This window comes from Ambystoma mexicanum, chromosome 5p (genome assembly GCF_040938575.1).
Source record: "Ambystoma mexicanum isolate Mex_15411 chromosome 5p, UKY_AmexF1_1, whole genome shotgun sequence".
Taxonomy (NCBI): Eukaryota; Metazoa; Chordata; class Amphibia; order Caudata; family Ambystomatidae; genus Ambystoma; species Ambystoma mexicanum.
Genome location: NC_090930.1, coordinates 319024891 through 319169069, shown reverse-complemented (window position 1 = coordinate 319169069; position 144179 = coordinate 319024891). Strand labels below are relative to the sequence as shown.

Below are 144179 nucleotides of genomic sequence, written 5' to 3'. Positions count from 1 at the left end.
GGCCTAAAAGCTCTTGTTGTGTGGGACTCCCAGGTATACCAGAGTGATGCAGGGGTCTGCGCACTTCGAGGGCCCAACACCCTCCCAGAACAAACAGAGGCCTCAGTCAACAGCAAGTACAAACTGCGGTTTACTGCAAATAAAACCAACAGGGATCAATACAAGACCACATGAGGATTCTGGTACATATCAGTGTTCCACAGTGCGCTGGACGGTTTTGTACAACTCTGGCGTCATCACTTGAGTCCTTCTCCAAAAGACCCATCAGCCTGAGAGATTGGGTATTGAAACTTCTATAACCTATACGGCCTCCTATAGAAGTTATTCTACTGGTCCTTGCATGTCAGGTGGCCATGTCAGGTGGCTGGCCTGGTTGCAGAGTAGTGGGCTTACCATTGTTTCTTGCCCCTTGCCATCCACGCCTGGGTTTCTTGACTGTGATTGGTTAGAGCTGATGCCCCCAGGCCTAGCACTCAACCGCTTCAAGGTGATGTGAAAGATTATGTGTCTGTATTGTAACTTGTGTGTACCACTTTGCCTACGAGCATATTCTCCTTAAGTTGCAACATTTGTTGCAGTTTGAGTCTGGCATGCTGGGATCAGCTCCTCTTTCCCACCATGGAAGACTGTCCAATATCTCATTCGGCTATACCACGTGTTTAGAGACCACAAATTTGAGCTCTGCAGCTCCCATTTATGAGGATTTATTCTGTTTCTCAGCAGCTGGTTCCTTTGTCGTTTGGGGATTGGAATGTGTCTTTGTATCTCTGACCTTGGTTATGTGCCTGTCTCACACGTCTTGCTCTCTGTGCAGCCTGAGTCAGCTCAGCTCGTCTCATGTTCAGTGGCTTGAGGCCTGCTGTAATTTTCCTAAACCTTATAATGCAATTTCTACATTGTCCACGTTATGCTACGTTCTCTTGGGTTAGTTCCACATATGCTCCTGCGCCCACGTGTCTATTGTATAGCAGCATCAGCAAGCTTGCTCAGGATCTAGGATCTCTTGTGCTTTGTGGTTCTGCATTACTGCATTTGGCTAGTGCAAAAATAATAAAAGCAATGACAGTATGCATATGTATCTGTCCTCTAGCTAGAGAACTGTGCACTCATGTTCTTCATTTATATGGGTGTGTGTTTGGGTGATGCATTGCAGGACTGCGAAGTGCTCCATGTCTAACGCTGCTACGTCGCGGTGTCACTAATGATGTCAACATCATGGCTTATTGGTGCTTAGCCGAGGCTGTCCATATAGGTGTCTCTGTCCACGATCACAGGCTCTTCGCCCACACATGGAAAGATTTGCATTGTATTCGGTCTGTTTGGCTGTCTGAGAGGATACCTTTCAGTGTACTTGTCAATCATTCGTGCACTTGGGATTCGTCCAAAATAAGATGGGTGGCTGCAAGTATTTCTGGCCTTTCATCTCGTCATGAATTTCGGAGGGCGCAGGGGCATTCTCGGGACTCCTGGGACCCCCTCTTCAGATATATGAAAATCCTTTACCTCTTGGTTGCCATATTTTCGTAATCCCTCCCAAGTTTCCATAATAATTCACATGATCGTCAAAAGTCCATTCCATATAACTGCACACTCCTTTCGGGTTGCACCACACCCACTTTCCTTTGTAGTACTTTGTATCAAATGGGTTGTCCAATTTCATCGCTTCAGGTAGAAACATTTCACTATTTGCGAATCTCTCTCTCATCTTATCTCTTACCTCCATTATTTTGTCCTTTGCACCGCCTATACTCATATCAATCAGGAGCTTCATTCCTCTGCTGTCTTTTTCGGCACTGGGTGATGCAAATCTTCACCACGCATAGTGTCACTCCTACCAATACTAGTGCTCCCAATATAACCTTCAGCCCATCTGATAGCCATGATGGTATCCATGAACATATGTATGCTATCTAGCTCTGGTCCTTTCCAGTCCCCTTGGCTTCTTCTTCCATCTTGGCATGCATCTGAGATAGCTGGGTTACTGCCTCTGTCAGTGTGCCGTTATCTTCGTCATTGGCAGGCTGACTGTGCAATAGGAACTCCAAAATTTTGCGCAAACACCTCCTTTCATTGCTGTGAGTAGATCCAGAACATATCTATTCTAGAGCGCCACCAACCTTACTGCTCGCAGCTCTTCTTTTATTGCATTGAACCCATTCACCGTAGAGTTTGTTACCATCTCCTCCCCGGGTGATCTGCAGCCACTACGCATTTGTATACGCCTGCACAGATGGAATAAATGATTCAAAGAATATTTGCGTTCTGCTTAACCATCCGTGTTCTGCTGGTACTTCACCCAAAGCTGCTTCTGATTGCAGTGAGAAATAGTAGCTTCTTTTTACTCTATTTTCCCCTGCTTTTCCCCTTTGTTTGTTGTTCTTCCACAGACCTCTTCTTCCTCTTGTTAGTGTCCATCTTTGGAAAGTCATCAAGCTTTACATCCTTTTGTGGCACTACCAAGGACGGCATAGTGATGTGTACCATTGAGTTGGGTGGCAGCTTCTCGTACGCCTTTGTTGCGCATGACCAGTAGTGATCCATCAGTACTGCTGTGCCCATCTTCATTGCTGCATGCTTTTCTATGCTTCGACATGCTGTATTCTCCCCAAAACCCACCTCACCATCATTTTGGTAACAGAGTGCTGGCGTCTTCAGGGTATTATAGGCATTGGTCCGGCTTCATTTTCTACCCAGGTGATCAACTTTGCGCTCACATTCCCACTCCTTCAGGCATTTGTAATTTCTGTCTTGCACCTTATTCACTGGAGATTGCGCTAGAGTCAGTGCCTTACTCACCACCATTCCATCCTTCCATACATCCGCTGTGGTGTAAACATTACCATACATGAGCATCTGTGGTCTTTCTTAAAACCCAGGTTCTCCTCCTATCTCTTTCACCCTTGTCCATGGGCACAGCAATTCCTTAAACGTTATATTCTGTGTCTCTCCTTTCTCAGGCCCATCAATTATATACTGTATTGCTTCGTCTAACTGCCAATAATTGTTCATCATGCCTAATGTCTTTATGTAACTGTCTTTGTACTAGAACTTTGCTCGAGGCATCCATCTCAATGTTGCCGTCTTCCCTTGGAATCTCTCTCTAGTTGTACTGGAACAGCTCCTTGTCCAATGGCACCCCCCTCTGAACCTTCAGTCCGCAATATGCTTGAATGATCTCTCTTACACTGAGCATGTGTATTCCTGGTGTGGAGCACACTATCCCCTTGTCTCTGAATGAAATCTTCATGTTCAGTCTGCTCATAATGTCTCGTCCTAGTATATTTACAGGTGTCTGTCAAGAGTAAAGTAATGGCAGAGATGAGTCATGTTCCCCTATTGAAAGAGAAATATTGTCTGTGAAAGGAAGCACTTCCCGAGCCCCAGAGAATCCTTGAGTATTCATGGTATCGCCTGACAATCTAAATGCTCCTTCTTGAATGCAGGACCTAGTCGCCCCTGTGTCTACAAGAAAGGAAAAAGTGTTGTCGCCTATCGCCACCCCTATGCGAGTTTCCTCCGCAGAGTTGGGTGTGATCGACAGGATGGAACACATCAAGTCCATCTGTGGGCTGTTCTATCGAGGGTATATGGACATCCCATTACCTGTAAGGGCTTGAACCCTCCCAGTTTCCTAATGGGGACCATTGCCATGGAATCCATGTGTGATACAGTGCTGCTGTTTTGCTGCGTGCTGTCCTTTATCTGGGGTAACTGCTGTGTGTTTCCTCAAATCTGTGGTGCTTGCACTACTGCAGTATGGGTGCTTGCATCTGTGGTATGGGTGCTTGCATCTGTGGTACCTGCTGGTGTGTGCTCTGTATCTGTACTTGTTGCTGGGGTTGGTCTGGTGTGTAATAGTCATCCTGGCACCCCCGATATGCCTGCTGATACTGTGCTCCCCAATTCTGCTGCATCCCCTAGCTTCTACAAGGTCTGGAAATGTGTCCTATCTGCCCACATGTCCAACACTGTGGTGGCTCTCTCGCTTGCTCTTGGAAACCCCCGTGTAATCCCCTGGGTGCTGCTGCACCTGCTGTCCATATTCCCGAAACCCCCATGGTTATGATGCATCTGTGGCCCAAACCCACATCCTCTAGATGGCCTCCTCTCCCTTGAAATCCTTGGTGCACGCTCCCCCACCCCATGAATCCCCCCCCCCCTGGGAAGCAGTGTGTACTGCTGCTGCTGTGTCCCCTGTGGGCTTGTGCAGGTTCGTACTGCCCCTTCCATTTTTCTGCACTAGCTTTGCTTCCTCTTACTTCCTCTCGTGTGCGTTGTTCATTAACTTTTCTTGCAATAGCCTACAATGGTGAACGATCGTAAGCTGTATTTCTGGCCAAGATTTTGCTTCAATGCCTACCAACTTCCTTAACTGTTTCTGAACGGGTTCTGGTAATCCTTGGCATAATATGTGGTAAAATACTGCTACTGTTTTGTCTCACGGTTCTCGAGTTTGAAGCCACCAAAGCTCTTTGATTGCCTGAATGTAGTGTAAGGGGTCTTCGTCTTTCTCCATTTTGCGAGACATAATTGCGCCGATGTCCGACGTGTCTGGGTATTGTGTCCTATACGGCAGCTCTGCAATTCGCAAATAGCGAACCATCTTGCGCAGTGTTCTGTGTTGTCACTCCGGGGAACCCCACCCTTTTACATACGCTACTAAGTCTTTCACGTGCCCCACTGTTAGCCTCTAGCTCACCGTCATCCTTTCAATCTCACATATCCACTTCCCAGCCCCCGCCGATAACAGTAACCTACACCTCACGTTTTCCTTGTCAATGTTTCCATGGTATATACCAAGGTCGCCACCCCTACCTTTTCCAGTAGCAGCATCTGAGTGAATCCTACCTCCCCATTCGCACTTCTACTCTGACCTGTCTGTCCGCGTCGCTAATGTCGGTGTATTCCTCTATTGGGTCAGTTATAAGTATTCTGACACTATAATCATGTTCCCCCCGTTAACCTTTCTCTTTAGCATACTTTAGCTGTTTCCCCTTTCTGTTGTCCTGGGAGGTCTCTAAGCCTCTCTACATATGGTGCTACGTCATTGATGTTACATGAGTCGGCCATTGACTCTGGTGTCCACTCATCCGTGCTGCCTCGTGTCCCCCCCTATACCGGTTCTTCTCTCCCATGTCACCTGCTTGTCTGCACCCGTCCCCGTGTATTGGGGCCTACGTAGCTCCCTCCTCTCTTCCCTACTGTTCCGCCCCTCGTGGTCGGATCCCGAGCCCATGTTACGGCAAAAGTGCTCTACAAAGCTCAGCCTTCTAGTTGTCGTGTCCGTGTGAGTTTCAAGTTAATGTTGATATCCAGCAAGAAATGTTCCCTCTCACTCAGAGTGGAACCGTCCTTCTTGGCCTTCAAGAGCAAAGCCAAAGCTTGGCTGTCAGCCCAAGATCAGCCTCGACTCTTAGCGCCCACTGTCACCCAGACTACACCAGCGCCAAACTGTTAGATGCTTCTCCTGATTGTTAATATGTATAGAATTTGTATATTATCCCAAATTATCCTTTTTATTGCACTGCTTGTTTTTCTTCCCCTATGTATTCTGTTGTATGTATTCTGTATTATGCTTGTAACCTAAGTGATGTGCCCGGATGCCCCTGGGCCTTGTGCGCTTTACAAAGAAAATAAATACTAAATACTAATTATTTTTCGCTATGTGCGGAACCGGTAGGCTGTTGTGCGCACATTATTTTCCATGTGCGCCACGTACTAATGAGATAAGCCACTTTGTGAGCTAACGTTCGTGTCGCAGAAGGAAGTTTGGAAAGGAATTTCCTCTTCCCAGCCACTGCAATTCTTTAAAAATCTTACAACACTTTTTCCAAACACATAGGCTAAAATAAAATATATCATATGTGATTATACAGAAAACTCATCAACCAGTCCAAGACTACAATTTCTGCCACAGCACCTTGCAAATGTATTTTTGCGCAGAGAAAAATGTCGGCCTCATTAGGAGTTTGGCGGTAAGTGGTAAATTTGCAATGGAGTTACTGCCAACTTTAACACTACGCCAAATTACAATTGTCTGAATTTCTGCTGCAGTAATTCCGCCACAAAAGCCACATTGAGTCCAATGGACTCAATATGGACGCAATATGAATGGGCAATTACACCGCCACCACCAGTTGTAATCCGGCGGAAATTCCTCCAGACCAAGTGGTGGTAACAGTAAATCATTTGGGCGGTATTCTGTTGGATTTACGCCGGGATGCCGTCCCAAGTCGTAATGAGGCCCTGTATGTTTTATGCCACTGGAAAATAACTCATTTGTATTACAAAACACAAATATCTCTTATTTGTGTTCCCAGATATCTTGTGCAAACAGTATTTATTCTAAAAGACATTTTTCTTTGTATTCTGATTTTTTTTAAAAAGGGAATTTTATTCTTGATGCAATAATCTCGTGGTTAGCTGACATGTTTCGACCCAAGGGGTCTTTATCAAATCTGGTATGACATTGTTCATTGACCGTTAGGTAGGCTTTCTCTTGGTGGTGGGATGGGGTAGGTGGGTTGCACTCCTTGAATAGGCTGGCTTGTCAACCTGTTACTGCTGCAAACAACGTCCCTGGCATTTGTGGCCCTCAAATATCTCTTGTCATAACTGATGTGGCTGTCAGGAAACTCAGACAGAATACAGTTGCTGATGGATTAATGGCAATTAAAAGCAATGTGTCAAAAACATGCTGAAAGGAGTTCAAGTGCCACTTTAATGAAGTAATTCAAGGGCCAGGAGAACATGTTTCTAATAATGTGCGTAAGAATGATAATTGTATCATAATAACTGCACCTTAGAATAAGATGATCCAAAATTCCTGTGCCTCTGCTTAGTATCCACATTACGTTCTCCTGTGTGTAGTAATAACACCAGCCTTAGAGCTAAGAGACATATGCACCATGCATGTTTACTCTCTAGAAAAAGGAAAATGTGAAAATAAAAAACGAGAAACAATGAACATATCATTGCTTCAACCCACAAAGCTCCACCGATATCTTTTCGAATTAGTGACCATTAGAGCAGCGGCATAGGAAGGAAGGAACTCTAATAATATTAATGTCCGATCTCAAAAGGTATTTTCTGTGGAAAGAACATCTTTTAATAAGCAGAAAGTATCACTATTTGCAAATCTAATTACTTTTTAGTCCCTGAAAAATCATTTGATTTCAAGTAGGGAGCAAAATCTGATTAGAGCCCTGCTTGTATCCCTGACATAGGAAGCAAAACAACGGGCACATAATGCAGTGTATAGTTTTGCCCACCCTTCCACACCACAACCTAGATAAAATTAAACAAGAGCCTTACTGAGGTTTATTATGGAGCCCTGTTGAAGAAAATCACACATACATGCCTTTTAAGTTAATAGCATCAATTCATCCGAGATACAACTGATTGAGTGCCTTCTTCTTTAACTATGGATCCCTCTTCTGTAATTCTTTGTTATCAATTAAATAAGATGCAGGGGGAGGCTAGAGACGATACACACAGAACACATAGTTATACTGAAAAGGCCTCAGCGGCTGACCATAGAAAGAAAATGAAGCTGCTGTTGTCTAGATAGGATAGCATTTCCTATCCTTTAGCAAACAGGCAACACATTTCCTTCAGTGAACTGCCGAAATGTCTACCTGGGTTTTTTAAATGTGCTGCTTTGTTTATCACCCGCAAGGAGTGATGCTTCCACCCATACCCTTCCCCAGACCCTGTGCTTGCCTCCAATATTAGTTGATAGAGTACTGTAAAAAGTGAGGGAGTGTAGCAGTAAACACTCACTGGGATATTTGCAGACCCACAATACTTTGCAAGCAAGGCATATTTAAATGCCTCAACATATGATGTGCATTTTGCAGTGCATACAAGGTTTTTTGCTACATACCCCATTCTTATATCATTGTGTAGAATTACACAAGTGCTCAGTGAAACTGTTTTTGTATAGAAGCGAGTTCCCATATAACGTGTGAAGGTCGATGCCCAAAGGAACTCTGAACACTTGGAAATGATGCAAATTGTGTGAAAAGCATTCTCCTGTCTAGATATCCGGTGCCCCGATACTGCAGACCAGTAATCCCAGGCATAGTCCATACCCATTATCCCTTGTAGGCTAAGTAAATGATATTGCAATGTTGCTCTCTACTTATAGGTTAATGTTAGTAATGGTAAAGTAGGAGATGTTGAGCATCACATTTGTCTTTTCATAATCTTGAGAGGGCAAATTAATATTTGAGTTTTATAATGCATTAACTTACCAGGTGGCCGCTTCAAAGCACTTGCGTGACATATCTACAAAGAAGAGGAACTCAAGGATTTGGTTACACATCCAAGTAGCCTGCTTACTTAAAGTCAGTATCCGATATTTGAGCTGGTAGTTCGATTATATAGTGTGGGTGACGTTTTTGGTAAGGCACAATTAGTATCAGAAATTCTGGTGCGTGAACGTTATTCATGTTACAACAAACATAAAACAAGTGGATGTAGACACACGTCTGCTAACGCAGAGCCAAGAGAGGAAGAGTCAAAGTTGTCCGGTAGTAACTTAATGTACTCTTTGGTTGAAGTTAAAGTCATAAGGTAAAAGTGTGGTAGAGTCTGGGAAAATATTTTGTTAATGTGTGCAGGCATATCTTGGTTAGATTCCTCTCTTCGTGGTGCCAGTTTTTCATATTAGTTTTTAACCTCCTGTGCTACATTTTGCTGTTAGTGAGTGTAAGTGCATGGGAGTTTAAGTGCATAGCAGTGTAAGTGCATAGCAGTGTAATGCAAATTAGCAGAGTATCAAGACTAGATGCTTATTTTAAGAGAAAGAACATTTCAGGTAATTGCTGTGGCTTGTGCCTTATTAAATCTTTTTTAATAGGTGATAATTGTCTGTGTGCGCTGCTAAAAGTCTTCTAAGTGGCACCCAGAAGGAATCTCGGTAAGCGCACATGCGCACAGCTTAGAGGCAACATTGCCCGCAAGCTGTATCTGCTCCCCTTGCAACTCAGGTTCCTAGGCCTGCTCCGCCTGACACCGGGGCAGTCCTACTCTGCGTGATTATGCTGTCTGGTTCTGCTCATCCACCCCCTCCAGCTCTGTCATTTCCATGATCCACTGTCCATTGGGTCTTTACAGCCCTTATTGCTTGCTCGTCCTCCTGCTTGCGCACGTGTTCCCTTGCCAATCTGTCCACCTGCCACTTTCTTTGTTCCCTCTCAATCAACTTTTATTTTTCCTGCTCCACTACCTCCCTTCGTCTCTCGATCTCTTCTACTTCTCTTATCCTCCTGTCCCACTGTTCCCACTCCTCTCGATTTTCTCTCTCTACGATCCCTTTCTATTCTTTCTTCCCTTTCTCTCTGTGCATGTTCCTACTCTTCCTTTCTTCTCCGCTCCCTGTCCTCTATTTTAACCTCTCCTCTTTCCTTTTCCTTTCTGTCCTTTTCCTCCATTATCTCAATCCTTAGCCTCGCTGCTCCCCCTCAAGTCTTCCATTGCCTCAGTCGTCCCCTCTGTCTCTCCATCGGTCTTCCCTTCCAATTTCAGGAGGATCTGTCCCCCTATCCACTTGTACGTGGCTATGCTCCCGGTATCAGGTAACATTATCCCCATATATATGGTCGCCGTACATAATATCGCCGGGAAAAGGTTGTGGCGATATTATATGGGTGACCATATATATGGGGATTGGGGCAGCCAAAAAAAGAAGGGTTTGGGAGTTGCGGTGGTGTCCCCCGCATGTTCCATGCAATAATGTCTCCACAAAAATGGCAATTTTTCGGCAATATTTTTGCATGGCGATTTCTTTGTGGGGACATTATTACATGGAACCCTAGCCCCTTCGCGCCCTTCTGTGCCTTGCCACTCGCTCCTCTCTCAGTGGTCGGCTGCCTTGTGCCTTTCTGTCCCTTTTCCTTAGTATATGGTGGTGGTTTATATGTCGGATTTGAATACCCCTCTGCTGCTCTTAATTCTCATAATGGGTACATCCCCGGTTCATTGTGTCATCGGAGACCACACTCGGAGGGATGTGTGGGGGAGTGGATTGCAGACCCCTGCACCTTCTGCTGGCTCAGCATCCACCGACACCTCACTGTGTCCCCATCGCCCTCTTGAAACATCCTCCACAATTCTAATATCGCCATGCCGCTTGCTAACTTCTTCCCCTTATATGTACCCTATATGTGTGTCAGTAGTGACTGCTGCACATCTTTGGAGAAACGTAAGCAAGGTGGCCATGGTTTAGCTAACTTCTGCTCTGTGCTTTTAGACCATTCAATGCTATACTTGCAAGTTTTATCCTTGTAGGGTGGGAGTGTCTTACACAGGTGCTGTAGTGGAGTGTCATCCCCGCACTTACCTTGATACATTGCTCTTGCGCTTACCTGACCTCGAATTGAGTCTTTCGATAGAAGAGTAGACGGCTTTGCTCCGGGCTGGCACAGTCAACCATCAGTTCTGCTTCCAACTTGTTGGGTGGGACTCCCAGGTATGCCAGAGCGATGCTGGAGTCTGTGGACTTTGAGGGCCCAACACCCTCCCAGAACAAACAAAGGACTCTGTCAACGGCAAGAACAAAACTGCGGTTTATTGCAAATAAAACCAACAGGGATCAATACAAGAACACAGGAAGATTCTGGTACATCGCGATGTTCCACAGCGCGCAAGTCAGTTTTGTCAACGGAGGAACACAATATAGTCACAATGTTATTAATTTACTCTCAGCCTCTCTGGCTCCACAACCTGTCAGGCGTGCTACGCGCGCCGGCCCATTTACAAACTTACTGCCTTCTCAGGCACACCCAGAATCTTGTGCATGCGCCTTCCGTGGACCATCACTTGTTCACCTCATCTGCCAATCTCAATTTATCCAACGCTAGCTCCTCATCTCTTCATGCTCTCTGTGCACTATGCACAAACCTACGTGTGACGTCACCAATTCACTAGCCATATAGCGTAGAAAAGTCAAATACATGCCGCACAACCTTACAGCCCATTACTATCAAAATACAGAAAACCCCAACACCACACCCCAGAGCTGTTTTCCTGCCTCCGGGCAGAGTATACCACCATTCTCTTGTGTTCGATCTGTACCCGCTGCAACGCTTAGCAAATAATATGCCTCCTCTCTAGACCTAATCAGTCGAATCACCTTCTGCAATCTCGGTCAGCTCCCTTCCTAAACCTCACGTCGATACCATCATCTATGACACAAGCTAAAATGCCCAACCCACAAGAAACCACTATTTACATACTGTCATCCGTGCTTTCGAGTCAATAGTCTAGGATGTTCACCAGAACCACTTACTTATATACTTGAACGTGCCCCAACTACAAATAATGACCTCTACCTCTGCTCCTATCCCTACTAAGTTTGACAATGCTACACAATACCTTGAGGATACTCAACAGTGCTAGGCAGTACTAAACAACACTCCACAATACCCAATACCCTCCCTCACATCCACAGTTGCCGTGTGACTGGGTCAATACTTACACTTTGTGGCCTGCTGGTGCTGCTCGGCTCCTGCTTCTGCCAAAGCTGCCACTTCCCCCTCCTTTTTTGCCTGGACGGCTCGCTGACTTCGGGCAGGATCTTGTCCAAGCTGGCTCCTGACGGCATTTCCCCGGATACGCATTCCCAGTCTTTCTCGAAATATGCAAGGGTCCTGCAGCCTTTCAGGTTCTGCAGCGGAGTAGACGGCTTTGCTCTGGGCTGGCACAGTCAACCATCAGTTCTGCTTCCAACTTGTTGGGTGGGACTCCCAGATATGCCAGAGCGATGCTGGAGTCTGTGGACTTTGAGGGCCCAACACCCTCCCAGAACAAACGAAGGACTCCGTCAACGGCAAGTACAAACTGCGGTTTATTGCAAATAAAACCAACAGGGATCAATACAAGAACACAGGAAGATTCTGGTGCATCGCGATGTTCCACAGCGCGCAAGTCAGTTTTGTATGACTCTGGCATCATCACCTGGGCCCTTCTCCAAAAAACCTATCAGCCCGAGGGATTGGGTATTGAGAGTTCTATATCCTATACGGTCTCCTATAAAAGTTATTCTACTGGTCCTTGCATGTCAGGTGGCTGGCCTGTCCCATCCCTAAGAAACTATCTTACATTGTTGCAGAATAGTGGGTTTACCATTGGTTCTTTCTCCTTACCATCCACCCTTGGGTTCCTAGACTGATTGGTTAGAGCTGATCCCCACTCAGGCCTGGGACTCGATCGAGGTCTCAGCTCGCTGTGCACCTCTACAAGGTGATGTGAACGATTATGTGTCGGTATTGTAACTTGTGTGTACAACCTTTGCCTATGAGAATATGCTCCTATCGTTGGAACACTTGTTGCAGTCTGTGTCTTGCTTGCTGGGATCGGCTCCTATGTCCCACCATGGTAGACTGTCCATTGTCTCATTCGGCTGTACCACGTGATTAGAGACCACAAATTTGAGCTCTGCAGCTCTCATTTATGAGGATGTATTCAGTTTCTCTGCAGCTGGTCCCTTTGTCATTTGGGGATTGGAATGTGTCGTCATCTCTCTGACCTTGGCTATGACCCCGTCTCACAAGTCTTGCTCTTTGTGCAGCCTGAGTCAGCTCGGCTCATCTCATGTTCAGTGGCTTGAGGCCTTCTGTAATTTTCCTAAACCTTATAATGCAGTTTCTACATTGTCCACGTTATGCTACGTTCTCTTGGGTTAGTTATACGTGGTTCGATCAGGTTCCATATATACTCCTGTGTCCACGTGACTATTGGCTATAAGCATCAGCAAACTTGCTCAGGATCTCTTGTGATTTGCGGTTCTGCGCTACTGCATTTGGGTAGTGTAAAAATAATAAAAGCAATGAGAGTATGCATATGTATCTTTCCTCTAGCTATAGAACTGTGAACTCATGTTCTTCATGTATACGGGTGTGTGTTTGTGTGATGCATTGCAGGACTGCGAATGTGCTTCATGTCTAACACTGGTGTCACCAATGACGTCAACATCATGGCTACTTCGTGCTTAGTTGATGGTGTCCTTATAGGCGCATCTGTCCACGATCACAGGTTCTTCTCCCACACATGGAAAGATTTGCATTGTATTTGGTCTGTATGGCTGGACGAGAGAGGATACCTTTCAGTGTACTTGTCAATCATTTTTTTTATTTTTTTTTATTTAAAATAATTTTTTATATATAGTTTTACAAAAGAAAACTTTTATAAACAATTATTGTGTAAATTTGAAAAAGAAAACATTTACAAGCCAAAAAAATATATAGGTTTACAAAAGAAAACCGCTACAAACAGAAATGATGTAATACATGAACCTTGTGAATTGTAAACATGATGATTAAAATTTCAGTCGACGAGAGTTAAAAAATATTGGGTTCCTTAACCTTTTCTTTAAACAAACTTTGCTACATTACAATCAACAAAACATAGATTATAGATTGAATTCATCACCCATTTCTTTGCTCAATCTTTTCGTTTACCAGCATCATAATTTAAACTACCAAAAAATCGTACCTGAAAGATTGTTTATACGTCATTTTAGGAGAAAGATGTTCAGCTAGAGTTGTTTAGATTGTCATTTATGCTTCCCAATTCAGTTCCGATTTTACTCAGCAAACGCACTAATGAAATAATAAGTGCCATACTCCCACCATACATACAGCTATCCCAAAAGGAAGATTTCGAAATATCTGTATCCTTTGGGGCAAATATCCCCAGATAGTTTTTTCTATCGTGTTCAAAGAAGGTGCAGTCAACTACTAGATGTTTTAAGGTTTCAATAAACCCACTATCGCAAAGGCGACAAAGCTGATTAGTGGATACACCTGTACATTTACACCAATGATGAATTCTCTCAAGTGTGTGATATTGATTCAATTTGAACCTTAGATAGGCTCGACGAGTCTTACTTGATGGGCATAACTCCAGATAAGGAGATCTCAACACTCTTTTACGTGGCCATCTAGCATATTCCAAATACAATCTGTATGAATTATTACAATCCAAGGTTGCTGACCAGTCACGATCGTAGAGATTCCTTTTGACTTTAGGAAGCTGCATAACTAGATCTTGAATCGTGCAGTCGCAATCGTCTAAGATGAGATTCATTTCATTAGCAAATATGCTGATAGATTTTATTTTTGTCAAAGCAAATAGACCATTTAGATCCACATATAGGGAGTTATTATGAGGCGCCATAATATCTGCATATCGTGATAGTTTTCTCCAAGACCATCTGGCAGCTAGAGAGGATAAACCAAGTTCATGTCTGATAATAGAGTTAGGGATTGATTTAGATAACCCCAACACACTTTTCCATACATTTCCCTGTATTTGATTTAGTATGCCGCCCACATCAAGAAGACACATATCCAAACCATATAGAAGGATTGGTTCAACTTTCAACATATAGAAATTAATCAACGGTAACAGCGAAAACTCACAGATAGTTCTTAACAAAACCTTCATCATAGATATTAACGGACGTACCTTCGTCTTTAGGTATGATTGCCAAAATTTAAGAGAATACTGAACATTTAAGGGATACCCAAGATAGCGAATTGAGTTTTCACATACAATGATGTTACCATTTAGTTGCCAGTTATATGATTTGATTTTTCTAAAATTGCGAAAAACGACAATTTGTGATTTCAGACAGTTTGGTGTTAGGTTATGAGATGCAGCATAATTAGAGAATCTATCCAATTTTTGTTGTAATCCACTTGGAGTTCGGTCGAACAATAAAATATCGTCTGCAAAACATAACCATGATATTTTCAAATCCCCTAGTTTCACGGGATACATGCCACTTCCATTCCAAATCATATCCATATCACAGATGTATAAGTTAAATAATGTAGCGGCCATGTTACATCCTTGTTTAACTCCTGTCTTGGTCATAATAGGTACTGTAAGGACACCGTCTCTATTTATTCTTATTCGATACGTTGTGTGATTATGCAACATTGCAATTAATTGGACCATTCTTTTTGGGAAACCAAGTTGTATGAGTTTAGTCCATAATATTTCTCTTATTACTGAGTCGAAAGCACTACTCATGTCCAAGGCTGCCATATAGACAGCCCCGTAATCTGGAATTTTGGTTTGTGCATAAATGTGTGATATAATGAGAGCATTTAACGAGGTCCCCATATACTTTCGAAACCCCGTTTGGAACTTTGAGAATATACTCTTTGTTTCTATGAAATTTTGTAAACGCTGTAGTAAAAGTATGGAAAAAACCTTTTCTGATGCATCCATCAGTGCAATTGGCCTGAAGTTCTCAGGCAATTTGGGATTCCCCTTTTTGTACAAGGGAATAATTATGGCATTAAGCCATGATTTAGGGATAGAATTAGTCGAAAGAATATAAGCAAACTTTGTATAAAGAATGGCGCCCCAAAAATATGGATCGTCTTTTAAAATACAGGCAGGCAAACCATCCGGCCCAGCCGCCTTGGAATAGTTAAGATGATTAATTGCATCAACAATTTCATTCAGGGAAAAAAATAAATGTTCTTTACAATCGAAATCAAGAATTCCTGAATTATATGTTGAGAATTTCAATGGCAGACTATATTTACATTCAAAGTATTCAATCCAAGTGGACGAGGCAATTGGTGAGGCCATATCATGCAGCGCCACCCCCTTTTTATTATTTAATACTGCCCAGATGTCCCTGGTGTCATGTGTAATGAGATATTTCATCATTTGTTGATTCGCGACAAGCTTCATTTGGAATTTTATGGATTTTAGTTTGTGCCTGTAGTGGTTCCTAATCTTGTTTTTGGCAACATAATAGTCTATGTGTTTTTCGTGATTCTTCTTCAAGGCACGCAGACAGCAATTTTTTTCCCTCTTAGCCATTGCTATTCCAGAATTGTAACCACTTTCAACGGATAAGTTTAGGGCTGTCGCTTTTTGGGCAAGATGTTCAATATGATCTTTGATTATAATCGAATTCCATTCTTCTCTTCTGCGTGCATTAATGAATAGATCTGCGGTACTAGACACACGAATTACATCTCTCTGGACCAGAAACGATAGCTCTCTGCACATTTTCGGATGCCATCCTACAGAGGTCTGTGCTCTTTCAGGGGTCACCAATCCCAGAGCAACATCTTTATTCAAGGATGCCAAATCGCATTTTACACTTGTACTTATCGGGTAGTGATCGCTCTGGGTCTGTGTGTGGATTGAGACATTGATTACCAAGGGCATACAATTGGAGGAGACGAAGAAATAGTCAATATAGGAGGATTGAGACCCCCTCTTCCAAGTCCCCTTATGATCACCGCTCTCATATTCCAACAATTGAATGTTCCATTGTTTGAAATAGGAGACCCAACCCTTTCCCAGAGTCACTGAGGTATTTGAAAAGGACTTACACCTATCAACTGGCTTAGAAATTGGGGGTACACAAACCGCATTAAAATCGCCCCCAATAACAATCATGTAATTCGAGTTTCTGATCGTTGCCTCCTCAAGTAGTTCATCCATATTATCGAATGCGGCCTCAATCGGGACATTTGTCGGATTGTAGTACAGGCATACAATTAAAAATGCACAGGTCGATACACTAATGAGGATGCACTCAATTGCCAACATTCCATGTTTAGCAAAAATAACCTTCGACATGTGGTTTATGGCATTATTTATAAGTATAGCAATACCCCCATACGGCCGACCTGTTGCACCTCTTATAGCCGGTAAGCAGTAATTGGAAAATCCCTCCATATTCAATTCATTAACACACATAGTTTCCTGTAAAAGTGTTATCGTGGGAGATCCCATAATTACAAAATTGGAGGCCCAATTTTCTAAATTCCTTTTCCCGCAACAATTCCAAGACAATATTTTGAGACACTGAGCATTTAATGCTGAAGTGTTTTTTGCCTATGGTTTGCTTTGCTTATTAGAGAATTCAAGAATAGATGTCATCAGAGGAGCAAGCCAAGGAATGTTAGAAGTGGCACCCACCAGTTCTGATATTTTAGAAATTAATTCAACAGTTTGTGCAGAACCGGCTGATAAGGTGGCGTGAGTGGCCCCCATTTCTGCCTCCGGTTTTAAGACCTCGTTTAGGAATTCCTCAGCCTCTTCAATAGTCCTAAACAGGTGTAGCGTCAACCCACGGGCGTTAAAGTCATCTCTATGATCCCACAATAGCCTGAGTATCATTGGTGAGTGTGGTGCACAGATCATTCTCAGATTATTATGGTTTGCCAGTCTCAGCCACTCAATGTCATCCATGTGGAGAGTTCTCAATTGAGGACTATCCTTAAATATGTTAAACAAAAAAGATCTGTTTATCCTTTGTTTGCCATTGATTGCCTGATCACTGGACCATCCCAGATAATACCTTGTATCTCTATTGAAGACGTATTTAGTTTCCTCTTTTTCATCACTACCTCGGGAAGGAGATTAGCTCTCAACAGATACTCTGACTTCTGTAGCTTCCCTTACCTCAGTAATGGAATCCCCCTCACAATCAATTGAAGCCACCAGATTTTCTAGAGGTGGAGTGTGACTTTCAAAGTCCTCAGAGGATTGAATGTTATCCATATTCCTAGAGGAGTTGGTTTTTATCTTTGCGTCACATGCCTTTTTTTGTTTAAGAACTGCGTCTGGGTTAATATCAGGATTTAGATCCTTTATCTGTCCTAACACCGTGGTTTTTTTTTCAATAAGTGGATAAAATGTCGATAGGCGTCCTTGAGACAGCTGTCCAGAGTCACCCTTCTCCATATTATCCGTCGGTTTCCTCATGAGGGCTCCCTTTTTTTTTGTTTGTGGGGGGGAGCCAACTGATGGAACCACACTTAAGACCACCTTTGATTCTGCATTCAGTTGTGTTAGGTCAATTTTTGATTCATTTGCAGATCCTGAAAGAGAGTTGGATGGTTGCGTCTCAACCTCATCATCAGCAATTTTCATTCTTTTCTTATTTTTATTTGAGTTTTTACTGTTATCCTGTTTCATTTTTTTTGTGACCACAGATATTTGATCATTAGTTAACTTTTTTTTCTGTTTATTTTCTCTTTTTATTGCCCTAACGTGAGCACGCTTCATTTTACGTGACATAAAGATCTGGTTCGTTGTCTTCACGATCACTGCTTGCAGCACCTCCTTCTTCTCTTAATTTATCCAGATTCACAGCGATAATAAAGTCGCTTCTAATTTGTTCTGCTTCAGCTTCGTTAATTACATTCACTAAAGGTGACGGGCTATTGAGTGCAATCTCTTGTGGCAGAGGCATTGAGCTAGTTACATCAACGAACTCCTCAGGTCTCCCCCCCCAAACTTTAAATCCAGGTGCTGTCTTGTTAGTAGACGAGATAACTCTTCCAATTTACATGAGTTTTGCTTAACTTCGTCTAGTATAATAGATGACACAGGGCGTTCCATAGGAGAGTTTTCCTCCTTGGGGCCATCCACGACAGCTCTCGCATTGGTACGATGCTCTGATATCACAATGTGGGTAGATGCAGTAGTTTGGGTAGATTGATTTGTACACGTCTGAACATTAGCTGACAGAGCTTTCAATAAGCATGCGTCAACAAGTGCTTGTTTCTCTGAATGAGCAACAGATTGGGAAAGCAACATACCCTCAATTTTGGATACTTTGTTGGTTAAGTCCAACACCACTTCTTTTAGTGAATTAATATGCATGTGCGTTAGATCATGGCCTTTATCTAATAAATTTAAAAGGGAAGAGATCACAGGAAAATTGCTTAGATCATCTTCATTGTTCGGGCCTTGAGATTTGGATTGAGTGTTTTTATCTGGAGTGGGACACGCCCCTACCTCGTAACACATTTCTTCATCAAATGTTTCGTTCACCATTTGTGACGGTGCTGGGAGAGACCCTTGGCCATTAGATATTTTGCAGAGTATAGGAGAACTACAAGAAGGTCTCTGCTTTCGTTCATGATGGTAGGGTTCAGTACTAGCACAGGAGTGCATAGAGTGGCCCTCCTGAATATTATGCAAGCAAATCCGTTCAACTTCCGATGGTAAGAATACTACCGGAGAATTCGGAGTGAATGAAATTCTGCATCGTTTCTCCCATTCACCAGTCAGTGCAGGAGCCAGGAAGGAGACATCAGAAATGATTTTCGGTGCCACACAGGTTTTATCATCTTGATTTGCAAATGCCGCATTCCCAAGTGACTCTATTTCTTTGTTTTTTTGAATTACTACAGCCGAAGCTTTTGCCTTTGTGGAAGTTTTAATAGAATCTTCATCGGCAGTTATTATATTAGGTGTGCAAAGAGGAAGATGTTTGTTTGTGTCATCATTAGGTTCTATTGCCATTGATTGCAAGCTATATGGAATGTTGTTATTGTCATTTAAACCAGCATCTGATGGCGGTAAGTGAGGAGCAATTATATTGGATTCTAGGTCAGAGTCATGTAATAATACCGGATTTGTGGCATTCATCCCTATATGAGAATTCCCTTCAGCTAGGCTCTTGCTGCTACGTAGACTGACAATCATTTTGCTATTTAATGCCTGGCAGATGCCTGCAGTGGTATTTATTTAATTAACCACCTCTAGTTAGCTACTGTGAGCTTATGAGTAGTAGACTTGAAAAAATAATATGGTAATATAAATGTAATAGTATCAGGTTGAAATACAAGCACAAGGTTAGTTTTACAACAGAACGTACCGTAAATTCAAACGAGAGCAGAAGGTACAATCTGTAATAAAAGGTTCACTGAGTTTAGTACTCAAGAGAACCTCAAATCCAATTCGAAGGTATTTCCTTCAAGAGTTTATTCCCTTCCAGGCTTTTTCCTGACGCCCTGCCGACCCGCCGAACAGCCAAACAGCCCAGCACACTTAGACACACTTCGGTGCGCGCGCGGTGCGCGTGCCAGTGTGTTTTGAAGCAGGTGTGCTCCAATCGTACGGGGCGTGGGCGGGGCCTTCGGCGGGATCAGACAGAGGCTATAACAAAAAGAAGGGGAGGTCAGAAGCAGAAAGTCAATGCGGAGACAGTCACTGTTGTGCACAAGGTGCACACCACAGTATCCTCTTTCAGCAGTAAGTTCGCTGTTGGCAACGAGTACCTGAAGTCAAGTCCGGTTCGCAAATGAAAGTAATTCCTTGAGCGTGGTGCGACGAAATGCAATCTTCTCCTTGCCGACTACTTGTCGGAGAGCAGCGAGTACAGCCAAACAGCCCAGCACACTTAGACACACTTCGGTGCGCGCGCGGTGCGCGTGCCAGTGTGTTTTGAAGCAGGTGGGCTCCAATCGTACGGGGCGTGGGCGGGGCCTTCGGCGGGATCAGACAGAGGCTGAAGTCAAGTCCGGTTCGCAAATGAAAGTAATTCCTTGAGCGTGGTGCGACGAAATGCAATCTTCTCCTTGCCGACTACTTGTCGGAGAGCTTGTCAATCATTGGAGTACTTGGGATTCGTCTGAAATAAGATGGGTGGCTGCAAGCATTTCTGGCCTTTCGGCTCATCATGAATTTCAGGGGGCACAGGGGCGTTCTCTGGACTTCTGGGACCCCCTCTTCACTCTTCCACTGGTAACATATTCATGTGCATCGCTTCTTGTATTCCAGGACATTTGGTAGGTCCAGTGTGGTTCTTGCTGCTACACTCTGAAGATATTCGTGGGACTAACAACCTTCTCCTGCTTTGTAAAAATTTTAAAAAACGGATCGGTTTTCATTTTTTTTGCACCACTGACAAATTTATGAGATGGGTCAAGGACTTGGGAAACCATTGGATAGTAGTGCCTTTCCTCATTCAAATAGAAATGGAATAGTACATGTGGAGATTTTGAATGCCAGAAAATGCAACCGGCAGGTCTCAGTGGGACTATGGAAATCTGTAGATTAGTTGTCACCAATACAACAGATAGTCTCAAAAGAAAAAGTATGGATCCCTAAAAATAAACAATCTATATAAAGGTGTTTGACAGTTGTGGGCTACAGAAAATCATTTCCACTTAAATATGTAACAGGTGGAAGTAGAGAGAGTGGCCAGTCTTCTGATAAATTCAATTCGTTTATACAGAATTGTCACTCATGCACTCTATTTCAAAGATATTGCTATGGTATCTGTGAACCGATGTTACATACTGAAATGAAAACCGCATAAGCCATGGATGCAGGCTTCACATGACTCATACGCAAATCAGACAAGTACAGTTATGCTTAGACCAGCTGCAGCGATAAAAGCACCAAAAGAGATGCAAAAGCTGCAGTAAACTACTGCCAACATAAACGCCTGGAAAAAACAATAAGGGGAGTGCTAAACAAGTGGACCTGGGCACACTTCTAGTCTATGCTAATTAGCAGAAGAATTAGAGACTGGAGCTTAAGGCTACGTGCATATTTCATCATCTTTGCCTCTGCAGCTCATGAGTGTTTGGTACAGGGTTTCTGGTAAAATGCTCAAAAAGACCCTTCCATTATTTGAGAATGAAGGGAGCTGGACATAGAAAAAATGTCTTTCTATGAAAGCCCAGTAGTGAGGACTGTTTCATTGCAGCCTATCCTCAATCCTTTAGGGTCACCAACTCATCATCTCTCTGTCCCACCATCTCTGATGATGGCCACCATTGCATCCTGGGGCTACTTGACCTCCCAGCAGCATTCGACACAGTAGACCACCAAACACTCAATTGCTATCTACATCACTGCATGTGGATCAGCTGGTTCAAATCATTGCTAATTGCCACCAGTTTGTGCAAATGGATTCATCCAGATCACCAACAAAGCCCATCAGCTGTGGAGTCCCACAAGAATCCATCATCTTCATTGTGTTCTTCAATCTTGATATGATAATTATATGATATGATATGATATGATATGGCATTTATAACGCGCCTATGCACAAGTGTTTCAAGATGCGAGCATGGAACCCCTGGTAACTCTCCTTTCTAAAACATTCACATCCACCAATATGCAGATGACATGTAGCTCAACCTCACAATAGCCTCCACTGAAGACATCCACATGCTTAAGCCCATTCTCCTGTCATGGATGTCCCGCGATTAGTTCATGCTCAATCCTTTCAAGGCGGAATTCCTACTGCTAACCAACAACACCGAACAACCGGACAGCTACACCTGGCTCTCTACTATGAACTGATTGCCTGCGCCAAGTCCCTTGGGTTCGAAATCGACAGACACCTCTCCTTCAAACAGCACATAGCAAGAAAAACACAAACGGCTTGGTAGCAACTTTCTCTCCTGCTGAAAATCAAGCCTTTCATCCAAGAAAACAACTTTAGATCTGCTGGCCTTGGTCCTCTCCCACCTGGATGGTGGCAATCCTTTTGGAGGGCCCCTCACAAACTACCTGGGCAACCCTAAAATGTGTCCTGCCTGCTGCAGCATGAATCAAAGGAGTCTGAAAATTGACCACAAATTCTCCCCCCGCCCCCCACTCCCGAGCCTAATCGAACTGTACTGACTCCCACTGCAAGCAAGTAACATCTTTAAATTGTGCTTGATCATTTACAAGACTGTCACCCTGAGGTCCCCGAGCTAACTCACTGAGAAACTCTGCATTTCCAGGGGCCTGCTATTCACCAGAAGGACATGTGCAGACTTTAACTTTGTTGGTGCAGGAAGGAAATCACCAGAAGACAGGTCTGCTTTGTCTAAGCCCCAAGACTCTTGAACCTCCTCCCAATCAATATCAGACTCACCCTGTCACTTCTGAAGTTCCGAAAGGAGCACAAGACCCTCATCTTCAAGTAATGGCTCTTCCCTAACACCTAGGTCCACACACCGGCCACTCCCCACCCTACCTGACTCTGGATGATCTACTCCCCACTGTTCCCTCACCGGTTGCTTGTACATCCCTGGCCGCTAAACTGCCTGCCCTCCTCGTCCTCCCCTGTTCTTTGCTCTCTGCTCCATTCTTTCTCGGCTTCCCTCACCAGGTCCGCCTCACCCCCCATAATTGTGAAGCTTCTCGAAGGTGGGTCTGCGCTCAATAAAAACCTTAATTAATCTCTCAACTTTTCTCCTCCTCACTTATCCATAAAAGCAGATGGGCATTTCAAATAGGTGGGATTTAAGAGAATAACCAGTCTACTAATTTTGGCCTTACCTTGACCTACTCAAATCACATGCCCAATTAGGTTTTAGAGTTTATCTTTCCGATGGTCTCATAGGAGTTCTGCAGCTACCACAGACATTTTTCTAAAGGGTACACTAGGTTTGGAATACAACAGAGCTTTAAACACATTGGCAATACGAAGCAAGCAATAGGACTAAATAAGTTACATATTTGGACCATGACGCAGAACACATGTTCTAGCTCAAACTAGGCTCTGGTGGTAAATTGTGTTCATTGTTTGGAATCAAAGTTCAATTAATCAAAATTTAGTGACTGAGCAAAGAGATGATCCTGATCATAGAGTGTACAATAAATATAGTGAATGTAAGAGAATATTCATAGTTTATACCCCTTTTCAAAAGTCAAAATATTAACTAAGCACACTTTACAATGTACATTTTCCTAAAATACATGATACATGTGATTTAGGGGCTGATTCATGGAATTTGTGCGAAAAAGAGGGATTTGTGCGCCATTATGCCCGCAAATCCCTGTTTAACAAATGGGGATTTGCGGGCAAAATGGCGCACAAATCCCCGTTTTTCAGCGCACAAATTCATTGAATAAGATAGCTAATGTAGAAAATCCTAGCTCCAGAATATACATTTGTTAAATCTTAAATGTATTAGTTTACCACTTAAACATCAAGGTGCAAATACATTTTGCTGCTTGTCTTATGTAACTTTAAATCAACACCAGTAACACCACTAATAATCTGATGGTATAAATTCATCAGGAATGTCCATTTGCCAGATATTCTTCGCCCCCCTGGCAGGAACTGGTTCCAGCAGCCATCTTGGATTTGAAACCTCTGTAAGATACTTTTGCTCCAGGCCAGTCAGCAGAGCTTTACACTCAAGTTCTGAAGTCTCTGCTGGAGTTAGCATTTCAGGGCACTGCCATGTATTCCCTACATCAATCAGCCCTGTTAAGAAACCATGCAAACGAAAAACAATTTTCAGTAGGCATAATGTTTCAACTTATGACAAGGAAAATGTATTTCTTACAAATTATCAGGTTTAATTTTTGCATTGCTTTTCCATAGAAATCAGAACATGCAATCTCCATGAAACCAACTGAAGTGCCATTAGAACCACAGAAACATGTCATCTTTCGATAATTTAGTAGTCTTAAGTGAGCATACTTATTTTCATTAAAACTGCATAAAGAACACTGCACCATAGAAATCAATATGGTAAAATAAGTTTCCCACAAGGAGGTGGAGGTAGTGTTTATAGAGAAGTCAAATCGCGTAAATAAAATACAAAAAGGATTTAAATATTTGCAGTTTTAAAGGATTTTGCTAAAATAGTGTCTCTAACAAACCTCATTCATAGTGTCCTTCGACATATCATTTTACATTGCAATTCTCCTCTGCCTCCTCAACCTAGCACAGATCGAATCACATGTTCCAGCTCGTTAGTGTCAGCAGTGGACCATATACTATCTAAACAGAGATGGGCAGGGTTTTCAAATGCTATGCTATTATATTTTTACTGTAAAGCAACAGTAATTCCTACAGTACCGGTTACCACTGTAGTGATCTCCAACCGCAGAGACTTGCCTGAATGGATATTGCCTATTATGCCCATGCCTGCCTTTCGCCACCTTGAGTTGTGATGGGAAGATGAGCAGGGACGTCATTTCACCAAAATGCCTGGGGTAGCGGTAGTGACATCACACGGCCCTTGACCTCCAATGACACCACAGGAAGTGATGCCATTTGACCCACCCCCAAGTGACATCACAGGAAGTGATGGCACACGACATTCAGATGTGTCTAACACCTGTATTTTCAGGCACTTTAATTTCAGCAAGATATATGAACCGAGGCACATTTGGGGAATGTCAATTTCCAGATTCGACATGGAGCCTACATGTAAAACATACAGAATGCAGCACTTTTAACAGGGTCACTGAATTAACGGAGGCTACAGCTAGTGTATGAAACATCTATAAATCAATGGACACAGAAGTACTTGTTATCTGTGGCATTGATGTGTTAAAGCCAAAAAAAAGCACTCAACTGGGAGGTTTGCGCTGTCCGTTTACCCAGGAGCAAAATGCTGCATGTGCAGGGCCTGAAAATTAAAGGATTTTGTATCAACAAAATTGCCTGGTTATGAATGTATCTATGAGTTAGCTACCACTACGATAGTAAAAAATAATATTGTGCGAGTGTAAGCTGAGACCATCTGTCTCCGTGTGCATTTATCTTTAAGTTATGTGACAAGCAACCACATGTTGTCCCCCATAACCTAGAGTCAAACATAACACCTTAATGTCCTAGGCTTTGATACATGACTCTTCTTGAATCTTCTTTAACGGGGTGAGGTGTGGAGATGGGGGGCTGCACTTCCCTCAAGAGTGGGGCTCAATGCATATCCGATTTTCAGAGCTCTATGTGCGAGGTGCATTATTCAATGACTCCCCCTCCGCCAAGGAACGGCCCGTGAATGAAGCTTCCACAAAGGCCTTTCCAAGAAAGAGTTTGAGTGGGGAGGGGTGGGTCACTCCATGGCCCACTCACTTCTGAGACTGTGGGTCCAACGCTTATTTTCTTAAACAGTGTTGTACCAGAGCAGGGTCCTGGTCGAGTTTCAGGCCGCTCTCAACCATTCACATCACACTTGAATGCATTCAAAAGGTGAGCAGAGCCCAATCTGTGGCATAGCACAAAGTTTGGGGGACGCCCTGCGAGCCATGGGGAGGCCCCACCCCACCTCCAAGCTCCTTAACAAAGCACAGGGGTTGGCCAAGACCACCACGTGTGCACAATGTCCATGATGAAAGAAGTAAATGTTTTTTAATCAAAGCTTAAATGTTTCACCTGGTGTCTCTGGTCCTAAACTATACCAGCCACCACTGGTGCCTAGTGAGTTTTTCTATTGGAGTGTTTAAATATATAGCACAAATATGCGACTGTGACAGAGCATAGCGAGGGGGCCTGGACTAACGAAAACAGGTTTGCAGAGGCAACCTCTCCTTCACAATCCAGGGGGATTCTTCCTCCCTCCCATGAGAAAATATTTTGAATAATGGGTTAAAAAAATGGTACATTACACAGCACACTTTCTGTGAAAATGTGGTGTAGACAGTTTGCAATCGGTTTTGTAGGGTGTAGAGTAACTCATGGAAAAAAAAGTACAACAGATGCAAGTCACCAAAAGTACACAAGCGCATTTCCCAATGCATTGTCATGCCGGTCCCGGTATATGTATTTATTTATATGCCAGTATAACAAACATTTTCATCCTGGCTGTGCCCATACATTTCCAATACTCATGTTCACTTTGAAAAGTTTTTTATGGTATCATTACTGCCACTAGGCACAAAGCTGGCTCTGCCAATATATGCCAGTACTCCTATGTAAGAAAATACTCCTGCTGGTTTGGCCATTAAAAGTGACATGTCATAATAAGAAAACATGCCCAAACTGGTTCCAATGTAAGCCAGTCAAGGCCCATAAGAACACTTATCATCCTTGCTCCATCATAGATTCTCAGTTAATAAAAAGCCATGTCACAGTAAGAAATATACAGGCCGCTACATCAGTCTGGCGCGGTAATACTACTTATCATGCTTGCTTTTCAAAGATGCTGAGTAATAAATGTCATGCCACAGTAAGCAATGGATAGACTGGCAGTACCAAAATGCCTAGTCTATCCAGGCAATGTCACATATGAACTTGGCTTTGCCTGAAAATATCAGTAAAACATGCAAAGTCAATAAAGGATATGTCAAAAATGCTCTAGTAATCATAGCCTCCCAGGGCGAGACAGACAGACAGACAGACAGAAACACACACCCCCCCAACCCCACCACCCCCTCTCACGTCTACTTGCATTGCATTCTCCACAAAGGAACACACCCATCCACCTAGAACATTCAAACACACACCATCACATTCCTACTCATTCACCCATCACTCACTGACCCAAGCACATACATGCATCTGACACTTCACACATGCAAAATACACATCACATTTAAAAGAAAACCCTTGCCTGTTTTTTCCAGCTCCGGTCCATCACTCCAGGCCACCCTCGACGCCTCTGTGCTGCTCACAAACAGGAACCAGCAAGCTGGGAGAGCTTCCTGGTTCCTGTATATGAGCCGCAAGGAAGACGGAGAAGGCATTGGAGCCGAACGTGGCACATGTGCCACATGTCACGGTCGGCTCCAACCCCTACTGAGCACTTCCTTCTCGTGCAGCAAGGCCCCGCACAGCCTTCACTGGGTGAAGACTGCGCCAGGGCACACCTAAACCTGGTATGGCGGGGTCCCCGCTACTCTAGGAGTTTAGGTTTAAAAACAAACTTTTTTTTTTTTTACAGGGGAAGCAAAGGAGAACACGACCTGAATATGATGGTGTGCGTTTACAGGGAGTTGAGCAACGTCGAAGTAGGAAGAAGGCAGTAGGTGATAACTAAGGAAAAGGTGGTGGAATGGAGGTGCATTTAAGTTTGGGTACGTGCAGATTTGAACTCTCGAGTGAGAGGAGCAGCATATTAGCGGTATAGGGTAGGGATTGTTGATACCTTTTGTTTTACCACCTGGCAGATACAGCAAGTTATATTCGGAAGTGGTGCAATAGGTTGTTTGATGAGCTCAAGTGTGCTCAGGCAGTTCAGCATAGTTTGGAGCCTTGTTGGAAGGGTATCGGGTAATATCCCTATAAATAATGTCGCCATACATATAGTCGACTGCATAGGCAACATTATTTATGGGAACATAAATGGGGTAAATGGGAACAGCGGTGTCCCCCGATCCCTTTAAAAAAATATGGGGGGTTGCAGGGGTGTCCCCCATAGGTTCCATATGGTAATATCGCCGCAAAAAAGGCACCATTATTGTATGGCAACATTTTTGCAGGGATATTATCACATGGAACCTTTGGAAGAAGATGTCTAAAATTCCCCAATATGCCCACCAGAGATTGAGTCTGGGATTGCCAAAGCAAATGCAGCCTATTCACCAGAGTCCAAAGAGACTGTGCAAGAAAGACAAATGTAGGGGAGTTAGGTGGAGTGGGAGGGGTAAAGGGACTGGTCTAACCAAAGTGCCACCCGTGCTTGGCAACAGTCCCTGTTAGTTGCACCTTTTTACATTTGTGAGCCTAAAATGAGAGTAGAATTCGATGTGTAAGTTCTCAGGTATACAGGTTCCTACTTTAGTCTGTTGTGCTGTGGCTCTCTTCCTGTACTGAAGTATCTCCTTGTGTTAAAGGTGGCATGGTGAACCCTGAAGTTGCCTGCAAGGGACAAACTGCCTCATTACTAGTTTGGTGGTATGTCGGCAGTAATACCACCGAGATAGCACCAAACGGTATTAACGTTACCACGACTTAGTGGCAGTATTACCCCCGGATTACAAGTGGTGTAGGCTGTGTTAGTCCCCATTAATTGGAGTGCATAGGGCTCCACAGGGATTTCGAGACTACAACTGGTGGTAATATCGCCAATTTGGACAGTTTTAGGTGGTAAAGCAAAGGAATTACAGTGCTTCCCCGACCTTACCTTCAAACCTGTAGTTCGGCAGTATGGTAATGCGGCGGTAATGGAGTGATAACTCCTTCACTACTGTATTAGCACACCGCCAAACTCGCAATGAGGCCCAAAGAGTTGTTTGGTTCCCTGCTATTTACAAGAGAAGTTATACTTGCAAGTGTCACAGGATTTGGAACTTCACAGTTCTTTTCAGTCACAGGGATATTTATTCACAGTTTATGTGTCTGTGTGTTTGGTTGTTAATGCAATATAAAAATCATAAAGCAAAGGGAAGTGTAAATTGTATGTAAGGTGTTTCGCCTTTAACTCCTCATGAAGGAGTTCACAGCAACCGGTAGGGAACCTGATTCGGGTACTTAGACCTTACTGCACACATGTGCAAATGAAACCCAGGGGGATAATCTGTGAACCAACTCGTACAGGCCTCTAGTATTGACTGGGTACTCTGCGTGGGATTTGGTCCCGTCCTATGGTCGGTCAGCCCTGATGACTGCCCGTTGCATCTAAGAACCTGGATAAATAAACAAAGATAGGGCCTCATTACAAGTGTGCCGGTAGTTGTTACTGGACCAGCACACTACTAGTCTGCGGGCGGTTGCCGTCCTACATGCAAGTATCAGACTTAGCGGGCGGAACGGCACCCACCCGCAGGCTTTCACAGAAGCACTGGCACTGCTCTTAATGGTGCCAGTGCTTCCGTCATCCCTATTCCCATTGAGTCCTATGGGACTCAATAGGAATGGGGATTAACAATTTACTGGCGCCTGACTTCCCAGATCGCCGGCGTCATAATCCCCTGGTGATTCCGGCAAGCCAGGCGCCGGTAAATAGTGCAAGTCCGGGGGCAACCCGCCGGCAGGTTTACCGCCGGACTTGTAAAGAGGCCTATAGCCTTATTTATTTGGCAATGCTTGAACAGCCTTTTTATATGAATGAATGTGTATAATGGACCCTCTTTAGCACATGAGTAACTTGCAACACCTCCATGCCCCCGAGGGTTGAGCGGTTGAATTTTATACGTGGAATAAATAATTAAATGGCATCAATTCATTAACATTGGATGGGGGTGGTTGGGTGCTTGAAGTTCATACATAAAATAAATACTCAAATAGCATCAATTCAGTAACATTTGATTAGGGGTGGTTGGGTGCTTGAAGTTCAGACATAGAATAAATAAGTAATTAAGTAGCATCAATTCATTAACATCTGATAATAAATAATTAAATAGCATCAATTCAGTAGCATTTGAGGAGGGATGGTTCGGTGTGTATATCTCAGACATAGAATAAACAAATAATTAGTGCTTTGCATACATTAGATTGATGACTGGCCTTAATGGCTTCATCGGTAACATTTGGTGACAAAAAATAATGCATAACATCAACTTTGCAGCTTTAATAGTACTGCCCTCCCTTCAAATTGGAATAGACAGAGTCAGCACCAGAACACCTAAACTAATGTTAGCTGCAGACTACCACAGAGACAACAACACAGACAGAGACCAACCAAGCACGATCAGAGAAAACAGTTGAATTAGCCGCCAAATACTCCTAGACCTGAGGGATCATAATATAACCTAAAGGGAACATCCAATGCCCCAACAGGACCCCCTATTTCCTTGAGCCAGAAAACTGGTAGAATAAGGAAACCATGCCTGTACGGTAGCCTTCCTTTCTATTATTATTTTATTGTTATTTATACCAGAAGCAAAAATTATTATTTATTGTATCCGAGGGAACAAGTCCGTTATGGCCAAGTACAGGTCTCAGTGTTCATTGTAGTCCACCTATTCTTCAGGTGGGCAATGCCAAAGTTCAACTGTCTCCAGAGATGGAGAAAGTGAAAAAGAAAACTCTTTGAAAGCAGCAGGGCAATGATTTTCCTATGTTGCGTGACCCCAGAAATCCCTTTTTTGTTGTTGTTGAAAGAAAAGAACTGTCTCCAGGGTCCTCCTTAGTTCACCTTCCAGACGCCCCTAAAAACACTTGCCACAGGCTGTTGTCCCCCCCCCCACAGTCATGCACTGGCTACCCACAAACAGGAGCATTTAACATTTGGTCATGGGTTGGACGTTCAAAAGTATAATCCGTAATTCCTACAAATACCATAGAAATCAATCCATAATAATTCTCAGCGTAGTGTGGGAATAGTCTACAAGTTTTTACATTAGCTCAAAAACAGTGGTACATTACTTTTTTTTTTTTTTTTTTTTTTTTATTTTGTTGGTTTTTAGGTCAAACCTTTAAAATATTACAAACAAACACATAAGGCAAACATTTAACACAACAATTTAAACGAAATCATGATTCCAACATTATCCTAATTCCTTCCTGTGATCTCTTATGCCAGCCTACTCAGATAACACCTAAGATCACTGAGTCGAGCATGGCTTTACTCAACCTCTTTCGCTCACAGCCTATCAAGCGCATTTAGTCTCTCTTCAATTACAGCCAAGAAGGAAGTCAGGGGCAATATTAATTTCATATCCAGACCATTACACATCATCTGCCATGATTCCTCCGCACATATGGACTGATGGACGTTGTACCACCGGCTCATGTGAATTGATCTTATGTCTTTTAGTGCTGGACAGAAAAGCACAAGATGCTTAAGTGACTCCACATCTTTTTCGCAAAGGCGACAGGTGGAATTAGCACCAACATTACATGGCCAATGACTGGTCCTCTCCTTTGTTTTGAAGGCATTTAACCGGAATAACATATACAGTCTTCTTGCTTTCGAATTTGGAAAGCAATTCAAGTACTTTTGAGGGACATTGAAGGCTCTTGCTTCGACCGGAGAGTCTTTCATGGCGCTAGCATTCTTTCGCTCACTACATGTGGCAATCCAGTCGGCACGCCAGAGCTTCTCCTTTGCTGCGGTTGGATTTGCTAGAAGCATTTCAATGCTGATGTTGTATAGTGCCAACAGATCTTCGCAACGTTTCACCCACTGAGATTGAATGTCGCACCCTTTTGCTGAAGCCTGATGTAATATCTTGAATTGCAAGATTCCTTCCTCTATTCTGGATTTCCGAAATAAGGTTAGCTGATTCCAGCTGACTCGAGCATGCAGTGATATTAACGCAAGTTCGTATCTCATACAAGCAGTCGATATCCCAATCGGTAAACTTAACGCTTTCATCCAGAACATGTGCTCCAAGGATGCCCAATGCTTTGACGAACATCCAAACGCATTTTCCGCACTGTAAATCAGAATAGGTACCGCTTTCTGTTCATAAAAGTTACGCAGGGGGTGCAACGAAAAACGTCCAAATTTTCTGTGTATCACAATACCCTGACAAGCTAGCTGTCCACATTTCCTCTTGGATTCTACTACCCAGGACTCATCACAGATACTAGAATTCAGTATCATACCTAGATACTTCACACTTTTTGAAACCTTTAGCGGTACTTGATCTAGTTTCCACACATACTTTTTCGCATTTGCAGGTTGAGTCGTTCTTAAGTTCCCAAACACCAGTATTTCCATCTTTGCTGCGTTGATCTTGAGGTTGTTCGAGCTTACATAACTTTGTACTGCGTCCAGTTTCCGTTGAAGGCCAATCGGGGTTAAGTCTAAAATTACTAAATCGTCGGCATACAGCAGCCAACTTATCCGTGAAGCATTGAGCTTAGGTGGAAACGCTCTCACGGAATGGATAGCCTCACCGATATCAGAGATGAAGAGACTAAAAAGTGCTGCTGCCAACGGACATCCCTGTTTTACACCCCTATGAGTCTTGATTAGTGCCGACAAGGAGCCTGATTGATCTAGGCGAATTGTAATGGAGGTACCTGTGTGAAGCTCTTTAATCGCCGCTAAGAGACCCACTGGACAACCCCACACCTCCAGTTTCTGCCAAAGCTTCTCGCGATCAATCATGTCGAAAGCGCTAGAGAAATCGACAAAAGCCAGGTACACCTTCGTGTTTAGTCGGAGGGCTTCCATCTTCAGTAGGTTTAGGACCAGCAGGTTCAATGAGCATCCGACCAGTTTTACGAATCCCGCTTGTCTTTCGTCAACTCTCTTTACTGTTGTAGCCCATTTGAGCAATTTGGTTTTCAGCAACGATGCATAAATCTTGCCCAGGACATCCAGCAGCGCCACAGGTCGGTAGTTTTTTGGTGATAATCTGTCTCCTTTTTTGAATATGGGGACTATAATCCCAATTTTCCATGAATTTGGTACTTGTTTTTGTGTATTAATTCTTCCAAAAAGGTCGAAACAAAAATCAGTCCAGAGATCAGGGCACTGTTTAATCATGAAATTCGACAGGCCATCAGGGCCTGGTGCTCTGGAATTTTTAGCTCTCATGATAACCTCTCGGATCTCATCCTTCGCAAAGTATAGATCCCATGGTACTGAATTATGGCTTGAAATAGTAGGAACTAAATGTTTGTGGTATAAAGCAGAAAAATACTGCACCCACTCAGATTCAGATATCAGGCATGATTGCAAAGCTTCTTGCGGTGCTTCCATTTGATTAATAGATCGCCAGAACTCTCTACTGTTCTTAGTAATTAGGATCTTCAACATTGCCTCCGCGTCTTGCTGAAGTAATATACATTTGTGACTTTTTATCCAGTTTTTATAGGATTGTTTAGTTATCTGATTTTTTGCTGTTATATCGTGTACTGACCCTTGCTTGTTTTTCCGTATTTCAGCCCTTATCAGTCTTTTGCGCTGCATCACCAACAAGTCGAAGCGATGTTTCTTCTGGAAAGAGCAGTTTTTCATCCCGATGTATTTAGCTTTGAATTGGGACAGAATGGACACGTATTCAATCTCTTCAGAAGTTGATCTAAATTGGGCGCATATGTTGGCCACGTCACTTTCATCCAATCTCACCCGGAGACGATTTGATTCCACCAGAACTTTTGATCTCCATTTTTGATTTTGTTCCTCTTTTGAGTCTTGGAATGTTAATTCCAACAAATCATGGTCACTGTTGCTCATGGTACGGATTTTCAAGGATTTTGCCCGCGCCTGCATGATATCTGAAGCGAAAATATAGTCAATGGTCGAAAATTGACATTCACGCCGCCACGTAGGCTGAGCTGGTATGTCACCTTGTGTACATCCGTTTAGCATTGATAGACCTCTTACATTGAGTTCTTCTAACCAGGTATCCACGAGTTGTCTCTTAGTTGCATTCTGTGGCTTGCAGATATCAACATTTAAGTCGCCACAAACTAACAAGCAGCCCCCTTTGTTTGACTCCAATAAATTGTCGATTATTGATGTCACCTGGTCGATGAACGAGTGTGTTCCAGTTCGGTAATGGTTCCAGTATAGATTAATTATATGGATCGCCTCCCCCACTTGTCGTATTGCGTTGCTTTTGCCAATCTCACATACTTGAATGTAAGGCGTGACATTAGATGAATTTAATAACTGGTAGCCTGATGATCGTTTGATCATCGTTAAGAGACCAGACATGGGTCGTCCCTTTTCTTCCTTGATAGCGGGGTTCAGAGCACACTCAAAATCAGAAGACACCGGCATTTCACTCAACCACGTTTCTTGCAGGCAAATCAATTGTAAATCATGCATCCAGTCATTTTTTAGCAGATGTGAGAACCCTCGCGTGTTCCATGAGGCAAAAGAACATAGGTGCACCGCGCTGTCCTTTAGGCATTAGCTGCGAGTATTAACATTCAACGCCGAGGCCAACCACTTCCAGTCCTGCGTCGTATCTCTGTTCGCAGGGCTATTTATCATTATCGGAGTAGTCATATCTGCACAGCCACCGTTGTTTATGGTGATTTTAATTTTCGCCATTGGACTTGTTCTCGCAGTAGCTTCTTTTTTGCCAGTGCTTACACTTCTTCGCGCCGAAACTGATGACCCCTCTTTGGGCGCCAGCTCATTCTCGACCAGTTGCTCTTGCATGATTTGTTCTCTGGATTCAGCTCTAATTAAACTTTCTTTGTCTCTTGAGTTACCTTTTTGTGTTAACTGATCTTGGGCGATTCTGTCTTTCATCACTACTGCTTTGCACCTTACAGGATCTGTTAATTTATACGTGTCGAAACCTAGAGACAGTAGTTCCTCATCTGACTCCAAAATTACATTTGCGATTATATTGGAATTTATATGAAGGATCACCTTATCCGTGCGTAGCTCCTCCGGAAATTCAATAATACGCAGATCTTTAGAACACAAGGATCGTAGCCTAGGCACATGATGAAGCAGCCTTAGCACATTTGTTCGATTCAAAATTAATTTTTCACCACATTCCAACCTCTCCAACATCAATTTGATTGCAGGGCTTAGCTTTACCGGTTGGGCTGATTCATGTCCGTTCCTGTCTTTCAGTTTGATCTCCTTCACCTCAGGCTGCTGTTTCTCGGTTTTCCGTGATCTAGGTAAATCATCAACCACCACTGCCTCGGCCATCTCACTTTTTCCTTTTACGGCATTTATTCTTATCAGCGGAGGCACACCTGTGCCACCAACGTTTTGACTCTTTGCCGCCGCGCTTCTCGCCAGCCGCTCTCGTTTTTCTTGTAAGGTGACAAACTCCGGGCTCTTAGGCCCTTGCTCCCCCTCAACAGCCTCACCTACGGGTAAAACTATCACACATACCCTGTCACGGGACTCCGAAGATATGATTTTAGGTGGCGCTTGTTGATTTCCCGGCAGCAGGTCGTGAGAATTAGCAGTGCCTACCACTGGCATCCTGAGCTCACTATTCCTTCCTGAGTTTGAAGGCGAAGTAACTGCTTTGTGATCACACGGCACACCAGGAGGTATTAGCTCAGGGACTTCTTGAATCGGGTCCTCGTAAACTGATAATTCCAGTAACTCCTGATCGTCCAGCTCGGATTCATCTTGTGCAGCCTCGGAAAGTGGCGTAATAATTCCTGTCAAATCTCCCTCAACTTGTTTATTCGCCTTGATTGTGTCTGCTAATTTTAGACTGGATGTGATCGCTTTACCTACCAGTTGGAACATGTTGATGTTGCGAAGAAATTTTCTGGCTCCCTTTTGTTTCGACTTCTTACGAGCAGGCATGTTCTTTTCCTTTTTCGCTTGTGATGGATTTTTTTTTCTTACTTCCCCATTGAATTTGTTTTGGGCTTCGACCAATTTACCTCCAAAAATGGGGAATAGGCCTGCAGGCTTTGTCATGTCCACAGCCGCTTCATTCAGACCTGAATCGTCAGCCACCGCCTGCTGTGTAAGCAGCGAGCCAGATGCTTGTTGACAGTCATGCAAGGCGGGGTTTGATACATTTTTAGTTTGCATAAACGCTGAATGGAACGAGCATTCCAGTGAGCACAGCTGGTCTTCACCTTTTTCAGATTCTTCACTGAAGTTCCTCGAATTTTCTTCACCCGTTGCCTCATGAAAAGCGGCATCGATAGTTGAACCTTTTGTCAAGTCAATTGATTCCATTTGCCGGCTTGTCGGGTTCAAGTAGGTTTGAGGGGACTGATCTTTCATATGGAGTGATGGCGTTTGCTGACCGATATGCTCTGTGGACGTTGCTATAGTGAATGGAAGTGTGAGAAGAGTAGACTGCTCATTCATGTCCACGTGAGCCATGTTACTTGCTCTGCCCATCTCCTCTCCTTTTAGGTGTGTGTTTGGTTTGTGGAATAGCGCCAACGCTTCTTTTGCAACCTCCGCAAACAGTTTTTTATCAATCATGTCGTTCAGTTTGGCTTCATTAGCAGCTTTCATACCTGCCAGTAGATTTTGGTTTATCTCCTCTTGTTTTGACTCCTGGCCTCTGTGCATTAACTCTAAATGAACGAGTTTTGAATTCACGAGCGCCAGCAGTGTTGTAACATCCTTCACATTTTCGTTTAATGATTCATACAATTTAGTAAAAGGTGTCAGGGAGATTGCCATCGCTGATGTCAGGGCCATTAGTAGGTCGTTCGATGGTACATGTACACACGGAGCTACCGATCCTCCACCAGAAATGTGCTGCGCATCGCATGCAGATCGTGAGAGCCGAACGCGTTCTCTTATTTTTGGGAATGGACCCGTCACAGACGATGAATCTCTTGACCTAGGCTCGTCTAGCTTGTCGCTATTTAAGTCTTGACTTAGCTGTGGTTGATATGATTGCTGTTGTCTCTCAAACTCATGATCTTTAGTAGATTGACAGGGCAATCTTTTCTGGGAGTGTACCACCTTTTCCTCTGATGATAGTGCTGACTCCTCAGAGGATCCAATTCTTAATTTTTTATAATTACCAGGTCCCCATATATCTCTGTTAACATTCGTCATGGCTCTACAATGACTACTCTGGGAAACATTTTGCGACACATTTGGATCTGGGGTAGCCATGGCCGTCAGTTTGCATGAACGTGATTTATTTACATCGATCAAATTTTGCAAGACCGCAGAAACCACCTCCAACGAGTTTCTTCTATCGGTACATTTTGCATTATCACTTGCCGCATCTAGGTTACATTCACTTTGTGGAAGTATGTTTGGTGCAAGTAAAGGCAAATAGGGATCCATTGGATCTAAGGGGATAGCAGGAACTGTTTGTGATGTTGATGGAGCATTCATGACCACGCCTTGCCCAGCTTGTGGCGTACCATGCGAGTGCAAGTGCGTGGATGCATCATTCTGTCTCCCAGACTTCATACATGCTTTGGTTACTTTTATCCCTTTCGTCATGCCAACTTTCTGTATGTCAGGAAAGACCGCGGATGGAGGATCAACCGTGTCAGCAAGGACGGTCAGTCTGCTATCCAGCCATGCCTCTTCCAAGTCCAGCTGACGTTGCCGAGCCTCCGCGTCTGTGCCGTCATCACTCGCGGCCGCATCCGTCACAATGCAGCCACGCCCACCTGCGTCGTCGCTCGAGGCCGGAGTCGGCGCTACCGTAGGAGATGCCCTGTCCACCACGGCACCCTCACGTGGCGACTCCGCGAAGCCCGTGCACCCCTCACCGTCTCCATGCTGCGCCTGCGGGGCTGCCACGGAGGGCGAAGGAGCAAGCGCATCGCCCAGAATGTTATCCATCAACTCATTACCCGTCGTGTAATCAACGATGCTCGTCCGAGACATCATCTCAGCGGGTTTGGTAAACTCAGGAGGCGGGGGCGGAGGTAAAGAAGCGGAGATAGTAGATGAGTGTAGGCACTCATTGGCTATTAATGTCATGCCCGGGGAGTCTTCAAAAACCTCTTCTACGAGCCCAGCTGTCATATCCTCACAGGTTTCTAATATTGAGCCACATGAATAGTATTGGCTCACCTGTTGTTGTCGGGCCCGCTTGACAGGGTGGTCCTCATATGTTGCCAAGCGTTTGACTTGGGCTCTTGTCCTCGAGGCTGGTGTAACTGGATCCATCGAGCCGATTCACAGTGACACGGCGCCCTGCGCCACTCGCCAAACAGCAAACAGTGAAGTCCACAGCCCTTTGGTCCTCAGGGCTTAGCGCCGCAAGGGCACTGGAGGCGGCCTTATGTACCAGGTGACCTAGGTCAGGTGACCTGACTCCTGGGTCAGTTGTTAAAGGTACAGGCACACGCACCTCTGTACTCAGAACACCTCTTCAATTCTCTCTTCCTCCTGGATAGAGGCACTCGCCACAGCAAACAGTGAAGTCCACAGCCCTTTGGTCCTCAGGGCTTAGCATTACTTTGACCGCATCCTAGAAAGATGCAGTCTGTGTTGTCCGTAGAACACCAATTATTAACATGCGCCCTACGAAGGACTCTCAGGTCCTGAATTCTAATGAAACGTTGGCCCTCTCTTCGATGTAATCAGCCCAAAACATTATTTTTGAGTGATTCTCTCGATTCTGGTTCCTAAGCTTCTCAACATTGGTGAGTATAATATTCTAAGTGTTCATAATAAACCCTCTTAGGGCCAGATCAGAAATCTTTGGCATGTGGCATTTTTTTAGATGAATATCCTTTAAAGATAACGAGTCTGATGTACTGTTAGTCCTAGTCACAGATCCAACATTCCTTCTAGGTCATGAAGGCACAACACGGCAGGGTTCTGCCAATATTCTAAGGACAGGCTTGGCTTGTTCTGCCTGCTGTATCCCAATATCCACAATTTCCCTACAATGCATTTCAGTACCAGCGGTTTCCTCTGAATTAGTTTGCCAATGCTTGTTGGCCTGGTCATGGATCTGATCCGTTTGCTAGGACTTATCCATGCACAGAGCGTGTACCAGGGGACTCAACCCAGGAACCAAATTCCACCACATTCCACCTGCATTAAGTGGTTCATCGTCCATCCCCTTCTTGCCCAATAACGACTGCCCACAAGACTTCAGACATAACATTCTCCATCCTTTTAGTGGGAGACTGCATTGCCAGAACCAAGGCAGTACCCACGTATTGTGCGCATGTATGTTTCTAGGTCATCCATGTCAATGACAGAAGCATTGGTGTCCAGATGGAGGCCTTGTGTGCCCATGGCACTAGGGTGGAACGGCCAGGGCAGTTAATTGCAGCAGTGTAGAACTCTGTGCTTTGTAACAAGGGATTTTAAATTACTATGTTAGAATGAAATGGCAGAGTTAATATGTTGTTTCCATTTTATTTATACTTTTTTGTGTTCCTTTCATTGTGTGTGCAGACAAACGAATAACCTTGTTCACGGCTATAACGGTGTACTGCAGACTGATATTTACGTATATTGTCCTGAAGAAGCACTACAGTGCGAAACACATGTTGCCATATTTGTTGTTGTATATGTTCAAGATGGGAGATCCACAAATGTTTAAGGTCCCGTCCCTGCTTTAAACAAATGCACAAACAAGTTTCAATGGGAATTAACTTATAAACAAAAAACTAGAACACATTATTCCAAGGGCAGTGGTTTAAAGCTAGTGGAAAGGACAATATATTTTGACTACTTTTGTCATTTTTTGGTGAGTTTTACGAGGCAACCCCCGACACAGGATGGTCATGTTTATCTTTCCAGCTTGCCTTACTATGCATTGCGATCTGAATAAAATGTGTCTCAGTATCTGTAATCAGTTTACTTGGTAACTTTCGGAAAGCAGTATAGAGTTTTTTTTCTATGAAACGATTGAACATTCCAGAGAAAAGGTACACTTTTGAAAATAAATATGCAAAGAGAAAACAATTTCACTTGGGTAGTCGTGGGGGTTGACACATTTAGCTCCCATGTCCTTTCTCATGTCTCACTGCAGAGATAAAACGAGGCGAGTATTTCCACTGCAAAGTTGTTTGAAAAAGATTGAGTTTTTCCTTAGCATTTTGCAGTTCTGGCTACCATACGCATGACTTCTGCGCCCCCTGTGATGATTCCAAGAGGCTAGCACCTGGGACGTGCTGTCCTCCTGCATATGCAGCAATTACTTTAAGTCCTATATTCGCAGATGTCGGAGGAGATTCCAGATACATCCCAGTCCCTGGCAAGACTTTCCCTTGCAAACACATCAATTAGGTTTCAGCGTCTCTGAGAACCAATCCCTCACATTTCATCGGCCATCAGGGAAGCCTTAGTCAGTGCACAAATTAACACCAATCAGATCAATAGTCTGACTATGTATGCCTCTTCCCCACCAATAGATCAATTCCAAATGATTCCAAATAGATTAGATATTGCACCCCATCAAATCTAAACTTTCTACCACCTTTCAAATAAATATTATGTGGAAATAGATACACATTAAGTAGACCCAACCATTTCACAAAACCCAAAATGTGAAGCAGAGTGGAAACTAAGATCGTTCACAAATAAGGGAGACAGGTGCAGCCCAAAATATCTGCCCTTCCACACTGAAAGTTTGGAGTCTAATCACCAACATCCTAACCAGTGTCCAATTAATTTCTGATGGCTTTGAGACCGACCCGCCCAGATTTCTTCAAGCAGGGACGCAAAGCTAAGCTTATGGCAATCGAATGGCTTTAGGACTGAAAGGTGTACTTTCCAAAAGAAATTTTGAAGAAACACAAATTAATGGTTTCATTACATGAAACCAAACTGACTGTCACTAATTGAACATTTAATATCATAAACTCCCACAATATTTGCTGTGCACTCAGACATTACATGTGCTACTTCAAAGTCAGTAGATGTGCTATATAGTCCATAACATTATCTACCATCCAAAGCCCCGATGCCCTTCTGGCTTGGTATTCCCGTTGTTATTTGTTCACTTCCTTCCTGCGAAAGACAACAATGAATGTACAGTGTCACGGAAAATGGTCCCATGAAAGATAATGAGAATATGCAAGGTAATATTACATGGCAGCCTGCAATACCGTATAATTGCTTGTAAGTCATATTCTTATTAAAGGCTAGTTGTGATACACTACTGACCTACACTAAGAAAATGAAATCACTAGTGCCTTGTAATTTGTTATTACGCTTAAGTTGTGACCTCACAATGCCTGCTGCTTGAACTAGCACACAGCAGAATACCAGCTGTACTGCAGCATTTCATTAAAGCCATGACAATATTTTCACATTCATTTGTTGTAAAATAGCTTTCTGCGACTTGCCATAACCGGTAAGGAACTGTTTATGTAGTATTGTATTTTGTGCACTCTAGGAGTTTGACACACGAGATAGCAATAGTCTGCATGGTATTGCTTCTTTTGGTGCAAAAAACGAAAACCTCTTTAGGCGCATTTAATAGAAAATGGCATATATAATTTTTCTTCAACACATTAGAAGCTGTATATTAGTTGTTTTTCTTTAACCAAAACAGATTCTACATTGATCAGATGAATCAGTGAGTGGAAGATCTCTTGCATTACGTTAAGCAAGAGGCCAGATATTAAAAGGTGCAGACAGAGTATGGCCATTTATCATAGGGAATAAAATGCCCCCTTGCATACATAAAAAGGATATTGCAAGTCACTTTTGAGTACCCTGACCTTATGGAACTCAGCCTTCAGTTTCATTGCTCCATTTGGTCACAGAACTCCTCGCAGACTTGCACTGTCCTTATAACATACAGTAGGGGATACTTTATCCCATATGTGAGATGTCAAACTATGCAGAGCGAGTGAAAGGACCAGTGTTGGATGGGTGCATTTATGATTGAGAGAGTAAGAGGGTGATGGATTCACTGTGAGAAGGTGAAGGTGGATTGATGGATACATGGATTGGCGAGGGGTGAGGGTTGGATGAATACATGGATGGTTCAGTGAGTAAGGAATACGTTTCTTACCTGCAACTCCAGTTTTCCAGCATTTGTATCTTTCAAAGATTCACATGTTGTTAGCATATTCCCCATCGTCAGGCTGGGAATCTTCAGCAACATTAAGCAGTTTCATAGAAAACAGAAACTGCATTCACTTTAGTATTCTTTCAGAGCGGTTTTGGGCCATCAATCCTGTTGCCAAAAGGCACAGTCTCCCTTAGCTCCACCCGTAGGGATCCTCAGATTCATTTAACACACGTAAAAGTGTGTAGTGGGGGTGGGGGGGTGGACGTGGATAAATAAATGGGGCAAGTATATGAAATTATACTTATATATTTATTGTAATTACAAGTAACATGAGAACAGGAGGGAGTCAGTGTCAACTCAGAGTCGGCTCCAGTATCTGTTATCTTTCAACTCGCATTCTGACTTCCAGCAATGATGTAGTAGAATGCCGTAGGCTCGCTCTCACCAGTGACGCCTCCGTCAGCTGTGCCTGACTCGCGATGAGAACGAGCATGCTACACATCTCCCCTCCTTTATAATGTCACATACAAAAGTCACAACTGCAAAACTAATTGTAGAATTAGAAATGAGTTCACACAAAGTCATCCATATGTCATGGTTTGCGGTAAACTCTTCCCCATCTGGACTTGGAGGAAGAATCTCTGACAAATACTGGCAAGGAAATACCTTTAGTTTTATCTGAACATTCTCTTTGCACATTCCTTACACCTGATACTTTTCTAACATGACATGCTCTCACATTAGCATCGCTCAAATGTCTATTTACACTCTCACCACCCCTGACATCTGAAAAACTACTATCACTCTTGGTAATGCTGTCCTGTGATACTATAACCCACACTCTCAGCATTCCATATCCTTCCATCCTCTGTTCTGACAGCATGTTTAAATGCTTCTATAACTCTGACAGGCTTGGACCATTTGCATGGACCTTTCCTTAGGGCAGGAGGAGTTTTTGATTCTTACCATGTTACCTACTGCAATGTCTCTGTTATACTTATTCACATGTCATCTTTTTTCATAAGCAACTTTGTTTTTCAATTGAACACTTCTGATCTTACTACATACAGACACTAGATCCTTCTCCACCTCAATACCCTTATCCAACCACGAAGGTACCAATTTCGTGCTTGCTTTCCTTCCTCTGCTAAATTCGAACGGAGATAGCCCAGTGGTGGAGTGTGGAGTAAAACGGTGTGCAACAATTTTTAACTCAACTGCTTCTTCCCAGTTTAACCCATTAGACCATGCCCACTTAATGGTCTCCTTCAGTACTTTGTTAAATCTTTCCACTGTCACATTCGTTTGTGGGTGATAGATTGCACTCTTTTTGTGAACTATGGAATACTTACTACAGAAATCCAACATCTCTTTGGATCTGAATTGTGTGCCATTGTGAGTCATGATGTTCCTAGGAAAACCCTCTCTAGCACAGATTTCTGACAGAAAATCAGTGACTGTTCTTCCTGCGATACACAGTGCAATTAATACCTCCACCCACCTAGTCAGTAGATCAATAACAACCAAACAAAAATGTTTGCATTCCGTTACTGTTGACAGGGCCTAACACATCCATACCCAAATCTTCCCACACCTTTTCTGGAATTTCCGTAACCACCATGGGCTGTTTCACACCCACACAACTTTTTTCACTATTATTGCATAAGATACACTCTCGGATGAAACGCTCTATTTGAAGATCACATCCAGGCCACCAAAAGTCATTCCGTATCCTCGGTTTAGTTTTTACTATTCCCTGGTGATCTTCATTACCCAGCTCGATCACTCTTCGGCGTATTCCTGAAGGCGGAATCATTTTATCACCTCTCATGATGATGTTGTTATGCATGTGTAATTCATCTGCAATGGACCAATAGTCCTTGAGATCTGATTCTTCAAATCTAGTTTTTGTCCATGGATTTTGACCAATGACCAGTTCTTTCAACTGTTTCATTATCTTATCCTCTTTCAGCATCATCCCATTCTTTTCGCGAAATGGACATTGCCTCTGTGTTCATAACAACTTCCACATCATCGTCTTCATCTACCACTTCAGATATATTAGTTAAACGAGAAAGACAGTCAGCAGTGACGTTTTTAATTCCTGGCACATAACATACTCTACAATTAAATTCTTGTAGAAGCATCACCCACCTCCTGATGCGATTAGACACTTTGTCTAAACCTTTAGACATGATGACATGAACCAGTGGTTTATGATCTGTACGGAACTCAACTTCAACACCCCAGATGAAACTCCTACATTTTTCTCCTGCCCACTTAATGGCTAATGCCTCCTTCTCAACGGCAGCATATGATTTTTCAGCCCCCTAGAGTAACCTTGAGGCAAAAGCAATTATTACTTCCTTGTTTTCAGTTTCTTGCGTAACAACAGCTCCTAAGCCTATGTTACTCACATCTGTAGTAATGATGGTTTTCCTGTCGCTTCTGAAATTTTTCATCGCAGGAGCCTTGTCTAATGCAGATTTTATGAACTCAAATTCCTCTTCACATTCATCATTCCATTCAAATAATTTTCTTTGAGTAATTCTCGCATAGGAACAGTGTGTATTGCAAAATCTCGAACAAATTTAGAGTAGTACTCTGCCTTTCCGATGAATGTGCGTACCTCTTCTTTATTACATGGTCTAGGCATACTCTTTATGGTGTTAATTAACTGCGTCTTTGGCGATATACCATCTGCAGAAATTTTGTGCCCTAAATATTCGATTTCTGAACAATTTATTTTGCATTTGTCCTTGCTTAAAGTCATTCCTGCCTCTTGTAATTTCTTACAAACATATTTCAATCTTTCACCGTGGATCTTTTGATTATTGGCATATATCAAGATAGCATCTTGAAAACATATTACACCTCGTACTCTCTCAAAAAGTTTATGCATTTTTTTTGGAACACAGATGCGGCGGACACAAGTCCGAAAGGAATCCCCTTATACCGATATAGGCCATGCGGCGTAATAAAAGCTGTAAGATGTTTAGAGTTCCTATGTAGCTTTACTTGGTGATATGCTGATGTTAAATCCAGTGTTGAAAAAAAATTTGATGGCCCAATTGTGGAAATCAACTCTTGAATGTTGGGAAGAGGATGTCTATCTGGGACAATAGACTTGTTCAATTCACGCATATCTACACATATTCAGAGTTTGCCTGTCTTCTTCCTAAGTACTACTAACGGCAAAACCCACTCGCTGGCATCAATGCTTTCAATGATTCCCTGATCTTCCAGTATTTTGATTTCCTTCCTCACTTCGTCTCACATGGATATGGGTACATTCCTCAACTTTTGAACTACTGGAATATGATCAGGTTTTAATTTGATTTCGTGAACATAACCACGGAGACATCCAATACCTTCACGGAATACTGTCCTCATGACATCACTTGTCTTGTCTTTCGATGCATCATTAGTTTTGTCAGACTTGTTTATACCACTGTTAATTGCGAAAACAGATTCTCTGCAGTGGAATCCAATTTCACTTGTAGTTTAGTTTGATGAGTCCAACTCAACAGTGGCGTTTTTCCCACGCTGGTTATGTATATTTTCCCATTGGCTTTCCTATTCTTGAATTTTAGGGTGCCCAAAAACCATCCAATTGTGTCAATTTTTACACCACCATACACCCTGGGGTTAATATCTGTTTCATGTAGGTATTCATGCTTCTTCTTATCCCATAAATGTTGTGGTACTAATGTGTACTTAGCGCCAGAGTCCATCATCATATTCATCTCTATGTCATCAACGCAAACTGTGGCTTTTGGGCTTTCCATGACCTCTTCATCCTCATCATCTATTATAACAAAAACACTTTCTTCTTCTTCATCACTGTGACCACTGTCGGTGTTGCCCCCTATCCAATTAGTGGATGTATTGCGAAATCTGCAACATCTGGAGTAGTGACCTTTTCCTTTGCATTTGCTGCATATAATTTTCAACGCTGGAAATTCTGGATCATCGGCCCAATGGTTACTGCTGTCACATCTATAGCATTTTCCTTGACGCCTCTTCCTTGAGTTTACTCTTGGCCTATCCGGACTGCCTCTCCTTAAATGGCTACTGAAATTCCCTTTCTGAACTGTCTTGTTCTTCCCTTCAACTTGTGATGACTTGTATGATTTATTAAATGGTTTACGTTTGACAGAAGCATTGTTAATCATAGATATTGATTCATTATCATCAGTGACATTACATGGAATCTTTGTGGATCTCATTATATTAGGTTCAACTTGAATTGACTTCGCTTTGTTTTCTAGCTCTTTCACACACTCTTCAGTATGTTCAACTTCCTTCGTTACTCGCAGCACAGTATCTAAAAAGGCGGATCATTTTCTGACCATTTTTCCCTTACTTTAGCACTTCTGCACTCCAACATAAATTGATCCCTCAATCTTTCATCCAATTGTTTATTAAAATTGCATGTCTTGGCAAGTTTTCTTAGGGCAGTGATAAACTTTTCAACACTTTCTCCCTCCTTTGTGTTCTCTTCCCAAACTTATATCTTTCCAATATAATGCTTAACTTTTTTTCGTAATGTCGGTAGGAGCAACCACAGTGAAAGCGGCCAACGCTCTGGCTATAGTAGCCAGATACGACAGAAGAACATCGTAAGGCGGCAATGTTGCTGGTCAGGGAAGGTGAAGAGGCCTCCAATCATGCCATAATATAATGCTTAACTTTTTTTCGTAATGTTTATCCATTTTCTTGACTGTACGTTCATACTCGTTAACGTAATTGCAAGACATAGACATAGGCTATGGCGTCCTGCATTCCTCGGGTGGGCAACTGCCGCCTGTTCATGAGGCCGGTTCAAGAGTTTCTGGCGGACCGGTGGACGCAGGCCCAAGGACTCTGGTTGGACAAACTGACCGTCGACGACGACAAGCTCTTACTAGCTCTTCAGTGGTGGCAGAGCTTTCAGAATCTATCCAGACAGGCTGGGGTGCACACATGGGCACCCTACAAACGCAAGGTCGTTGGTCTCGAAGGGAGTCACTCCTGCACATCAATGTTCTGGAACTGAGAGCAGTGCGCTGGGCCTTGAAGTCTTTCCTGCCGCACATCAGAGGGTCCATAGTGAGAATATTGACAGACAACACGACAGCAATGTTTTACTTAAGGAAGCAAGGAGGCACGCGGTCCATAACCCTGTCCACCGAGGCTCAGAAGGTGTGGCATTGGGCTCTGAAACACAATATATCCAGCGTAGCTCATCATCTCCCGGGAGTAAGGAACAAGCAAGCAGACTCACTCAGCAGTAAAATGGACCAAATACACGAACGGGAGATAGACAGAGTTCAGTTGTTAAAGGTCTTCGAGAAATGGGGACGGCCTCCGCTGGATCTCTTCGCAACGAAGAGGAACAAGAAGTGCGAGATGTATGCCAGCAGATGGCCACAGGAAGGTTCTCTAGGGGAAGCGTTCTCCTTCCCGTGGACGGACAAGTTCCTCTACGCCTTCCCTCCGTTCCCTCTTATAAGGAGAACTCCGCAGTGGATTCCCAGGTACAGGTGCCGGGTCATCCTAGTGGCACCGTGTTGGCCGAGGCAGCTGTGGTTTTCCGACCTGCTTCACCGGTCAGTAGATCAACCGATATTGTTCCCGAAGGTTCCCAATCTCCTGTCCCGGGACGAAGGAACAGTGTGGCATGACAATCCAGACAGTCTCAACCTCACAGCTTGGCTCCTGACTTTTCGGAATTTGGTGCCTTGAGCATTTCGTCGGATTGTCGGAGAATCCTGCAAGCAGCACGGGCCCCTTCCACCAACAAGTCGTACCCGTGTAAGTGGAGAAGATTCTGTACGTGGTGTCAAGGACAGCCGGGAGTGCAACCTCTAAGGGTAACTCCGGAGCAACTTGTACCATATCTGCTACACCTGGCGAAGAGCGGATTATCCTTTTCATCAATAAAGGTACACCTGGCGGCCATCTCTAGGTTCACGAGGAGGAGGCAGTCGTCTCCCTTGTTTAGTGACAGGCTGGTGAAACACTTCATGAGGGGTCTGTTCCGAAAATTCCCGCCGGTTAAACGGTTTCCACTAACGTGGAGTCTGAATGTGGTGCTAGCAGGGTTAATGAAAGCACCCTGTGAACCAATGGCCACATCGTCGATGAAGTTCTTGTCATGGAAATTGTCCTTTCTTATAGCTATAACATCAGCTAGGCGGCTATCAGAATTGCAAGCGTTGGTCGTGGACCCGCCGTACCTAAGGTTCTTTAAGGACAAAGTTGTTCTGTCAACTAATACTCGTTCTCATTCCAAAAGTTCCTACAGCTTATCATAAACACTCATCCATTGTCCTGCCTACCTTTTTCGTGACCCCTCGTCGGCTGCCGAAAAAGTCCTCCATACCTTGGACGTGAAGAGAGCTCTAAATTTTTACCTTCATCGGACTCAGCAACTTAGATCTACGCAGCAACTCTTCATTGCATATGGTCCGTCGACGAGAGGAAAAGCAATTTCAAAGCAGGGACTTTCATGGATTCACATGCGCCCGCCGGCCTCCCGGAATGCAATCTACTTGTATAACTAGGTTTCACCCCATTCGGCTTTGGAGGGGTCGAAATCTGAAGGGAGCCGCAGGGGCGGGGCATTTACACCGCTACATTTTAGTGGGGCGTGCGTGGGTGCCCCAAAACGACTTAGATAGGACACAAAAGTGTCTGAAGTTTTCCTATGGGAAACGGCTTTATAAGTGTACCGAGGGTTCCCAGTCTGTCGACGGGGAATATTCTAAGCATGTGAATCCATGAAAGATACCAATGCTGGAGAAATGGAGTTACAGGTAAGAAACTATTCCCTTATGCTCTCCTTGCTCCTGCCTTAACCTTTTCAGCAAGGGCAAGATTCTCCTCCAAACCAATCCCTCATTCTTACCCAAGGTACTATCATCTTTCCATCTCAACAAGCCCCTGGTCCTGATGGCTTTCTTCAGCTCTCCTGCTTCTCCTGCTGAATGTTCTCTTCACTCCCTTGATGTTATGAGGGCCTTGAAGTACTATATTGAGCGACCCAAGCCTTTTCAACAGTCCTCACAGCTGTTTGTTGCATTTGGGCCTGCAGCCACTCAGAATGCCCTCTGTAAGGCTTTGTTTCCAGATGGCTTTCGGCTTGCATTTCGTTCTACCACCAACCTACTAACTGACTGCTTTCTGGTCAGCCCCAAGCACGCTCTATGACTGTCCCATCCACCACAGATCTTCTGGTAGGGGTGCGGCTGGCGGACATCTACAAAGCAGCCACGTGGAGGTCTATACACTTCTTCACCAAATTTTACTGCATTGAAAGAAATTCTGTATAAGAATTCAGGGTTGGACAAGCGGTTCATCCCTGTTCACCAAAGGTGAGCCATATTCCTCCTCCCAGTTCTGGAACGGCAGTTCCAAGCATAATCATGCTTTGAACTGCCTTGTAATCTATTCTAACAGCATCTGAATCTATGAAAGATCCAATGCTGGAGGAGAAATAAGTTACCTGTAACTACAGTTCTCCAGCATAGACTTGCATGCGATCATATACCCTGCCCTAATTATGGCTCATCTTTGCACTTTGTAGCATGCTCGTTCTCATCGCGAGTCAGGCACAGCTGACGGAGGCGTCACTGGTGAGAGCGAGCCTACGGCATTCTACTACATCATTGCTGGAAGTCAGAGCGCGAGTTGAAAGAAAACGGATACTGGAGCCGACTCTACGAGTTGACACCGACTCCCTCCTGTTCTCATGTTACTTGTAATTACAATAAATATATATAAGTATAATTTCATATACTTGCCCCATTTTTTATCCACGTCCACCCCCACACTACAAATTGGCAACAAGGACGTTTCTCTCAACTCATCCGTGCCGGTTGCTGAGTGCTGTTGATGTTTTACTATTGAGGCCGCTCCGCTCATGCCCGAGTGTGGTAGCGGCTCCTGTTATCTGCATATCTGAGTGAGTTAACCTTTGTTTTACACATTTCCGTCTGCGCACCATCCTTTTACGCCAGCGACCGCAACACTATTGATTTCCTTTTCCTGGATTACTAATGCGCGCATGCGCGTCAAATGATCTATGTCTTGCAATTACGTTAACGAGTATGAACGTACAGTCAAGAAAATGGATAAACATTACGAAAAAAAGTTAAGCATTATATTATGGCATGATTGGAGGCCTCTTCACCTTCCCTGACCAGCAACATTGCCGCCTTACGATGTTCTTCCGGCAGATGCTCCAGCATAGGTGTCAGTCGGTGCCACATCTCTCTGTCGTATCTGGCTACTATAGCCAGAGCGTTGGCCGCTTTCACTGTGGTTGCTCCTACCGACAGTACTTTTTTGCCAAAGGCATCCTGTCTTCTGGCCTCATTTTCTGGGGGGGGTCGTGCACTTGTGCTGGGCCCTTGCCTTTCTCGCCGCAGACACCACCGAGTCAGGGGTTGGTTGGGAGGACAGACACTTAGGGGTAGCTTCTGGGGCCTTAGATTTTTTCTCCAGGTGACCTTTTATTGCCGGTTCCGAGAAAGGGTGACGCATGGTCTGTAACCCCTCCTGCCACACATGATCCAGGATGGGTACCGAAAACACCAACCTTCTTCTCTTTCCCATGTGGTCGAAAAGAAAGCAGTCCTTTTTCTCCTCTTCCTGGGCCAACCCGAATTCTGTACACGCTTTGGCCATCATGGCGTGAAATGACCCAATGTCGTCCGGGGGAGACGGCTGAGCCAGGCTTCTCAGGGTTTCTAATTCCACCTTGGACTCCCAGGTTGGATCCCTGGAGGGGGAAAGTGAGACATCCGATAAGGTTCTCCTGTCCGAGTCCGAATCTATCAGTTCTCCTTCCTCATGGCGTGGAGCTGAGAGGTCTCCACCCGCTAGCACTGCCGTGGGGGTTGACGGAGGTGGCCGACGAGACGGGCCCGGTTCGTCGATGGCCGACCTGGCTGGAGTTGCTTGAGGTAGCCTCTCGTCCAGTGTCTTCAGCAACGTTTGTAACGTGGATAAAACCTCCAGCGACAAGAGTGACTGCGGATTGAGAAGAGGGGTAGACCCCGGAATGCTCCCGGAGAGAGGCTGGTAATCCCTCGTAACCCGAGGTCTGCAGGGCCAGCTACTCTCACATCCTCATCTCCCGAGGACACCAACAAGGCCTCTTGCTGCAGTAGGGTCTCCGGCAAAACCGGGTCGAACACTTCTGGTCGCCAGGCCTCTTGCGGGATCTCCGTCGACGTAGTCGTCACCGTCTGCGGCCCAAGAACAGTTGAGACCAATTGTGTCAGTGGCAGAGAAGTGGTCGACGACTGCCCTGCCGTCGACGACGGTGGTGGTCGTGAAGGTCCCTGAGGCGTTCCCGCATTTTCTGAACTTGACCTACGCTTCTTCGCTTCTCGACTCGAGGTCGATCTGTGATGATCGCCCGAGGAGGATTTCGACTTTTCTGTCTTTCTCCGTCGAAGATGAGGATGACGAGGCTTTCTTCGACGAAGACTCCTTAGAATGGCTTCTCGATGATTCTTTCTCCGCCGGTCGTGATTTCTTCACCGGGGTTTCCGACGATGTCGAGCGGCGCGGGGCCCCTAAAATTTTTGACGCTGAGGCCACGCTGCGTGTGAAGCCTACCTCCGAAGGCGGGTATGCCCCCGCTCCATCGTTTAACCATGCCACAAGTCGTCGACTACGATCTTTAAGAGTCTTCTGGGAGAAGCCCTTACATATGTCGCACTTGTCTGCCGATTGATGAGGGTGTAGACAATATATGCAATCCATATGTCCGTCCCCCTCATACACCTTCTTCAACCCGCACGGGAGGAACATCGCTTTTCCTGACATCAGGACAAAACTCCAACAGCACAACCTAGACAAAATAGTAGACTACACAAGATGCTCCCACTACTTTGGAGATGGTTGAAATCTGAAGGGAGCCGCGGGGGCGGGGCCTTTATACCACTACGTCCTAGTGGGGCGTGCGTGGGCGGCCCCAAAACGACGTAGATAGGACACAAAAGTGTCAGAAGTTTTCCTATGGGAAACGGCTTTATAAGTGTACCGACGGTTCCCAGTCTGTCGACGGGGAATATTCTAAGCATGTGAATCCATGAAAGATCCAATGCTGGAGAACATTGATTATTCTAGCTGCGGTGACTGCAACCAGGAATGTTGTCTTCCAAGAGACAAACTTCAGATCAGCCTTATGCATGGGCTCAAAGGGTGGGGCATTAATACAAAGCTGAGCCCCCATCAAGGTGCTTGTCTGTACACTTGGGAGCAGGGTGGGGTGGTGACTTACGAAAGAGCCCATTCATAAATTCCTTCACTAGTTTATGTGACCAACATGAAGGTGACATTAGGGTGCGCGTGAAGCGTGAAATGGCCAAAAGATTAACCTTGATGGAAAAGTGGTAAGGGCAATGGTAGCTAGGGAGATAAAAGTAAGCGTGGATCTGTTGTGGCCGGAATTGAAAGGGGGTGCAGTGGGTCTAGCCTGTGACTGGATCACCAGATAGTGAAATCCTTACAGTTTTTTGGGGTGTAGCAGGAGATGGAAGATGGGGCCCGTGCCTTGGAAAAAACATCCCTGCAGTCCTGTGGAATAATTATGTCGCCAAATTCTAAGGATGCAGTAGCCAAGCCGTGCTCCTGGATAGCAGTTTTTGTATTAGCAGAAGCCTGATGGGGGGCCAATGACAGAGCAAGAAGCTCCAAGAAACAGAACTGCCCCAGCCAAGCCAAGCCACAAGGATCAGTCTGCTAGGCTGCACTTTTGAAGTGTGAAGGATACGTGGTATGAGTAGAAATACTGTAAAAGCATACACAAAGTTTCCGTTCCACGGAAATGTAGCCAGGGGTCTACTAATTAGAGCATAATAAAAAAGCCACATACAAAAAAAATGGGAGCCGGGCAAGAAGCAATGAACAGTAGTTTTATACCAAGAACTACAATAGTCGGAAGTCCATCAAAACACTTTCAAGTTGGAGAATTCACTTTTTCTATGTTTCCCCGGGATTTCATTGGTTTGTAGGCATCACCTCCTCAAAGTTTTACATTGATTAGTGAAACGTAATTGAGCAGTTTCCTACAATGCCTCCCCATGTGGCACCACATTTATTATTCCCGCCCCAGAACAACTTGTTATTACTGAAGTAATGTTTGTGCTGACCGCCGGAACTTTAATACACTGTCATTGGTCAGCACCATTGAGAACAGAAAACGAGACACCCTGCAGCTGGTGCGAAAGGGGACATTCACATGATACCTGTTGGATAATGACCTTTGCGCACTCTGTAGTAGATACTTTGGAGGCTGGCCCCCTCCCCAGAGCTCAGGAACTTACCACCTGATTGGTTCTCCCAGGAACGCCACTCCGTCCAGTGTTCCTCTCCCACAGCTACCTACTGATGGGCATCAGTAGTCATGTGACCAGCACACTGGTAGAGATCCCCCCTACCCGTTGCCATGCAGGGCGGCTAGTTTAGCTGACTGCCCTGTAATTACATCACCCAGTTCTAGTGATGTTGGCTTTGTAATTACATCATTCAGTTCTAGATGCTATGTTGTCTTTCTCGTGATGAGCAGCTTGAGTCCCACCCCCCTTTGCACATTCCTGTCATATTGGTCACATGTTTCAGATCGAGGTTTCCCCAAGTCCAGCCCGCCCAATGGGATTTCCCACTACATGGGTTTGTGATGGTGCTATTTTTACCCTTCCCCCTCTTCAGCTAATCATAGGGCAGTGTCTTTGTCTTGTGTGTACACCCAATGCATCATTACCCCCTACCGTTCCTGGTGAAGCCCTTTGTATAGGGCTTCTGTGGCTTAGAATATCTGGGTCATTTCCCATGGAGCAGGCCCCACCATCCCCCTTCTTTACTCCTGAAGTTGGTAGGTGCACCCCCCCTGTCTGGTGCTGAATTAGCACCTTTAATACATTCCCCCTCCCATCAATCTTTCGATTTACATTTCTGTCCCTCTCATCCCCTTTTCCTTGTCCTTGCGCACCCACCCTTGTCACCCTGGCCATGTACCCTTTCTCCTCGTATCCATCCAAATCGACCCAAAAATCAGTATTTTTGTTCCATCAAGTGAACACTCTCCCCATAATGCTTTGTAATTTCCCCAAGTCTGGTGGGGGTGCTGTAAAGATTATTTCTACTTCATTCTCTAACATATTCATACTAGGGTGTTCCTCATCTAATGCCTCCTCGATATTAATTTTTGTAATGCCATTATCCAATCCTTCTTGTGCTGGTGGCATCTACACCATTGGATGATCAGACGACCGATGCAGGGACAGTTATCTTAAATGCTGCTACAAGCCAGTTGGATGCTCAGGTGAATAATGAATACAGCTAGGTTGCTGATGAAATGTCTCGCATTTATTTTGCCATTCTGTAGTGTATTGTTCTTATTTCCTCTACTGTGCCTGTTATTGTTCCATTTGCAGCATCATTAGCGGGAATTGCGGTACAGCACAGGCTCCCTATCTTATGCCACACCCCTGCCGCCAGTGCTGTCATAAGAAACGATTTTGGAGGGTCATCAAACATAGGGCCCGTAGCTCTTCACACAAAGCGTCGAGTCCCTTTTCAGTTGCATTTGCCAGTTGGAGTAGTTTGTAGTACGTGATCTGCAACCATTTCGCATTGGCTGCATCGTATACCCCAGGAAGCAGGAGAGAAGCAAAGACAGATGTTGAGCTGAACAATTTCAAATGGGGTGCAATGTTCCACCGAGATGTAGTTGCTGCTGGACCTTTTCATCCTTGTTACTTTGTGTTTGCTTGTTGGTATTTCTGCTGGCGCTTTCTCTTTATACACTAACAACTAATTGAGTGGTATCAAGTCTTCGCTGGGCACAACTAAGGTAGGATTATGGAGTGTTACCAGTGTGCACACCCCCTTCCAGTCTGGTGGTAGCTGGGCGTATGCTCTCGTTCCACAACCCCACCAGGTGCCCAACACCTGCAGTCCCTTTTGCAATGCTGCGATGTCGGAACAGTCACTACAGTTTTCCTGGACTTCTCCCTCCGCTGGTAAAGGAACCCTTCCTTTTCTTGTTCAGTGGGGAGGTGATCAATAATTTTGGTAGCTTTGGTAAGGGTGGAGTGAAAAGCGACAATTTGATCCGGAGGGGAGTCACTTGGTGGGAGCTCTTCTGGTTCATCATCAGCCGGCACAAGATCATCAAAATCCCTGGTACTTAAGGAGTAAGTACAGGCAGTATTTGGGTTTATAACCTCATGTGAATTAGTATTCAAGGAAACATGAAGACATGCTTGTTCCCCCGGGGAGGCAGACACCAATGGTGGTGTGGGGACCAAGGCCTGAATGACAGAATAGGCATGGGTCCGGAGGTGGAGGAATGACATGGATCCTTGTCTGCAATTCTGCCACAAGAGTTTTAAGGGTGGGCAAAATGTCTATGGCAATGTAGTGTGTCTGAGGTTGTGGCTGCGAAGGGCCTGGCATGTCTGTCAGAGGCAGTGCTGGTGTAGGAAGCACTGGTTGAGGCAGGGGCTGAACTGGAGGCAGGCTAGGAAACGCCTCATATTTCTCCGAAAATACACCCTTGTTGTCCTCAAAGTCACTGTTAATAGGGTGCTCCAAAATGTCCTCAAGGAGAATGTTAAAATGCAGGGACAAGCTGGGTGGAGCATAGGGCTGCAGCGTAAATAGGGTTTTTAGGCCTTGCGTGTGATTCAGCTGAGTAGGAGCTGGAAGCGCTGATGCAGAGCGTAAGGATGAGGTTGCAGCAAAGTGACCAGTCGTCAAGGTCATCAATGGGATGTGCGACAGAATGGAAGGCAAAAGCTTAGATGTGATCGTTGACGAAGTCGTGGAAAAAAGTCGTTGACGAAGGCTTAGGAGTGTGCTAGCGCGAGGACGTGCTTGCCGTCGAAGGAGTCACAGATGGTAGCATAGCCAACGACCTTGTTGTTGAGGTGGATGGTTTGTGTGACTATCAAGGTTTCTTAGGCAAAGCAGTTTTATATCAAAGCCTAATAAAACACAGGTGGAATCCCCTTTCTTCATCCTTTTCGAACAGGGACTTTTTATATGGGTTTTCAACCTCTTCCAAGAAGCAGCACAGTCTGTGTTTCTGCCATGGCACAGAGAGGCACAGCACCTTACAGAATCAGAGGCCACAGTACCATCTTCTAACCAAGTCACAGGTCTCCTGTGTCTGTACACGAGAGTCTTATTCGAGAAAGACTGGCATATAGAGCGCAGGAATCCAGATTATAGTCTGGGTAAAAACAATAAAGGCCCTCCACAGAGATGTTTTTTAATTTGCAGGTGGAATAGGTCTTGAAAAGGCTCTTCTTGGATTTCAAATCAGTCAAGGTCGAAGGTACTCTACACTGGGTTCAACCCTAGAGGAACAGCAGCAGGAAAGCACCAAGGGGATGCACGAACATCTAAACCTCAGAATTCTATTGTACATATGTCAAGCTTTCAAATGATGGTAAAAGTAATGAGTGATGAAAATGTGTGGTAAAAAAGAATCTGAGGATGGACTCCAAGGGTGCAGCTAAGGGAGGCAGTGCCTATTGGTTACAGGGTAGTGGCCTAAAACAACTCCAAGAACACTAAACTGAATACAGTTTATACTTTCTATGAAACTAGAATGTTACCGAGGATTCCCTGCCTCACAACAGGGAATATTCTAACAGCATGTGGATCTATGAAAGACTGAATGCTGGAGAAGAGGGTGCTAGATGGACAGATGGATTGGCGAGTGAAAGAGATGGATTGGTAAATGAGAAAATGAGTGAACGGGTGAGAGATTGATGAATGGATTGGTGAGTGAAGAATCATGTGGATGAGAGTTGGATAGATGGTTCTGAGTGAAAGTGTTGGATGGATGTAACGAGGCATTATTGAGAGATTTAATAGGATGGATGGATTTGTGAGTGTTGATGGGTGCTTTGTAAAAGAGAGCGAGCAGTGTGTGTTGGATGGACAGATGTATATATGACTAAGTGGATGGATTAGGGAGTAAGAAGTTATGCAGGTTGTACATTCAAGTGGAACCTACTAGTGGAAGCTACTAGTCACAAATAAGAGTTACTCAGTGTTGTGTTTGAGCAAAAGGAAGGTTACAGCACAGGTCTCTGCATGCATATGCATACTTAAATACCCAGGTGAATACCCAGGTGAAATTTCTACTCGCTGAATTGATGAATGGATTGGTGAGAGGGTGAGTGATGGATGGATAGATGTATGGATGGATGGATGGGTTAGTGGGTGAGAGGAAGCATGTTGGATGGTTTTGTGAGTATTTGGGTAACAGTGAATGTACTGGCGAAGGTTAGGTTGGGGTTCAACTTGATACAGCTCCATATCTTTTTCACATCGATTTCTGGCTCACCAAAGGCAGCACCTTCCATCTTGGCCATCACCCATCAGGGGCTGGTCAGATGCCCAAAATTGATCACACTGGTTTTCTCACAACAACTTCAGTCTAGTGTGGGTATAAGGGAAATAACGCAGAGGGAGACACAAACAAGATGCCCCTTTTGAATAGTCTTTTGGTTTAAGCACACACTGGGTTAAAGTAGTTTAAGGGCTAATCACAATATGCCATGAAGGCAATGAAGGCTGGCAATTTGTAATTTGCATTGTAATGAGAATTGCATTGTAATGCACACTTGTTTGTAATGCTGCCACTGCGCTGGCAATGTTCACTGAATCCCTAAGATGTGTGCAGGTATCTGAGCGTTGAATTACTGCTCTCGAGAACTGAAGGTTACCTAAGCAATGTACAGACTCTACTAGCTGTATATCAATGCAATGGTGAAGTCATCCTGGCCCTAAAACAAGCCGTTTTACAACTGAAACATATTTAGAAGGCGGACTCATGTAATGAGACAATTTCTCTCTTTCCTCACATGGTCAGAGTCAGGTCACAAGTAGAACAAGGTGATGACCCGATGAGGCAAGAATGTGCCACGTAATAGTAATCCTAGTGCGACCTGCCCCGGGGCACCGTAATCACTGCATTCTCTTTTAGTACTGCCCCACTCTGAGGTCATTTTACACACTGTCCAGTGCCCTCCATACAGGGTTCTATCAAGTCATAAAGATCCAAACAGTGACTCAATTTGAAATGAAGGATGTGGTCTCCAACTGAAACAGGAGGATAGTCAGCTGTCTCTGCATAAATATGTATATCACAGTGAGAGAGTAAAGGACTTGGGATCCATGATCCTCTGAGCATGGGTCTCGATCATGTTCCCCTGGCAGGTCAAATTATTCCTCTGAAGATATAGCTTTGCCCTTGCCCAAAAGGTCCAATTCTTCCATTAAAATGCATTAAAGCACAAGCAGCAATCAGTATCGTCAGTCATACAAAGCTTTGCAGTCAGGCGAGATAAAATGCATTGCTCACTAAGGATATAAATTTAGTATGCCAGTAGATGAAAGCAATCTCATCAGAAGGGTGTGCATTGAGCTACATTTCAAATAGCGCAATAGCGCATTGGGGAAATTATGCCTCAAGACCTCTTCCCGAGTTTAAGGAAACAAAGCAGAAAGTGGCCATTCAGCCAAAGATTCCAGAGTCTATCAAGTCTAGAGCACAGATTCCAAACTTAGTTATTTAAAAATGAAATGGGGTGGTCTTGGAAGCCATTATCCTGAAATCATATGTGACACCATGGAAATGTTCAGAGTACCTCTCCAGAAAGCTCATGGTCAGGTCTGCATTGAGCCTATAGCATTATTTTCTCTGCAATTATCAGATTCATGTGTATTTGTTTTATAACTGAGCAATAATCCAGAGTATACAATCAATTGGGTAAAACAACACTGCAAAATGTAATGATAGTTGAATCCAGTGCTCCAGACAAGATTTTGAGTTGGGAGTATTTTACTCCCCATTTTTAAACTTTGAGAGTAAATGTGATTTTAAGAGAGTAAAAATGACTTTTCTCCTTTGCAAAAGAGTAAAATGTATGCGACATCCAGCCGACGTGTGCAAAAACTGTATGGAAATCATTACTATGCAGCAGCTTTCTGGATTGTGACAGAATACAACTTTTATTATTTCTCTCCAAGGTCTGGCCATTCCATCTCTACACTATATATTTAAATGTTGAAAATACAAAAACCTAGCCAATTACATAGCAAAGCAAGCATGATTTGCATTGTGTGTTTTGAGGTTCGATAGCAGAATTGTCTTTTGATGTTTAATAAAAGTCCTCATTCCTGGAGCTTTTACTACCTAATCGTATGCCAATGTTATGATACAACAGTGCAGAGAGTTAAGGGCACCAGGCAAAATTCTATATCTAATCTCAAGGTCAAATGGTTCTTTATATACCGCTTTTGGCAGAGCACTGTACATATTATTTATCACAATTATCACCAAACCAAAGTCGGTACCCCTTTATCGACCTTGAAAATATGAAAGGCTGAGTTGGCCTTGCCGGGATTCGAACCTGCAACTGAAACACCTGTGTATAGGCGCGTTATAAATACCATATCATATCATATCATATCAGATCAGATCACAAACAGATCGCAGAAACGAGGGCTCAACCGGCTGAGCTATCTTATTGGCTAACATCCTTCAGAGGTCGGTTAACCAAGTATCGACTGAGGTATAATAATCAAAGTGCCTAGATGTTGGACAAACCATGTATGAAGCGCTACACAAAGTTAAATACCTATCTGGATTATCACAGGGACAGGTTTTGCTGAGTTTTTATTACAATTACAAATGTAACTTTCATTTGTTTGTTTTTGAACAGTGCTTGCACTTCCTGGAGAGTCAGGTTTTGGACGTTTTAATTGAAGATTTGAGGGGCTAGAACACCTGTGATTGGTATAATGACAATCATTCACCCTTGAACAAAGACTCTGCTGCCACTGACCATTTATAGTAATGTACCCCATTGACTGCAAGGTTGAATGTATGTAAACTAGACTGTGCATAGCTATCATTTTACTGTTTTCATAATTAGAGTGTAAATTAAATTATAGGTGTACAAATGATCTGCCTCCGCATGATAATATAATACAGCTGTCGTTTTTACAAGATTTTCATGCGTAAAAATGCCTAGTAAGCACCTTATCTGTAGGCCTGGTTAAATCCCACATCAGACTAAATCTTCCATTGAAAAGCTGCTGAATTCGATTGTTTCAATTGCTTGAAAAAAGAGGTATATGTACATTGCACACCAGAATACAAATGTTGCATGAAGAACAGAATTCCAAAAAAGACAGCCCGAATAATTATATTAAGGACACACTCAAAAAAGGAAGAATATACAGCTGGGGACACATTCTACTATAAAAGTTCATTATTTGACAATCTAACATAATTAGATCCCATTCTTATAGAAATGAATGCCCAGTTCATAAGTACCGACACAGTCTTTATAATTAACAATGCATTTAAACTAATTTCTGTTTAAGCTATTTACTACCCCTAACTTTCCATATAATCTATAACGCGCACACCTACAACGTATTAATCCAAAACAATAGAATTCACACGAACAATTAAAATTCATCCATACAAAATTCATCCTTTCAGAAATACATCATTTTAACAAAATGAAAAAAGAAACCTTTCATATATTCTAAAGAAAAATCCATTCAGTTCATAAACAATAATAATTCACCTGAATCATGAATTTGTGGTCTGAGGAAGTCATATCGCTTCCGTCCTGATAAACTTTGGAACTCTGAATCTGTTTGCTTACCTATCAAGAAACACTGCAAGCGAGCGCGGTCCTCATTCAGGAGCTTGTGTTCCTTTAAGGAGGCTCGGCTCCCCTGTGTTACGTGTGCCTGGATGGAGAGAAAAGACACGTACTGCCACCCTTGCGGCGTTAAGCCCAGGAGTGTAAAGGGCTGGTACCGCTGTTTGGCTGGAGGCGGCCTGTATCTGTAACGGACACTAGTGTGAACAATCTACAGTAACAGCCAGTAAGTAACCTGTTCGCATTACCTCCCTAGCTATCTGGAGCTCTCTAAAAGGGCTAGCCTCTGTATTTAAGTCTGCAACGTACTTGGAAGATTTGCTGTGGACCGTGCTGTCTGTTGATCTAGTGGTGCCTGATTGATTTGAAGATTTGAAAATCAATTCTCCTGCTGCTATTCGGAATCTACAAACTGTAGTCTTTTATAAACTGGAATTTTAAGCCCAAAGGAGCTCAAATCTTCATTCCTCCTAATTTTCTTTGGAACCTGGGTTACAGGGTGAGGGGGGAGAGTCGGACTCTGGAAGCTCCCTAAGCTGTCGGGCGTTCCTCGCCCTCTTCCCTTTGAATGTGATCTTAGGAAGCGGACACTCTTAATCCTGGAAAGTGGGGCTGGATTTTGATTCTTCCTCCTAGGATTCCTTGCCTTATTATCTACATTTTTTGTATGGACTTTGGGGGCTGCAAATTTATTCTCCCCCTTTTATGATTATAAATTATCTAACACTGCTATCCAGGATTATATGAACTCTGGTTAGTATGTAAAGTATTGATTCAGTGTAATATTGTAAATGTTTTAAAACATATCTAATATTTAGAATGTATCTATTCATAGAAGTTGGAATTTTATAGGCAAATATATATAGTGGGCAATTTGCTTTTAGGTGATTATTTATACTCTGCTCTTGTGTTTTTATGATCCGAGATCTTTCCTGGTACTTTGTTTTTTTCCTACATTTTTTATTCTGTGGACCTACCTACATGACCTGCAAAGGACTGCGGTGTCAGTCAGTTATGGAGGCTACTATTGAGCTCCAGAGGTCTTTAGGGGAGTCTATTATAATGGATTCCCGAAAGGTGATTGTGGACAAGGCGCTCAATAATGCCTTAGTAAGTGGAGAAAGGACTGGGCTCAAAGATAGGATTAATGAGTCTGGTTCATATTCGGGGGATACGATTAAAGAGCCGTCCATTATTCAGGCGCAAGTCTACTCCCCAGATAAGATGGTTAGAAATAAATAAATAAATAAATAAAAAATCAGGGAGTATCCTTTTTCAGACAAATTGTACTAACTGCATATATAAGGGGAAAGAAATGTTTTCTATTGCCGCTCAAGAAGATCGACAAGCTCCTACTTTAGCCAGGAATATGGGCGAAGGGTCTGATGAAATCAGGGCTGTTACTCCTAGTAGAAAAGATCAGAAGGAGGAGGTGGCATCTAACTCATACAGGCCTAATTAACCTTCGATCGGAACTACTTTGCTCATCTCCCCGATGGGAGACTATAAAGCAAATTCTTCTGAACCCTTGGATGGAAGTAAGTCTACTCTATAAGTTGCTGCCGGTAAGCATGCTGCAACTTTAGATAGTAGAGACATCATGGTACCCATCCCAATTAAAGTTTCGGTACCAGACTCAATTCTTAAGACTACTCCCAAATTAGGACAGGAAGTTCAGGGGAAACCACCATTTAGTAAAGAGGCCTTTCAAGAGGTCTCGCCCCAAGTAGACAGTTTATTTAAAACTCCAATGATGAAACCTCCATTGAGTATCCCTAAATATAAACTTTACAAAAATAAAACGGGAGAACAATACCTGGTAAAAAAAATCTAATTATTTTGGTAAAAGAACTGCCACTAGTACTGATATAAGATCAGTCCACTCTTTGCTAGCAGTTGCTAGTTTAGATTATTCACACTTAACTGAAGTGGTAAAAAAAAAACAGGAGGTTAAGGAGGCCTCACCCAATGACATCGACGACATTAGTATCATTGAATGTGCTGATAAAGCTATGGCAGAGAATTATCTAGAACCTAGACTATTTGAAACAAATAGTGTTACCCAACAGACCTGTGATGCTTTCTATATGGGATCCCCCTCTGAACTCACTAACTTCATAGATGAATATACAGCAAAGCAAAATTGGTTAAGGGAAAGGGGCTAATTACCGGATTCTACGAAAGATAATTTAAGTGACCCAATGCTACACCATACTCTTAGGGAAGCTGACGAAAGGATCAGACTCACACAACCAACAGTATCCGCGCTAAATATAGAGCTTAGTTCCGTCGTCAGCCTATATGATAACATATGGGCAGAAGTAAGATCCCATTCCCAATTGTTTACTGAAATACATTCTAGGCTAAACGGCCTAGATAGATTTGAAGAACTGATGAGGTTAATGAGGGAGGACAATCCGTCACCAAAGCCACAAATCACCTTGTCTTTGCTCCCAGTGATTTCCATGGGTGGCCAGGTTAGTCAATTGGGACACATGGGCGAAGAAACTGCACCTAAAATAGACCCAAAATGTGACTTAAGTACTTTTACCCCTTCGGTACCTTTAGCTGCAGCCAAATCTGCAATAATTATAGACCTTCAGTTGAGTAAGGAAGTTGAACCAGACAATATTCCTGGGGAAAGTGGGGCCCCCAATATAACTAAGAATGCTGAGGTTATAGATTTAACTAAACAAGACTCCCCGATTAAAAGAAGGTTTCTGACAGGGTCAAGGCATTTGAAACAAATCAAAAAAACAGAAGAAAATTAGAAAACAATTTGAACAGAAAATTATGAACTCAATAACTAATACATTTTTTAAGAATCTGGTACTTCCAAAGGAATTTTCTCCAAAGGAGAAGACCCCAAATGTAAATAACTTAGAGGGTCTTAAGAACTTGAAGGCAATTATTGCTATAGATCAAGGCAGCTCTATTGCCGATATAGAAATTGTGCAGGAAAAGGGTGAATTGCGGGCAGCACATCAAGGGTCTATTAAGGAAAGGGAAATTGTAACTCCTTTGAACACTGCTATAGGTAGGCACAAGGAACTACCCCCAAGAAAATTGGAGGAGGGGGACACGGTGGGTCAGTTTTATGAAGTTCCTCCAGGTGAACAGTTGGGGCACCCTATAGGGAAGGAACCTATCTGTGATTTAGAGCAGACTGATTCTGGAGAGGGAAGGCAATGCTCCGAACCTGCTCAAGAGGAGGTCCTAATAATTAATCCAATGGCTCCAGAAAATATGCCCCCTTTCCCTATCAATAAACCTTTATTAGTTAATATTGCCTCAGCAAAACAACTTCTACAGGAAATATATATCACAAAATCCATTTTTGAGGAAAGTACCTCGAATAATTCAGATCTCAATCCAGAAACCAAGGATGATTTAAATTTTTCCTCGTCAAATGGACAGGTTAGATACGTATCTAGGGTACATTTGAGGGATACCCCAAGACCAGCAAAAGGGTTTTAAGGCTATGCAAGATCTTTATGTCCCAAAAATGTTGAATCCCACTCAGCAGAATTATACAAATCCTGGACCTTCCAGTGGCCAAGATAGAAAACTAGGTTCAAATAACATACAGAAGGGGACGATTTTAAGAGGTACTAGGGGGCGGGAATCCCAAGAAGTAGAGAATAACCAATCTGATAGAGATATGGAGGAAACTCCTGTACAAACCTTGGGATTTAAAACATCGGACATTCTACAGCTTACCAGTCTCTGGGGGGCTGATATGCCAATATGCCTGAATCGAGGGAACATCCTGAACATTTTTGGTCATCTACCAGCATTGGCATTGGTCTCTACTTATAATTTAGAAAGGATATACTTCCCCATTAAGGGAAGAATTGATCGGAGCAATATAGTGATCAAGTCCAGAGTGGTCCTTGAATTGGTAATGGTACAAACTGATGGGTTGAGAGAACTGGGCTTTAATATTGCGATAGCGAACTGCGAACCAACCCCCTCTAAAGTCGATAGAAATGGGGATTATTGGGGAAACCTGACAATGGTTTACCATCCGGAAAGATAGCCCCAATTCCAACAGAGGCATCTCCCCAGAGGAAACTATGGAGACACATGGGATTGGGCGCAAGTCACCTCGGCATTGTGGAACTGAACACCTCTTGGGAAGAGCTCCCTCCGTGAAGGAGCCGCTCCATATTAATTCCCCAAGATGCCTTTCTTGGAACACTAGGGGGAATCTTCATTTATTTACAAATACGGACACAGTCGCTATGATAAAAACGAATGAATGTTTTTTTTTTCCTTCAAGAAACCTGGTTGCTCTCAAACCCCTCTGTAGATGGCTATGAAATCTGCTCTCATAATGCCAAACCTAGTCAGGGGGGGGGAAGACCATCGGGAGGACTACTTATTGGTATGAGGTCCACACTTGGACTCTTAACTATGATTATTCCTGATATGCCTTTAGGAATCCTGGTTATTAAACTTTCCTAAAAAGGGGAGCTGTTCCATGCCCTTTTGATCAATATCTATTGGCACCCTGGGATAGCCCCATCTATAAAGGATTACGGAAATGATCCTTGACTGGAGAAATACATTTATGTCCGGGAAAGTGATTCTTGCGGGGGATTTAAATTGTAATTGCTCTACTAATTCTGAGGCTTTTGATGGGGACCTCGGTGAGGATTTGGGGGAGCCCTTCACCAGGGGCCAGACATATTCCTGGGGTAGACTATGGAATCTCTCTTTGGAATCTGTTGGACTGACATGTTTAAATGCCTACTCCGATCAGTCCCGCACACTTCTTCCAACGTGGCGGAGGGGAGACTCTGTCAACTGTAGACTACTTTTTTGTAGATGAATCTCTGGCGTCATCAGCCTCGGAAGTAAATGTGACTTTTAATAACTGGAGCGACCATGGTACTTTGGGGGTTTATCTCCCTTTTCCTATTAGAGAGGCTCTCATAGGGGGAACTATTAACCTAAGAACGATAGGAGACTTTACAGGGGTGCGTTGGTGCCCTTTAAATATTAAACTCTTTAATGGAAAACTGACTGAGTATTTGAATAATACCTCTGATCTATGGAAACAAGCAGCTTTTAATATACCAGGCTATGATCATTTTTTGAAAGATCTTCAAGGCAGAGCCTATGATTCCCTAAGAAAGGGCACAATTAAAAGAAAGCATCTTCATATTTATAATGAAGACGTTGTTAAGAAAAAGGCCAATGTCCGGAAGCTGCTTAGAGAGATCCGTAATCTAAATACTGACCAACTATATAAAAATGCAAAGAGCAGGTTGTAGTAACGCAAGAGTCAGGTAAGTGTTAAGCTTCTTTATTCTTCAACCTTCTCCGTGACCATCAATCTCCTCCCAGCTCCCTGCTCCTTCAAACCCCAACCGTCTCCTCGAGTGTAGAACGCGGAGCCGTTCTACGCACACGGAACAACGAGCCATTTACAACACTTCTCCCCCCGTAAACCACAAAAACATGTGAGCACAATATCCACAAGGAAAACAATTTGAAGCAATAACACAATAAACAAAATTGATGAAGAAAAACCATCAGGAAGAAAAACAACATAAGGTTACGTATCTGTAAACTCTAATACAAAGTCCTTGTATTTTGCTGGAAACTTCTTCAATCTGTTAGGGCAGTTATTCATGACATTGGAACCCTCCACAAGAGAAAAAGCCTCACATTGTTCAGTCTCAGCTGGAATTAAAACTGAATTGTCCAAAACAGACACTGAACATCCATCAGCATCCTCTGGCCTCACCTCATCCGGGATAAGAGCAAAATGATCAGAATCACATTCGCAATACCCATCCGCCTCCCCACCAAATGGCGCAACTCCTTCACTCCCCGGGGAAGACACCTCAACACTTTCATGCCCTACCACATTGGCCTGCCCAGATATTACCACATCACTACTGGCATCTGGAGAACTCGGTATAGGAACCACACACTCAGCCATACACTCGAGACCATCTTCATTTGTGCTCTCACTCCCCTCACAACCCTGGTCCTGAGTACCCGCAACTTTTCCCTTAACAGGCATCACTCTCCTCAGACTCCACCTGGTACCATCCGGTAGTTTAACATAACCACGACCAACCTTGGTCACGGTACACGGCTGCATAAACTTGGAACAGCCCTTAGCCACGAACCTAGGATTTTTCACAACAACTAAATCACCAACTTGCACACGCAGGGGCTTCCTTTTGCAAAGCTGAGATTCCCGAAACCGGGATTGTTTAATACGTACCCTATCAAGAACCTCCTGCATGTTGACGCAAATTTGTACACCACCACCAAGAGCAGCTATCCTGAGTTTGGACCCCGGTTTCCTACCCCTCATTAACTCAAACGGAGCCAAACCAGTAAAAGATGAAGGGGTAAGCCTGTAGGCCTTCAATGCCTCAGACACCACACTGCACCAGGGCAAACCATTGGCGATGGCCAACTGAACAGCCCCTTTCACGAACCGGTTCATCCGCTCCACTAACCCGTTGGCCTCCGGGTTGTACAAAGCTACTCTATGGTGACGAATCCCTAGTTTAGAAAAGAACTCTTGCATGGCACCCGATACAAACTGGGGACCATTGTTGGTGACGATCCCCGCAGGAACTCCCTCCTTGTCGAAAACCGATGACAAGAAATCAATCACCTTTTCCGTGGTCACTGAAGACAAAGCCGTGGCCTCCACCCACCTGGAGGTATAATCGACCAACACCACAAAATACTTCAAACCTCCACCCAAAGCATCTAGGAGACCCATAATGTCCACGGCCACTTTTGACCACACATCTTGGGGCACTTCCACAGGTTGAATGGGTTGGGGCCTGGTTGTTTTGCTCTTATCGCTGATGGAACAGGCCACACAATCTTTAACTACCCTCTCAACCTCCTCATCCATCTTGGGCCACCAATACCCTTCTCTAAGCCTCCTTTTCGTCATGGATCTACCGATGTGCCCCTCATGAGCCAACTCAACCAACTTACTCTTTAGAGCCATTTACAACACAGGTCTATTAGACAGAAATACAAGATGGCCGCTTGAGGGAGAAGCTCCAGACTACGAGAGCGCTTATCCTTTGATGTAGACCTGAAAAATGCATTTGGGACCTTTATCATTGCTGTGGCACTGACATGAACCTATATTCTACATTTGGGATGACTTTGGGCCCTGAAGATCCCCTGTGTGCCTCGCCACCGACTGCGGGGCGCTGCGGGCTGCTGCTCCGTCCCGTGATAGACCTCTGTGGAGCTTGGATCGGCAGAGTCACCTGATCCCCCGGCGCGGGCGGGCTATGTGTGGGGGAGGGGTGCTGGAGCGCGCCTCCTGGCCGTGTAGCCGCGCAGCCTGCCTGATCTCCATCGGTCCTGTGACTACACTACGCAGTTGTGGGCCGGTGCCTGGGGCCCGGGACCGGTCCCTCCTTTCGTGCGGAGTGGGACCCGGCCGGAGCTGCTGCGGCTGGCCCCCGCTTTTGTGCGGCTCGTCTGCCCCTCTCCCTCGCTCCCCTCCTTCTGTGGCGGTCGGCCACGGGCTGACATTGAGGTAAGGAGGTGGGGTGGCGAGGAGCGGGCTATCTTCCGTTGGGGTGAAGGTCTCACCTCTGCAACCTGGACTGGCCTGGGCTCTCTCCTCCCCCCCTCGATGTGTGGATTGGTGGGGACAGTTGCCTCTCCCGCCACGGCTAAGTGAGCCGCGCACTACCCAAGCGCTCCCTGGGGAGCGGCTCGAGCTCTGAACTCCTTCGCCCGGATTTTGTGTGAACTCTTCTCCCCCCCCGCCACATCATTCCCATCGCACAATGGCTCTATTAAAGGACCAACGTGAGACTCCCTGACTGCGTGCTCCCTGGCTCCTGGAGGATTGGGCTGGGTCGGAGCGCCCCGACTCCTGTGCACTTCTGAGACATTACCACTCTAATCCACCCTAGGCACATATACAACATAGACTGGAATACTGGCCACACTCTGCCCTGGGGTGAAGGGGTGCCACCCCTGGGCTTCAGCCCCCACCGTACACTGTGCTGGCCTGGCTGCACTAGACCACCGATTCCTTTATCCTCCCCTAGGGGTCGGCCCTCACTGTTACTGGCACGGGTCCAGTTCTGCATATTTTGTAGCACACATATGCTTTGGCAGGGAGGCTGAGGCGCACCTTCGCTGCGAATTGGTCACTGACCCATTGCCCTGTGAACCTGCACTGACCCAGACACTCTTAATATACAGCTGTTGCTTTGGAGCCGCACTTCCTCTGGGGACCCCGGCTCGCCCTGGTTCCCGATCGCCAAGCCTGAACCATTTGGTTTTACGCCTCCTGCTACACTAGAGGACCTGAGATCAAGGGAGACACCCGGATACTGGATCTACTGGGGGGCAACCCCCCTAGAGTGTAAACCCATCAGGCCAGCTAATCCAACCCTGTGGACCCTGCACAGCATCTGTCTCGGCACTTACTATTCACCCACTTAGTGAGGGGTGGCGCCGCCTTGGGGCCCCGGCGCCTGTCTCATACTAAACCGGTCCTGCGGCATTGAACCACCGGTGCCCTCGCTACCACGGACTCTGCCTCTAGGGGACGCCTTCGGCTGCCTCCACGAGGGTGGGCCCTGTCTGTCGGGATACGCTCAAATTACTTGGAAAATAGACTGGGGGCGTAACTTTACCATAAGTTGGACACTGACCCACAGACCTGGTAAACTACAAACTGTTGGCCCAAGTTTCCCTAAGCTACAACTATCATTGTGGAATCTTACCACTTCTGAGTAACTACTCTCATCTGTGGTCCCGGACCCTGTTCCCGGCCTCCATCATGACCAAGGGGGCTGGTGCTGGGAAAAAGCAGAGTTCATTGAACATGTTCGCTAAAACGCCATCCAAACCTGTCCCCGATGACCTAGAGGGGCAGCCTACTGACTCTGCCCCATCGACCTCCGACTCCTCGCAGAAGTTGCTGGAATATATTCGGGATGGCTTCACTACACTCCATACCAAACTGGACGATATGAATGGGACCATCTCCTCCATAAAAGCCCATATTGAAAAAACTGATGGAAGGGTCGCTGAGGTCGAAACCAGACTGGGAGTTGCCGAAGATGACCTGGGCTCTCTACGCGCCGCATCCTCCACGCTCACCAGTCGGGTGACAGCGGTGGAGAAGAAAAATGACGATCTTGAATCCCGGTCGAGACGGAACAATTTGCGCATCATTGGAATACCCGAGGACAATATTACAGAGCCCATTGAAGACTATGTGGAATGCATCCTAATGACAATCCTTGATGCCCCTAAACTTTCCTCGCAATTCGCCATTGAGAGAGCACACCGCTCCTTAACTGCAAAAACCAGACCGGGTGCTCCACCACGGCCAATTATAGCCAGTATTCTAAACTTCTGGGACCGCGATACCCTCCTACGGGCGGCCAGAATCAAGGGAGAGCTTCTCCCCGGTGCGAATAGGATCCACCTTTATCCTGACTACTCTGTATCGGTGCAACGGGAACGCCAATCATTCATTGCTGTGAAAGAGAGACTCCGACACTTAGGAGTCAAGTACTCCATGCTGTTTCCCGCAAAACTGCGTATTGAACATTCCAACAAAACTTTCTTTTTCACGATCCCGGAGGAGGCCTCTAAGTTCCTTGATGAGCACTTCTCTGGCTGATTCACCGCTGCTATGGGCCCAACCTATTCTGACACTCATTATGTTTGGTTGGGACAACGGTGGGCCACATTGCACTCACCCGTAATGGATCCTGGCCATGTACGCCGACTCTGGATGTTCTTTCTGGTTATTCCTGCTGGCTTGATCCTCAGAGGTGACTCGTATTCATATACTACAGTTCCTCCAGAGTTTGGCGAGATCCGGTCCCCTGCAGGGGAGCCGATTTTACTGAAATGCTTACAAATATGACATGTCATGGCTGGAATCTGTGGGAATGTATAACCATGTTTCGTGGCCCACCTGTCTTTACCTTATATCCTCTACTCACGTAACCCAAGCTGAATGCACTTGTTGTTCCTAATGTATTGGCATTATCCTTACTCTCTCAGAGTCCGTCGCGCCACGGCTAGGACTGCTAACAGCCCACCCAGGCGCTGATGCCGAGTTGATGTTTTGTTGGGTATTGGGTTTCATTCCTCAAGTTTGGGGAGGGATGTGGGCGGGGGGGCGTGTCTCTGATTGGGGGAGGGATGGAGTGGGTAATGTTATGTTTAAAAAGCTCTTGACAACCACCGGTGATGCCACGTACTCTACAGTAGCACATTATGAACACATTGGCAGGGATCCATTTACACATAGAAGGACTATCCTTGTTTGGCTCGGAAGTCTCAGTTCACAACCCCAAACACCACCACCACACAAATGGCGAATAATGATCTGACATTTATGAGTTGGAACGTCCATGGCCTAGGCAACTACAAAAAGATGCGGCAGATACAATTGCATGCTGAACGCCATGGAGTTAAAATGTTATGCCTACAAGAAACCCATGCTCGATCCGAACAGTGTGAACGATTTGCCAAGCAATGGGGTTGCCAAAGGTATTACTCCAACTACTCCACACAGAGCCACGGCACGCTCACTTTGATTCATAGAAGCCTGAAGTTTGTGTGTAGCCATTCAGTCATTGATCCCCTAGGTAGATATGTATTGACCATCGGTACACTACAACACCAGGAGGTGGCCATCCTGAACATCTACGGCTCTAATGTTGATGATCCCGATTTCTATCTACACCTAGCTTCGGTCCTGGAGATCTACCCCCTGGTCCCGATTATGTTGGGTGGCGATTTTAATACGATATTGGATGTTACCCTTTACAGGTCCGGCTTTCGACCTCGCCAACTCTCCAAAGCAGCTTATACCATACTCACCACGCTCCCTCGCTTGGCATTAGTAGACGCCTGGCGGCTAATGAATCACGACTCCCGCACGTACTATTTTATTCCTCAGTCCATGATTCCCACTCTAGAATAGACCGGTGGCTCGTAACTGACATGCTAGTTAGGTCCATATTTTACCAGGCTATCCTTCCCAGAACTCTATCAGACCACTCACCAGTACTTATTTCGCTGAACTGGGGCCCGGATGCCGACAGGCCGAGACAATGGAGGTTGGGTCCCCATGCTCTTCTAGATCAGGTTTTCGCTACCGAACTCGAATCCTCCATTGAGGAGTTCTTTGAGATTAACGCAGACACTGTCGACGCACGCCACACTCTGGTAATCCTTTAAAGTATACACTAGAGGAGTCGCCATTTCCAAGGGGTGTGGCATCCTAAAGGAAATCCGGGCAGACATCTCCGATAGTTAATCAACCCTAGCCAATCTCGAGACACAATATGCTCAAGACCATTCCCCGACTACTTTATCGACATTGGGCTCGGAACTGGACAAGTTTCGCTCCCTACCAGAGCGCGAGGTCAAATTCCTGGACTCCCCTCGGTTGGCAAGGAAATATGGTGAGGGGGAACGTCCCGGCCGTATGCTGGCAAGACTGCTCCGTCGTGAGTTCGGAGCCCCCAATATCCCGGCTAGGTCAAGGGCTGATGGCTCATTGGCCACCTCCCCTCAGGACATCAATTCTGAATTCCTATCCTTTTACGCCTCCATGTACTCGGAGGTCGATACCCCCCTATACCAGAAATTGACTCCTAATTAGATAATCTCCCCCCTCTCTGTCCTATCCAGTGAGGCTGTCTGCTCCCTGGAACGCCCCATCACTACTATGAGCTCACTCGAGGCCATTGAGACGCTGGCATCGGGTAAGGCCCCCGGCCCGGACAGGCTCCCCATGGAGTTTTATAAGCAGTATAAGGCACTCCTGGTCCCACACCTACTGGCCCTTTGGGAGGAGTCTTGTGAAAAATGGTATACTCCCTACCTCCCTCCACGAGGCACTAATAACAGTCCTCTTCAAACCCGGTAAGGTTCCTACCCAGTGTGGCTCATACCGTCCCCTCTCATTGATTAATAGTGATATCAAAATATACGCTAAACTTTTGGCCAACCGCCTAGCCCCGATTATGCCTCATCCCATCCACCGTGACCAGGCAAGATTTGTCCCGGGTAGATCCACATCCCTAAATTTAAGACGACTCTTTAACGTGATCAGCAAGGTCAACCCCACTACACAGGCGGTGGCTGCCACCCTGGACATGCAGAAGGCATTTGATTCGGTGTCCTGGAAATACCTCTGGCGGGTCCTAGAGAAATGCGGGGTTGGCCCCAATTTCCGCACCTGGGTTAAGCTTCTATACACAGCCCCTTCGGCGAGAGTTCGCACAGAGGATAGGTGCTCCGCCCCTTTGCAGATATTTAGAGGCACGCGGCAGGGATGCCCTTTCTCCCCGCTAAACTTCGCTATCGCCATTGAACCCTTTGCCGACATGATGCGCCAGTCACACTCACATACGGTATTACGTACAGTGGGTCAATCCAATATAATTTCCCTCTACGCAGATGACGCTCTTCTGCAATCCGCTCTCCGGAAACCAACCTTGCCCCAATCCTTGAGGATGTCGCCCGTTCTGGTGACATCTCTGGATTGAAGGTCAACTGCTCCAAATCTGTATTATTCCCCCTCACAAACTCCACACAACCCCCACAGGACCTGGGAGGCTTCACCTGGTCTCAATCTAACATCACTTACCTGGGGTGGTGGTCTCCCGACACACGTCACAGTTACGCGAGGACAATCACCAGAGTTATCTGAAGAACCTGGTTACGAAAACTTCCAGCTGGACTAGGCTCCCCATTTCGCTTGCAGGCAGGATTGGAATACTTAAAATGGTGGTATTACCTCAGCTTCTTTATCGATTCACCAATCTGCCCATATGGCCGGGGGACACATTCTTCAAATCATTGCATCAAATCTGTAACACCTTCTCTGGCACTCGGGCGCAGTCCGCCTCAAACTCTCTACACTGGCTACCCCCAAGGAATTAGGGGGGTTTAATGCCCCGGATTTCATTAGATACTGGGTGGTAGCTCAATCCCAATTTGCATCGTATTGGTTTAACACCACTGACCCCCACCCCCCGCATGTTCGTTTGGAGAAACGAACTGTCGCTGACCGGGTGATCGGCTCCCTAATCCTCAAACCCTTACTTCCCGACCCCGACTCTGCAGACCCCGTAGCCAGCACATCCTTAGCGCTAACTAAGCTATGGGCTATGGTTGATACACGTCACCCATTCCATGGGGGTCCTACCGTTGTGGAATTTCTTCCCTGATGTCCCATCTGTCCCACAATCCATCGTTAACCGCTGGTCGGATGCTGGCTTTCTGACGCTCCGTGATATATATACACAAGACAACTATATTGAGTGGTCCGATTTCCCACCTTCCCTCAAACGCTGCCCCACAGCGTGGTTACAATTCTCCTCCCTCCGGAGGAACCTCAAATCGAAATACCCAGACTTCCCCACGCTATCCCCTGACAAACCCATTGTTGCTGAACTCTGTTCCTATTCCTCCTTCAGGGGCAAGGTGTCGAGGCTCTATTCCCAGCTACAGGCAAGGGTGGCCCCAACCTTCTCTAGATTGAGGCGCAGCTGCGAGGAGGACCTTGAGATGGAGATCACGGACGAGAGATGGTCCCGGATGTGCGCTCGCACCCATGATGTGTCCTACAACTCAAAATTTAAGCTAATACAATTCAAGGTACTGCACAGGTATCATCATACTCCTAGGAGGCTACATCGCATGTTCAGCGAATCCCCTCCCTACGGTCCCAGGTGCGGCTCGGTTCAGGCTACCTATATTCATATGCTCTGGCACTGCCCACACCTTACCCAATTCTGGTCTGACATCTGCTCCACATTATCAGATGTATTACCCCACCATCACCCCCCACCCCACTGCATTGTCTTTTTCATGACTTCCCCCAGTTGGGACGTGATTCGAAGAAACTAGCGGGGCTCTGCATGCTGCTGGCGGTTCGCTGTATATTGTTGTGTTGGCTCCGACCCAGGGCACCCACATACGCTCAATGGCTTAGAACAGTTACATGGGCACATGACATGGAAGAAGCACGGTGTGCAGTGCAGCACCCACACACAAGGCCCAGAGACATCTGGCGTAGGTTTCGTGAGTACATGTCTGCCATGGATTCTCCCTCAAACTCTGTTCATTCTTCTCCAGGTTGTTCCCCATAATGTGACCACCTTGTGATTTTGGTATCTGTCTCTCAAATGCCAATGCTCTTATGCGATTTGTATTCCTGCTTTCTTCCATGAGTTGTTCAAGTTCTACTGGAAATGATGTTAGTGCATCGTTATTGCTGCTGGAGTCATGTGGCTCCCTGAGTTGTTTCGTGAGTTGTCAAGACAAATAAAAAAAGTTTTTAAAAAAAAATATAAGAACTTCTGCATCTCCAAAAATATATTGTTACACAAAGATGCAGAGATGATGCTCAAAGTTTTGGTAAAAAGAGACCTCAGGTCTTTCTGGGGCTTAATTAATGTGCAAAATCCTGTCTCTGTTTTTAACCAATTGAATGGGGTATCAGAGGTTCAATGGGTTAATTTCTTTTCTGTCCTTTATAAATACGAGGAGAAGGGATATCATGCCTTTGATATAGGGGTATAGGCTAATAAGACGCCTTGGGATCCTATTATTGAATTTGAAGAGGTACTTAAATTAATATTGGAAGCTAAAAACTCTAGGGCTCCCGGGCATAACGGACTGATGAACAACACTCTTAAGCGTTACCAGAAATGTGGGCCCATATACTCACCATGTTATTTAGAAATGTGGTAGATATTGGTATAATACCCTCTACCTGGCAGACTGCCCATATAGTTCCCATATTCAAGAGAGGGGATAGAAATATGGCTAAAAACTACAGACCGATCGCCTTGATCGATGCAGATTGTAAGCTTTTTGCCTCCTTGCTGTTAACTCATGTCAATGACTGGATAGCGAAGAATCAAATTCTTAATAAATGCCAAACTGGGTTTAGGGTGGCACACTCCACAAAATTAAATGGTTTGATTTTGACTGCTCTCCAGAATTCAACATGGAGTAGATATGGTGGAACTCTCTATGTCGCCTGTAATGACCGGTCAACTGCGTTTGACTCGGTCATTAGAGGTCGACTTTGGGCCAAATTGAAAAGGTGGGGCATTCCAGAAGGCCTCTTGAAATTAATAATGTCTATGTATGAGAATTTGGGGATTCATGTCCGTCTGAATATGGAGGGGAACCTATCGAGAAGAATTAGAACTTGGATAGGGGTCCGACAGGGTTGGTCTCTGGCACCCTGGCTTTTTAACCACTATTTGGCAGACGTTGGTGAATTTCTGACTGAGGCAGGGCTTGCGAGTGTTAAATTGGGGGCAACTAGACGTTCGTGGTTGACTTATGCCGACGATTTCCTCCTGTTTGAACACACCAGAGTTGGGTTACAACGGTTGATTAATAAATTCCAACAATACTCTGAACTCAACGGGTTAAAGATTAACCCAAGTAAAACTCATATTCTGGTGATTTCAAAGGGTAAAAAGAGTAAATGACTACACTGGAAAATTGGAGGGGAACCCATTGTAAGTGCCCAAAAAAATGTGTATTTAGGCTTTCCAATTCTAGCCCAACCCTCGGTCTCCAAACTTAAAATTGTTTATTAAAAACAAGGCGATTCCACTTATTACACAGATCACAAAGCTGGATAGAAAATATGGAAGATTCTTTTTAAAGCCAGCTGTGGATTTCTATGAGGGGAAAGGTTGTGCCAAAGCTGCTATATGGTATGGAGCACCACTATATGGATATCCACCCATTCTGGGATACCATAGAAGGAATAATTTGGAGAAAGGTTTTGAAATGACCCAACAGTATCCCAGTGGTAGCTATTGGGATTGGTCTCACTTAGAGCTAAATCCCTGTGGCAGTATATGGTTCTATTTCATTCCCTTCTCTGCCCCATAAGTGATTCCCTATATGTTGATTTAGGGAGCGTTCTCCTTTCTCAGGGTGGTAGTGCAGGGAAGTTAAACATTCTATGTGATAACACTCAATGACCTTTCCACGGACAGGGAAACTCAAGACTAATCCAGATAAAGTCAAGAAACTGCTCGATGTTTTAGACTGGACTGATACGACTGAACGACTACATTCCTATCCCTATCTCAATAGTACATTATCATTTATTAGTTTTCAGAAGGGTTAGAGTTTGGGTTGGGAAACAGCCGTCCCCTGCGCACTGTTTAAGTTAGGAATTGGAGTGTTGCCTGCCGCCTGGCACATGGTTTGTCAGAGAACCAAACTCCAGGGTTCTCAGGAGTTTGCGTACTGGCAGAGGGTGGGAGGCGGGGGGTGACAAGCCTTGTTGGTAATTGGCGATGGCAGTTCGTGGTTGTCCACTTTCTGTGCTGTTTGTCTGGGCACAAGTTATACGTGCGTGAGTGGGGAATGTAGACACATCAGTCAGAGGTTGTTTCTGTACATGTTTATTATGTACTCAGTAACACGTGACAAATTCTGGCAATGGCCATAAGGGTGAAACAAGGAGCCGAAGTGCGTTTCGACCGTACTCTTTATCAAGGCCAACACAGGTTAAGTGACAATGATGCCAGAAGGAAGATATTGTGGTCCGAGATGTGGTAGCAGTGCCAGTGTCTGGGCAGCAGCCTTGCAGCGTATCATCAGCGGGGAATCTGTAAGGCCACCCTAACACGATCACCCACTTATTGTTACTATAGGGCAAGCCATTTTGGCCACGCAGGGTTTCGCCAGTGCAGCCCATTCTGGGTGGACTGTTGGCTACATTGTTGGACTCAAAGACTTCCTCTCTGCTCCTCAGTGCTGTGAGGTGGCATACCTGTGGCATAAATCACTATACAAACGAGTGTCAAAGCTATACTGTCATGTAACAAATGAAGACTCTGTAAAAGGAACCCCCCGCTGTGGACAGACTACACTCTCAGACAATATATTTGTAGAATATTAAACTATTCTCTCGAATGCACCCGTCCGTCAGCAGGCATGTATGACACTCTGGGCGACGGCCCACACATCATATTTCACGTCTCAGTGTGTCCACTTCATTCGGCTTGCACCCAGTCCACTCTGAAATCAGTTACTTCCGACAGTCAAATGGCCAATTTCAGATTGCTCTCTCTGGGGTCTTGCAAGTTATGCCAACAACTAATGGGAAAACAAGAATCCACACTTCGAGCGAATGCCGCAAAACATCTCAAGCCCAATACACAACTACTCAGTAATACCAATCCTGATTGCAATAGGCGCATCTCTCTAATAGATTCTTCAGCAAAGTGGATGGGTAGGATTATTCAAAAGCATTTCATTTCGAGGAGTTGGACGAACCAAATAATATCCTACATGAGTGTCCTTTTGGTTTTGGGAAAGGGGTTAATGTTAATGAGCAGGCTTTAAACTTATTCTTTTATTTTTGGATAAATATTTAAATGGTTTTACATCTGTGATGTTCCTTAGTTTTATAGATCTTTCCAAGACTTTTGATTCAGTGAACCGAGAAACATTATGCCAAATGTTACTTACTGTCAATGGATACTGATCTTGTGTATATTATTCAGGTTCTTTATTAGAACCTATCAGCTAATTCTGGGTATACACATAGTGGTTTGCAGACAGATACTTTTTCCCTTAAGGTACGGCGGGGCTGTGTTTTAGCCAGTTTGTTTCAATCGGTACATTAACACATTAAAAGATGTTCTTTTCACGGCTTCCATTGATTTACCTAAATGTGTGCATTAGAAAATGTGCATGCTGGTTACACGGATTATGTTTTTAATGGCAAAGATTCCTAGAGCTTTACAGTCACTAATCTCAGTGTACGTAGATTTTATGGAAAAGTTAGATATTAGTCTGAATGTGGATACATCCAGAATAATGCAAGTGTATTCTTGAAATAGACCTTACTGCAATGTGATGCGCAAGTAATTAAAGTCTCTCAAATTACTGGTTCCTCAAATAGGTATTGTGAAAGATTTGGTGGCCTTGATATTCGATATTATATGGCATTTATAACGCACCTGCACACAAGTGTTTCGAGGCGCGTTATAAATGCAAATTGCTCTAAAAGGTATATAATGCAAAATTAAAAATCGGTGGCTCTTTTTGGAAGTGGGACTACTCGACCCTCAACAAGGCAAATTCTGCAAAGAACCCAAATCGATTTTGCATAATATTTAGTGTGGGGTTTCTAAAAATACTTACAATTCTTATTCTTTTGAAGAATAGGTTTTGGTTCCACTAAGATTTCAATTTGCGCTTGCTCCATTTCTGCTATGGTTTTGTATTTGGAGGTCCCCTTGTAATATTTTTCATTTTTTATTTATTTAATTGTTTTTTATAACGTGCCTAATACAGTGCCAGAGTTCGGTTTCTAAGCGTGGATCCGGGATTCAAACCTCTGTTGCTCTGCGTGGTCTTGCTTCCAAGACCAGTGCGTTGCCCCAGTGTAATTCTCCCGTTAAACACATTTTCTTTAAATGACTTGCTGACATCCACAATTGTCTGTAAATGTAACGGGCTTGGGGAAATTAGGATGTTCTTAAGGGAGCTAGTATGGAAATAACGAAATAATGACCAATACAAAAATAATGACCAGATGTCATGTGTGTATAATCAAATGTTTTTTACCAATACAAAAAATGTTCACTTCATTTCATTATAAGATTCACATTAATCATCAAAGCGATCACAAAGCCAATGTAGAGTTCTATTCCATTCAATACTCAATCTTCCTTCCAGAGCTGCTCTGTCGAATTGAAAAAGGAGTTTCAGCACAGCATCAGGGCTTCACCGGGTAAATCAAAGGTCCAGGAGGACGCAGCAAGCTTTGTTCACTGTTTCTTTGTCGGTTGTTTCTCCCAGTGGTCGACTCTGCCTCTAGTCCCAAAACCATCACCTTTTAAGCAGGTTTATCCCATTCATGCAGAACAGGGTACAGCCAGAAGGTACAGCCAGCCAATCAGGACTGGTTGCATTCAGGCACTCCTAGAGACAAAGGACAGGGGAGTTTCAGGAACCTCCCTCACATCCAGCCTTTCTAGACACACTAGACCCAGAGGCGGGCTTCAGGGCTGAAGCCCGCCAAAGGCAAAACTAACAAAGGACTCAAACCTGACTAAACACACAGAGTAAATCCCAAGAAAGATGTCACAAACAGAAAATGGCAAAAAAAGAAGACCGGGCCATTTTGGTGAAATGGTCACCCATGGGTGTTGTACTGCTGCTGAGGGTAGCATAAAAAATGTTACATGAGTATGTAGGATAAGGGGCTACTAGATAACCCCCCAGAACTCCACATAGGATGGTGTGCGCTGGACCAACAAAGAGAAAAAGGTAAATAAAGTCAATGGGCCTCATTATACGGAAGGCGGTAATGGTTAACGGCCACCGTTAATGGTAACGGTGACCGTTAACCATTACCGTCTTACTACGAGGTCCCTTAGCAGGTTGGTGCTTTAATGCCTGCTTTTGCAGGCGTTAAAAACCAACCCGCTAAGGGACCTCGGAGCTAATTACGGCACCGCAAAATTGCGGTGCCGTAATTAGCGCCTTCCCCTTTCCCATAGAGCCCTATGGGGCAGAAATGGGAATGGGGAAGGGCAATGGCGGAAGGGGGATTTACCGCCCCACCAACCTTGGAATGGGGCGGTAAATCCCCTTTCCGCCAAGGCGGTGCCGGTATTTTACCGACATGAGCCATGGCGCTAATAGCGCCATGGCTCACCGCCTTCCGTGTAATGAGGCCCAATTTCACTTTACTATTCTTGGGGACAGTAGTTCACATAAGAAAAGGTATTTAAACCTTATGAGAAATGTAAAGGATTCCTCTGTGACACTGCACTGAAGGTGCTGTGCGTCACCATAAAAAAAAGTAGATGCCTATGGACTTTGTTAGACTCCAAAAACAGAGGAAACACATAATCCAAATCAGGTCAAAACACATGAGGGAGTGAGAAAAAGGTCTCACTCACTCCAGGGTAAAAATTCAAATGTCCTAAATTCCAGCACAAGAGCTGGGGGGTCTCTAAGGTTGAAGGGAATTAGCACAGAAATACAAATTCTCCCCAACACTCGTTCCCCCATCCTCCCAGACTAAGGGACAGGGACACTCTTGGATGAATCTCCTATTCCAGTCAGTCATACTTTCTAGAGAGACCATCAGCATTTTGGCGATTACACCCTGACCTGTGCTCTATGGTAAAATCAAACCCCTGGAGGCTGATTGATCATCTCACCAATTTTGGAATCTCCCCCTTCATCGGCATTAACCATCTCAAGGGATGGTGGTCAGTCTGAATAATGAAAGTAGAACCATACAAGTATGGCCTAAACTTCTTCAGGAGACCACACAATGGCAAAACATTCACGTTCCATAGTTGCCCACCTTGCCCCACAGTCCTTCAGCTTCCGACTGATGAAGCAGATAGGTTGTTCCCTCCCTTTCTCATCCAGTTTGCTCAAAACTGCACCTATCCCATGTGTTAGAAGCATCTGTTTGTACAATGAAGGATTGGTTGTAGTCAGGAGCTCTCAGGACTGGAGCTTGACAAAGGGCCTTCTTCAGTTCTTCAAAAGCCTTGGTGCACTCCTCATTCCACCTGACCCTCTTGGGGAATTTGGGTGAGGAGATCACATTTAAGGGAGAAGCCATGGTCCCATAGTTCTCTATGAAGTTCCTGTAGTACCCAGTGAGACCTAGGAAGGCTCCAACTTGAGGCTGAGTAGTAGGGGTGGCCCAGTCGTGTACAGCTTGTACTTTGCAAGAAAATTTACTAATTTCACCTCCTCCCATCTCATGTCGAAGGTAGACCACTTTACTCTGACCAGTTTGACATTTACTAGCCTTTATGGTCAGGTGGACCTGTTCCACAGCCTGCAAAACATATCCTATGTGGTGAAGACGTTCTTCCCAAGTGGGGCTGAACACTGCAATGTGATCCTAGTATGCCAGGCAGAGGTCCTCTAACCCATTCAGTACTTTTTCACCACCCTCTGAAATGTAGCAGGTGCATTCTTGAATCCAAAAGGCATAACCTTGAACTGGTTTAAGCCTCCTGGGGTGGATAATGCAGTTTTCTCCTTGACATGGTCTGTCAGAGCTATTTTCCAATGGCCTGAGGTCAGGTCAAATGCATACTTGCCAAGCCTATGGATTTAGGCAGTAGGCTACCGCTTTCTAAGCATTCCTACTGCCTACCGATTTCCCTGTCAAAAACTACCGATATGATGGCTCCACTAGGCCTGGCTGACTGTGGCCAGAAGCAGCATCCTGTATTGGTGTATTGAAGGTGAGCGTGTTAATGGCCCATTCATGTTGATTGATGGCATGCTGCTGCCTGGCGTGAAACAGACACTCTCTGCACAGTGTCAGCGTGACAGCAGCATCCTGCCTCTGAGCTGCCTTGCTCAGATCCGCCGTGCTGTGTTTGTTCGGACCTCTGAGACGGTGTCTCACTAGAAATTGTTCAGGCTTCTGAGGGAGCACTGGATCACCAGCTGGAAACTAGGATCACGAAGGCTAAAACGTCCTGAAATAGTCAACAGACTGCAGCAGGTGAAGTTAGGTTTTTGTAACCTCTTCCAGCTCACACCCAAGCACTGTGAGGCTGGGTGCAATCGTCAACACCTGAGCACACCTAATATTCTTCCTCTCACTCTGCTCTTTCTCCATACGTTTCTAGCCCTCTTGACCTCAGCTGTGCTCAGTGCAGCTGAGTGCGCGGCCAGAGGGCAATGGGTCAGTGCTCACCTGGGAAGGTATTCGGGAAGATATAGCAGCGGATTTAGGCCCTTTTAAAAAGTCAGAATAAAGCTATCCTAATGAGGGAAAACAATCACTTCCAAAACCATGTGCTTGACATGGGGAAACCAGTGTGAAATCTCTCTTTACTGGTTATCGGTAACAGGCCTGCAGGTTGATTGACCAAGGGGCTTGCTGTGCCTTGGGGCAGGGCCACAGAAGGCCTTTCGGTTAGACAGATGAACCCAAAGCCCTAATGGCACATGGATGGATCTGGTTCCAATGCCGGGCATGGCCGCTTTTAAATGCACACAGAGGCATGTTGCAATTATTAGTCTGGTGTTCATGGTGCAGGCCTCATCTTGGAAGGACTGAAGGTAGTGACGCCTAGTGGCGGGATGGAAGAACCAGGACTGCTGTGCCGGAAAGAGGTTTATTCAGGGGTTTTAATCAAAGTGCATTTTGAATGTATGCGTACAATATTTAATACCTTCATCCATTAAAGTACATTAGCGTCACCAGACAAATACATTTCCAGTGTGTTATGGCTAAATGTAGTTAGGCAATGTGGTCATGTAGTCCATATTGCATATTCAGTAGCAGTATGTGTCTTAATGAACGTTTTTCATGCATTGTTGACAAATACACAAGTCCATTCTTTTTTTTGTAACTGATAACCCAACGCAGCCCCAAATGTCTGTCACTGTCTGTGCTCTGCTGTATATACATATAGCTGGTAGCTAGCCTGCAAACGTCACCTTAGTCTCCAATCAGAATTCTGGGGCAGGTTGGTAAATTACTTTGTAAGTTTGTTTAATGGCATCAGGGTCTTTCCCCCTTTTCAGTTCAGCAACTGCCCCATGGGATCTAAGAGCATGCCTGCTTCCTTTTTCAAAGTAGATTGTAATGTGTCCAGAAGCTTCTGGCCCTCTCCCATTTCTGTGCTCGCCCTTTCTTTCCCATATCCTGATGCACACTCACCCTCATCCTAACTTCCATGGGTCCTCATCCTAACTTCCATGGATGGGGAGGTGACAAGATGGATTGAACCCTATCAGAGAGCCGGTTTTACAACTTTGATCTCTACAGATAGCAAGCAAACGAATGGGCATTCGGCTATATGTTGTCTTTTCCCTGAAGACAGTTTCCAGAAATAGCGCAGTTCGAAGTCCGTTGGCAGTTTGCTGTAGTGCTGGGTTTCCTTGATGTACCTGCCTTTTGTTATATAAGTATTATTAAATAGCAGGTTTATTAACTTGGGGCATACCTGCCAAATGTCATTCACAGCAAATTAGCTTCAGCAATATTGCGCTTGTGCCACGGCTAGAAAGAAACATTTTTTAAATTACCTCCAGTGGGGTATTTTCTAATCCCAAGTAAATTCTCACGCATTAGCAGACAGTGCTTGGGTTGCACACAGGACTGAATTTAACATAAAAGCTTCCATTTCAGTATTGCATTCCGCCAGAAAACTGCTCGCAAACTACATGCAACAGGCCGATACTCAGTCAGAGCCAGGCAGAACCTGCTCTTCTGTAAGGCTCATCTGTAAAACTAGAGAAACCTCTAAACAAAAGCAGCACGATTGCTGGTTTGGTTTGAAAAAGAATGCACATCTCCCCTTTCTGGTATATTTTGGCAAGAAAATATGGTAAATTATTAGTTATTTTTTAAGTTTAATAGCCACAATGATCAAGGCACGGGCGGCAGCAGGGCCTTTCCACCGTTTCAGTTGCAAGGGGCCATGCACGAACCTTAGGGGGGGCCCCCAGCAACTGTCCCATGTTGCCAGTCAGCAGTTTTATAAAACAATATATCTTTCTCGAAACTACTCTGGTTCTGGGGGCTTTAAATGTGCACTTTGCAGTCTGTGATGTCATGGCCTGTCATTTCATTGGGTCAAATTCATGTGACACCACTTCCTGCGATGTCGTCATTATGCCAATTACTATTTTTGATTCCTACAGATTTTTGGTCACAAAATGTTGGCATGTATGCAAATGTGCTGAGGAACTTGGCTGAACCAAGTTTTTCCCCCAGCTCATCTGTCCTGGGTAAAGGATGGGCATCGGTCATGGTGACTGCATTTAGAACTCTATAGTCCACACAGAATCTCGACTATTTGGTTCCTGCTTTTGGCACTAGTACAACTGGACTAGCCCATGGACTTGTAGATGGCTCAATAACCCCAAGATCAAGCATCTTCTTGACCTCTTCAATTATGTGAGTTCTGACATGATCTGACATTCTGTGACCACTGCTTTTGACAGAGAGACTGTCACCAGTGAGGATATTATGCTGGCCCCAAAGGGTCAAGCCTGGTGTCAGTGAAAACAGGAAGACAAACTAATTCAACAGAGCCTTGCACTCTGCTGTGTTTGCAGAGTCAAATCATAAGAGAGTTTTACTCCTTCCTTCAACTGCCTCATATGAAGGTTGTCCCCTGAGGAGATCAGGGAGAGGCTCACTCTCCTCCTCTTGATCAGAGGCTAAATGCAAAGTTCCTAGTTCTTGTCTGGAAACATAAGCCTTTAGACGGTTAGTGTGATAGACCCTAGGGGCCTCCTTGGTGTTGCCTAAGTCCACTAAATAGTTGACCTCTTCAGTTTTGCTTACAATCTTGAAGGGTCCAATCCACGTGTCCTGTAAGGCCCCCTGCCTTGTATGTACCATAACCAATACAAGCTGGTCTGGAGTAAACTCCACTATGTTGGCCTTCTGGGCATGCCAATGCTTGACCAGAGAATGACCTGCTTTCAGGTTTTCTGAATCTTCTGTCAACATCAGTGCCATCCACTTCCTGAGGCCCACCACATAGTCAGTGACCTTCACTGGCTGTAGGGAATGAGCACTCACCAACCCTTCCTTGATCAGGGCCAAAGGGTCTCTGACTGGATGACCATAAAGAAGTTCAAAGGGGCTCAAACCAACCCCTGCTTGAGGGATTTCTCTATAAGCAAAGAGAAGGCCTGGCAGTAGAAGGTCCCACTTTCTTCTGAGGGGTTCCTCTAAAGCACCTATCATGCTTTTCATAGTACGGTTAAACCTCTCCACCAGCCCATTGGTTTGAGGATGGTAGGCACTAGAGAACGTGTAAGTCACTCCACAGTTCTTCCACATGGTCTGCATGTAGTGGGACATAAAACGTGATCCCCTGTCAGAGGACTTCCTTAGGAAAACGTACCCTGGTAAAAATACCAAGGAGGGCCTTAGCCACTGCCTGAGCAGTAACAGTTCTCATGGCCTCAGGATACCTGGTAGCATAGTCTACCACAACCAATATAAATAGGTTGCCTGAGGAAGTTGGAGGGTCTAGCGGACCAACAATGACAAATCCACACCCTCTCAAAAGGGACTCCCACCACAGGGAGGGGCATTAAAAGGTGCCACATTCTTGGATCCACTCTTGCTAGAAGTCTGACAAGTGTGGCAGCTCCTACAGAATGTATCTACATCAGCCACCATCTTGGGCCAGAAGAAGTACAGAGATAGCCTCTCTTTGGACATCTTGAAACTCAAGTGACCAGCCAAAGGAATCTCATGTGCTAACTGTAGGAACGTTTCTCTCACCTCCTGAGGCACTACCAGTCTTCTGTAGTCCCCTGGGGTGGACTCAGTAGGTTCACTGTAGAGGAGGCCATTCTCCCAGTAAAGCCTATGCTTCCCTGGCTCTTGCCCTTCCAGCTGGGAAGCGGTCTTCTGATGTAGACCTTCTCGAGATAGACACTCTTTTGTCCTCTGCTGAAGTCTGTCCTAGAGGATCCACCTTCTGCAGTAAAGTCTGCAGCTCAGGATGGTCTCTAGGATCCAGATCTCCAACGCAGGGGAGGTTTTCTTAGAGCTCAATGTCACCCGTAGCTGATTTCACAGAATTTGGTTGGTCCTCCCACTCAGCATCAGCTGGGGAAGGGGTCACTGGAGTGACCTGGGACAGTCCTCTCGGGGATGGCCTTGTCCTATGAACAGGTTTAGGTTTCAACCCGTTATTTCTCCCAGAGATCTTGGATCTCTCCTTTGTCTCTTTCCTTGCCTTGTAAGTGGAAGGGTGGCCTTCCTGTGGACTGGAGGTATTAGAAATCTCCTCAGCCTCAAACAGAGTCTCTCTTAAGGCTGCCTCTCTGGCCATTCTTGTTTGCTCCTGCTTCTTTCTGCTAGGAAGCCTGGGGGTACTAGACACAACTCCAAGAGTTTTCAAGTCAGCTTCCAACCGGAATCTCCCTGGCACTTCATTCTGTACACTAACGGGAATTCGAACAGTCATATTATTGCACTGCATGAGAGCTGGCAGAATAGGAACCATTTGGATAAGGCCTCCTGCAAGTTTAGTGGGACCTTTGGGTGCCTTACCGACATCCTCAGGTTTGGAAAACACGTTATCAACCACTGTAATGCTTGACCCCAGTGTCTCGGATGGCAGGGGTTCCTGCCCATTTACAAGAACACAGTTGTTATATTATTTGGTGTTGTCTGTAATGGAGTTATAAAAATACACATTCTGTTGTTCCGAGGGACACTAAATATACACAGCTTGAACTCCAATGGGGTCTTCAGCCAGTAGCTGAAAGTGTGCACTTGCCATTTGTGCTCCTCCCTCAGGGATGAAGGCTAAGGAGACAGTGTGGACCCCTGTAGGTTTACCCTTACATCTGGGATCCCCTTTCACATGATCTACAGACCCACAAACAAAACCATTCCCAAATGTTGTTTGACACCAGAGGGTTCACTTGACCTTCCAGGTTTCCCATGCAATGTACCCTTGCTATGTTTGTGGCCCTCTTTAGGATGGTTGGAATTATAATTATCTGTATCTTCTTTCTTGTGCTGCTTCCCCTCTTCCTTCTTTTGACTTGCCCCAGAGTCCTTGTGAATGGCCCTATTGGCTACCCATAAATCAGCAGCTTTTGCTAGCTTTTTAGGAACAATTTCCTTTGAGTCAGGCAAGTGCTTTCTCAGCTCAGGAGAGCAGGCATCAAATAGATTCTAGCACAAAATGATTTCTCATTCTTTCAAAGTTGTGTATTCTGTACCCCTTAACCCAACCATCTAAGGTCTTCAAACATTCACATACCCAGGAAGCTGAAGGGGTACCATCAGTCTTTTTGAGGGTCCTAAACCTCTTAAGGTACTGGGAAGGAGTTTTCCCAAATCTGGCTATAGATGCCAGCTTAACTGATTCATAATCCTCTCTCTCGCTGGAACCCAACTCCATCACAGCATCAAAGCCATTTGGGGGGGAGCCGAGACATGAGCCATGGAATTAAATCATTCCGACTTACTCCCTGAAAACCACAGGGTTATTCAAACGTACCCAGCCAATCCAACACATCGAGCTTAGGTTCATACATACTCGCTGCTTCTTGAAGCAAGTGAGGCCTCTTGGGACTAGTAGACCTAGAAGACCCTGAAAGGGAAGCAGAATCAAGGGAGGTTTTCCTCATTTCCATTTCATGCTGTATTTCCCTTTCTCTTAGTTTCACCTCTTGATGTTTGGTTTCAGTTTGGATATTTAGTTTCTTGAACTCCAACTCTAATCTCAGTCTTTTAAGTGAAATATACTCTGGGTTTAGATTTGGACCGTGTGGGTTCCCAATGGGAAGTGACGGAGGTACAGGGGCAGCCTGTGGAGGAGGGTGGCTCTCTTCTGGAGACTCCTCTCCCTCTTCCGACTCCTCTTACAGATTGGAGTTTGCCACTAAACTAGCATCCTCATCATTACCTTGGACATTATTTGGGCGAGTAGGTGTTACAGGCCTACTACCCAAGCTTTGATGATTTAACAACCTTACAATCAATTCACATTTTTTTCCTTTCAGAGTCAGACCCCTGGTTATACACATATCTTTCAGTTGCTCTACTGTCAGGCAAGTGAGGGCTGACTCATTAAAGTTATCCATATTTGGCATGTTACAATTGCTTAACATTTTGGTGGAGCTTAGCCTTGTGGCTGGTGTAGTTGGGCACAAGCACAACAAATAGTCAATGTAACCACTCTACGCCAATCCCACCATGAAATTCGTCAATACAAGTAAGCAAGTAACACTTACACTCAAGTTTTCAGTTATAAATAGTTATTTATTTAACATCAAGTTTTAAATGAGCATTCTTTAAAAAGGCAATTCATGTAATTGAGTAAATATACTTTAAAAATATGTTTCAGAATCAAAACAAGTTAGTGGATAATCTTTGGATATGCTCCTTACACAATTCCTACACCTTGAGGTGACTTCATTCACAAGGACAGTAATGGCATTTATATATCACACTAGTTCATTTGTAGATTCTAAGGTTGCGGAAAAGAAAGGTTAAATGAAGGAAAAAGGTTAAACAGGTTCTCAGTATATGGGAGGACACTTACATCTTCCAATCAAATCTAGACAAGCATTTCCCAGCAATAACAGTCTAAAACAAGTTACCACCTACGAGGGACATACAATATCAAAGTCAATGGTCTAAAAGAGTCTGCAGGGGGCCAGGACAGCCAAAGTCAATTTGAAACAGTTTATCGAGCTGAGGCACTTGGATAAAAGTCTTGCATAAGGTTAGAGAGTTTGTAAAAACATCACTTGTAGGGTCACGCCTGTGGAAGGGAAGTTGAACTCAACTTTAAATGTAAGCTAATGCAATTCCCAACTGAGAAGAGCACAGCTAAAAGACAATGAGGTAAGTACCATATGTCTAAACAGTACCCCTGGTTTGAAGAGGAGTGGTCCAGCTGGATTCTGTCCTATTACAGCGGTGCAGACCCAGTGTCCCTGAGCCTCAGTCGTGGGGACAAGAGGGACGACGTCTGTAGGGCTCCTGCCGTGGTAGTTAGGAGGTCATCAGCAGCTACGGGCTCTTTTCGGTTCAGCAGCACTTTGTGGTTTCAGCGCTTAATAAACAGCGCTGTCGTGGATCTCGGAAACCGGTTGGATTTTCTTCAATCCTTGAGTCCTGCACTCTGGTAAGGGGACTCAACTCTGGTCGTCCTGCTTCTGGAGGGTCATTACGAGATTCCTGGAGCTTCTGGCCGTATTTCAGATTTGCACTCGACTAAAGATTCCTCGACCCCTGGCACTGGGTACTTGCAGCAGCAAAGAAGTACAGCCAGTTAGGGAAGATGGTCCAGTGGAGTTAGTCTCTGGGTTAGTTGGTCCCACTAACCCAAGGGAAGAAGTCGTCCCTACCGGAGATTCTCTGTTGAATTGAAAAAGGAGTTTCAGCACAGCCGCAGGGCTTCACCGGGCATTTCAATGGTCCAGGAGGAAGCAGCAAGCTTTGTGCACGGTTTCTACGTCGGGAGTTTCTCCCAGTGGTCGACTCCACTAGTCCCAAAACCCTTGCCGTTTAAGCAGGTTTCTCCCATTCATGCACAGCGTAGGCTGTCAAACACATAATCCAAATCAGGTCAAAACACATGAGGGAGAGAGAAAAAGGTCTCACTCGCTCCAGGGTAAAAATTCAAAAGAGCCGGGGGTCTCTAAGGTTGAAGGGAATTAGCACAGAAATGAGAATTCTCCCTAAAATTATGCGATTAACCTTATCCCCTTTTCCATTCCCGCTCCTCACCCCCCCCCCCCTGACCCTGCAGTCCTTTTCTATTTTCTAGCTGACCGATTTCTGGATACCTCTGGCAGGTGAACAATACACCACTCTCCGAAACAAGCCTTTGTGCTGTTCTACCAGTACGACAGTGACCGGAGAATTATAAATAAAAACTCAACATTACTCAGACACGTATAGTTTATGACCCTGGTATTCCTGCCCATTATCTTTGGGTGCAAACATTTTGGACCTGGTGGGGGGATAATACCTTTATTATCACTTAAAATGGGCACTGGCATCTGTAAGGCCTGCAATAATCCATTGGAAAAATAATGAAATACAGCTCCCTTCAAAATCATTTTTATTTCAAGAGAAAGCTCTTTTGCAATAGTGCATTATTCATCTATTTACCCCCTTTTAGGTTTTGTCGGTTACCTTAAAATATTTCACAGCCTTGAAACCTCTGCTTTTACCAAGAGGTGTTACAATGTAAAACAATGATTTAACATTATTTAAATGTGAAACTTGAATTATACATTAACTAAAAATATTAAGTAAATAATTAGTGGTAAATGGCTTCCAGCATAAAACAGGAATATTTTAAGGTCTCAATATCAGGAAAGGTCGCCAAAAGAATGGAAAACAATGCAACACTGAAAAATTGGAGAATTAGAAGAAAAAAAAAATGAATGTAACAATGTACACAGTCCAGGTAATGTAAGTAAGAGGCCACTAAGTCATTGTGAGAAACGTAGTTATTTTATATGCAATAGACCTATGCTAGATAATTATCTTTTTTCCACATCGGATGGGCAATTCACTATAGGGGCGGATACGCAATTCCTACCATGGTTATACAGAAATGTAGGTTAGTTTCACCTTTACACATAACTCTGAATAGGAGAGTTCAGAAATGAATTGTTAAGGGTGAATGTAATTTTTTTCTATGACAAACGCCTTTCCCTGAAGGAACACACTTGGACTGTTTATGCGTTTTCAGGCCTGGAGATATTTCCGAAGCAATCTGGATGTGACTCAATCAGGGTGGTGCAGCCAGCCATAACTCTGTTGCATGATCCCAGCAGGATGATGGAGTACGCCATAACAGCAGAGAGACCAGCTATGATCATAGGACATTTAAAGAGTGTTTTGAAGCTCAATGGTTTTACGTACATAGAAATCCCAGAGCAAGTATGAAAGAAAATAAACACCGGATTTAATTATGGGAACGCTATTCATACCTATAAAATTAACACAATCTCATATATGATATGATATGGCATTCATAACGCGCCTATACACAAGTGTTTCAAGGCGCGACGAGGTAAGGGAGGGGGAACAGAGGGAAGACAGACAACGATCCTACTAGGCCAGGTGTCATTTTTTTCGCGCAAGTGCATGAGAACACACCAAACTGCAGGGGGGGGGGTCTCTGTTTTATTTATGGTGTCTGCATGTTGCAGACCTGGGACACAAAAACGATACAGTCAAATAGTATTCCATGTTCCTGCTGTGCTCAAGTGTCATTCGGTGTTACAGGAAACAATGTGGCTGTGTGCAGCGCCCAACACTGAGCATTTTCAAAGGACGTTTTAAACCTCAGCAAGCACGAATAAAAACAAGCATTGGCAAAGCCAACAGTTTGGGCTTTGCACCTGCTACTACTATCTTCGTTCAGTTATTACCACTATGGCAGTGCCTGTTTTTTCAATAATTTTGTGGTATGCAGTAGACAGAAAGCAAGTAGGAGTGTGCAAGTAAGTCTTCAATGTAAGATCCTTACTTTTTATTGTCACAAGTAAAAATTAAGTACATAGCAGAGAGCATATATGTATTTCACACCAAGGATATTTGTTTTTCCACTTACTCATTGCAACTTCTTGTAATCTCTGTTCTCATGTTGCAACTAAGTAGAGCTGGCACATACAGGGAACACTGGGGTAGGGCCGAGCCAGGACCAAGCCTTTGGGTCAGGCCCTAGAAGCGCAACGCGGTCCAAGCCAGAGTCGCATGGTGGCTGGACCAGGGGTGCAGATGCCAAGGTGGATGGCGGCATCCTCGGTTGCACGTGGGAGGGGGTTTAAAGGGGCAGCGTCAGTCTTTTTTTATGAGGGGAGGGGCTGGAAAAGTGAACAAGGGGATGTTCGTTCTGGGGAAAGAGGAACAACACCGCTGATTTGGTGATGGCAGGAGGAGCAGGGAAAAAGGGGATGGTGGCACTTGGGCGGGGTGGGGTGGGTACAGTTCGAGTATTTTTTTTATTAATAGTGAGGAGAAGCCTGGGGGAAAATGGTTAAGGGGAACAAACACTGTACAGGTAAGACAGGCGCTTGACTTTTTAAATTCCCCCACCAGCCTCTACACTGTCGTTCCAGGAAGCGCTACAGCCCATTGCAGCCAATAAAGCGGTTGGGGTGGGACAGGAAGTCTGGGGAGCAAATTAACGATGTTCCGTGTTACGGAGCAGCAGATTAATCTCTTCATCAGCCCCTGATTTTGGCAGGCACTGACCTGAGACAAGGGTAAGGCCAGAACCCCAGTTTAAGGCCAGGCCAGCCAAGCCCCACCGGGTTAGCTAAACTCTATCAGTTACTATCAAAGATTGATGATTCTCCTTGCAGTGCCCTTTCCTGTAAAGGCACTTCTGTTGGTGTGAATACATAGGCAAATTATGAGGTTTGCATGTGGCCTGGACAGATCTCTAACAGTTCAGTCCTGCATGGATAATGGCCCTACAGTTTTGTTATTTGTTTGTGCTGTGTATGTGCTTAGATGCCATACGCCACGAACGTTACTAGCAAGTTGATGCTGGGGAGGGGCATTGACGTGAATGACACTGTATGGAACCGTGTACACTACGCTACTGCGTCTAAAGTGACCTGCAAAACCATTTTGTAAAGTTGGCCACCATAGACGGAAAATATTGGATGCGTAGGGGTGCGTGCGCCTGTGTGAGTGAGCAGGTAAATTATCATTGGATGTTTCAAAGAAAAGCTACTTCCCAAAGTTAATGACGCAGGCACAGGGCGAAAGGTGGAGTACTTCAAACGTAAATACGAAAACCAATAACTCTATAAAGTACTGTTTAGAATTAGGAACAACCTTTAAATTCACTCTTTTGACCCACCATCAGACAAAACGTATCTGTGCTTCTTAAATACCTCAGCGAACTTGAAACTTGGCATGGGCTGCAAAGCTTGGCTGGTTTATAGAAGGAACGGAGCACATCTGGGTACAGAAAGTTTCTGACAAGAGATTGCATCCGAGCCCAGCGAGTGCCATGAAGAAGGCAGACAGTGCGCTGCTCACATGCCCTCCTCTTAGATGCAATCACATGGATGCAGTGAGAGAAAAAGTACCCGCTGTACCAGCTCTTCCCCTGTTGCTTATTTACACTGCATTCACACACAGCGCCCAATGTGGGAAGATGCTTCTCTTCTCAGTGTACTGTACCTCTCACAGGACCTCACAGCTCAAGGACTACGAAATATGCATTGATTTAGTCTGAAAAAAGAAACCTAGTGCTGGAGAAATGTTGATCTAAAACAGATTAAAAAACCAATACACAACGTGCCCAGCATACAAATCCAGTGACATTCCTTGTTCAAATGCAGTTACTTAAAAGGGTATTTCACTAAAAAGTGTTATGCTTTAAAAATGTTGGCCATACTAAAAAAAAGAAAAAGATATATTGGCATTGTTTTTAAAAAAAAGTTCCTATGGCAAATCATTTATAAAATGACCATTTAAGTGTTGATTTTCAAGCACTTGGAGGCAGCAGTTTTCTAAGCTGCAGCAGTTGCGTGTGTGAAAGTTAATGCTGTGCTCTTGCGGCAACAATCAAGCAAACACCATCTACTGGGAGCTTTTGATTATAGCAGCTGGAGAGCATAGCATTTTCCAGCATGCAGGCAGAGGGATTGTTGATGCTGGTGACATTTAAAAAAGTGGAAAGTGAAGAACCTATGTAAGTGGAGAGAGGGAACTAAGAGCTGATCTCATGAGGGCCATGTGATGCTTACTGTACAGGTCTATTCACCTTCTGTGTTTCTTCACAAATTCCTTGGAAACAAGGTCACCCAGAGGAACCAACCAATGCATGGAGTATAAGCTTCAATCACACTGTACTGAGGCATGGCGCCTGCAGATGGATCCAGCTGCAGCAAAGCCATACGCTTCACCACCATTTTCCCGTTTCACCACAAAGCCATTTTGGCAAATAGATGTCATGCAGAATTTGCCAGGAACACCACAGTGCTCACGTCTGAGCACTGTGTGTGTGTTTGCAGGATTTTGCTTGCATTCAGTATTTCTAGCCCCCCGCCGCCGGCAACGTGGCGCATGCCGGCAACGGGGAGCTACACATCCAAAGTGCACCCCCCACCCTCCGGCTCCACCACGGCCCCAGTCCATGTGCGATCCCCCGTTCAAATGTATTCCATTTCCACCACTGGATAGAACATGGAATAGAGTGGGAGATTAAATCAATGCTTTTCCACACTTGTTCAGGGAAACCGACAGCATCTTCATCAGCATTATATGGTGAAGCGGGCAGAGAGGGCAATTTCCATATACGGTCTACCTTTTTTTCACCTGAGAAAAGCAGGGGGGACCTATAGTTATCGCCTGCAGTGGTGGGCCATATTTTTACATTGCAGGCCACCATTACTGATCACAGCTGTTCATGAGATCGGGGGAGGGAGGACTGCACGTTTCACCTGGGGCTTACAACAGCTTAGGAACTCGGGAGCATCAGTATTGACAAGTGCCATTTTCCACCCAGAAAACCTATAAAATCGGGATCTGACGGGTTCATCAGGGAAATGAAAAGAAGGCCGTTACTATCAACACTACAGTGGGAACTCTAGTTTGTAGTGAATTAATTAATGTTGGTTAGGAGATGATAAATGTGGCTGTATATAAAACTTCTGTATGACAGTTGTGTACTTCCCTGACAGTGTAGACTGGTTTGAAAAATATTAATGTAATTCTTCCACACATTTCTCTTGAGTCTTTTCATAATAAAACATTTTATTTGATTTAACAGTAAGTGCATAGCTGAATGAAAGATGACGGACAAAAACAATACAAAATGGGGATTTCACTATCCACCTAGATAGTTCTCCAATTATCTTCCTGTAAATTGCATATCCGTTGAAACTATTCAGTTTGTGCTCTGAATCTTTTTGCCAAAACTGGTGTCCTGCCACCTTTTATTTTTTTTTTTTAGATACCATGATTCTTCACCTCCTATATGGTGTAATCTTTATGAACAAAACGTTTTTGTAGCCCGGTTTCTAGCAACAGAGATTAAAAGTATCATTACAGATATGAAGAACTGCTCATTCTCAGAAGCAGGGAGCACCATGAAAAAGAAAATTAATGTCTGAAATCAAAGCAGCAATGGCACGACTAGATGGCAAACAATTTCCTTCATAAATGTTTCTTTCCAAAGTTATATTTTTGTCATTACTGGTCATTGATAAAGCACAGTGTCTTTCATTGAGGGTATGGTCAGCACGAGCGAACGAAGGCAAGAGAAACGGGTAACTTTGCATTGGAATAAACATGCAGTATGCATTAAGAAAAGAAATTGATGCCTAGCTGTTATTTGAAACCTTTTTAAAGATATACAGTACAGGTCCAGAAAACAATGCTATTATTGACAGTGTAAGAACACACTTGATGGCTTTACCCAAATATTGTCAGTATTTGTATCAACGTCATCACCTCTACTAAGCAGTCTACGTATCCTCTATCCTAATTTTCCTTGACCGGTTTGCTGCCTTTGACACTGTCAATCACTCTAATCTCCCCAACACTCTTTTATTGGGTTTCTCAATCAAGCCCTTGACAGAATTGAATCCTACCATGTACCTCACAAATTCTCTGTCTCTTCAAGCAACAACACTTCTCAACTCACCCCTCTAACTGTTGGTGTTCCAAAAAGCTCTGTCTTGGGTACACTCCTCTTTACACCTCTGCCCTTGGGGCACTAATCTTCTCCTTTCGGTTTTCGTACCAAATCTTTGCGGACGACACCCAAATCATCTTCTCCATTCCTGAAATCTCCTCTGATCTCTATCAAAATTTCAAACTGGCTCTCTGCCATTAAATGTTGGACGGCTTTGCACTCTCTGATGTTAAACTCTAAAAAAAACAGAGGTGCTCTTCTTCCTTGCCAAAAGCGCTCCCTCATCTCTTCCACCAGTTACCCAGTTCCAACCTGACACTCTCCCTTACTCTTCTTCAGCTAGAAACCTCAGCGACATCTATGACCCTTCTCACTCCTTCTCTACTTTCATCTCCAAAACTGGAACAGCAGCTCACCTCAACCTCCTAAATATTAAGAAAATCAGGCACCTCCTTCCTTGCAACACCGCCAAGCATCTCTTAAACCACTCTCGTCTTCTCTAAACTGGACTACTTATGCTAGCATCCTTTCTGGTCTCCCCAACTATGCTTTCGTTTCACTCAACAAGATCATAAACTTCGCTACCAGGACTCGCTTTGAACTCCCTCACTACACACCTACTTCCTCGTACTGTCACCAGGCTGGATGGCTTACAATTCAAAACAGGGCCAGATTTAAATTTCTTCTCCTGGTTCACAAATCTATCCACAGTATGGCACCACTGTATCTATCCTCCTCTATCCAACTCTACAAGCCTTCTCGTAATCCGTGCCCTGCCTCCTCGACTACCCTTGTGGCTCCGCGCCCTTCCTGTGCTTCCTCTTGCTTCCGCTCCTTCTCTCTTCTTGCTCCACTTGCATGGAATTCACTTCCCCTGGACATCGGAGAAACAGTACACATGGATCTGTTCAAAACCAAACAAAAAGCCTACCTCCTTACCATCCAAGTTACCCTCTTAACCTACCTCTTGTCTGCCTGCTAGCTAACATTTCTCCCTCGCCTCTAACCTGCCTCTGTCCCTCACTTCCTCTGCCTCCACTCTAGCACTTCATCCCTCATGGTCACATCCCGAGCACAGCTGGCCGTACCACCTACCTGCACTTAAAATGTCCAATGTGTATTGTCCTTAATCTATGTGCGAGTACTTATGTATTGTCCCAATGACTGTTCCATAACCATAACCAGGTGAGAATGTGCCTCAAATGCTATCCAATGTAAGATGCTCGCCGCTACAGGTCAAATCTGATTTCTTATCTATTGTACGTTCATTTGTGAGAAGCACTGTTCCTCCTGTATATGAATAAATAAACAAAGAAATGTGACTCTTTGTGATGACTCTTAAATGATGGCTTTGTCCAAATATTGCAAGCATTTGACCCTTAAAGAACATGCCTGCGATGGCATTGCTAAAATATTACTAGCATTTGTATAGTACGTAACCTCAACAGGCAGTGGTCAATGCATCTGGTAGAAGATGAGAAGTTATTGATGGCGAGACAAAAAGGGAGCAGCACAACAAAAGGAGATTAAGCAAATAGAATGAGTTTTGTGAATTTTCCAGAAACCGGACAGAGGGCTGGTCATACAGAGATTTATGGGGAAGATTACTTTATAGACGGAGAACAAGTACTGGGAAGCATCTGTTTACTGTGGATTTACACTGTGAGGGGCGAATAACAAGTGTTGGGTGTTCTGACCCACGTTTGGACTATTATGCTACAACATTTGGTGCTGTGGGCTTAGGAAATCCAAGATGGCCGAAAAAGCCCACATGTGCGCCAGAATCTATGAAAACCGCGCAGTTTGTGCGCACACCAAAATAATCGCCCGACTTGCCACCCCCCCCGGTGCGGGTGTGCTGGGTCAGAAGAGCCATGAGTGAAATGGGGTGCCAAAGAGAAAAACAGCAGTGCCTGTTCTCTAGAAAGCACTTTAAAAATCACCTTTTGTTTCTCTGAATGCCAGCTCAAAATGCCTATTTTCAAACATTGCAACACATCCAAAAATCTCACTGAACACCAGCGGACATCTGGCAGAATGAAGTATGTGTGCATACTAAATCTGGGAAGATGAAGAGCCCAAAACAATGTTCATAACAAAACTGGCTGAGCTATGCATGTCAGCAGCCTAACTGAAACTGGATTAAAACCACCAAAATCGAAATGTTTAAATTAACTGAGTGACCTACTTTTGAGTGTCACATAGTTTGTAACTGTTAAAATGTCATAGTTTTGAACTTAGAATCAGCATTCTAGCTGCATGTGTAAAAATTGTTAATTTATTTGAATGCAGAAAACTGGGTAACTAGAAGTGACATTAGCTGGGGCCTGGCTTAAGGAACTGAATTCTGCCTGACATCTACCCCCACAGGAGTTAAAACCTGCTCAGCCACTCTTCCCCTTGCCAAAAGGAGTTGTCACCTCTCTGATTAGAGTAGGGGTGGAGCAGCTACAGGGAGTTGAACAAAGGCCTGTCCTGGGCCCAGGCAGAGGGTTTATTGGGGGGAGGCCATAAATGGCTTCCTCTTGAACAATGGGCCTTCCAGGGCCCAGGCAGATGGTTTATTTGGGGGACCGTAAAATAGCTTCCTCTTGGCAGAAGCTGGGAGGGGCAGGGTCTCTGAGCTTGGCAGAAACTGGATAAACTGGTTTCTACACCATGTGACCTGGGAAACCACACCCCTTTGGGGCCAGAACATAAATCTAAAAAGATGGATCATTCATAGAGCGGACTTGTGAAAATTATATAAGTGATATCATTATTCTTGTGATTTTTCTGTGCACATTTGAAGACGTGTTAGGACCCGGTGGTATGTTCAGGGGGGTTTTTAGCGGAAAAGAGGATATTACTCTAAATGTATGTATGTTAAAAATCTGACACTCCACCACCTAATGCCCACATGCTTTGCGAACATTTGTGTAAATGTGGGGACAAATCCAATATTGGTAACCCGACCAAAAAGTGAAATATGTTGCCATTTTTGAACCCAAGCCCCCAGGAAGAGCAGAGTTTGAACAGGGTATACCTCATGTGATATGTGATGGGTGCATGTAATTTCAAACCACTGTGTATCTATGAAATATGTCTTTAGGTCAAATATAGATTGTGTGTAATTTGACCGGGGAGTGTCCTTTCTGCAAGCCATTAAATGACATCGCTCTGACACTCCACTTCTTTTCCCCAATCAAGAGAGAAAGGAAAGCTTGACCAATGGGCAGTTGAGAGAGGGGCTGGCTAGTGATGCTGCACACACACCCACTTTCAAAAGACATAAAAAGAGCCACTGGAAGCTAGAGAGGAGATTCTATTCCACCTGCTGCGGGACGCTCTGCCGGGAAAATCCATACTTTACCTCCATCCACCTCCAGAGAGCCAACATAGAGACTTCAATCTATCCACCTTCAGAGACCAAGACTTTACTTCAGAATTTGTAGCAGAGAGGTCAACTACAAGCTAAATCCCTCTTTAGCAGGCCTCAAATCATTGCCACTATTCACAGCCAGGCGAGCTGTTTGAATTCTTTGCAAGAACTCTTGCCATTTGCCAGAGAGCAGTGTTGTATCCAGAGAGAGACCAGCTGAACCGGAGACCGCTGTATCCGGACCCACAGACCTGATCAGAACCAGAGACCCAGACCAGACCAGCAGAGTAGAGCTGACCCAGACGCTGTGCGCAGAAACCGTCCGTGGCGAGTGAAGAAAACCTGTTGACCAGTTCCGTGGCGAGGCCCATTCCTTTTAAAATTATATTGTGAGTACCTAGCAGAACTGTGCAGAACCAATCTCTTAGTTAAAATAATATAATTCAATCTATTTTAATCTAACCAGAACTGCCTCCTGTCACCTGTCATTTGCAAAGCTGTCACTTGTCATTTTCTAGCTGCAAGCTGTAACCTGTCGCTTTGAACTTTTAAAATTTCAAATCCGAAAAACTACCTTTATTTAAACGTCCGTATCTCTGGAACCATTTGGGCTAGGAACTTGGTTTAACTTTCCTCTGAAAGCTTAGAATCTCAGCTTTTCAACAAGCCTAGAAGCGACTCCTCATACTTTTGCCGTAATCACGATTATCGCACTTGCGAATTTTACCGCGATTTGCAATTTGGTTAAAAATCCAGCCACGTGTGAAAACAGCAGCTTCATTGCTTTCCTTTGCCAAAAATTCGTTTAACCTGCTAGTTACTCCTAGATCCTTGCTAAAGTGAGCCTGAACTCATCCCAAGTATATTTCACTCACCCTGAATCTCCTAAAGGGAATTAAAACCATTTTCAGCATATTTCTCACTGTGTTGTCACCATATTCAAAGCATTTTGCCTGTGTTTCAAAACTCCTATCTGTTGTATAAGCTGCTGGGGGGGAATTGAACTGAATTCTATTTGATCGCATTCCTAAGAACTGTGTCATCTTCATCTCCTTACAGTGCATAAAAGGGGGGGTGAATTGTCCAAGAAAGTGATTACATTGTCTTTTGCTGAAATCCTATCAAGTTATTTTCTGTACTGCATTTCATTCCACATTGCATCCATTCAAACCATAAAAGTATTGTTGCTATCTTATCCATCCTACAACCACTCATCATTGATTATAAAGAAGTGTGCTAGTGCCGGACTATCCATTATTGATTACTGCTCAGATTAAGTGTGATATTCAATTATTAATTTATTATAAAGTGTGATATATATATCTATTGTTTAAATTATCAAATAAACCTTTTAAACTTGCAAAACAGAACTACTTCTTGGCTCAGTGGGGTCAGGGGGATTCCAAGAGAGGGGTGTTATATAGGGGTAGTCATCCAGAACGCATGAACTGGACATAAAGATATATCAATAAGGGTTTCCATTCAGTATCCCAGACTAGGCATTGATTTAGCTGTAGTGTTGAATTGAATCCTCTTACACAAGCATGTATGCATTTGAAGACAGGAGTGATCTCTCTGGCTGGTAAAGAGGCGTCCTAGAGTTAAGGTACTGAGAGGCTGTTTCTCGGACGCACTTGAATATCAAGCAAAGGATCCTGAAAACATTCTGTTGGCAGATGAGAACCTTGAGGACGGACCACACATATACATTTTGGAAATTCTTGGAGCTGGCCGAGAAGAGGGTTTGGAAGGCCTGCATACAATAATTTGGAATAGTCCAGGCAAGAATTAAATTAGCGTGCCAAACAGCCTAGCGTGGTCTTCAGGAGGGAGATAAGGGAGTGTATGATGAAGTATCCCGAGACAAAAATAGAAGGATCTGTTTACTTTGTTGATTTGATGAGCTGGCGTCAACACAAAAGTCCCAAATGACTCTTGGATTATTTACCCTGTTGTCAAAAGCCGTGGTCAGAGTATAGACTAGAGTTGGAAGAGGACATTTGGAGGGGTCATTCAGCAGACATTTAGAACCCATCAGAAGATTTGGCCCTGTAATGTATGCACTGGTGATGGCTTTTACTCAAAATATCACTATTTGCCCATGTAAAGTACACTCCTGTGATGCCTTTGTCCCAACATGCCACCATTTGCCCATGTACAAATATGTCATGTTTTACAATAAGCAGCCCTACCGATAAGGGGGTATCAGCCACTTTTTCTCCCCAAAAATAGGCAAATACTCCCCAAAAATAAAAATAGGGATTCAACAAATAGTCCCAACAAAAATAGGAGACACTTAGGCCCTTGTATCCTTGCTTTCACCAAAATCGCTCCATGGATATGTTTGGACCAATAGCGCAGGTTAATCAGAGGAGCAAAGTGCTATTATTACTGCCTGACATGTATATTTTAATGTGCATGAATTACTAGGTGGAAAGAAATTATAACAAAAACAACATTTCCCCTCGCTTTTACAATACTGCCATTGGGAAATGGACTTACGTTTTTACCCCCAAAAAAATCATGTTACTCCTAACTTTAAAAAATAGGGAGTCATTTACTTCAAAATCTTCTATAGCACTGACATTACGCATAGACAGATTGAAAAGATTACCACGTAATCTGTTTACTATGTCTACGCTTAACGCAATAGCATGTAAACCCTAACTTGCACAGATTGTTTAGCATATGAAGGCATTTACTGGGTACATCAGCTTTAATTTAGTATGCTTTGCGAAATTACAGCACATCTGACATTGTGGTATCACCATCTCAGAGTGCTGTAATTTTACAAGAAGTCCTTAAATAAAGCTTATAACACTGGTAAATACCTTTACATGCTTAAAAACTTGAAAATGAAGGCTTGCATAGTATTACATTACGCATCAACATAGTAAAAGAATTCTGTTAACTGTGATAAACGGACATCATTTTACCATGTCTGCCTAACTTGTATGCACCCGTCCCCCCTCCGCTCAGCCCATCACCCACATGCAAGTCCAGGGTACACAGCAGTTCCTACATGATCTCACCTGGAACACTGCTTCCACATAAATGGGGTCTCTGCACATAGGAATCATTGGCAGCTGTGATTTTACCATTAAACCCAACGGGTAGGAAGTTTCCCTCATTCACAGGAAGATAAGTGTGTGGATCAGAACATAAGGATTAACAGTTTTGTTGTTGACACATTAAAACTTTTTTTTTTTTAAATCAAGAAGATGGACTATACGATATCTTGCATTTTCTCTCAGCTTTTGTCAATTTTGTGGCTCAACCTTCAACAAGGCATACAACTAAAATAGATGTTAAACCTAAATAACTGACCACAATATTCAAATTAGAGTAGAACATTACCCTTACTAGAACTTACCAGCCACCACTCCTCTGCCAAAGGTCTCTCCCCTTTGCAACAATTCTTGAATTTGAGAGGGTGACATGCCAAGCATATTTAGAAGGATATCTTTCCAAGCATAATCGTCCCAGTCTTTGTATGCTATGTGAATAGCAATAGTGCAGTTTGAGTAATCAGCCAGTATAGGTCGCCAGCGAGTCTCCAGTGTTTTTACTCCATTTAAAATCAGGCCAGCATAGGGTTGCCGGAAAGAAAGACAACCAAATTTCATCCTTCTATCGAGCTCATCCAAATCTCTATTTGATGCCTGATTTGGTTTGGGGAGAAGAAAAAAAAATTACTCACCATCATATAATTGCAAAACAAGCAGTAAACTTTATTGAAGTTAAATACTTTGTTTCCATTTAATAAAACACTTAGGGAATGTTAAATAATAGTTATTCCTAGACCGAAAATCAAGGTATGCAAAATAACATGAACTGTGAGCTTGCTAGCCACAGGACGGTCAGTTAAAAGAAAAAATGACCAGAGAAAGAGTAACAGCGAGTTTATGAGTTTATTGTAATCCAAAGAAAATTAAGTCTCTTATGATCATTTCATTTGTGAAGTCATCATTGGCAGTGAACCACCCGGCCAACTTTCTGGCATATCCAACCTGGTAGCCCAGTAGGAACCTTATCACCTAATTGACAGAAGCAACTGGAAGCATCACACAGATGCATTTATTACCTTCCATCGAAGGTAGCGTCCAGTGAAGCCGATTCTTTCGCCCCCCTGCCTGAATGCTAACTTCTCTGGTTCTTCATTTTGGAGCCCAGACCAGAAACAAAGGCACTGGCTGCCTTTTTCCGCAGAACTGATCCAATCAGGTGAGTTTTGATTTCACCCTGCACCCATTGACACTCTTCCTGATTTCTTCTGGTTTCTTCTGGCCCTTTTGGCATAATCTTTCCCTATTATCAAAGACTGCTGGATACCACCAACTCGATAAATGTACAGGGTACTTTTTTGGAGAAGCTTGTACATGGATGCAGTTAAGTGTCACATCTCTTTCATAACGGAAACGCTTCTAAAACCCTTAAAGGTTACAGACCAGCAATTTCTGGTGGACATTAATTTGTAAATGAAAAGCCTGATTAGTCATGACCTACCCATTAGATAACTTGCTGGCTTCCACTAGCCTTCTATAGACGGCCTCTGCTCCATAAATACTGGGCCTCAACTTACCGTCGTCCTGGTCCCTACTCACCAGTTTACCCAGTTACACCTTGCACTTCCACATCTTAACCCTCCACCTCACCACTCTTCTCCGCACCCTTTCTCATGAGGTTTCATACACACAAAAGCAACCCTGGCCAAACAGCTCACTCTTACACCACTAGTCCCGACGTCATCTACATGGCTCCCATTACGCCTTTGCACACTCCTCAACTCTCATCCCACCATAAATATTACAATCATGATACTTAATGCCCAATCGTTTACAGCAAGATGTTCTTCATCACAGACCAGTGTCTTGCATCAGTCCCACATCCCAGTCGTGGCCATCTCGGAAACGTGGATTACCTCCCCATGATACTGCCTTATTTGCTGATCTTCAGTGACTATGATACCTTCTCTCACTTGCCATAACTGGCTAAACGTGGTGTAGCGCCTTCTGATTATCAAGACCTGCCCATCTACCCCTACCCCTAAGATGGCAAGGCTCGTTAAGCCACAGTCTGCCTTTTTCCTCACCCTTTTTTGCACATTGGTTTCCAGCATCTCACAAATAACACTATTGCTAGTCTCTTCATCTACCACCCCAGTAGGTTGGTTGATTATTTACTGCTTTTGACCTCCTCTTCCAAGTCCAAAAATGTGCACTTTCCACTAGCCATTGGCTAGTGAGAACCTACTCTTTGTGAATAAGAAATGGTGCGCTATGTGTATTTGGAGAACTGAGGGGTGGGAGTGACCTTTTATGTCAGGCTTTCATTCCCCCACCCAGTCCTCGAAACCTTGCCTACTAAGGTCCCAAGGCCTCCATGGAATTCATGGGAAGATGTAAACTGCCCCACCATCTCAGTTGTTCATTGTCCCAAATGGAAATACTTTATCTGACTCCTTCCGGTTGCCAGCCACAACCTCCCTGGCTGACAGGTCTAATCATTGACCCCTTTACATAGGATATCTCCAGTCTACACTTACACATTATAGCTGCCCTACTCTACATGCTCCCCCCCCACGAGACTAAATATTCAAATCTGACTCGTTAACTCTCTACCTAGCTGAAGTCAGGTAGTCTTTCCTCACTCCCTCAACCTCAGCCCCCCCCCCACCCAACACCCAACCCCTTAAGCCATTGCTGACTTTAACTGAACTCTGGCTTCCAACCATAAGTTGCTCATACCTTCGCTCCACATCACCCATTCCTCAAGCCTTTACCCCAGTACACGAATCAGATGGGAACAATATTGTTTTACCTCTTAAAAGGAATTCCCGTCTGCCCACAACATCACCATTCACTATGCAAAACGTAACTACTTACCAAACCTCACTCCTCTACCCTCTAGGCCATGCCAGCCCCACAGCACCCTATCTTTTCTCCACTTTCTATCAACATCTTCACTCTTCCCTTTTAAAATAACCAAAATCTGGGGTATGCAAGATGCCCTCGTATCCCATTTTCCACCCTCACTATATCAAACACTGATTTCTCTCTAAGATTTTACCTTTGAACACACTCAAATCGCAGCCAATCCATCTTTCTGATCGGGTGGATCTGACTGCAGCGCAAAGACTTTGCAGTAACTCCTCTTACCTCTCCCATGTCCAACATCCCTATTGCAGCTGGGATTTTTCCTGCCTGATAAACATTTGCAAATGTCATACCTATTCCAGAACAACCCTCTGCTGACCCCATCAAACCTGGAAAACTATTGGCCTGCCTCTCTCTATCCAACTATTACAAGCTCTTGGAACAATTTGTGCTGAACCAAAAACAGACTACCTGAAAACCAGTAGTTTCTGCAACCCACCCCAGACCGGAATTCACACCAAGAGTTCCACAGAAACAGTACTGATGCATGTTTTTAGCTTCCTCCTAATTTGCCATCACTAGGGACTTTCCTCTATTCCGACCCTCTTTGATCTAGCCTATTCCCACCCTCTTTGATCTAGCTGCTGCCTTTTGTTAAACTGCTGGGCACCCCTCCCACCTTATACGTCTCTCCAACATAGGCCTCCAAGACCTGGCACTCATTCGGATTGCCTACCTCTCAAACCTATCTTTCTCTATTTTATGGGATACTGCCTGTAAAGACTGGAGGGGGTAACTGTACTTCGGCCCCCTAAACGGCAGGGTAAAGGCACAGAACATCCCCAGCAAGGCTCTCAATTTGGTAAACGTGGCGAGCAGCCAGGCTTAAGCTTTCAAGAAGTGATGCAGGCAGGTTCCCAAGTACAGTGTTTCCCCAAAGCACCCACAGCTTCTTTATATAAAATGAGGTTTGCTACCCATACTAAATATACATATAAATAATAACACTTTGTACATGTAATAATTATTCAGGGAATGGTACATATATACACTATGTGGTACCACCCAATACCTAAATTAATTCAGTAAGCACTAACTGCAGACAGTTTCAAATGGCAGATGAATTCTTAAATAAGGTGTAACCAGCATAGAATAGGAAAAAAGGGCAGGTTACTTATAAACAGAGCCAGAATGCTTTCTTTAGACTAGAAAAGTAATTCCGAGTGAGGATCCCCGCCACCTGGGCAACCTATAATAGAAAAGTTAGGGACTAACTTATATGGTCTTTTACAGCCCAGTCCAATATTGTTCAATAACGTTGAGCTTTCTTTCAAAAGGTTATACCACCCCCAAAGTACCTGAGAGTCCACAGGAGAATAGGATCCAAGAGGGATCTGGGACCCCTGGACAACTCGTGAGGCTAGAAGATGCTCTTCCGCGTCAAAGTACCTTTGGTGCTTTGGCAGGCGAAGTGGCAGAGTTTCTCGGCTTTATTCAACGATTCCCTCCGATGATGGACCCCCTTTGGAAGAAGGAGCCACTGGGATGCTGAGTACAAGAATAAAGCACAGCGAGTAGAGCGCTCGCTTTGACATCTGTGCAGAGCTTGCTGGTCGCAGGTTTGAATCCCGGCAGGGCCAAACTCAGCCTTTCATCCTTCCAAGGTCGATAAATGAGCACCACACACTGTGGGTAGTTAAAAGCAGTGCTTAGATACCTGAGGGTTCGTAGCGATATATAAATGCTAAATTATTATTTATTATTAAAAAGGAACCAAAATCTTTCAGAATGGCAGCAGTTTGGCTCTTCGCGGTGCTCTCCTTTGGTTGACGATTTCTCTGACTGTAGAAGTCATGTGAAGAAGAAACTTGCTGTGGTCTCCTTAAAGGCTTGGTGGATGAAGATAAGACCCTTGGGACTATTCAATGACTTCTGGCGGCGCAGGGTGCATAGGTCACTTTTGGTGTCAGGTTTTGGGATATCCCGGTTTGCTTCAGTGCAGCCGCAACACGGACTTGACGGACCCTCACCAAGTCTGGACCCTTGGGATGACTTCAATAGCATCTGGTGGCAGGAAACCCACTGGCGGACCTTCCATGGCACCCAACGACTCTGGGCTCTCTCCGGTGCGAAAAAGTGGTCCGTGATGGCTGCAAGGATGTCCTTTCAAATGTTCTTAGGCAGTTTGGAACTTTCTCAGCTCTGGGTGTCCAGCAGCACTATGCCAGGGTACCCCCTCTTCTGAGCGGTAGACAGCAACGGCTACCAGCGGTCACGAAATGCACCTTTGGATCCTGGGCGACACCAATGGACTTCTCTGGCTTGAGATGTCCAACACTCCTCTTCTGGACTTTGAAGACCCCTTCTCCGGACGGCAGGCACACAGGACTAGCTTTCAGGATACTTCAATGAAGAGTAGCAGCTTTGCACGATGGTCCCTCGTAGCTCAGGGAGATGTCTCCTTTGCAGGTCCTCTATGGATCAGTCCTTGGGAAACTGACAGCTTTCAGGATTGTTGAAGAAATGCAGCAGCAGACTTCTCTTCCAGCTGGGTTTCAAGGAGCAGCTTCTTCTTGCTAAACTTCGACTTCAGCAACTGAACAAATTGATAGGTGCGAGGTCCCCAGATATACACATCTGTCCCTCATTCACTCTGTCTGAGCCAGACTCAGTCAGACAATCATTCATTCAGGCAGGCAGCCATCAGGCTCACAGGCATTCAGGCCTTTTACTCCCCCCAGACACTCATAACAAAAGATGTGGATTGGGGAAAGTACCCAGCCTTTCAGCACTACACTGCATTCATGTCAGTTTCAGGCAGGGCTGGCTCATTCATTGTGTCACACAAACAGAAACCAGACACCAGCAACAGAGAATGCGAGTTCACTTAAGATTCCATTCACACAGGTCCGACCCTTAGGGTGTACCCACAACACCTGTGAAGGCTCCAGCCAGTCTGACAGGAGGTAGCCCCAGAGCCATTTATGGTGTTTCCACCCAACAGCCGTTCAGGAGGAAGGGACAGGATCAAGGCTTCCCAGGACTTTGGGAAACAAGGTAAAAGGCAATAGAAACTAAGAGGCCACAGGGGCCCTCTTGCCTTCCGTCAGGAATCCACTGATTCCTATCGCAGAGCCTGGGTATCCCAAAATAGAGGATACTCAGAGCCACTGTCAAGTCAGCATGTAGTTGCCAGGAGCCCATACCCCGCTCTGTGGGCAACACACAGGTGCCCAAAAACACACATAAGGGGTACAAGGGTGTACCCCCACCCCTGGGTGCCATAGGGGTATCCCATGGATGATGTTCACCTAAAGGGAAGAATGAAGAGCTCCACTTCCAGAGGTCCAGAAGGGACCTCAGTGGCAGAAAACTCAGAAATCACACACAGAGAAGTGGTAGGACAAGGACAGGAGGCCCTGTCACTCCATAAGGCATTTCGAGCATCACACTGGCCCTCACTCACCACCCTGCCAGTGGGAGTTCCTTAAGCACCGGTTCTTGGTTTGCTCCTCTTCATCATTTATGCCTCCTCATTAGAAAAACGCATCTCTTTCGGCTCCTCCTGCCACCCATTTGCTAATGACACCCACATCTTCTGGTTCTATTGATGTGACTGAATTTAAACTGGCCTAATTCTTTTATACTGCATTGTTTTACCAATTTAATTACCACCAAAAGCATTTGGGGGAGGCGGCTCTGCCCAAATCTCCCTCACCCTAATTCCCCCTTTCTATATGCCTAACCACAACTCATCATTTACCTAGGTCCTAAAAACAAATGGGTAATGAAAATAAAAATAAAGGAATTACAAAATAAAATGTGTGATTTAGTTTACATTCTACCAAAACATAAAAAAACTATTCTTTCACCTTTCCCCCCTGAAATATCACCCCCTATATCCAAGTGTCTCTTGACCATCCACAACTGTATGGCACCTGGCAGTTTATGCTGAATTCCCCCAAAACCAGAGAAATATCCCTCCTTGCATAAAGTGCCCTGCCCATCCTCTTGTCATCTATATGCTTTGCCTTGCCTAGGATCTCCTCACGTAATCCCCCAAGCAGGCAAATCCAAGGTTTAATAATTCATCACATCCTCAGACCAGGCTACCAGGGTTAACCTCCTCGGTATTAGCTTATTTGATCGTTTATCGATCGTAATCGAATGGTACATTTGACCGAATTCATCCAGTACCATTTGATCGATTATAAAACATATCGAACATGTGGAGCAGGGGTTGCGGGGGTGTCCCACGCTCCCAATGTTTGGTATTTTTGGCCTTGGGAGATGCGGGGGTGTCCCCCTCTTCCTCAACATGGGAGGTGGGGGACCAAAAAAAAAAAAACAAATAAGGGAAAAAAGGGACCCTGCAGCGTCGGATCTGACCTGCATTAGAGGGACGATCTGACACCACAGGGTTGCAGATTTATTTTCAACAGTTTGCTGCAAACAATTATCAGACAAACAACCCCAAAATACTTCCTCAAGATACAGAAAATCCCTCTCCTCTCGATCCGTCATTCTTCTAAAACCTCAGTTTCACATACTGTTCTGGACTATTGCTCTACTCTCCACCTGAGCCTTCCCCACTACTCCCTTAAGCCTCTCAAAAAGGTACTAAACCTTGCTGCTCAAACTCTCTACAGCCTCCTTTGATCTTACCATGGCCACCATATTGGATGGCTGTCAAAGTATAATTGTTCCCTTTCTAATGTTCTCCTCGTAGTTTTTAAATCTATCCATATATTGCCCCCACTCCCTGTATAAAGCCAACATCATCTACTTCTACTCTCTTTACATCGGCTGCAGAAAATGCATTCACTAATGATGAGGAATGACAATGTGTGGTTAGTAGTTCAATACTTTAACTATTTACACCTCGCCTATACAGTACCCACCAGTCAATGTGGTTAACCTGCTATAACTGCTTTAAAATAATACAGTATAATAGGAAGGCCACTGTATGCAATACAGTGCATAATCTCTCTCACCAGTATTGTGCGACGATGTTGAGAGTTTGTTATGATACAGTGGTGAATATTTATGTGAAATAGATGGGCATGAATAGAAGTAGTTATTAGACTCAAAGTCTTTGGAAATTCCAATGATGTGAATTAGAGTTTGTTAAAGGAGCTGTCTGGTATTATACAGGGATCGAAAGACACATGAACGGAAAACGGAGTGAAACCACTCAGTAAACCAGACGCTCACAGAGTGCTCTTGGAGTGAAGCTGCAATGTTCATCAGATATATTTTCCATTAATTGGTTAATTTTTGAAAACATTACATGAATGCTTTAAATAAAATGCCAAAATAGTTTTTTAATCATAGTTCAGGAAGGCAAAAAGCATTCTCAGCAGCGTTCGCTCATTAGCCAGGGCTGCGCTCTTTGGAATCACAGCACATAAATATACATACTGATATACGCAATACATATAATATTGAGGCAGTATTCAAAGAAAGAAAAATAAATATGTATACGTACCGCAATTTAGGTAATTGTAAAGTAAAAAGTAAAAAAAGGAGGGAAACAATGCAAAGAAAAAAAGATATGGACAGCATTAGTGATTCGGTAAGTAACGTGCATATAGGTTTAAGTCTGATAGTCAAAGTACCTTAGCTGATGAATCTTGGTACCTGTAAACGAAATGGTTGGGGCGGCTGCAGTGTGTTTAATGGAGAATGCAGTGACATGGGAAGAATGGAGAGGCGCTTACCTGGGTTCTGTTGTATGTGGTCCACAATTACTGCGAAATGCCGGATCGAGTCTATAGGTAAAACTTGTCTGTAGATATCAGCAAAGTGCATGATGATGATCTGACGGTAAGTGGTGCTCACCTACTGTAGCATTGGGCTGCTCGCAAGTGAGGGGACCTCTCATGCGAACAGCAGATGCCTTGTTTGTATAGTTGCCATGGAAACTGTGAGCGTTGTGACATCACGCGCTCAAGAGCGCAATGTAATCGACGGCTCGCGTCTCTGCAGAAAGTCCGGGAGGCGAGGCGTCGATTACATTGCGCTGTTGAGCGCGTGATGTCACAGTGCAAATGTCAGATAATCCATGGCTCAAGTTAAAGGAACCCACAAAAAAGTTGTCCCTGTTACCCATCTACTAGAATAAGATTAGGAAGAAATAAGGGTTAGAAAATCCTTTAGCGACTTGAAGCTAATCATCTGTCCTGATGAAGGCCTCCGGAAAAACCTTTTCTAAAATGGGGTTTATTCTACGTACATAGGCCGAAACGTGTTGACATTACATCCCACAGCTATATTAATTTGAGGAACAACCTGTTTGCATTTCAACAATTTTGCACAAATTATTGCGAAAGTGTGATTAGATGAAGATGAATTTTGGCTAAAGATAACCCTTGAAATCAAGATTTTTAGTCATGTTATTAATGTGGTGTTTTCTGTATAAAATGTTAAATCAATGTGATAAAATAAATCATTTATATTTGATATATGAGTAGGAATTCTGAGTTTGGCGGTTTAGAGTAATGAGAAAATGACAAATATATGTCAGAAAACGTGGGGCCAAGAGATTAATAAACACACAGGAGGCAGGGGTAGTCTGTGTTTCATTTCCCTTTTTCAAACTTTATCAAAGACACGTTTTGCTTTCTTTTTTGGGTATATGTCAAGATTTAAATTTTTTATGCCTATTTCCACCTAGTTGTTAAATCTGACCAATATTTCTTTCATTCCACGAGAATCTATTACATTCGTTGTTTGTCATAAGTTGTGATGGATAAATGAACCTCGCAAGTTGTTGTCAATTAATTTCCCAGTATAGTAAGAGCAGTAAATGATCACTACAATTATTGTCCTTGATCTCAAGAGACGTACATTGTTGGGGAATCTCTTCAGTTACAAAGATATAATCTATAGTTGCCTTCTGTTTCCCTCAAGCCCACGTATGCCTCACAGGTATATCACCATTGATATTCCCATTACGCTGGAGGAAGTCCCAGATCTGCATAAGGGAAACCCACGCTATACCCTTTTTCTAGCTGCTCTTTTAGTTTTGGTAAGTTTTAACACAGCGGAATTAGTAGACATACGAGAGGTATTGAGATCTCCACATATAAAGCAATTTGATCTACGAACAATTTGAAACTATCAAGTGTATCTTCTGTAACATTTAACATAACCTCCTCATAACATAACATAACATTTAACCTCCTGTGAAATTCCAACTGGATTCCAGTATATATTTATAATTAGGGAATGTTGCATATTACAATAGAACTTACATGGGACAAAGAATACTATAGCTTGATATGATATGATATTTTATTTCTCGTACACAAGTGTTTCAATAAAGCTTGAATAAAGAGATTCCTATGGTTCCAAATATTGAGCCGATATGCCCAGAGGTGGCGAGCCCACCCTGAGGGTAACAGCCTGCTGCCCAAGTTAAGGGTCCGAGCGAAGCGAGGGGGCCTTAACGAGGGTGGCAGGCCGTTACCCATATGGTGGGCCGACCCACCGACGTGCATATTGCCATTAGCACCCGTGTAGTGCGCTACACGGCTGCTGACCGGTTTAAACAAAACAAAAAAAGTATTTTCTCAATGTGAATGGAACGCCTCATGGCGTCCCATTCTAGGAGAGAAAATACTATACCAACATGGCCGCCAGGAAATTGGAAAGCGGGGATCCATACAGAGCCCCTCTTCCATTTGCATGGCAGCCACACAGGGAAAGGAGCTGCAGTGGTTTGCGGGGTGGGGAGCCAACCATCAGGCGGCTTGGAACATGGCCTTTCTCTGGTAGTGTCAGCCTGTGTTCCTAGCCACCTGATTGGCTGGCTCCCCCGCCCAGTGTGCTAATGGCGGAAATGTTCAATCCATTTGAAAGGCCCACCGTTAAACCTGCAGAAGGATACCCCATGGGCCACTTGGTCGCAGGGTTGGGAAATAAAGACTGCCCATCAAGAAGCAGCATTTCTAACAGCCACATTTCTTGTAAGGCAAATATATCAGAGAACATATTAAAATGTCTCTCCTGGAATAAATAAAAGAAACCTCTGATGTTCCAGGACAATAAACACAACGTGCATACAGAGGTAGAATGAGTTAGCTAATCATTTGCCATGGATTTTGTTTGTAGTGCTCTAGTCAACCATGACCAGCTTTCAAGTTCATATTCAGATCGAAGAACTTCCTCTCTCAGCTGAACTTTTCTTTTGGAGGCATCATCGTTAGAGACTGTAATTAGAATATTTATTTATTGGGTATTTATAAAGCACCTATACAGCAAATGGTGTTTCAAGGCACTCCTAAGTAGCTCCTTTTTTAGCAGCTTCCAAAAGCATCCAGGTTATTCATTTGGTTATTCAATTGGAACCAATATGTGATACTGCACAGTCTAATGTCTGAGTGTTTATAAATTTGACTTGTTCAATATCATTAGAGTTGATGCCTTTCAAGCAGTCAATAGAATTCAACAATGACAATACATTTGATCAATTAAGAATTATGCGATCCTTAATTAATGGAAGTCTTTCGATTTCATGATTTCTCTTGATCACATTGGGTTGCTTGAGAAACTAATGGCAATATCTGTGGTAAATTGGATTTAAGCACGAGAACATGCCTTCATTCTTCCAACGTAATTAACAAATAATATTCATTATATCTGTGTTTAGCATCTCATATGTTTCCTCAGTTACAATCATTGGATTTATCCTTTGACTTTTCTCCCTAGACCACATTTTTTGATTCTTGATTGATTGATGGATTATTAATCATGCGCCTATATACAAGTGTTTCAAGGTGCAACAAGGCAAGGGAGGGGGAACAAAGGGAGGACAAGATAGCAATCTCACTATGCCTCACGTCATTGAGATTGTGCAAGTGCGCAACAAAAAGTGCAGGGAGAATTGTACCCAGAGCAGCAGGGTCCTAAGTTAGGTGCAAGGAAGGTTGGGACTACAGGGGGCAATCCCAGCCCAGTAGTACAAGGTTAGCCAGGCAGCAGTGCAAGTTGGGCAAGACGGCAAGTGCAGGTGGAGTGGTTGGAGGGGTCGGGGGTGTCCTGTACGACTCAGAGGACACTGTGCAGCCAGTCAGCAGACAGAGTAGGAGCAAGGGAAGGTTAGCAGGGGCGAGGGAGCGAGAAAGAAGAGGAGAAAATGGAGGCCTTGGAGAGTTTACGTAACTTAAGGAGATCTGGCTCAAGACGAAGAGAGGCAGAGAAGCAATTCAAGAGGGAGGCACCTGCAGAGGAAAGAGAGCTACGCCCATTCTCTGCTTGGAGAAGCGTCTCACCAGCAGAGTCAGAAGTAGACAAGCAAAGGGCTCTAGGAGGAAGGTACTTAGAAAGGGAGAGTTGAAGGTAGTGAGGGCCACAGCCCCAGTAAGATTTGTGGACAATGCAGAGGGTCTTACACATGATTCTTGCAGCCACAGGGAGCCAGTAGAGGGATTTCAGGGAGGAGAGATGCAGTCCCTGGACTTCAGGCCAAGGATAAGTCTTGCGGTCCTGTTCTGGATGAGGTGAAGAGGGCAAAGAGTAGAGATGGGCAGACTGAGAAAGAGGCTGTTGCAGTAGTCCAACCTATAGAGAACCAGGGCCCTGGAGACAGTGAGCATCTGGGGGAAGGTGAGAAAAGGGAGCACACATCTGAGGAGGAACAGCTGGAAATGGGCCTTCCTAGCAAGGTCTGTGATTTGTGGAGAGAAGGAGGGAGTGGAGTCGAAGATGACCCCAAGTTTTTTTGCCTCACAAGAGGGTGAGGGAGATGGCCCAAGGAGGGCGGCCAGAGTGAGAGGAAAAGCGGGAGCATGGGTCCCAATGAGAAACATCTGTCTTACTGGCGTTAAGGCAGAGATTCACAGAGGGTATAAACTTGCAAGCACAGATTGGAGATTTGAATGGATCGTCAATGGAATATATAGAGATATTAAGTAAGAGGTCCGATATTTCATCTTGCATGGGTTCATTTGATTCCGCCATCTCATTGATCAGAATAACATCCTTTTGCTGAATAAGCTCCTGCAAACTTTGTCGTCTACAGTACTGATTTCCTCATTTATTTTTCTTTTGAATTTTTGCTTTATTATCAGATGGGCAAGCTGCCTCTTCAGAAGGGAGCTTTAGGTTACGTAGCAGTTTTCGAGATCCAGTTGTTGTTGTTCCCAACTAGTTTCTTATTTTTGGATTTCTTGGCCTGCAGCATTTTTCTTTTTTTTTTTTCTTTCTTTGATAAAAAATGGATTCATTCAAAATATCTGTCGAAGCCAACTCTGTCCTAGGAGACTGGTCTTGCAAGATTATATGAACAGATGTGTTGGTAATCTGGCCATCAGAAATCAAGTTTAAGGAGCTGCAATTCGTTTTCTGCTTTTGTGGCACTGAGTTAGCGTTCGGCATTGTGTCTGCATCAAAATCATTCTGAGCTCATATCTGTTGAAAATAACACTCATATCTTCTTTCTGAAGAGCTGTTACATAGGCTTCTTATTAGGACATTTTAGAACGTTTTTGAGCAATCATCAATGTTTGTTCATTTAAGCTGGAGTTTATATTTTCATATAGCCATACCAGCAAGTTCAATACGTAGTTCAAAGCGGTCATTGTTGTACCACTTAACGGGGGAATTCTGCTCGGTTTGGGGATAGGAGAGAACAGCGAAAGGACGATGAATTAGCTGAATAACATATGTTTTCCGCTGAGTTTAAAGTTAATTTAGGCGATTGGTCTAGCTAGCACTCCTGTGCCTGTATTTCAAGGATCGGGTTGACTGGAATTGATGAGGCAACAGTGGTTTTACTGCCATAAAACATGTTATTTTGAATTCCCCTGGTTAGATTGTCCATCTTTCCCATCCATAAAATTCTACTTTGGAGTGGAGGCATAAGCGGCAGAGCATGCGTAAGGGGAATGAGAGCCTTACTGGTCTCTCTCTGGAACCTCTGCTATAGGAGGCATCGCAGTGGGTTTCAAAGAGGCGCCCAACATTTTGCTCTGCCAGTCATAAATTGTAGACATATTAACAATTGGAAGCAAGACTTACCAGTAAGTCCCTTCTCATAGCAGTTCAAACTGCTCACTGTTGCTCGCAGTGGACTGCACTCTGCCTCGCACTCACGGACCACATTCACTATGCAGAGATAGGTCTACCTGGTAAACAAGACCTCTGCTTTTGCAGAGGCTGTTAGTTACGTGGCTGTCAGCGTTCCCCCATTCAGCAGTGGTGAGGAGGAGGGAGAGGGTCCTAGCACTTTCCAGGGGCATGGGGCTGGCCAAAACCCCCACACTTCCTAGGGTCATGGGGCCAATATTCCTGTACCAGTCCATGCACAGTTGGTGCCATTGGAAGGTCCCAGTTGCCAGTGCCATCCCAACAAGATGTAAAGGTGGTGAACCAGCGGCAGGGCCCGTCTTTGAGTAGGACCGCCTCAACCACATCAAGAAGCACGTTAGCACCCGCTGCCTATTGCAGCCAATTTGCTAGTCGGGGGAGCTGGACTGCATTGGAGTGATGGAAACTTGAGAGGGCACTTGGAAGTCCACCCCTTCCCTCCTGTAGGGTGTTGAGTAGTGGTGAAAGGAATGAGGCTGTCTTGGAGTGAAAGGCCCCACACTCTCCACCTGCAAGATTGGCAGCAGTATGTGAGAGAGCTGCAGCAGCCTTGTTGGAGAGCTGTAGAACTTTAGGAAATTCTCTGTGGGAGAGCTTGAGAACATATGGATGGGTGTACCCTGTGAAAACGCCTCACTCTTTAATGGGTGGCTGTGAAAAAAACAGAACGTTAAGCGATACACCCTACGGAAGAACAGGAGCTCTTTTAACATGTGGTGCAATTATTATTAGCCAAGCAAGTATTTACAAAACATTACTTAAGCAAACGGCACGTGTAAGAAACTGGTCAAGGCCTCAGTCATTACTATAGCAATCTTATTTTCCAAACACATGTACCTTAAAACAACCCAGCTATACTTTTCCATGTCTGACATGTAACAAATCATCCTCCAACGTGGTGTGTTGGCTATGGGTAAATGGCATTCCATAGTCTTCCAGAAAGAAGGGACAATTCATTTTTATAAATGTCAATTGTTCAACAATGGAGCACCGTCAGGTTTTTCTGTGGTTGGAGAAAATAGCCCTGGCCAAACTAAAAACTCTCATACTACACATGGGTAGGGGGTGGCAGATTAGCAATTCCACAGCAACACACACACGTACTGCTGCCCAGACGGACTGCTTGCTGTACCAATAGTCTAATGGGTCGCTATCCCTGCCAAAGGGTAAAATGATAGGCATTGAGTGTGGGTCGGATGGTCTGCTATCTGTTCTTACTAATTACCTGTTCTCTATTCAAGATGGCCAGGTCACAGAGAAGGGCATTCCATAAATTGCACTCCTTGTAGGCACTGCCGGCAATGCTCACTACGATTATAAAAGGTGACAGTTGTGTACTGGCCACAATGCCTTCAAATTTGACATTAATGGTTATCCTGGGAAAAGTTTCGCCTGGCTGGTGTACTTCAGGCTGCCAACATTCTATCTCCAATTAATGTTGAAAATGCTGCAGCAAAACATCCGTATACATTTGAGCAATGTCTCCTTTTTGTGATGCTTGGTGCAAGTACTACTCCTGCAAGACATGTTTATGAAAAACAGTCACTTTTACTTTGGAACTTGGGCCCATAAGGAAGACAGCAAGCAGGTACTCAATGTTACCTTTAAATCCAACTGCCCGTGAATAGCTACACAAGGTCGAAAACAAGTCCCTCATTAACTGCTCTGAATCGGGATCACCTGCCACGGCACATGCCATCACCACCGTGGTCATGTTGAGCTCAACTAGGTACACCACGGAAAGCACCCCACTCAGTGATGCAATGTGACCAATTTGCTTGGTGCCTCCTCGAAAAGTCATGATATATAGCAGACAGACGACAGAAGCAGCAACTGAGAGTTGCAGTAATATGTGATGAAATTGCACTACTACTCACATAGCCTATGGAACATGCACAAAGCAGAGTTCCAACGGATGGCCCAAAGGATGGCCCTGGACGTCTTCTTGTTGTGCAGTGGCTACTTGTGGCACAGCTGCAGTTGGTGGATTTCATTTTTTGGCATGGTAAGCACTGCTGCAAAGGGAGCTGATCTTCTAAGTGTCAGTAACTATTTCACAACCACTGATAAAGCAAGTAACCACAAGGTGAAGGACGTACACGAAGCAGCAGACATGCATTGAAAATCCCTGAAGTAGCAAGGACATTTGTTCCATCGTCTAGTTCAACAAAGCTCAAATGAAAACTACGAGGCCTTAGTCATTGTGCCCCCACCTTTTCCCATATGTCAACTCCCCTGTAGCTTCAGCCCTGAAAGTCTTGCATGCACAACGTTGCATAGCTCCCAACTGTGTACACCTGCTGCCCTCTTACATTACTCCAGGACCCCCATTGGCTGGTAGAGGAAGGAAAGGTCACCCATTGTGCTGTAAAGTAGTGAATGCTCTCATCGCTGGTCCATGTGTTCCTGGTGCAGTACACTTTTTATCCTATGGATGACAGTAGCACCCCCCACAACTCGCAGTGTAGCCAAAACCTGTACAATTCCGGCAATGCTTTGCAAGAAGAAAAATGGCAGCTGGGAACTTCCCGGCTTTGCAAGACTTTTCTCACAGCCAGAATCCTCAAAAGAGGTTGCTTGCCAACATTCTATAAAGGGTAAAAGGTTAGCATCGAGCAGTGCTCGACGTCATGGGACTTCAGCTTTTTTGGCTAAGCTCAAGCACTTACACGACACTGGAGTAACACAATGGCAGGTCACTAGTACGTGCCACTGTGCTCATGAGTGTATGTATAGCTTGGCGTCTCACTCACATGTAGTAACTTGGCTGCAATAATTTCTGGGTAATTGTGCATATTTATGGAAGCATGCTGCTCTGCTGATGGTGTGGCAAGGGATGCATTTCAGATCTTTTGACTTCCTCCCCTATGGGCAGGCAAACGATGGGGATAGAGGAGTCGGAGCAGTGCCGTTCAATTGATGTGCTGCAGTGGCATAGCTGTCAACTGACCCACGACTGGATGGTTTGGCCGACAAATAAAACCCCAACGCCCCGAGCATAATACGTGTCATGAAACCCCAGCAGGGCTGGCTGAGAAACAAATGTCATCACGATACTAAAGTGATGATCCTCTTAGATGCAAAGCAAGCCTTTTCGTCGGCATACAGTGGCTTTACAGGGGTCCGCTTCGGCCAGTCACAGAAATTCGACCTTCTGTGACCCGATAAATACATTCTGTAGATTTTGTATCCTTTAAGTACACAGAAGATCTGTCTCATCTCAAAAAAAGAACACAAGCGATTTCAGGAGCAAATGTTATTGGTGGGACTGTATTTGAAATAATGTTATTTTCTCGAAATAAATCATGTACTGGGGTGCCAGATATCCACATATTTACAATTGGATTAATTGCAAATCCGGATTGTTTGCCTCATCCAGATGTATTAATTACTGACGTTTCAATTTGTCTAGAAAGTCACTAATAGTGAACACGCATTCTCAACTCTAAGCCTATTAAAAGTTAACTCAAAAGTACATGGTAGGACACACTTCAGCTGAGTGATGCAAATAAAATGAAGATCTTGTATGTCAAAATAAGCGCAAATCTGGACTGGATCCCGTGGTTTCAATGCTGACAGCACTGAGGCTGCTTGTGGAATCGAGCAGAATGAAAATCAATTAAAGCGTATTGAGCACATGGCAGCCTGGTGACAAAAATGTAAACACACGAAAAACTGTGAAGTAATCAAAGCGCAGTTTAAGATTCTGCCACACAATACCTGTAACTCTGCTATAGTCCCGAGAACGTGCTCGTGTACTTTAAGGGGCTGTTGCCCATCTAGGAAGCTGAACACAGAACACAACGCTGTAAGCGGTCACTTGCTGGAACTGCACAGATGTGGAGGAGGAAGCATAAGGCTCTACGTAGCTTTGGCGGTGCATGTAAAGAAGCCATGACAATAAAGCACCATTGACTTGAACACATTTCTCACAGGAAGTGAACGTCGGCCATCTTTGGTTGGTACCCGAAGGAAGCGAAACGCTTCCAGTCATTAGATAAAAGTAGGACTCAAAAATACGCAACACGCTTCAGTTTTATTGTGTGTGAGCGAAGAGTTTTCTAAAGTGAGAATTACACCACATATCATAGGATGTTTGGAAAACAGAAAGACTATTTTTCTCGTTAAAATGAAATATCAATCAAAACTATGGACCCGATTAGACACCAAAACAAGCATTGGCAAAGTCAATTAGTTCAGCTTTTTAAAATAGTTTTTTTCTCATGCATGCCAACATTAGCCATTCCATTGGGGAAGTGCTAGTCCAGTCGTGGGTTTAGCTTTGCATTCTGGGACTTGTAGTCCTGGAGTTCCCCATTATAATGCCAGGATTGCAAGTTCCAGGCGCTCAACGCCATTGAGCTAGACGGGCTTCAGCCCCCTCGCAATCGAAATGTGAGCTGAGAGGCGGGACTTTTTTTTAGTGGAGAGGGGAAAGGAGCCTTTTCTGAAACCGGCAGCTTTAAAGTGTTAATGTTTGTGCAGACACTTTTATTTGCACAATTGCAGCAACACTTTAAAGCTGCTAGTTTCATAAAGGTTTCCCTCACCTCTCTGCCTAACAAAAATCAAATGCACAAGCCAGCCCCACCCCCCACAGATGTGAGCGAACATATGAAAACGTTATATGCTCTTTAACATCTGAGGGGAAGGAGATGATGAGCACACTTGCTTTTTCTTAGGCAAAGAAGCGAGGGAAACCTTTTCTGAAACTAGCAGTGTTAAAGGGAGTTGCATGTTAGCTTATTATATATGTACATAAATGCCAAACCTCCCGATTTAGGCGGGAGACTCCTGTTTTATTTCATCAAAAACAGTTCTATTTTTTACCGTCTCCTGCCTAAAATAACTATATCCCCAATGCAATCCTATGTGAAAATTGGATTCTCCCAATTTTTGTGCTGACATTCCCCTCTCAGGGGCTCCAGAATGTTGTCATGTCTCTATGTACGCATGCATGTGTGCAAGGAGTGTGCACGTAATGTATGTGTGAGTGTGTGTGTGTGCATGATAGATGATGACCACACCAGCTCGGGGGAGGGTTAATTTAATAACAATAGGCTGCTGATGCTCTAGCATTAGCGCCTATTGAAAAATGTGGCACACCCACCCCTCCCCCATGACCAGAGGCGTGTAGCGGTAGACACATTTTTGTTTTGCTGGGGTGCAACAGATGGGGCAGAGCATACAAGTTTGCCTGCCCAGATTCTCAAATGGCCCCTCCTATGACCAGTTAGCCCTACCCCCTCTGAAATTTCGGTTTCGTTGAGCCCCTGGCAAGTTCCCGAATGCAAAGTTAATACATATCTCTTAACGTTCTAGCGCCCCATGGCAGGTAAGAGCAGACAATGTTGTTTTGGGCGGGGCGTGGCGGGTGATTGAACTTTTTCCAATGCAAGTGACACCCACCCAAAGCTTGTGAGTTGAGAGTTATGGTTAAAACCAAGACTGGACTTGATCTCCCAAATGGAATGGGAAGTATTGGCATTCATGTTGTATTGCCATTGTAAGTAGAGCATTTGAAGGATACACAACATAAGCATAACTCCAAAAAGCATGGGGGGCCCTATAGATCTCAACCTTTTGTGTCACCAAGGCGGGTAAAAACACCCGATTTTATTTTTGGTGGGTGAAAGCACCGTCCAGGTTGAGGAATCTACATTACAAGACTCATTGATGAATACTCAGACAGTGTTTGCTGAACTACAGTCCTTCATGATATCTGCACAATTTGCCATGAAAATACTTTTAAAACGTTGTGGGAAGATACATGAGAATTTGAATCAGGCTCCCAACATATTTAACTTGCTGCAAGAACCTGTGCCAGTAACTATTGAACTTGGAGGGGATCCGACTGCGGATGATGGTCCGTTGCCTGTGATTACAAAAGATGTAACATCTGAAACCTCTGCCACATTCTATTCAAGGAAACAACGTCCCTTAGCCAGAAGTGCAGCGGCCTGCAACATACCTTGTGAGATGGCAGCTTCCCTGCTTCCTACAATAACCCCAGCAAAGAAATCCAAGAAAGCCCGCAAGAAGGCTGAAAATAGTAAAAAAACGTCAAACCAAAGGGATGGGCAGCCTAACAAGTTGGGCTATAGCTGATAAAACAGGAGAAATTACTAATGCATCAATGGAAGATCACAACGCTAGCTCTGCTTCTTTAGTGGCACACAATGAATGCCCGTTCGAGAAGGTCCGAACCGAAAGCGCCAGTAGCCTCACCTAATAAACTTTTGGACCAGGAATGCAATCTTGGATATAAGATCTGCATTATTAAGAATTGAAATTAAAAAAGCAGGAACAAATGGCTGTCGCAGACGGCTTTTCTTGGCCGCCTGCACCTGATTCCACAGCTTCGGGTACTGGTATCTGAGGACTTCTCATTTGTTGAACCACTTAAGGGAATCAATCCCAATGTGTCAGCTGTCCATTGTAAACATGTATCCACGGCTCAACTCCTCTGGAACTTTCATAAACAACTCATTGATGGGGGCACAGCACTGGATGTTAATCCAGAGGTGGAAGACCCTGCATCATCCTTAACAGCTAAAGGGAAACCTAGCAATACAGGCTCTGTGGCCCATCTACCTGGAAAGGATCAGGTCTAATTGAAGGATATATAGACCATGTTGAAATGGTTAGCAGAGTTGCTTCCTTTGTCTTTACAGAAACAATGAATATTAATTCTAATGTCTTGGAATACACTATGTTTTCCCGCATCTTATCACCAACTGAGTCATTGCCCTATATAGCATAACATACATTCTTCTAATTGCAAGAGACCTGGTTGCTGTCTCCCATAGTGTTGGATGGTTACACCATCCACCAGTCCTATGCCAAAAAGGGCCAGAAGAGGAAACCCTTTGGTGGCCTAATAACTGGTATAAGGCATAACTTAAACTCTCAAACTATATTCACATCATCATATGTGTTGTCAGTGGAAGCCTCTATGCCGCCAGGGAGCAGCTATGTCAAGATGCTATCAATATATGTATATAATCCCCGGGGGCAATATATAGGGAACAGCTACATGAAGAACTCCACAAAATATTTGTGGACTGCGATTGTGAACAGAACCCTGCTGGTATTTTGGTTGCTGGGGACTTGAATTGTTAGTGTGCAGATGCTTTGGGTACACTGGTCGGTGGAAGCTTTTAGCCAGAAGTACTATGACAATGAATCAGGTGGATACGGAGGGGGACGGTTGGATGAGATTCCTCCATAGCTGGGAACTTGAAATGATTAATGGTGTGGGATGTCTCAACCCACTAGTCCAAGCCCTGCAACATCACTGTGCATTGCTGGCAGCAGAAATATAATGGCCGCCGAAAAGCATGCTGCTCGCTAGAAATCACCAGAAAGTGCGCAGTGAAAAGCTGAAAAATAGGCCGCCATCCACTTTTGCCTATGTCAGTGGTAACACAGGAGACCACTGCCAAAACCCATCATTTGGCTGCCCACAGAGCAAAATCAAAGCAAAAGAAACAGAGCTGTTTTAAAAATCCATTTTTATTTGGTGTAAAATTTGCAAAAATCATGGCTCACAAACCACCCAAAAAGATCCAACCTCCTTGTTGGGTGGTCAACATCATTCTCCTTCAAGAATTATAAGGTCCACAGAAGTATATGTTATCTGAACAAAGTCCACTTTTAAGGATTGCTTGCTGGAAGAAATCTGTCAAAAATGGGTGTAATACCGTTACTCACCTCTATCAGAAGCCGGCGATTTAAAACCATCTTGTGTAAAGTTGTGCATTGAGCCCAAACTATGCCAAAGAAAGACTTGCTATCAGAAGCCTAAGACGTGGATACAATTCAAAACTATATTCTGAAAAGGCTTGAAGCAAGAAATTGTTTGATGTATTTGTGTAAAATCTTAGTTATATTTTAAGATAAGACAATTACATTGGGTTAAGAGTTAAAGTTTCCCACACTGTGCTTCAAACGAATTCCGCACCTCTCCCTGAACAAAGGAAACGTCCCGCTGCCCTTGGCTAAGAAATTGACAGGCTGTTGTGAAAGGGAACTAGGAGGGGCACCATGGCCTGTTGCTCTGAGTAAAGACAAAGGAGTCCTTGGGCTGAATAGGAATGCTAATTCGGGTGTGACTGACAACAAACTGCTGGCAGGAAGAAGGACATGTGACCCTCTGAGTCAGCCCAGCTCTGGAGGCGGACCAGACTGGGGATGTGGATTTAACATTGGATTAAATAGATATTGAAGGAAAATACTTCTAAAATATTGTACCGAACTGACAAAAATGTGAAACTTTGAGATTGTTAAAATGAAAAATTCGCTCATAGTTTAAGACTAAGCTGGAATGCGTGCGATGTTCTGAGACTAAATCCCGAAAGGTTTTAATATTGTAGCTATTCTGTTTATGCTAGGAACGTGAACAATTACAGAAATGTGCCCAGGTGGGGTGTGCATGCATGTTTAAAAATTGGTGCAGAACTAATATTGAGAAACTCACCAAAAGCGTGAGAAAGTATTCATTTCTGAACCAAAGCTCTTAGGAAAATGAGAGTTGAACAGAAATGTAACTTAGGCAATCTGTCATGTAATGTATGTAGTATTAACAAGTTGTGTATATTGTAAATATGTGGTTTATGAAAAATAAGATATACTGTACAGAGACAAAGGGGAGAGTGTTACCCTAAGCCATAAACATGACACATGATGACACAGGATGACACGCAGCTCCTTTCTCCAATCAGGGGACAGGAAATCCTCTGACCTATAAGATCCTTAGAGGGTTGCGCATAGAGAATCAGCCTCCCCACCCACTCTGGAAATACATAAATAGGGACTGCTGAGGACAGGCAGGGGACACACACTTTTCCACTCATCAACCGATTTCTTGGCAAAGCACCCTGCAGGAAGATCCAGGCTCCAGAACTTAGAACCAAACTCTAGAACCAAACTCTAGAACCTTGAAGCAGAGAGGCTTAACCCAAAAGCTGAACCATGTTCAGCAGGCCTCAGAATCGTTTGCAACCTGATTCTAACCCCTAAAATTCCACGGGGCCTAACCAAACCATTCAACAGCCGGGCTGTGCTGTTTTGCTATTCTAGCCAAGAACCTTGCTAGAACCCAAGATCCAGATCAGTCCAGCAGAGCTGTATCCATAACCCGTCAGATCCAGTCCAAGAGGCCGCGCAGACCAGAGTGCCTGAGACCTGTCCGGTGGCGAGAGAATCCCAGCCAAACCCTTGACCAGATCTTTGACAGGGCCCATTCCACTCCATTCCAAAGCCAAAGGAGTGAGTATCCAGTCTAGAACTGTGCATAACCAATCTCTTAGTTTAAAGTAACCCAATCCAACCATTTCAACCTATCCAGAACTGCCTTATAGAATCTTTTGTCCATCCTGAATTCTTCTCATTATATTGTCTGTGATAATTGTAGCAATAATCATCTTTGCGCTAATATTTTTCTGAAGAGGGACAAGTGTTTTGATGGACAGAAGTCAGAGCGGTGGCGCTGCTGTTCTGGTGGCTGCCCGTTGGGTGTCTTGCTTCTTCATAGCTCCTTAGTATAAGCCTATCCTTGTTGGTAAATCTTTAAAGCGCATCTGTCATTTTTGAAATCTTGACTTTGTTTCTGAAAAATCTACCTTGATTAAAACCTCTGTAACTTTTGAACCACACGTCCTAGAACCGAAATATAAATGACATTTTGAAGCTAAGATCCTCAGCTTTCTAAAAAATCCAAAACAACATTCCATTTCCTTATAGTATTTCCGCAATCGCGTTTCCCGCACGCTGAAAAATTGCCGCGAATTGCAATTTAGCTCAATTTCAATACATGTCAAAATAGCTGTTTCTTGTTTGCAACTGCTGAATTTCGTTTTCGATCTGATAATCATTCATAATCATTGCTAGTGTTGACCTGAACCAATCCAAAGTAACTCTCACTAGTGCTGAATCCCATTTAGCGAATTAAAGTCATTTTTAGCATTTTTCACATTCATTGCAATCACATTCATAAGCATATTGACCTGTTTTAAAATCATACCTGTTCTCTCTAAGCTTGCTGGGGGGAACTGGGATTGAACTTCATTATTGATTGTATTCCTGAAACCTGTCTGCCCTCATTTCCATCTCTTCATATTGCATAGTGGGGGGAATGAGTAGTAATAGGGGGAAAAAGTGATCATATTGTTTTTTGGTGGAAATCATATCTAGTTTTATTTCTGTGTTGCATTCTTTCCTATCTTGCATTTCCTTGAACTCATACGAAGTATTCTCTGCTACATTATTCTTCTATTCCTACTCCTAAGTGATTAAAGAGATTATTGATATTGTAATATTACCCATTGCTAATCACCGTTCATATTTATAAGTGTGCTATTCAGATATTATTCTATTCATAGAAGTGCGATATATATATATTGTTCAATTCTTCAAATAAACCTTTTAATTTGCAAAACAAACCTACTTCTTAGCTCAGTGAGGTCGGGGATATTCAAAGAGAGGGGCGTTATATAAGGGTTCATCATCCAGATTTAAAGAACTTTTGACATCAAAATATATAAATTAGGGTTTCCAATGGGCATCCCATACTAGGCATAGACTTGGTTGGAATGCTGGATTGAAGTCACTTACAGATTGGGGGCTTGTCCGGGATTTCTGGATTAGAACTACCACTTGTGCAGCTTAATACAGTGTGTTAACTAATAGAATACATAAATCCTGTGGGGCTACCACGCTGTGTTACGCTGTAAAAGCACCCCTCAAAAGGGAATGCTCCAAGGAAACGGTCTGTTTTGCAAAATAAAATAAAAAATTTCTGTAAGTCAGGAAGGAAATCAATTTCCAGAATGGTGACATTGGTAGACATAAAGATAGCTAGAGAGCACCTTTTACATAAGCTGTTTGTGAGTGGTGAATGGACTGAGCAGGACCAGAATGTGTAGTTGCAGGCAATCACACAACAGATCACTGCAACTGGGTTAGATACCTGGAGAGATCAGGGTCCCTTACATATGGCCCTGAGTGAACTATATATGGCCTCTAAGGCCAAGGATGAGCACAACAAGATTGCCAAGATAGCGGCATATTTATATTTATCTATGGGAGCCATACAGGACAAATGTGCTGAAGGCCAAGATCTGGCAAGTAGGCAACTGATGGCATTATAGAAGGCCCAATCTGATCTGGACTCTTCTGAACAGAGGCTGCAGAGGAGCCAGGAGTCAGAAAACAAAAGTAGGCAGTATCTAGTTAAAATCAAAGAGGATATGGGTATCCTACAACAGGAAAGGGCAGACCAGGATACCAGAATTCTGGCCTTGCAGAAGGAGTACCAAGAAGGTTTGGACTCCCTACTGCAGAGCCAGAAAAAGCTGGAGCAACAACTGGACTTCAACAGGGTATGCGCAGAGCAGGTAGCCACCCTGCAAAGCCACCTAGATAGGGAGAAGGCAGAGAGCAACAGATAATTTCTGAAAGACCTTGACACCCAGGCAGAATTTGAGGAATAGCGCCAGAAAGCTGGTGCCCTTCAAAGACAGAGGGACGATCTGGCGGCATAGAGGCTGGCTCTTGCTCAGGAAAGGGATACCTTAGGCCATGAAGTCTGTCACTTAAAAGGGAAGCTGGAAGAAAATCACCTGGCCCTCCGGGGACTGGGTGACCTCCAAAAAGAGCATCAAAACATGTTAGAGCACACCAGAAGGGTGGAAGATGCTCTGGCAAGAAAGGAGCAGGCCGGTAGGGACGGGACTCAGGAGGTAACCCTCCTGTAGCAAGGACTGGCCCAGTACTCCAAGACAAACCAGGAAGCACAGAGAGAAAATGAGGCTCTCTGTCAGCACAATGATAGGCTCCAGCGACAGGTAGCCATGCTAGAGAGACTGATAGAGACGAGTAAGGCCTTGATTGAGGAACAGAAAGCTCAGGTTCTTGCATGGCAACAGGGAGCAGGGGCTGATAGAGATGAGGTTCGCTGGGAAAGGGAAACACCTGAGCATAACCTCAGGAGCCCTAGTACCAGAGGCCTTCATCTCTCCCAGTCCCTGGACTCTGCCACCCCCATGTCGCCTGGTGCACATGAGCCCAGGGCCACGGGGATGGCAGATTACTATCCAGCCAGAAGTATGGGGCTCATAGGCCAGTACCTCCCAGGAATGGATGGGCGTGCACCTGGGTATGGGTACCCAAGAACTGTGAAGATTAGTGGGGAACCCCAGGAGAGTTGGCCCACTAAGGGCATCCTGAAAATCTCTGCCGAGTTAGGACAGTGGGGGGGTACCCATCAAATCCGGGGAGCACGGAGGAATCAGAAGACTCCTCTGAGCATCCCAGGACACAGGAGACTAGGTCCCCACATTCTGCCAGCCATTCCCAGGCTCGCAGAATCCGGCAGAACCTAGAAGACCAGACGGGCACCTCTGGGAGCAGTGCCTCTGAGTCAGAGGATGAATGGACCAGGGTTACCCGAACCAAGAAGGCCAATAAGGCAAAAAGGGCCTTGCTTAAGGACCCCTTAAAACAGATCAAGGCAATAAGGAGCGTCATCACTCCTTATCATAAGAACGCTAAGTATTCTGTTTGGGAACACTTAGAGCTCTTTGAGCAAATGATGGAGACTTTCCATTTGAAAGACAGCAGTAGCTGCATTCAGTACGTAAAATGGACATTCTCCCCAGAACACTCCAGTTTCTTTGCGGGGCTGGAGGACCAAAATCATTCAAGATGGTCCACATATAGGGTGGCCTGTGGGATGTTTCAACCCACTCATCCACGCCCTACAACAGTACTGTGCAGTGCTGGCCGCAGAAACATCAGAATGGCCACTGGAAAGCATGCTGCTCGCTCAAAACCAGCCAAACATGCACAGTAAAAATCTGAAAAATAGGCTGTCACCTACTTTTGCCTATATTAGTGAGCACAGGAGGTCACTGCCTAAAACCACCATTGGGCTACACACACAGTAGCCTGAAACCATTTGGGAATAGCAATACTGATTGCCAAAAGCAACTCAGAGCTGTTGGGAATTCATTTTCTTGATGTCAAAAAGTGCTAGAATCATGGCTCACCAAAACCACTAAAAAGATCCCACCTCCGTGTTAGGGGGTCAACTTCATTCTCCCGCAAGAATCTACATGAATCTGAGGTCCACAGAAGTGCATCGATATTTGAACAAAGTATATTTTGAGGATTGCTTACTGGTAAGGCAGCTGCCAAAAATGGTGCAATACCGGTGCTTCACACTGACCGGCGCTAGCAATCTAAATCCTGACAGGAGACCTGTATTTCTGAAGCTAAACAGGAACCTGGGTTAGCTGAGACTTCAAAAGGCTGGCTGTTCATGGGAAGCATTCACACCTAGCCTTCTCAGCAACAGCACAGGAAATCACATGGTCCTGTTGATTAAGAGGGAGGAGAATTTCCCTGCAGTCTGGAGAAACAAGACAAAGGATTCTTTCAGCTGAATAGGATATGCTGATTTGGGTGTGCCTGAACAACTGTCACGTTCACCTTCCGCCCCCTGCTCCTGACCTGAAGTTTCTTCTTGTCTTTCTTTGATGGTTGAAGGCTGCTTCCGTGATACCTTGGGATGCTCCTTAGGTGGTTTCTCTCTAGACTTCCTGTCATGTAAGTAATGCCTGGCTCCCTCGGAGGCCACCTCGACAGGATGTGGGACCTGTCTTGGAGGGCCCCGAAGAGCCAAGTCCCAGTGGACAGGGAAAAAGCCGAATGATGGCACAAAAAACCCTGCAGACTGTTCCAGGAAGGATTCTTGAGTGGAGTAGTGCTGGTTGGTAAGCGCCGAAATGAGGGCTCTGTAAGTTGCCAGCCAGTAAAAGTTCAAGAGTGTCTATACTTTCATGAGATAGCGATACTGAAGCATCACCGGAAATGTCCCAGGTAGAGTATTTGGTAACCGTGTCCAGAGGCAGTAGGCAGTAGCTGTAGCCTACCGTTACATAGTAGAAATAGAACAGAAGGATCCTTTCCTATAACAACGAAGGACAGAAGATGAAGGAGCGTAGAAGAAAGGTACAGTCCCTAGCCCAAAAGGATAGGATGAACCCCGAAGCGTACAGAGAGGAACGCAAGGAGTCGCGAGAATGGCGGAAGAGATCGCGAGTCGGAACGTCAAGACGCCAAAGGTAAAGGTTTAGGAAGCATACAGAGAGGAACGTGAGGAGTCGCGAGAATGGCGGAAGAGGTCGCGAGTCGGAACGGCAAGATGCCAAAGGCAAAGGATAGGGTGGAAAGAGACGAGCGGCAGAACGCCGTAGAGCGGAAATCGAAAAAGTACAGATTAAACAGATGTCGGGAGCAGTGCAGGAAGAAAGGCGAGTGGGGAAACTGTAGAAGGCAGGGAGGGAGGCTAACTGGAGGAGTAGCCGAGCGAGCGTATCGAAGAAAAATCCACAGATACAACGTGCTGGAAGGAGGGCGGGGCTTGCTTAAATAACGGTGGCCGCCATCTTGGTTGAGGGCTAGTCTGTCACTGCCAGGTTCTTCGTGACAGTTCTTTCCAATCATGCCAAAGCTTCCAGGAACGGATCCTGACAACAACACTGCTCTGGGGGAAGGCAAGACATCTGATCTCTGAGTCAAGCCAAGTTTCTAGGGGCAGAGACAAACGACTGTGGATTCAGAGAGTCCAGCAAATATATGTTTTATGAGAATACTGATAACTAATTATACCAAGCGGACAAAAATGTACAATTTGGAGAGTCTTAATATGAAAAATTCACTCACAATTTGAGACTAAGCTGGATGCTGTGGGATGTTCTGAGGCTAAGCCCCGTAATTATTAATATTGCAGACACAGTGTTTATGCTAGGAAAATGAAAACTTACTCGCAGAGAGGGGGTGTACCTCCGTGTAAGATTTGTTGCAAAACCAATATGGCAAAACCCACTAAAAGCGCAAAATGTTGTCATTTCTGAACCCAAGCTCGTAGAAACATGTGACTTGAACCGAACTGTACCTTAAGCAATCTGTCATGCAATTTAGGCAATAATAACAAGTTGTGTATATTGTAAATATGTGTTTTATGAAAAAGAAGATATGCTGTACGGACACAAAGGGGAGTGTCCTTTCCTTGAGCCATAAAGATGATACCTGATGACTCATTCTGACTCACAACTCCGTTCTCCAGTCAGAGGACGGTAAATTCTTTAACCTATCAGGATTCTCAGAGGGTTGTAAGGAGAGCAACAAGGGGAGGAGTGGTGACCCTGTGACCTTGGAACCACAGTCAGGTTAATGGTGTGTCACTCACCGGGAAAGCGACCTCTGAAACACTCGTCAATTTATTCTAAAAAAGTGCTAAAAGAGTTGAGTGTGATAATTATGCTCAACTGGTCTTAAATTGTGTTAAATGACTTCAATTCAGCAATCCCACTAAGTCAGTGCCTCGTCTGGGACGCCCAAAGGAAGCCCTTATTTATATATTTTTATGACTCTGGATGATAAACCCTTATATAACGCCCCTCTCTTTGAATCCCCCTGACCTCACTGAGCCAAGAAGTAGGTTTGTTTTGCAATTTAAAAGATTTATTGGAAAAATTAAACAACATATATATATCACACCTTTATAATAAATTAATATTTGATATCACACTTAAGAATATGATGTTGATCAACAATGGATAATCTTACACTAGCACCCTTATTTTATTACTTAGGAGTTGGTATGGAAAGAACAAGGTAGCTGGGAATGCTTTATGGTTTCAAGGAGATGCAAAAATGAATAAAAGGCAGTACAGAAACAAACTTGATATGATTTCAGCAAAAGATAATATGATCACTTTTTCTCTGACAGTTCACTCCCCCCCTATGCAATGTAAGGAGATGGAAGTAACACACACAGTCTTCAGGAATACAATCACAGTACAATACGAATTCAGTTCCCCCCTAGCAAGCTTAGAGAAACAGGGATGATTTTAAACACAGGCAAAGTACTTTAAAGGCGGTATGCAAAGAAGGGAAAAATATGCTAAAAATGATTTTAATTCCCTATAAGAGATTCAGGGTGGGTGATAGCTACTTTAAATTAGTTCTCGATCACTTTAGCAATGCTCTATGAATGATTGTCAGGTTGCAAACGAATTTCAGCAAAGGAAAGCAAGAAGCTGCTATTTTGACAAGTGAAGAAATTTGAGCCAACTCGCAAATCGCGGCACTTTTTCCGAGTGCGTCGAGGGCGATTACGGAAAAAAGTATAATGAATACTTGTGTTTTTTATAAAACAAACTTTGTATCAACTCAAAAACTGGAAGGTCAAAATAAATATGCCTCCAGAAATCTTACATGGTAAATTAAATACCATTGTCTTTTCTCTATGTACCTTGGCCCCAGTCAGTGATGACAATAATGATGTGTACTGTTATTGGTAGCTCCTCCTCTGCAACACCGTTAATGTTTTAATGAATTGTCTCTTTCAACCACTTTGAGTATATTTTAGTAAATTTTGTCTTACCATTCTGCTCATTTGTGACATGTTTATGTTTGTTTATCTTCTAGTGGGTTCCGTGTGTTTTTTAAAAAACAGTACGATGACTAAGAAGTCTACACCACCAAATTATTATACTACCTTTTTTCCCTTTGTCCTGAAGACGGCTATACCTGCAACAACAGACAACGTTTTTGTGCATTGCCTGATTTCTTTTGGTGTTATTAGCCTAAACATATGTCGACCTCCACAAAACCTAAGATACCTAACAGGTTTCCCATATGTGATAGAGTCACTATAACTAAACAATGTTCTACCCTATTCTTCTGATGTTGCACAGTAATTGCTCACATAAAACGTCTTGTTTATTGTTTTTTGCTTTTGTTCCTCATGCACCAACCCCACCTTAAAAAAAATGATGTGTTTTTATGACTATTTAACTCTGATGGGAAAAGTTTCTGTTATAGTCATAATGTATATTCACTCCTGTTTTATGGAATTTTAAGATAGATTTTATCTTGATTAAAAATAAAAATCAGTTTTTTTGCTATTATCAAGTGGTTGTTTTCTCCTAACTCTCACCTCCAGAGTTTCATGAAATATGTTAATATTGTTCTTTGTACTTCCAACAAGACCAGTTGAGCATAATTATCACACTCAACTTTTAGCACTTTTTTAGAATAAATTGACAAGTGTTTCAGAGGTCGCTTTCCCAGTGACTGACACACCATTCACCTGACTGTGTTTCCAAGGTCACAGGGTCACCACTCCTCCCCTTGTTGCTCTCCTTACTGCCTTGTGATCCCTGAGGGTGGTGTTCCCAGAAACTGGATCCTTCCTAACGCTTCCATAGTTCTCAGAGGGTTGGGCATAGGAAGTCAGCCTCCACACGCCCTTTGAGAACACATAAAAAGAGACTGCTGAGACCCAGATGGACACTCATTTTTCCACTACTCATCGTTTCCTGCGCAGCACGCTGCCCGACCATATCCAGACAAAAACTCCAGCCTCCTGAGGCTCCAGAACTTAGACTCCAGATAGACTCCAGAACCAAACTCTAGAACTAAACTCTAGAACCTTAAGCAAGGGCCAAACCCAAAAGCTGAACTCTTTTCAGGGGCCCCAGAATCCAGCAATCTAAGCAAACTATTCAACAGCCGGGCGAGCTGTTTGATTCTGGCTAGAACCTTGTGCCAGAACCATATCCAGACCCAGAAAGCAGAGCTGTACCCAGAACCCGGCAGACCCAGACCAGACCGCTGTGCAGTGCCGATAGCAGACCAGAGGCCCCGCTGTGAGCAGAACCAGTGCCAGAGACCGCCCCGTGGCGAGAGAACCACAGCCCAAACCTGACCAGATTTGTGATGAGGTTCATTCCCTTCCAAAACTAGGAGTGAGTATCTAGAACTGTCCAGAACCCATGTCTTAGTTTAAAGTAATCTTATTCAAACCATTTCAACCTGTCCAGAACTGCATAGAAATCGTGTGTCCATTCTGTGATTTCAAAGCTGCAAAAGTGTCATCTGTCATTCTGAAATCTTGACTTCATTTCTGAAACTCTACCTCCACAAAAACGTCCGAGATTTAACTGTCATTTGAAAGCTAAGATCCTCAGCTTTCCAACAAACCCAGAACGACATTCCAACTCCTTATAGTTTTTCCGTAATCGCGGTTCTTGCTTTCCGCTGCTGAAATTCGTTTTCACTCTGATAATCATTCATGAATCATTGCTAGTGTTGACCGGAACTAATCCAAAGTAGCTGTCACCTACCCTGAATCTCCTATAGGGAATAAAAATAATTTTTAGCATATTTTTCACTTCGTTGCAATCACATTTAAAAGTATTTGGCCTGTGTTTTAAGATCATCCCTGTTTCTCTAAGCTTGCTGGGGGGAACGGGAATTGAACTGCTTTTGATTGTATTCTTGAAAACCTGTGTGCCCTCATTTCCATCTCTTCATATTGCATAGGGGGGGAGAGAGTTGTCACAAGGATTAAAAGTGATCATATTATCTCTTATTGAATCCATATCGAGTTTTATTTCTGTGCCTGCATTCTTTCCCATCTTGCATTTCCTTGAACCGTAAAAGTATTCTCTGCTACTTTATCCTTCCTATTCCTACTCCTATCTGATTAAAGAGTGCGCTACTGTAATATTACCCAGTACTGATGACTGTTCATATTCATAAGTGTGCTATCAAATATTAATTTATTCATAAAAGTGTGATATATATATATTGTTTAATTTTTCCAATAAACCTTTTAATTTGCAAAACTATCCTACTTCTTGGCTCAGTGAGGTCAGGGGGATTCAAAAAGAGGGGCGTTATATAAGGGTTATCATCCAGATTTAAGAACTTGACATAAAAATATATGAATAAGGGCTTCCATTGGGCATCCGAGACTAGGCATTGACTTAGTTGGAGTGCTTAATTGAAGTCACTTACAGGCCATCTTAAGGCACTTTTCTGTTCACAGAAATCCCCAAGAGGCTCGCAAGGCAGCCTACAATTTACAATGTGGGGAGGATCAGGCCCCACAAGAAATTGTGCAGGAGTTGAAGCGTGCCTTTGCGCGGACTACCAAAAGGGTGTGCACGGACAGCAAAGAATTTGTTAATATGTTTTTCCATGCGCTGCCAAAATACATCATGACCAAGCTAGTGAGAGATTTTCATGAGAAAAGATCACTAGACTGGGTCATTGAACAGGCCACCCGAATCTATGAGGTGCAGAAGCCCATAGAAAATAAAAATAATGCTCGGAAAAGCCCCAAACCAACTAGCACCCCTGCCGCTGTTAAGGTGGCTGTCATGATCCTCGCCCAAAACCCCCTCTGGCAAACCCATTGGCCAGGTGGAGTCAGGACTCGGGCCTCTAGAGCCTGGCATCCTCTTCAAAAGCCCTCATGGGGCCAGCCATTGCGCCTATGGTGCCAGGTTTATACACCATGAAAAACAATGTGCTTGGGACCTACTTTATTGTATTGTCAGCCAATATGGAGGCATCCACATAGCTTGGTTCTTAAGAACCAAGCTATGCGGTCTAGTGTTTCGGGTGTGGTAGCCTAGGGACTACCTTAGCTGGACTATTTTGTTGGGGCTATTTAAACCACACCCGAGCAAGACAACACGCTTTGCGTTACTTTGCAGCTTGCAGCGTGACGCTCACCGGGTCCAGCTATTACCTCGAACCTCGGAGAAGCAGAACCTGCAAGGAGACAAAAGGAACATCATTAGCAGCAGCATCTTACCTGCAGTCTTCATCTTTAAACACTTGCAGCTACTGAGAACAGCTTCCTCGAATCTGCACGCCTCCCGGACAGAACAGCCTGAAAGAGGAAGATAGAGGCAACATTAAAGAAAGCAGTAGAGACATTTACAAATTATGAACTGCTCAAAAGGCTTACCTGGCTGGATGCCTCTTGGCTGGCACCACTCCGGACATTCCACTCGCGCTGAAGAACACCGCGACCTACAAGGAAGGAAAACACAGGTTAGCAAAGGCAAGACTTTGCAGTGCTGCGCATAGCGCTTACTTACCGCATCATAGCGCTCTTAATGCGCCATCATTTACCAGCGGGGCTCAACCAAGCCAGTTTGCCGCACTGAAGCTCCGCATACCTAAGGAAGAAAAAAGAGACATTTTAAACAAAGAAAGGCATGCAGGATAGCAACAAAACTAAAGAACGGCAATAAGACCTACCTGAACAATATTGAACGGGCCGGCGTCAGTGAAGTAACTGGACCGCACTCGTCCATGAAAGACAACGTGCCCCTGCAAAGAAGGCAGGACGGAGAGCACGCCTAATTCTACCACAAGGTGAGGAGAGGGCGCCAGAGGGACTGAAGTCATACGGGGGTGGAGGGAGGATACTTACCCCAGTCGGTCAGTCTTGAACACAGTCCTCCTGTATTTTCAGGCAGAACCTTCCCCGCAGACCACATCAGGGCAAAGCTGAGAAGCATACCAGCGAGTAACCTGACTGGGTGGTGTCCCTGTGGATACCAGGTGAGCGTAACAGAACGCAAAGCCTACCATAACAAATCCACCTGGGCACCATGGAGACATCAGAAATGGACCAATTGGCCCAATTACTAGGAGAGCTTCGTGCTGAGGTTCATTCAGCCCGACAAGAGACTAATGCCCTCCAGAGAGACCTAATAGTGACCAAAGAACGCACTGAAGAGATTAGCAGGCAATACTTGCAATCACAGGCAGGACAGACGCCTCTACCTGGAAGCAATCCAATGATGCAAAACCCCACCATACCACCCACTCCGGTACAGATCACGATACCTGGAACAGTGCCCCTGGCACCACCAGAAAGGTTCTCAGGCGACCCATGGAAATATGCAGCATTCATCAATCAGTGCTGCCTTCATTTTCTTTGTTGGCCTGGAGCATTTCCAAATGACCAAGCTCGGGTAACTTTTGTCTTATCATACCTGAGTGGTAGTGCAGCAGATTGGTCGGTGCCGTTGGTAACCCATGATCCTCTATTACATGACTTTGGGGGGTTCCAGAGAGAAATGGAAAAGCGTTTTGCTCGCCATACCCAGGAACAAGCAGTAGACAATTAACTCTTGTCCCTCCGACAGGGGAATCAGGACTTGTTAACGTACATTGCTACCTTCAACAGACTGGTTGCCGAAGCTAGGTGGCCATAAAACAAAAGAACCACATTATTCCATCGAGGCTTACGAGGCGAATTAAAGGACGTCTTAGCCCAGGTGGTTGATCCACCCAGAGACTGTGCAGAATTCATAAATCTGGTCATGTAGCTAGACCACCGGTTGCAGGACCGAAAGGCAGACCGGTCTAAGACGGACCCTCGGACCGTGTATGTTCGACCAAGGGAAAACACACCCCGTGTACCTGAAAATGCTGTAGAACCCATGCAGATTGGAGGGATACAGCCTCCATTAACAAAACAAGAGCGGGACAAAAGAAGACAACAACAGCTTTGTTTGTATTGTGGGAAACCAGGACATTTCCTGAAGGACTGTCCAATAAATCCCCCAAGAAGAACAGTCGGGGCCACAGAGAAGGATGAAGCTAAGGAATCGGAAACTACCAAGCTCGATAAACGTAGAGGTCAGTTTGTTGAGTGAGAAGAAAGAGTTGCTGACCTCGCACTTTCCAATACCAGTGATCTTAATTAACCACCAACAGTCGTCAAGAATGCATGCCGTTGAAGCATACATCGATAGCGGAGCAGTTGGAAATTATATTGATCAAGAACTGGCAGCAGAGATGGGGCTTCCTTTGTGTTCTAAGCCAACTATGGACAAGGTAACCACCGTGGATGGGACAGAAATCGCTTCCGTACCAGTAACCCAGTGCACAGCCAGGGTAACCTTGCTGTGCCAGGACAGACATCGGGAGTCTATTTCATTCGATCTCATCAAGGCACCTCAGTTTAGACTAATACTAGGGATGCCATGGTTGGTTGCTCACAACCCTTTGATAGACTGGCGGGCACGGAAATTAACCTTCCCCGGTGACTGCTCCCCTGCCTGCTATTACCAAGAGGAGAAACCCGACGTCTGTATCCCCATGGCTTCCGGAGCGACAGTATCAACCCTGGGAGCAACTAATACCTTGCTAAGTGAATACCATGATTTCCAGGATGTTTTCCGAAAGGACCAAGCCAATACATTGCTGCTGCACAGGCCCTATGACTGTCAGATCGACCTTGTTCCTTCTGCACAAATCCCTTGCGGCAGGATCTACGCTCTCACAGAACCAGAAAACCTTAATTTGAAATCCTATTTAGACCAGTACCTTGCAAACGGACTTATCCGTCCTTCGAGGTCCCCCGCAGCCAGTCCTTTGTTCTTCGTACCGAAAAAGGAAGGAGACTTGAGAACCTGTATTGACTACCGCGCATTGAACCAGATCACCGTGAAGAACCACTACCCCTTGCCACTTATCTCTGAGATGCTAGACCAAGTTAAAGATGCCCAAATTTATACCAAATTGGACCTTTGAGGAGCGTACCACCTTGTCCGAGTCAGAAAAGCAGATGAATGGAAAACCGCCTTCCATACTAAGTACGGCTTGTTTGAATATCAAGTCATGCCCTTCGGGTTATGCAACGCTCCTGCAGCATTCCAGTATTTCATGAATGACGTCTTAAGGGAGTTAATTGATGTGTGTGCATTAGTGTACATAGACGACATCTTAGTATACTCAGCCTCAGAACAAGATCATGTCAGGCACGTTCGTTCAGTCCTCACCAAGCTCCGTCAACATCGCTTGTTTGTAAAGCTTGAAAAATGCTTTTTTCACGTCACCAAAGTAGAATTTCTTGGTTTTATCCTTATACCAGGAGGCATCAGAATGGATGTGCACCAGGTAGATGCCATTCTGAAATGGACTTCACCGACATCTCTGAAAGGGGTACAAAGCATGCTGGGTTTTCCAAAGTTATACCGCCGGTTCATCCCAGACTTCTCTCAGGTTGTGCACCCAATCGCAGTACTATTACGAAAAAACAATAAAAAGTTTGCTTGGACCGAAGAAGCAGAAGAAGCCTTTCAGGAACTTAAACGAAGGTTTACCTATGCTCCAATCCTGCGACATCCTCGTCCAGACCTCCCTTATGTCGTTGAAACTGATGCGTCCAGTCTCACAATGGGGGCTGTCCTTTCACAGAGAGACCCGGAAACCGGCCAGCTACATCCTGTGGCCTTCTGGTCGAAAAAAAGTTCTCACCTCCAGAGATTAATTATGCCATCACGGACAAGGAACTCTTGGCTATCAAATCCGCTTTAAAGCCTGGAGGCACTACCTTCTGGGGGCCAGACACACCATTACAGTCATCACAGACCACCGAAACCTGCAATATCTAAAAACAGCCAAAGCCCAGTCCTCGCGCCAATTGCGGTGGGCACTTTTCTTCGCTGAATATGATTACGTAATCACATTTCGACCAGGAGTCAGAAACGGAAAGGCGGATGCCTTATCTCGCATGGGCATAGATGAAATAGTATATACAACTCCAGACCCAGTACCTATTATACCTGAAGACAAACTCTTGGGTATCACAACAGCCTTAACACAAGCAGAACTACGAAAAGAAATCCAACGGAATATGAATCCTGATGCCTACCTCACATGGCAAACTCAAACAGAACAATATACCATCAAGGACCATCTACCCTTTTTTAGGGATCGGCTATGTGTACCCAAGAAGGAATTCCAACAGCATATTATTTCAAACTATCATGATTCACTGATAAAAGGGCATCCTGGGATCACCAAAACCCTAGCTAAGGTGAAAGAGAACTTTTGGTGGCCTACCTGGCGTAAGGACATCATTCAGTATATTTAGTCCTGCGGTGTCTGCGCACAAAATAAATCACAGAAACAAAAACCATCTGGTCTCCTACAACCATTGGACATTCCTCCAGTTCCATGGCACACTCTTTCCCTTGACTTCATCACTGATCTACCTCCAAGCCAAGGGTTCAACACCATCCTTGTAGTTGTGGACTTATTCTCGAAGATGGCCTCAAAGGCCTCCCAGACGCAGCCACTTTAGCAAAAGTGTTCCTGGAGGGCGTGGTTAAGCTACATGGCTTCCCTTCGGTTCTGGTCTCTGATCGAGGCAGCCATTTTGTTTCAAACTTCTGGAAAAAATGATGTGCAATGGCGCAGATCGATGTTCGGCTATCTACCAGTCACCATCCCCAAATGGACGGCCAATCCGAGAGAACCAATCAGACACTCGAGCAATATTTACGGTGCATGCTGCACCACGAACAAAGGAATTGGAAAGACCTTCTATGGATAGCCGAATATGCATATAACAATTCTTTGCATTCAAGCACGGGACAAACCCCCTTCTATACCCTTTATGGCTGACATCCACGTACCTCTGAACTAGACCTTCCAGCCAGCTTGGAAATGCCAGCGGTAAAGACTCTGCACTCAACCATTACTCAGGCTTTCAAAAGGGCAAAGGAACACCTTATTCATGCCAAAGAAAAACAAAAGAGATTCGCCGACCAACACCGGAAAAAGGCCCCTGATTATCAAGTAGGAGACAAAGTTTGGTTAGAGGCTAAAGTCGTACCCATCAAGGGAACCCGGACCTTTCATCCCAGATTCTTAGGACCCTATACCATTAAGGCAATTATCAACCCAGCAGCCGTGAAACTGGATTTACCACCTAATCTACACATCCACCCGGTATTCCATGTGTCCCTCCTGAAACCAATGCAACCTGGCACACAGATTGGGACACCGCCTATGCCCATACTTGTTGACGGAGAACCAGAATTCGACGTCAAAGATATCTTGGACTCCAAATACTCTAGGACCAAGCTATATTGTATCGTCGATTGGAAAGGATTTGGACCATAAGATAGATCCTGGGAGCCCAGTGAGAATATCCACGCACCACGTCTAATCAGGAATTCCATCGGAACTTCCCAACCAAACCAGGGGCAGACAGAAGGAACACCATGGAAGGGGCCTTAGGGGGGAGTGCTGTCACGACCCTCGCCCAAAACCCCCTCTGGAAAACCCATTGGCCAGGTGGAGTTAGGACTCGGGCCTCTAGAGCCTGGCATCCTCTTCAAAAGCCCTCATGGGGCCAGTCCTGGCGCCTATGGCGCCAGGCTCATACACCATGAAAAACAATGTGCTTGGGAACTACTTTATTGTATTGTCAGCCAACATGAGGCATCCACATAGCTTGGTTCCTAAGAACCAAGCTACGCGGTCTAGTGTTTCGGGTGTGGTAGCCTACGGACTACTTTAGCTGGACTATTTTGTTGGGGCTATTTAAACCGCACCCGAGCAAGACAACACTCTTTGCGTTACTTTGCAGCTTGCAACGTGACGCTCACCGTGTCCAGCTATTCCCTCGAACCTCGGAGAAGCAGAACCTGCAAGGAGACAAAAGGAACATCATTAGCAGCAGCATCTTACCTGCAGTCTTCATCTTTAAACACTCGCAGCTACTGAGAACAGCTTCCTTGAATCTGCACGCCTCCCGGACAGAACGATCTGAAAGAGGAAGATAGAGGCAACATTAAAGAAAGCAGTAGAGGCATTTACAAATTACGAACTGCTCAAAAGGCTTACCTGGCTGGTCGCCTCTCGGCTGGCACCACTCGGGACATTCCACTCGCGCTGAAGAACACCGCAACCTACAAGGAAGGAAAACACAGGTTAGCAAAGGCAAGACTTCGCAGCGCTGCGCATAGCGCTTACTTACTGCATCATAGCGCTCTTAATGCACCATCATTTACCAGCAGGGCTCAACCAAGCCAGTTCGCTGAAGCTCTGCATACCTAAGGGAGAAAAAAGAGACATTTTAAACAAAGAAAGGCATGCAGGATAGCAACAAAACTAAAGCACAGCAATAAGACCTACCTGAACAATATTGAACGGGCCGGCGTCAGTGAAGTAACTGGACCGCACTCGTCCATGAAAGACAACGTGCCCCTGCAAAGAAGGCAGGACGGAGAGCACGCCTAATTCTACCACAAGGTGAGGAGAGGGCGCCACAGGGACTGAAATCATACGGGGGTGGAGGGAGGATACTTACCCCAGTCGGTCAGTCTTGAACACAGTCCTCCTGTATTTTCAGGCAGAACCTTCCCCGCAGACCACATCAGGTCAAAGCTGAGCAGCATACCAGCGAGTAACCCGGCTGGGTGGCGTCCCTGTGGATACCAGGTGAGTGTAACAGTGGCATTTTAGATTTGGAGATGGGGGACCTAAAAACCTGCCTGCGCAGAATAATTCCAAGCCCAGAAGGCCCTCTGGTCAGTCACAGACAGGGAGTCAAGCAGGTAGTCCCACAAATGGGGTCCTTCAGTCCCCTGACTATGTAAGTCCCCGCTACAAGGAAAACAAACCCATCCTGGGTTACGTGTTGACCCCTCCAGCCCAAGGGGGGATCCAACCAAGCACCTAACCCAGGGAATTTCCCTCCTAACTTCCCCCAGGAGGGCAGAAATTCCCCAAATGCTGGGCAGAACTTTTTCCCCAGGTACCCACAGAACGTCCAACCCCAATATCATCCATCCTTCTTTCCCCACTTTCCTGAGCCCAGATAACCTAATCCGGGATAGGGGAGGCCAAGGGTGGAGGGGTACCCAAATCTTCCCAACCCGGGGTACTACCAAAGAAGGGATAGCTACCCTTCCTGGGATCAGCCCAGGGGAGAAAACAGAAGCCTGTATCAGCCTGAGTGGGTTTCACAGCTTGAGCGCCAGGTCCAAAACATGGCACAGGATCTGGGTCGCATGCTGAGGGCTCAACAGAACCCTCAGACGAGCATGCCGGAGCACAATGCCCCAAACTCTGGACCTGGTGCTCCAGAACAATGACGGGGGCAGCACCCCGACAACTCACCGGTTCCCAGGGAGGAGGCACAAGGGGAAGGGGGGTGTAAAGCCTGGGAGGAAGCTTCCTTCCCCACTTGTAAACAGCCCCTGGAAACCCAGGAACCAGAAACAAAATCTCCTGCCCCTAAAAGTCTGCCACCCAAGGAGCAGAGAGGGGGTCGGAGAAACAAGGACCCAAACAGACCCATTTTGAGGAGGAGGTACAAATCGTCCAATTTGAAGGAGAGGGATCCTCAGAGGATCCTGGGAAAAGGATCTTCTCCTTCAGAGATGGGGGAACTCCTCCCAAAAAAAAAAATGGGTCTCAAGAGATTCAAATCCAGACTGGGTAGATGTGGGGACTGAGCTAGCTCTGCCCATCATCCCATCCCAGAACCAACAACATCAAATTCCCCTGGTTCAAACCCATCCTGTTGACTGCCTCCAAAAAGGGGGGGTGGCCCAGAACCGGAACCAGGGAAACTCAAACCTTCCCCCATCTCTAGTTGCCACCTTTTTCTTGCAGATTCCCAAGACTCTCCACAGAATTTTGCCCAAATCTCTTCTCTCTCCATGTCCAAAACGAAAAGGCTAGCCCACCAGTTGTCCAAACATGTGCATGATCTGTGCCCCCTGCAGAGAAGGAGGGAAGATACTATGCCCCGGTTCAAGTACAGGGGCAGGGTACAATTTTGGCACTGGTGGACACTGGATCCCAAGCTACCGTTCTGTCCAAAAAGGCCTTTGATGAACTAAATTCAGGAAGGGGGGAGAATTACCAAATTCCTCTCATCTCTCTTCCTGGACAACTTCAGAACTTTGACGGGAAGGAAATTCCCATCGAGGGGACTGCGGATTTGGACATTAAAATTGGGCGACACAAGGTGAAACACCCGGTCATAGTAGTGACTCCAGAGGGCACCCCTTGTTTACTAGGGAATGACCTCCTGAGAAGGTTGTCACCCCTAATAGACTGTGTAAACAAGGTCCTCTGGACCCAGACTAGCCGTCCAATAAAATTGAAACAGAGTGTCAACCATGTTAGTTTAAACGGCACATGCCACATGGTTGAACAAAAATCTGACCAAGTAGAATTTCACTTCCAGAACAACCAAATTCCAGACGTGACAGTAATAGCAGTAGGACAACAGACTGGTGATGGGGGGTTCCGCTCTATTTCTGAAAATCAACCTTCCTTCCAGTTTAAGGTGGTATTCCGCACTGGAAGGAAACACTCTGAAATTCTTTACCAATTCACAATCAGACATTCGCACTCCTATAGTCCAGAAAGATGAGAAATCAGCTCAGAGCCTGGCTGATATTCAGCAAATTGGAGAGCAGTTGTTCATCCCTTTTCAGTTAAATGAAGGGAAGGACTCTGTTCTTGCCCGAGTGTGTGTGAACAACGGTAAGAGCTTCATCAGCGAAGCCATGTTCCGCCAACTCCCAAAAGATCCAGCCATTCCCACATTCAAACTGAT

At 44.5% G+C, this 144179-nt stretch overlaps 1 protein-coding gene across 1 annotated transcript; it reads right to left on the bottom strand.

Moving 5' to 3' along the window:
* Positions 1-23091: 23091 nt before the first annotated feature.
* Positions 23092-119795, bottom strand: EOLA2 (endothelium and lymphocyte associated ASCH domain 2). The gene is made up of 3 exons (XM_069612757.1): positions 119645-119795; positions 102331-102619; positions 23092-23998 (listed from the first exon to the last, which is right to left on the bottom strand). Exons 2-3 carry the CDS (start codon positions 102581-102583, stop codon positions 23781-23783), a joined length of 471 nt encoding a protein of 156 aa, XP_069468858.1. The 5' UTR covers positions 102584-102619; positions 119645-119795; the 3' UTR covers positions 23092-23780.
* Positions 119796-144179: the final 24384 nt, after the last annotated feature.

Coding starts and splice junctions, on each gene's coding strand:
- EOLA2 (XM_069612757.1), bottom strand. CDS start 102,583: ATGAAATTTGGTTGTCTTTCTTTCCGGCAACCCTATGCTGGCCTGATT. Junction 23,999..102,330: donor TGGCAGAGGAGTGGTGGCTG/GTAAGTTCTAGT, acceptor GTTTCTTAACAG/GGCTGATTGATGTAGGGAAT.